Source organism: Ovis canadensis, chromosome 6 (assembly GCF_042477335.2).
Source record: "Ovis canadensis isolate MfBH-ARS-UI-01 breed Bighorn chromosome 6, ARS-UI_OviCan_v2, whole genome shotgun sequence".
NCBI classification, from domain to species: Eukaryota; Metazoa; Chordata; class Mammalia; order Artiodactyla; family Bovidae; genus Ovis; species Ovis canadensis.
This window is the reverse complement of record NC_091250.1, coordinates 127,955,493-128,099,671: the sequence shown is the minus strand read 5'-3', so window position 1 is coordinate 128,099,671 and position 144,179 is coordinate 127,955,493. Positions and strand designations below refer to the sequence as shown.

At 45.2% G+C, this 144,179-nt stretch overlaps 1 protein-coding gene across 1 annotated transcript; it reads left to right on the top strand.

Annotated features, from left to right (window-relative positions):
- The first annotated feature begins 79,416 nt into the window (after positions 1–79,416).
- Positions 79,417–142,259, top strand: TAPT1 (transmembrane anterior posterior transformation 1). Its single transcript, XM_069594764.1, has 14 exons — positions 79,417–80,266; positions 92,402–92,532; positions 108,341–108,459; positions 119,621–119,783; positions 122,517–122,652; positions 124,452–124,549; positions 124,736–124,805; positions 128,719–128,799; positions 130,128–130,237; positions 131,772–131,831; positions 132,364–132,432; positions 135,423–135,499; positions 137,274–137,434; positions 139,923–142,259. Exons 1-14 carry the CDS (start codon positions 79,432–79,434, stop codon positions 140,138–140,140), a joined length of 2,328 nt encoding a protein of 775 aa, XP_069450865.1. The 5' UTR covers positions 79,417–79,431; the 3' UTR covers positions 140,141–142,259.
- Positions 142,260–144,179: the final 1,920 nt, after the last annotated feature.

Below are 144,179 nucleotides of genomic sequence, written 5' to 3'. Positions count from 1 at the left end.
AATTCTTAGAGATGTCGCAGATTTTATCACTGTTGTGAAAATTGTATTATTTTCCACTATGTTTTCTAGCTTTTATTCCTGGTGTAGAGGGACACAGAAATTGGAATAGTCTCTGCCAACATTCCCACTCTCTCTCACTAGTTCTAATGGTTTGCAACTCTGAGGCGCTACGTGGATGCTCACAGCGTCCTCCCCATGCCGTTTGTACAGTAGGAGAGGCTGGAGTCCAGCCTCAGGTTGCCTCCTAGTGAGTTGAAGGAGGAGAGGGGATGATGCCTCAGGACGTTGAGCCTCTGATATTACACGTTCCCCCATCAGCCTCCCCACCAGGCAACACTGCCCTCGGCATTACTCATACTCTCTTGGGGTTGCCTCAACAAAGGACCACAGTGGGGTGGACCAAGCAACAGAAACTTACTGTCTCAGAGATCTGGAGGCTTGAAGTCTGTGATCAAACTATCAACATGGTGGATTCCCTCAAAGACCTATGAGGGAGAATCTGCCCTGTGCCTCTCCCCATCCTCCTGGGGGCTAGCCGGCCATCTCTGATGGTTCTTGGCTTGCAGAAGCCTCACCCCCATCTCCGCCTTCACCTTCACATGGCTTTCTCTTTTTGTGTGTGTGCCTGTCCCCAGTGTCCCCTCTTTGTGAGGATAGCCGCCATATTGGATTTGGGCTCACTTGCTCCATCCATCTTGACTAATTGCATCTTCAATGACCCTATTTCCAAAGAAGGTCACATCCTGAGGTACTAGGGGTGAGGACTTCAACATATGAAATTTAAGAAATTCAACCTTTTCATAGTCAGCCTACTCTCAAATTTGAGTCTGTTATTAAAAGTCCATGAGTAGCCAAGTCCCTTTAAAAAGTTAATCAAGTTGTTGTTTGGACCATGCCACACAGCATGTGGGATCCTAGTTCCCTAAGCAGGGATCGAACACGGCAACCTGCAAGAACCTTCCTGAGCCCTGAGCTCATCTCCTCCTTGGCATGCAGAGAGGAAGGAAGGTTGCCCCACCTCTCATTTGCTCCCCACTGCAGCTGTGCGTGAGTGGCATTCTTAGCTATCTCCAGCCAGGGCTGGGCTTGTGCTGCTGTGTCTCTGGTTCCCACTGGCAGAAAGCAGAGAAGAGAGAAGCAGACACAAGAGAGCATCCTTAGGGCTTCCCTGTGGCTCCCTGGTTAAGAATCCGCCTGCCAATGCAGGGGACGTGGGGTTGATCCCTGGTCTGGGAAGATTCCACATGCCTCTGGGCAACCAAGCCCATGAGCCACAACTACTGAGCCCTAGAGCCCTAGAGTGGTTGCTCCACAGCAGGCGAGCCCACTGAAGTGAGAAGGCTGTGCACCATACCAGAGGGTGGCCCCACCTGCCACAACTAGAGGAAGCCCACATGCCACAGTGAAGACCCAGCACAGCCAAAATTAAATAAATAAAACAGAGAGAGAGAAAGAGAGGATCTTCCACCTAAAGGGCCCCCTCGCCCCATTCTGAGCCATCTGTTTTCTTCCACAATGTGGCCCAGTCACTGTTTTGTCTGCAGGAGCTGATCGGTTTCCTGCACATTCTCAGGTCCACCACCCTCTCTCTTGCTTCATCCTTGTCAAAGAATGCTTTCAAGGCAGGAGACACAGTCTATGTTAATTTTCCATCTAGTCAGAAGCATTTTTTTCTGGGCTCCAAAACCACTGCAGATGGTGATTGCAGCCATGAAGTTAAAAGACGCTTACTCCTTGGAGGGAAAGTTCTGACCAACCTAGACAGCATATTAAAAAGCAGAGACATTACTTTGCCAGCAAAGGTCCATCTAGTCAAGGCTATGGTTTTTCCAGTGGTCATGTATGGATGTGAGAGTTGGACTATAAAGAAAGCTGAGTGCAGAAGAATTGATGCTTTTGAACTGTGGTGTTGGAGAAGACTCTTGAGAGTCCCTTGGACTGCAAGGAGATCCAACCAGTCCATCCTAAAGGAGATCAGTCCTGGGTGTTCACTGGAAGAACTGATGTTGAAGCTGTAACTCCAATACTTTGGCCACCTCATGCAAAGAGTTGACTCATTTGAAAAGACCCTAATGCTGGGAAAGATCGAAGGCGGGAGGAGAAGGGGACGACAGAGGATGAGACGGCTGGATGGCATCACCGACTCAATGACCATGGGTTTGGGTGGACTCTGGGAGGTGGTGATGGAGAGGGAGGCCTGGCGTGCTGTGGTTCATGGGGTCGCGAAGAGTCAGACACGACTGAGTGACTGAACTGAACTGAACTGAGTCAGAACCATTCTTTACCTGGAGCTGTTCTCCTGAGACCTGAGTAGAGAGCCCACCCCAGCTGTTCGTTCACCAGTGATTTCCGATTTAGGAAAGGAAAGAAAAAAATGGAGCTTTCGCAATTCCCATAATAGAAGTACATGGATAGGTAATTAAAGCTAAGGCAAAGTTTTAAACCACATCTTAAAGATTTTTGCTCAAGAAAGACTAAGCATCTATAGAAAACTTAGGACAATGATAAATGATAGTTTTCCGGGCAGGGTTATTGCTGCAAACAAAAGGATGCTGGGTAAAAGGCCATCGATACGTCTGTTTTTCTTTCAGCCCTTATTCCGTTGATACTGTGGGTCCTCCTCCTGTTCTCATGCTGTTCACAGCTGCTATAACGACAGGGGCCCTGGGGTGGGAGGTAAGGTGCTCAGAGCTTTCCCGTTGTCACTGAGTCACCTTGAGTGGGCTCCCATCCAGCAATAGGACAGATTATCAAAGTTCTCACCAAATTTAATACGAAGCAGTGTGTGTTTGTTACAGAGTAAAGATGAGTGTGCATGGGTTTTTGTTAGTTTCTCTGAGAGCTTAAAGAAGCTAAAGCTCCAAGAAATTTTGCTCTGAGTTTCTCTCACCTTTCTGTATCTCACAGAGAGCTACACAGACCTATTTGAAATGATCTGAAATCAGGTGGGTTTTGTATAGCCGATGGTAACATGAGATTGGTGTGCTGCAGTCCACGGAGTCACAAAGAGTCAGACACGACTTTGCGACTGGGGTCACAAAGAGTCGGACACGACTGAGTGACTGAACTGAACTGAACTGAGTCAGAACCATTCTTTACCTGGAGCTGATCTCACAGCAATGTGCAATTAATAAGGACACCATTTGACTCTACTATCAGGGCTTCCCTGGGGGCTCAAATGGTAAAGAATCTGCCTGCAATGCAGGGGACCCGGGTTTGATCCCTGGGTCGGAAAGATCCCTTGAAGAAGGGAATGGATACTCACTCCAGTATTCTTGCCTGGAGAATTCCTTGGACAGAGAAGCCCTGTGGACTCCACAGTCCATGGGGTCACAAAGAGTCAGAGATGACTGAGCAACTAACACTCTACATTTCTACCTGGGTCAAGAATGAATGTGTTCTGAAAACATCTGAAAGAATGCAAGAAAAAACAAGCACTCTTTTGATTTAAGGAACTGACTTCCAAAATGAAGGGGTTACAAACTCACAGATAAAGAGAAGAAACTAGTGGCTACCAGTGGGCAGAGGGAGGCGGGGAGTGGAAAATAGGGTAAGAATTAAGAGGTGCAAGCTATTATGTATAAGATAAGCTATAAGGAAGGATACGTTGTACAACACAGGGAATACAGCCAGTATTTTGTAGTAATAAGTGGAGTCTAAGCTTTAAAAATTGTGAATCACTATATTGTACAGCTGCAACTTATCTAATATCGTACATCAACTATGCTTGAAAAAAATGAAGGGGTTATAAAAGATCTTCAAAATGGAAGGTTCTCTCTATCCCCTGAGAGCTCAGAGAAGCACTGTGTTCTCTTTTCGTGGAAAAACTCCATGACTCAAGACAGACACTTAGAACCCCAGTCCCTTCCGAGAACAGATTATCCACCTACAATGAGGAAAGTATGCATATAATGCTATACTTTTAGATTAGGACTTATGCCTGCCTGGATGCTGTTGTTGTTTCTAATGGACTTTATTTTTTAAGAAAAGTTTTAGGTTCACAGAAAGACTGAGCTAAAAACAGCTTCCATATGCTCACAGCCTCCCCAATTTTTAACCTCCTCCACAAAGGGACACATTTGTGAAAACCCATGAACCTTCATGAACTCATTATTACCACCCAAAGTTCATAACCGAAATCAAAGTTCACTCTTGGTGTCGCACATTCTGTGGATTCGGACACACGTGGGCTTCCCAGGTAGTGCTGGTGGTTAAGAACCTGCCTGCCAATGCAGGAGACTTAGGAGACTCTGGTTCGATCCCTGGGTCAGGAAGATCCTCTGGAGGAGGGCATGGCAACCCCCTCCCGTATTCTTGCCTAGAGAATCCCATGGACAGAGGAGCCTGGCGGGCTACAGTCCACAGGGTCACAAAGAGTCATACACCACTGAAGCACCTTAGCAGGCACGCATAATGACATGTATCCATCATTATAATATCATGCAGTCTTCCCCAGTGGCTCAGCGGTAAAGAATCCACCTGTGATGCAGAAAACACTAGCGATTTAGTTCGATCCCTGGATTGGGAAGATCCCCTGGAGGAGGGCATGGCTACCCACTCCGGTACTCTTGCTTGGAGAATCTCATGGACAGAGGAGCCTGGCAGGCTACGGTCCATGGTGTCACAAAGAGTCATACACAACCAAAGTGACTGAGTGTGCATGAAGTACCGTGCAGAATAATTTCACTGCTATAAAAATCCTCTGTGCTCTTCCTGTCCATCACCCCTCCCCTTCTAACGCTTGTGTCTTTTAAATATCAATAAACATCCATATTTTGCAGTAATTTTTAGAGTTTCAGACAAGTTGCAAAGATGCTACACAGAGTTCCTGTACACCCCTCAGCCAGTTTCACTCACTGGAAACATCTTACATTTTCACAGTACACTTGTCAAAACCAAGACCCTGACATTTAACCAAGCTCCAGACTTTATTTGATTTCATCATTATTTTTTGCTACTACCCTTTATAGTGCCCGGATCCAGCTCAGAGTGCCACTTCGCATCTAGCTGTCGCGTCTTCCTGGTCTCCAGATCCAGCTCAGAGTGCCACGTTGCATCTAGCTATCGTGTCTTCCTGGTCTCCTCTGGCCTGTGACTTGGTAGCTGTGACCTTGAGAGTCGTAAAAATGTTGATCAAATACCCTATATAATATCACATAACCTGCGTTTGCCTGTTTTTTCACTTGTTTTTTTCATTATTAGCCTGAGGCTATGAGGTTTTTGAACAAACATACAGGTATGAATCAGTCTTCTCATTACATCCAATTAAGGGGTGCAGGACATCCAGGTGGCATCGTATCACATGATGTAACTTTTATTATTTATTTACAGGTTTCTCCACTGTAAAGGTGCTCTTATGCCCTGTGCTATTCTTTGCAAAGAGTCACTGGGTGTAACACACTGTCAGTGGTGGGGGAGGTGGGAGAGGAGTGTGTGGCAATTAAACCTTAGCTCCTGAAGGGTTACCATCTACTCATATTATTTGGAACTCTCCTTTATTGCTTGCTCTTTCGATGTATATCTTCCCTTCTGGCATGTAGCTTGTTTGTCTTAGCTGTGTGCCAGTCGTGTGGAACAGCTGGCTCGTACCAGCTTGGGAGGGCCTGTTGCCACATTTTCAGGACTTTCACAAGCTGGTTGACATACCAGTCTGCAGTCAGTGTGCTGGGAGTATTTACACCACAGACATTGGCAAACACTCCAAATCAAGACCCCACCCCACCCCTAGAAGTGGTTGTTAAACACTTAACCAGCATACCCCTGTATGATCTATGTGATCAGATATCATTATGGGCCCTTTATTTCTTTGCTGATTGAAACAGAAAGTGGAGTCAGAAGATGTCCTCGTTCTGCCATCCCCCTCCTGCATCAGACACTAGCCCATAGTGTACAGAAAGGCCCAGCTGTACATCTAGGTGTCCCATCTGCTGTTTGCCTCCATCAATGCGTGAAATACACCACTCTTCAGGCTCCCAGCTGAGAAAGTTTTAATACTTGTATTTTTATATACTGTCCTGAATGCACACATGAGGTTTCCGGTCAAAGCAATCCTTATTCTTTACTTACAACAATAACTGCACCCATTCCTCATGCCCCCTTTCTTCCTCCTTCTGGGGTGATGCAATGTGAGCCTCACAGGCACAAAGGGAGGTGCCCAACCACAGGGGAGGGACTCTGAAAATATATATCTGGGAGTGCATATGCATATTGTTCCCTGTGCTCCAGAGAGAGGGAGAAAAACCTCATTTCTTTAAGGTATATGCTTTCCTTTGGGGGAGACAAGGAGAAAATTCCAGAATTTTTACACTTTGGAATTTAAATAACTATCTCTAGGGTATAGAGAAGACAAACTGAAGTTTACAACATAGAGTCTTATCCCCCTTATCGTCCATGTGTGACGAGTGAACACATGGAGAGATAAGCCTCCTAAGGTTTTTCAATCCGTCTTTAACTTCTCAAATTGGTCCTTCAATCCAAGTCCTAGATTTCTTTGCTCAGAAAGCCCTAACTAGTGAAAACATAAAAGTGTTTTCTCTCCTGGCTCACACCATCATCTAGGAGAAGGAAGAGACAGTACAGATTCTGAAGTTTTATTTAAGAAGGACTAAAACGACGACAGGACTCCTTGGCTGAGCTCAGCCTCTGGAGTCTTACATTTTCTTGTGTTATTATCCAAAACACCATCATTATAGCTTCACCAAAAGAGGCAGCCCCGATTTGTAGAAATCTAAAGATGAACTCCTGGGGCTTCCCAGGTGGCGCTAGAGGTAAAGAGCCTGCTTGCCAATGCAGGAGACTTTAGAGACACAGGTTCGATCCCTGGGTCGGGAAGATCCCATGGAGGAGGGCATGGCAACCCACTCCAGTCTTCTCGCCTGGAGAACCCCAGGGACAGAGGAGCCTGATGGGCTGCAGTCCACAGGGTCACAAAGAGTCAGACACGACTGAGCATGCACACCACACATACTGTGTGCCTCTTTGTCTTCAGTCTTGGATCCAAGTCACTGACCATAGAGAGTAAAGTCCCAGTCTGTTCTCTGTTACACAATCGCATCCCCAAGAGGTTGACTGTAGGAAAGATGTCAAACCCCACTGCGAATCCCACACTGCATTTCCCATGTTTAACAGGATGACTGTGACATGGCAGCTTCTGTTGCTGTTCTGTTCACTTGCTCAGTCGTGTCCGACTCTTTGTGACCACAAGAACTGCAGCACATCAGGCCTCCCTGTCCTTCCCTATCTCCCAGAGTTTGCTCAAACTCATGTCCATTGAGTCAGTGAAGCCACTCAACCATCTCATCCCCTGTTGCCTCCTTCTCCTCCTCCCCTCAATCTTTCCCAGCATCAGGGTCTTTTCCAATGAGTCTGCTCTAGACTGACATTGCAGGCACTCAATAACTCTTGGATGAATGAATCAATGGAAACAGTGACAGACTTTATTTTGGGGGGCTCCAAAATCACTGCAAATGATGACTGAAGCCATGATATTAAAAGACGCCTGCTCCTCGGAAGAAAAGCTTTGACCAACCTAGACAGTTATTAAAAAGCAGAGACATTACTTTGTCAACAAAGGTCCATCTAGTCAAAGCTATGGTTTTTCCAGTAGTCATGCATGGATGTGAGAGTTGGACTATAAAGAAAGCTGAGCACTGAAGTATTGATGCTTTTGAACTGTGGTGTAGGAGAAGACTTTGGAGAGTCCCTTCGACAGCAAGATCCAACCAGTCCATCCTAAAGGAAATCAGTCCTGAATGTTCATTGGAAGGACAGATGCTAAAGCTGAAACTCCAATACTTTGGCCACCTGATGCGAAGAGCTGACTCATTGGAAAAGACCCTGATGCTGGGAAAGATTGAAGGCAGGAGGAGAAGGGGACGACTGAAGATGAGATGGCTGGATGGCATCACCGACTCAATGGACATGAGTTTGAGTAAACTCCGGGAGTTGGTGATGAACAGGGAGGCCTGGCATGCTGCAGTCCATGGGGTCACAAAGAATTGGACATGACTGAGCGACTGAACTGAACTGAACTGAATGAATCAATAAATCAGTCAATCAATCAATCAATTTGATTCTCTGTTGGGAACCAAATTAGACACTGGATTCTGTCTTTTCCTTATATTAGTACTTATTGGATTTTGTAAGGAGGCATTAGTCACCTCTCATCTAGCGTTGATAATAAAGATTAAAAAACAGGCACCCAGTAAATACTAGGTAGGGATTATGGTTTTAAATCCTTCAACAGCCCTGTGAAGTAAGTATTATTGTCCTTGTTTTGTAAATGAGGAAATTGAGGCTCAGGTACTTTAGTAAAATGACCAGGACTCTCAGGATATATCTGGTTAGTATTCAAGATTTCTCTCTGTATGTTTCTTGACCGAGAATGTGCAGGTTTTAGCTGTTGACTCTTTAATGTAGGGATGGCATCCGGGTGTGGTTTCACAGAACAACATTTAGGTGGTCGTTTTTGCCTGGAGTGCCATATCAAGGTCAGTGCTGTGATCCCAGTCCAATCCATTGAGTATGTCTGCTGTGCCTACTTAAGGGGAAAAGTGGTGGACACACGCACCAGCCCTGATCCAGGCAACTGTCCATACTTTCTTCAGCCAAATTAGAAACTGAGAAAGTCTGTCTTTGGTCTCTCCAGTATCCCTGCTTCTGCCGCCTCATCCCCTCCCCTTCCTTAGCCTGGGTGTCCAGCCTCGCCCTCACTCTGGCTCTGTGAGGGCCATTCAGCTGTGATAACTCTCCCCGGGTGTGTTTGCACTTGGTCTTTAGAGTCACGGGCTGCTCTACTGAGTGCGAAGTGTGCCTGACCTAGAATCACAGGGCATTCCTTCCTCCCCCTAGCTGCCTGTGCGATGCTGTAAAACTGACTTAATTTTACTCAGACGATCATAACTCCTGCCAGACCTACTTCTAGCCTTGCCTTGAGAATTAAACAAATTTAATTAATTAAAAGAGGATATAAGGTCTTACTATCAGGATGTGACAGCATTTGTCTGCTGTGGAAGGAAGTTCCAGACTTCCTGAAGGAGATCGTCTCCCTGACAAGTCCAGTTTCTCAGACCCTCTGCCACTATCCCTTGTGGGCTTTGGCTAGTAAATAGCTCTGTGCTTGCATGCTCAGTCATGTAAGAAGACTCTCTGCAATCCCATGGACTGTGGCCCACCAGCCTCCTCTATCCATGGAATTCTCCAGGCCAGAATACTAGAGTGAGCAGCCATTCCCTTCTCCAGGGGATCTCCCCAACCCAGGGATTGAACCCAGGACTCCTGCATTGCAGATGAATTCTTTAACAGCTGAGCCAGAAGGGAAGCCTGTGATGTTCAATAAATGTTAAACACTGGAGACAAACTCTTTGCCTTCCTTCTCACTTCTTCACCTGTCAGTTGCTTCCAAGCCAGCAATTACTGCAGCCACCAAGGTTCTTCACTCCTGATCTTTCCCAGAAATTGCTCCGGCAATAGGAAGTGGTGTTGCAGAGTAAGGTAAGAGTGTAGTCTTTGGGTTCAAAACCCAGGTCTGCCACTCGTGAGCTCTATGACCTTGGGCAGGGTTGGGGCTTGTTTTTTTTTTTGTTTTTTTTTTTTACCACTTTTGAGCCTTGATTTCCTCCTCTGTCAGATGGTATCACCATCCATCACAGTGTGGTAAGAAATACTATGAACATAATTTGTCCATGCAGTGCCTTGCATGTGGCAAGTTGTAAGGGTAGTTGATGGCTGCTTCTGCTCACTAGTCTGTAAGTGCCAAGAAGGCTAGGACTGTGGCTGGCTTTTCCTCCTCCGAACTTCTGATCCTGGGGAAGACTAGCCATCCAAAGTGAATAAATAGCCCCATGAGTGAACAAGTGAGACCAGATGTGTTGGGAAAGTAAGTCCCCCTGCTCCGGAATCATGTTTGCTGTTGTGTCTCCACATTGTTTGTTCCCAGCAAACTGTGGGGAATGAACACATATTTGTTGAATGAATTACTGGCCTTTAATCAAAATGAGTCTCCAATTACATAATGGAGAGCCCTGAAAATGAGATTCAAGAAAAGAAATTTCATCTTATGGGCCTTTCAGAGATAACCTAGTTCATTAATCTGGATAAACTCAATGTTGATGCACCCTCCACTTGGAAATTATATGCAAATGCAAAACAATGGAAAGTGTGTTAGTCACTCAGTCGTGTCCGACTCTTTGAGCCCCATAGACGACAGCCTGCCAGGCTCCTCTGTCCACGGAATTCTCTAGGCAAGAATACTGGAGTGAGTAGCCATTCTCTTCTCCAGGGGATCTGCCTGACCCAGGGGTCAAAGCCTGTTCTCTGCACTGCAGGTGGATTCTCTTCCAAGTCAGTCGCCAGCGAAGCCCAATGTGAATGCAATGTGTGTGTATCAGCCCAATGTAAATGCAATGTGTGTGTATCAGCCCAATGTAAATGCAATGTGTGTGTATCATTTCTTCCTTGCAATAAAAGCATCCTGATGGTGTAATTGTCTTAACAAGTCAAGATACACTTTCTCCCTCCTTTGGCTTAAATGAGTATCTCTGTGATACAGCCCCAATTTTTATACCTGTATTCGAAAACTTTTCTTTTTACCAACTACTGACATCACTTGCTGTATTTTGTGAAGTTCTCAATCCATACAGTCGCAAAGAGTTGGACACGGGTGAGTGACTGAGCACAGCGCACACAGTCTTACCTGAGAGATTTTTTAGATTCATTACTTATTTCTTCTTTTTATTTGTTTCTCCGGGCCAGGATATTGGAGAGGGTAGCCAGTTCCCTTCTCCAGGGGATCCTCCCAACTCAGGGATCAAACCCAGGTCTCCTACATTCTTTATGCAGGCAGATTCTTCTTAGCTGGGCCACCAGGGAAGCCCAATATATACATATCCTTTTTTAGATCCTTCTAGTAGATATTTTTATATCTGAAACATTAGCAGGACCATATATGAAGGATGATATGATCTGTCACCAACTTTAGGATTCATCAATTGAATTGAATTACTGCCAATGGCTTTTAAAATATACTGTTTTTCCTAATATCTAATTTTCTACTATTACTTCTCTTGCTCTAACATAACTGATTTTTCTTTCTCTTTAACCTTCCAGAATCTAGCCTAGAATTTTTCATTGTCTTTCAATTGTTCTGAATTAAAAATAATATTAGTGGTTCTCTTGAATATTTCATGAGAATAGAAAGGGATAATTTATTTATAGTCTCCAATGATCACATTTTGGCTGAAGAGGCACTCTTTTTTTTTTTTGTTTAGGGAAGATTGTTGTCACCATTACCCCTCTGTAATACTTCAAGATGCTTATTATTAATAGATATTAAATTAAATTAAACTTAGCACTCACTGTTCATGCCAAGAACTTTACAATAATCAATACTGTTATCATCATAACTCATACATGTATATATTTTTTAAGTTTACTAAAGCATTTTCACATTCATGATCAAGCCTACTCAATCTTATAGCTCTGTGACATGGAAATCACTTTATTAATTTGGAGATAAGGAACCTGAGGCTCAGAGTAGTTATCCAAGACACAGAGAAGAGCCAATTCTGAGAGCAATTCTAGAACTCACTCCAATGTTATTCTGTAGGAATACCACGGAAACCAAAGAATGAAGGGAATGTAGAGATTAGTTGATAGAGAAAAAAGCAGCAGCAAACAGACCCGGAGTGTTCAGATGCATTCCACAAGATTTAGCTGGGCGCCTACTGAGCTCTATGCCGCATGTGCACGTTGTTGGGATAAAACGGTGGACAAGGCACAGGGTGTCTCTGCTTTCCACGGACTCACTCTCTAATGAAGAAGAGAAACAAATGGGTATTAGGTATTGGAAAGGACCTCTGAGGTCTTTGTATGCAGCTCATTCAATCTGCAGGTAAAGAAACTGAGGTCTTGGGAAGTTAAAAGATTTGTCCAAGATCACAAGGCAAGTTGTCAGAAATCCAGCACAGTAAGCCAAGGTTCCTAGTTCAGTTCAGTTCAGTTCAGTTCAGTCGCTCAGTCGTGTCCAACTCTTTGTGACCCCATGGACTGCAGCACGCCAGACTTCACTGTCCATCGCCAACTCCGGGAGCTTGCTCAAATTCATGTCCACTGAGTTAGTGATGCCATCCAACCATCTCATCCTCTGTCGTCCCCTTCTCCTCCCATCTTCAATCTTTCCCAGCATCAGGGTCTTTTCCAATGAGTCAGTTCTTCGCATCAGGTGGCCAAAGTACTGCAGTTCCAGTTTCAGCGTCAGTCCTTCCAGTGAATATTCAGAACTGATTTCCTTTAGGATGGACTGGTTGGATCTCCTTGCAGTCCAAGGGACTCTCAAGAGTCTTCTCCATCACCATAGTTCAAAAGCATCAATTCTTCAGTGCTCAGTTTTCTTTATGGTCCAACTCTCAAATCCATACCTAACTTCCAGTCTAATGGAATATATAGAAATATCATTTTCAAAGTTATTGTTGAATAATAGGCCAAAGAAATCAGGGAGACTTGGAAATGGAATTCTTAATTCATCTTCAGCGTATCTATGGATTATAGCACATCCATTATCTGCATAGTTTCGGCTGCTGTCACTACAACAGCAGAGCTGAGCAGTTGCAGCAGAAACCTAAGGCTTATAAATCTGAAGTACTTACTATTTAGAACTTTATGTGAACACTTGCCCACTCCTGCGGTAGTGGAAAGAACTCCAAGCGGGAGTCAGAAATAATGTCATGCCATTTCTACCACCTGCTAACTCTGTTGTAAAGATAGCCTAGCTTTCCACCTGCCTGATTTACTTCTAGTAAATCACCCAGGTAAGGATTCCCCCAGATAAAATCTCTGTGATGGAGGAGTTGCATCACTCAGGAAGGGTTTAGCTGTAAATATCTGAGGACCAAACTCAACTGCCTTAGGTAAGAAGGAAAGATACACAGAGGCCCATGGACAGGCAAAGATTCAGGCAGGAGCACATTCAGTGACAGGGATGCCATCGAGGACCAAGGAGCTTACCATGTCTCCGTTCTATGTCTCCATTTCACAGATTTCTGCAAGTTCTTCTTAATACTTATCCCCTTTGTGTTTATGTTTTGGTCAGATGATCAGTTGACCAGTTGGGTCCCACTCTTTGCAACCCCATGGACTGCAGCACGCCAGGCTTCCCCATCGTTCACCATCTCCCAGAGCTTGCTCAAACTCATGTCCATTGAGTCAGTGATGCCATCCAACCGTTTCACCCTCTGTTGCCCCCTTCTCCTCCTGCCCTCAGTCTTTCCCAGCATCAGGGTCTTTTCTAGTGAGTCGGCTCTTTGTATCTCACGTGGTCAAAGTATTGGAGCTTTAGCTTCAGCATCAGTCCTTCCAATGAATATTCAGGGCTGATCTCCTTAAGGATTGACTCGTTTGATCTCCTTGAAGTCCAAGGGACTCTCAAGAGTCTTCTCCAAAACCGCAGTTCAAAAGTATCAATTCTTCGGCACTCAGCTTTCTTTATGGTCCAACTCTCATATCCATACATGACTACTGGGAAAACCATAGCCTTGACTAGATGGATCTTTGTGTTTATGAGACACTGCCATTTTCTCTTGCAGGAATCACCTCTCTTGACTGACACACTATATCCAGAAGTGTTTTGTAAACTGTTTAGTGCTATACATAGATAAGGAGTCAGATTGTCATTGTTGTGTTATCTTGTATAATGAATACAAGCAATCCCTTGACTCTTGAGTGCTTAGGGAAGGAACCCTTCTTGATGTGTAGTGGGGCCTGCTAATTTTCCCACTGGACTGATCTTACAAAACCACAATTCTCTTCCTGTTAAAGATGCCCCATTGCCCTTCCTTCCAGCTCCCAGCAACCTCCATTCTACTTTCTATTTCTATGATTTTGACTGTCCGAAGTAACTCATTTAGCATTCAGTTAGCATATTCATATTCATTTAGCAGCCGTATTCATTTAGCATAATGTCCTCAAGTTCCTCAATTCTGTAGACCCACCTGCAGGCTATTCAGCTTTTCAAGGCTGAATAATATTCCACTGTGTGTATTCACTATGTTTTGTTCATCCATTCACTCGTCCGTGGACACTGGGGTTACTTGCACATTCTGGCTATTACGACGGGGCTGTTAGAAATATGAGTGTGCAAAGGGATTTATGATTTGTGGATGTGGACTGTTCCAGCTATTATGATCTCATTCAGTTTCCCTGGTTGCCATGTGAGGTGGGGTGGCAAACTGCTAGCCATGCCCCAGTATCCACTCTTGCTCCTTCCTTAGTAGCAGAACCCTCCCTAGTTTTAAGTCAGCACGTGGACAACCAAAGTGAGGATGAAAATCTCCCACTCCCCTTGCAGCCAGATGGGGCTGCCTACGTGACTATGTTGTCTCCAATAAGTGTGAACAGAAGTGACTGTGCAGCTTCCAGACAGGCTGTTAAAAGCTAGGGGGCACACCCTCGCCTTCCCTTTCTCCTTCTCCCACAGGCTGGAATGCAGATGACTGCCCTGGATCTTGTGGACAATGGTACCCCCCACACAGGGATGGGGAGCAGCAGGGAGCCTCAGTCACTGACTTTCACTGTCCCCTGAAGGGCATAGCATCCCTATGTCTTACGCAAGGCACAGTCTTGGAGGTTTCTGCGAAGGTATTTGGTGTGCATGCTGAGTCGTGTCCAACTCTTTGCCACCCCATGGACTGCAGCCCTCTAGGCTCCTCTATCCATGGAATTTTCCAGGCAAGAATACTGCAGTGAATTGCCTTTTTCCTCTTCCAGGTCATCTTCCTAACCCAGGGATCAAAACTGAGTCTCTTGTGTCTCCTGCATTGACTGGCAGAGTCTTAACCACTGGGCCACCTAAGAAGCCCAAGGTGTTCACCCTGTATCCCAGCTAATACCAATAGGTTACTGTTACAGCTGTTTCACAGATGAGGAAACCACTGCTCAAGCAGAATTACTTCCATGCTATCAGAGCCAAGAATGGACCAGAGCTGCCTGGCTCCTCACCTGCTTTCTTTCCCCTGTACCAGCCTGTCCCAGAGAAACTTTAGGTGATGTGCACACATCTGTGACTGTGCTTATGTTCACACGCGTGTTGTGTGTGTGTGCATCAATTTAGACTTTTTGTTGAACTAATTTCTAAAAAATGTAAAACTCTAGATATTAAATAATATTTACGTGGCTGCATCGGGTCCTTAGTTGCAGCACGCTGGATCAGCTTTGCACCGTGTGGGATCTTTCCGCGCAGCACTGGGACTCACTAGTTGTGGCGTGTGAGGTCAGGAGTTGCAGCAGGAAGACTCAGGAGTTGTGATGCGGCGGCTTAGTTTCTCCACCGAGTGTGGAATCTTAGTTCTCTGACCAGGAATTGAACCCATGTCCTCTGCATTGCAAGGCAGATTCTTTACCACTGGACCTCCAGAATGAGTGAATGAATGAAACCCCTCAACCATATCCCAACTTTTTGAGACCCCATGGAATGCAGCTTACCAGGCTTCTCCATCCACAGGATTTTCCAGGCAAGAGTATTGGAGTGGTTTGCCATTTCCTTCTCCAGGGGATCTTCCTGACCCAGGGATCAAACTCAGGTCTCCCGCATTGCAGGCAGATGCTTTACCCTCTGAGCCACCAGGGAAGCTAATTGTTAGAGACCTCCAGGGAAGTCCCTAAATAATATTTTGATTGCATCCAGGGCACTGTGTGGTTCAAAGACATTTTTAAATACAGACCTTTTGTAAGGTGAAGTCTAAGTCCCAGTTTTGTTTGGTTTCATTAAGCAAACTCAGATTCTCCTATGCTATGTTTGGTTAGGGCAAAGTACACACGCAAACACACACCTAGACACATGTACACACACCCAGGTACATAAGTCTCAATTGTCCTGATAGCCTGTCATATTTGCTTTCAGGCTCTGTTGATAATAATGGAGGAGGGAGAGAGAGTGGAGAAGACAAGATGCATAATTTGCACTACTGAATATTTCTTCACACTCTAATTTTTAATTTTAAAAATTTTTTAGTTTTTACATTTTTCTGGTTTCTCCCAAAAAGCAATGCAAATCAGCCATTATTATACACACATCCCTTTCCTAGCCTCCCTTCCCTCCCTCCCATCCCCCACCCCACCCCTCCAGGTAATCACAGAACACCAAACTGCAATACTGAATTTTTAAATAAAAGCTCCCCAGACCAATCACATTTGCAACTTAAGTTGTTTTTCTGTTGCTTGAGTGGTTTAGAAAGTAAAACACATTTGAGGGAAGATGGGGGAGCAGACTGAAATGTTGGTTTCGAACCTCAAATGACCATGAGTTTAGTGGGAGTATATTACTATACTTGCTTAATTCTGCCATCTGCTGAGGTTTTCCACGTGATTAATGAGAGACCATCATACAACATTACCAGAAGGGAAACAATCTCACTCACCAATATAGCTAAACCGTAATTACTATGCAAATGATTTCAGTAATGTAATAGAAAGGAATCTCAGGTCATTACAGGGCAGACAATTCACCATGCTAATTGGGGCTAGTCTGTTTTCTGAAAGTAAATAATATTAACAGTCAAATAAATCCAAACTAATATTAAGTTTGATTTTGCTTGTAATCAAGGAGAATGGCCTGCTTCCGAAATTACATTTCTATTCAGAAAATAAACTATACTTGCTGCAATCTCTAGTAAAAGTACAATGAGTTGGGATTGAAAATACTGGGGAACAAAACCATATGAAGATGAGATTTAGGACTTGAGAAAAATAGTCCTCAGCTGAAAGTTTTCAGGCCAGAAGACAGACATGGAAGTGTTATTATGGTTTGGTCACTAAGTTGTGTCTGATTCTTTTGCGACCCCTGCCGGGTTCCTCTGGCAATGGGATTTCCCAGGCAAGAATGCTGGAGTGGGTTGTCATTTCCTCCCCCAGGGAATCTTCCCAACCTTGGGACAGACCCGCATCTCCTGCATTGCAAGAGAATTCTTTACCACTGAGCCACCAGGGAGGCCCCAGATGTGGAAATATACAAGCTTTAATTCTCAGAGTTACTTATATATACTTGGGGTCGGAGAGAATGTCTCAGAACGTGAAGAAAAAAGGACAAAGAGGAAGAACACTGCTGCTAAGTCATCCTCTTAGACCTTTTAGTTTCTCCCCAGTCTCTCTCCTGTTACCCGAGATTAAGTCTTACATCACCACTTACTTGTTCTATGATCATCGTTTTCAGATCTGTCTCTTCCTCTGCCCATTCTCTCTTAGCCTTGCCCATCCCATGCTCTGGAAGGGCAGAAGTTCCTTTTCCCCACAGCTAAAGCCCCACACTTTCTACCTTTGGAGGAGGTATCCAAAGGCGTCCTCCATCACAACCTTTCTCTCCCCATCCTGTACACCCACTGCGACCCGGACCTGAGCTTGGACAATGGGCTCCTTTTCCCGTTGGAGCTCATAGCAATGGAGCCCATCCTTCCAGCTCCAGGGCCCTGTTGCTTGCGCTCCACCACACACAAGGTTTCTGTTTGTGCCCCCTCTTGTTCTGTTTTTAGGCCAGATCCTCCAGCCTCCTTCCCTCTCCCTGATCCACACAACATCCTTCTAACAAATTCTCCTTTTTATATGATCTTAGCCAAAAAAAGAATCCTAACAGATACACTTATCCTAAGAAATTTAAGTCAGATCATCAGAGCCTCCAGTGGGGCTCCAGGGCAGGAAGAAGGCAATGATTAGATAGTAAATTAGGGCTGTTTCTTAAGACTGCTTGTGGTCAGCTTAAATTCAGAAATATCCTGTGAGCAGATGACATCATCAGAAGCAGTGGAGGTCGTGGTTAGGAACCAACCTCCAAACTCAGACCACGTTGGTTTGAACCTCACTTCCTCCACTTCAGAGCGGCAGGACCTTGGGTAAATTGCTTACAAGTTAAATGCACGGTGCAGGAATCCATTCCTTCCAGGATTGTTAGGAAAATGATGAGTTATATGTGTAGAATGTATAGAGCAGAGTCTGATGCTAGCAAGCATGGTAAGCATATAAAATGTTACTATTAAGGTTTTTGAAAAACAGCTTATGTGGGTAGGCAAATAAGATTTGAAAAATAAGATTCAATACAATATACTGACTTGACATCTATGTACAGAGAGTTAGGTAGCACCCAAAGTCATCCCCCTGGGGCTACAAATATTCCCATGGCATTGCCATGATTCAAGCCTGAGATTTTTTCCTCCAGAATTTCTCCTTTAAAGCCTGCCAAACATAGCAGCCTTGGACTGCGAGGAGATCAAACCAGTCAATCCTAAAGGAAGTCAACCCTGAATATTCACTGGAAGAACTGATGCTGAAGCTCCAATATTTTGGCCACCTGATGAGAAGAGCCAACTCTTTGGAAAAGACCCTGATGCTGGGAAAGATTGAAGGCAAAAGAAGAAAGGAGGTGGCAAGAGATGAGATGGTTAGATAGCATCACCAACACAGTGGACATTAATCTGACCAAACTCCAGGAGATAGCGAAAGACAGGGGAAAGACTGGTGTGCTGCAGTCCATGGGGTCGCAAAATCAGATACAACTTAGTTGCTGAACAATGACAGCATGCATAGATAGGTTTGGTTGCCTTTGTGCCTCTTAGAAAGGGATTTCGTTACTAAATACCAAAAGATAGTAACCGTGAAAGCATCTAGACTATGCCTGACCATTCTCCCCAGGGGTCATTCATGCCCTGCCAAAAATGTAAATTGCAAAAGTGAGGAATTACAAGTCTTTGTTCTCACAGACCCCTCTGGTTCACAAAAGCAAGTCCTGGGAAACAAGCAGGTGCTTGCCTGACAGCAAAGTACCCAGTCCATGATCCCCAAACCGGCTGTGGTCCCTGATGGCCTTCTTAGATGGTTTCCAAGGCACCTGGGTCCCGGGAGATGCCCCTGCCCCTCCCCATTGTCCCACTTCTCCCAGAAGCCCTTGATCAGCACCTGTATCCTCTGCTTCACCTTCTGGTCCTTCCCCCAGGCTGGGGTGGGATTACTCTCCATCCCTGTCCAAAGCGCTCTCAGGCTTTCCAAAGGGAGCTAATCTGATGTGCTGTCACTTGAACGAGTTCCCAGGAGCCAGAGCCACCGAGCATTTGAGAGTCCACCAGGGCCTTACTAAGTCCAACCCTCTACACATTTCTGGATTTGAAGGCAGTGGGACACCCTGTACTCTGAACGAGATACTTGAGTTTCCAGCTGCCTGTAAATCATTGGAAAAGACCCTGATCCTGGGAAAGACTGAAGGCAGGAGGAGAAGGGGACTGCAGAGGATGAGATGGTTGAATAGCATCATTGACTCAATGGACATGAGTTTGAGCAAACCCCAGGAAATAGTGAAGGACAGAGAAGCCTGGTGTGCTGCAGTCCATGGGGTCACAGAATCAGACACAAATTAGAGACTGAACAGCAATAAGAGCAGGACATCAAAAAGTCTATGGATCTCAGTCTGGAACTCCATCATACACCGTGTTTTGCATCCATCTTCCTGCTCAGGATGTCTTGCTTGAGCTGAGGTGGTGGTGGATAGAATCAAGGCACAGGCATATTTCAAGGCAGATCTGAGTCAGACACCAGGGCTTGCCAGGCAGCCCTAGTGGTAAAGAATCTGTCTGCCAGTGCAGGAGATGCAAGAGACTCAGGTTCGATCCCTGGGTTGGGAAGATCCCCTGGAGTAGGAAATGATGCCCCACTCCAGTATTCTTGCCTAGAAAATTCCATGGACAGAGGGACCTGGTGGCCTACAGTCCATGGGATCCCAAAGAATCAGACATGACTAAGCACACACATACACACTGAGAGAAACAGTGGCCAGTGAACGGAGGCTGTACTGGCCTGCTGGCGTTCTGATCCCCAAAGGTGGCCAGGTTACCAAGTCCTGTTGTAGACACCGTGGTGGTGTCCTTCCCCAGAAGTCCCTACTCTTAGGTGGGCTGCTGGCTCTCCAGCAATGCAGTCCTTAGAGACTTTTTCACCCAACATGTCAGATTCTTAGATAAAAGTTCATTTGATTCCATAGAGCTTCACTGGTAAGTTGTCTCTAATGCCAGCCAGTGCCATGGGTTCCAATTACAGCACCCTAAGTGACAAGTCAAAGCTATGGTTTTTCCAGTGGTCATGTATGGATGTAAGAGTTCGACTATAAAGAAAGCTGAGTGCTGAAGAATCGATGATTTTTAACTGTGGTGTTAGAAAAGACTCTTGAGAGTCCCTTGGACTGCAAGGAGATCCAACCAGTCGATTCTAAAGGGAATCAATCTTGAATATTCATTAGAAGGACTGATGCTGAAGCTGAAACTTCAATACTTTGGCCACCTGATTCGAAGAACTGACTCACTGGAAAAGACCCTAATGCTGGGAAAGATTAAAGGCAGGAGGAGAAGGGGACGACAGAGGACGAGATGGTTGGATGGCATCACTGACTCGATGGACATGCGTTTGAGTAAGAGCTGGGAGTTGGTGATGGACAGAGAAGCCTGGCATGCTGCAGTCCATGGGGTCCCAAAGAGTTGGACACGACTGAGTGACTGAACTAACTAAATAAAGTAATGAGAGGCTTGGGAATAAGGGATAGTGACCCCCCTCAGCATAGCCAGGGATGCTTAGAAACAAGGTGGACTCTCTCATGACAAGTTTCAGAGGAGAAATCTCTGGTGCATGGGAGCAGTCACTGAAATCAAGGCAGACATGCATGGAGAAGGCCCTTTGACAAGGAGGTTCTGGATTACAGGCCCCCCATCACAAGGCTCTGGAGAGGCTTGGCAGCACTTTCTAGGCTGTGCCCAGTGGGTTTCCATGGCGACAGGCTGGCATGGGTCTTCCTACATGATTATGGCACAGAGCACCTCATACCTTGCCAGCAAAAGGTGCCAAGTAGTCAACATTCTGAGTTCTGAGTACTGTTGGGTGACAGGGTAATGACCTCTCTCCTTAAAATGCTTACTGAGCAGGGTTATTTCAACAGAATGAAACCACCATCCCAAGCCACACACCAATAGGGATGGAGCAGAGGTTAAATTTTAACTATTTTCCTAGTGGCTCAGTGGTCAAGAATCTGCCTGCCAAAGCAGGAGGTTTAAGTTTGATCCCTGGGTCAGGAAGTGCCCATGAAGAAGGAAATGGTAACTCACTCCAGTATTCTTGCCTGGAGAATTCCATGGACAGAGGAACCTGACGGGCTATAGTGCATAAGGTCACGAAGAGTTGGGCATGACTTAGCGACTAAACAGCAACAACAAAATAGATTAATTTAGGGCTTGAGTAGGAGGAAACTGAGACACTGGAAGATACCAGCCTGGCCTCCCTCCTCCTGAAGACAGGGACAAAGTCTCCAATTCACCATTCCGGCTCTAGTACCCGGGACATTTTGGCTCTCATCTAATGTTGCTGTTGCTCTGCAGTCCCTACGTCTTGTCCAGCTTCGTGATCCCATGGACTGCATCACGCCAGTCTCCTCTGTCCTTCACATCACAATTTGAAAGCATCAATTCTCTGGCGCTCAGCCCTCTTTATGGCCCAACTCTCAAATCTGTACATGACTATTGGAAAAACCATAGTATACTAGTACACTAAATATTAACATGAAATTAAACTAATATAGACAATTAACAATTATTAGTAATAAGTAGCTATATAATTTTTATAATTGTGTGATATTAATAACTGATCACTAATGACTAGTAATAGTATAAGGATATGACTATAGCAGTTTTTCTTTTTTTTTGGCTTATATAGAAAAATGTGTTTGGAGAGTCAAAGAGGATGGTGCAGGCTCAACCCCATCAAGCCAGCTGCCAACTGTAGCTCAGCATCTCTCAGCTCCAGCCAGCACCTCTGAATAGGAAGGGTAGCTGCTGCTGCTGCTGCTAAGGCGCTTCAGTCATGTCTGACTCTGTGTGACCCCATAGACAGCAGCCCACCAGGCTCCTCTGTCCCTGGGATTCTTCAGGCAAGAATACTGGAGTGGGCTGCCATTTCCTTCTCCAATGCACGCTAAGTTGCTTCAGTCATGCCCGACTCTATGAGACCCTATGGACAGCAGCCCACCAGGCTTCTCTGTCCACAAGATTCTCTAGGCAAGAATGCTGGAATGGGTTGCCATTTCCTCCAAGGAAGGGCAGACGCACACCTTTTCCTTGCCCTGCATGACCTGAACAGATGCAGGGTGAGTTCCCACAGGCTGGGTGAAGAAGAGTTTGCTGATAAACACTTCGTCCTTGGCTGCAGACCACCCTAGTGCTCCAGAGCTGAGGTTCCCTCTCCTGACCAGGGTCCTCCTGCCCCTCTGATGGAGTGGCATCTCCTCCCCAGCCCAGCTTAGCCCCAGCAAGCTCTCTTATCAGGACAAGGAGCACGTCCTAGTGTCCCGATGGCCATCAAGACACTTCAGCCTCATCCCAGCATTACTGTAAAGACGCTCTGAGACCAGAGAAAGCCACCGGGCCCATGTAGGTGATGCTTCTTCTCTAAAGAGAGAAAAGTACATGTTTTTAAAGTCTGAGGTCATTTCTAGCAGAGGCGATGCCATGAATCTATGAATGATTGCAATAGGTGACCTGCTTGTCACATATTGGAAACTTCAGATATAAAGTCCTCTGCTGAGAAATTAAAGCCCCAGAACTGGACACAAGATGGGCGGGAGACTGGGAATGGTGGGGGGAAGCAGGAACGTAAGAATTTACTTACTAGGGTGCAGTCTGGTGCAGCAGGAACACTTTGCTTTAAAGAAACATTCAAAAGAATGATGACCTGTTTTCCCAGGAAATTTCTCCATTTTTGTGAACCTCCACATCTCTAAAAAATGAAACACAACAATTTTGAAAACAAAGCAAGCTATATGTAAGGCTAAAACATTGCAAAGATACAATATGCCTTTGAATTTTTTTCAAGCTTTTGCTTTTTTTTTCTATTGGGGTATAACTGATTAACAATGAGGTAGTGTCAGGTAAACAGCCAAGGGACACAGCAATACATACACATGCATCCATTCTCCCCCAAAATCCCCTCCCATCCAGGCTGCCACATAACACTGAGCAGAGTTCCCTGTGCTATGCAGTAGGTCCTTGTTCATTAACTATTTTAAATATAGCAATGGGTTACATGACCTTCCCAGCCTCCCTAACTATCCCATCCCCCTGGAAACCGTAAGTTCATTCTCTAAGTCTGTGAGTCTCTTTCTGTTTTCTAAGTAAGTTCGTTTGCATCATTCCACCTACTCCACTTAGATTCCACCTTAAATTTCACTTAGGTTCCACGTTAAATTCCACTTAGATTCCACCTATGAGGGATGTCATATGATATTTTTCCTTCTCTGACTTACTTCACTCAGTATGACACTCTATATCCATCCATGTTGCTGCAAATAACCTGCTTTTGAATTTTATTTTAGACCTCCAAGAATCTAACAAAGTAACTGCTGCTGCTGCTGCTAAGTCGCTTCAGTCATGTCCGACTCTGTGCGACCCTATAGACTGCAGCCCACCAGGCTCCTCCGACCCTGGGATTCTCCAGGCAAGAACACTGGAGTGGGTTGCCATTTCCTTCTCCAGTTCTTTTTCAAAAAACTAAAAGCATTCATATTATATAGACCCTTCATTTTCTAGGGAATCTAGCCTATACCAATACTTTCACTCTAAGTATGAAAGTGAAAGTCTCCCAGTCAAATCCAGCTCTGCGACACCATGGCCTGTAGTCTGCCAGACTCCTCTGTCCATGGGATTCTCCAGGCAAGAATACTGGAATGGGTAGACAGTCCCTTCTCCAGGGGACCTTCCTATCTCAGGGATTGATCCCCAGTCTCCAAGAATACTGGAGTGGGTTGCTATGCCCTCCTCCAGGGGATCTTCCCAACTAAGGATCAAACCCACGTCTTTTATGTCTCTTGCATTGCTAGGCAGGCTCTTTACCACAAGCACCACTATATAATATGGGAGAATCACAATACTCACCAAAATTCAGATACAAAAAGCACAAAATTTGAACTCACCTGCACAGCCCTTCTGCTATTTCACTAGGTGGCAGCATGGAATAACAAATAATGATATCACACAGAAGTAAGAAATGAAACTGTGAAAAGCTACTCTAAGAACAATGTCAGCTTCTCAAAGATTTCTGAAACAACAGAAAGAACTTCAGTGCTTTTTCAGCTTAACTTGAAATTGGATTTATTAGAGGCATTATTGGAGCCCACACATTCACACATTCCATTTCAGGTAAAAATTCTTGAGACTGAAGTATGATGGAGAAAAAGGGTGGATTCTATGAGGTATCTTTTCTTCATTAATATTTAACCAAAGGAAATAACAATTCACCTCTAAGCAAAGAATCCGCCTGCAATACAGGAGACCTGGGTTCAGTCTCTGGGTTGGGAAGATATCCTGGAGAAGTGAAAGACTACCCACTCCAGTATTCTGGCCTAGAGAATTCCATGGAGTATACAGTCCACGGGGTCACAAAGAGTCGGACACAACTGAGAGACTTTCACTTTCACTTTCTAAGCAAAGAGAGCTGTTGATAGATACCAACACCAGTTATAACGAAATTTTCTCAAAGTCAGATGTTGGATTTTACTTGGCAATGAATGACCTACAAATGAAAATTGGAATTTTAACTCTAAGAAAACATACCAGCACAAATTAGAAATTTAAGACTGTTGGTAGCAGACTGTCATTCTAGAGTCAGGGCATGAAGGCGGTTCCTTGACTTCATGTGTGTATGTGTCTCTGTGTGTGTGTAGAATTTCCATGTTAAAAGTCAAGCTGTTTCATACAAAAATCCAGATTCTTGGCTTCTCTAGAGCCCACAGATCTGCAAACACTGAATCCATATTTTCTCTTTTTTATTTTTTAATTGCAGTATAATCGCTTTGTTTCTGCTGTACCACAACGTGAATCAGCTATAAGTATACTTATATCCCCTCCATATTTTCACATGCAGCAGAAGGCTGGCATCAAGTGGCAGCCACCCCCTTTAACCAACTAGGAGCCCTCCAGAATCTTCCATCTGCTCTGACCCTGGTGTCTGCTTCCTAGCTGTGTTAGTTTTCTATTGTTTTGTAACAATGACCACACAAACTTAGAGGCTTAGAACAGCACTCATGGGGCAGCTGACACCTCTGTGGTCAAAAGCCCTGTGGTCAGAAGCCCAGGAACAGCATGACTGCGTTTCCTGCTCACAGTCTTATAAAGCTACCATCTGTGTGCCAGCCAGCCTGCCTTCTCATCCCCTCCCAGACCACGTGGTGCAGGCAGGGACTGAGTCGTGTGTGGTCGTATGCCTGTACTCCCACTTGTCTCTTGGTTCTGAGCAGGAACAGTCTCAGGTCCGGCTGGCCGCCAGCATTCCTTACCGCGTGGCCTGCATATTCAAAGGCAGCAAGGGAGCACCCCACTCATGCTCCAGCTCTCCCTCCAGAAGGAGCTCAGTCCCCTTTGAGGCCTCACCTGAATAGGGCTGGCCCACCCAAGTTCCTCTCCTATCCTTAAAGCCAAGCTTTGTGACACAAGCTACTCCTGGGGGTGACGTCACATCACAGTGACAGTCCCATGGCTTTGGCAGGCCATGCACACAAACACGAGGCGGGACTCTCAGAATCCTGTTTGCCACACTTGGCTAAATAAGTTTATCATTCATTATCAAACTTGCACTGGAGTTTTTGTTGTTGTTCGTTTCTTAGAATCGTGTTCACACCGAGCTATTTCCATGACACATTTCCAGCAAAAATTGAGAAGATGAAAAAGTGAAGTCCATATAGTTTGAGAACAACAAGACAAATGTTCGTACATGTTTCATATCAAAATGACACGGACTTTTTTTAGACTCGGGCCCCATGACTCATCTTTGCTGCCCACCTGGGAGTTTCAGTCTGTGGCCCCTGGCTTAAACCGTACTCAACATCTGTCTCCACTGAAGACATTTGAAGAACCTCTCCAACACCTCTCATATGACGTCTGGCTCCCCGATTCCACTGCCTCTCTGCTCTTGAGTTTAGGAGCTTCAATCTTCAGGGTTCCCCGAGATAAGAGACTGTGCATTTTTTCTAGTGCTTCTCAAATTCTCTGTGATGAAGAAACTTCCTTCCCCAACCCATCACACATAGCTCATGACTCAATGGACATGAGTTAGCAAATTCCAGGGGATAGTGAAGGATAAAGAAGCCTGGTGTGCTGCACTCCATGTGGTCAAAAGGAGCTGGACACAGCTACTTAGCGACTAAAAAACAACAACCCATCGCAGACTGATTTTTTTTTTTTAAGTACTATAGAAATAAAATGAGTTCACTGATGATGTTCTCAGATATTGGAGCAATGTAAAAAGTTGCTATGAAAAACTGTGAAAGTTAGCTGCTCAGTCACATCTGACTCTTTGTGACCCCATGTATTGTAGCCAGCCAGGCTCCTCTGTCCATGGAATGCTTCAGGTAAGAATATTGGAGTGGGTAGCCGTTCCCTTCTCCAAGGGATCTTACCAACCCAGGGATCAAACCTGGGTCTCCTGCATTGCAGGCAGATTCTTTAGTCTGTGCCACCAAGGAAGCAAAAAAAAAAAAAAAAAAAAAAAATTGCTATAAAAGTTTCCAAATTTTACCTTGTTAGAGACTGTTAGCAGATTACTCACACAGAGTTACTACTCTTGTTACCATAAGAAGCTAATAATGACCATTCATTAAGCATGTTTTCAGTGTACATGGAATTACATACCAGTGCAGTTCAGTCGCTCAGTCATGTCCGACTCTTTGTGACCCCATGAATCGCAGCACGCCAGGCCTCCCTGTCCATCACCAACTCCCGGAGTTCACTCAGACTCACGACCATTGAGTCAGTGATGTCATCCAGCCATCTCATCCTCTGTTGTCCCCTTCTCCTCCTGCCCCCAATCCCTCCCAGCATCACAGTCTTTTCCAATGAGTCAACTCTTCGCATGAGGTGGCCAAAGTACTGCAGTTTCAGCTTTAGCATCATTCCTTCCAAAGAACACCCAGGACTGATCTCCTTTAGAATGGACTGGTTGGATCTCCTTGCAGTCCAAGGGACTCTCAAGAGTCTTCTCCAACACCACAGTTCAAAAGCATCAATTCTTTGTCACTCAGCCTTCTTCACAGTCCAACTCTCACATCCATATATGACTACTGGAAAAACCATAGCTTTGACTAGATGGACCTTTGTTGACAAAGTAATGTCTCTACTTTTGAACATGCTATCTAGGTTGGTCATAGCTTTCCTTCCAAGGAGTAAGCGTCTTTTAATTTCATGGCTGCAGTCACCATCTGCAGTGATTTTGGAGCCCAAAAAATAAAGTCTGACACTGTTTCCACTGTTTCCCCATCTATTTCCCATGAAGTGATGGGACCAGATGCCATGATCTTCGTTTTCTGAATGTTGAGCTTTAAGCCAACTTTTTCATTCTCCACTTTCACTTTCATCAAGAGGCTTTTGAGTTCCTCTTCACTTTCTGCCATAAGGGTGGTGTCATCTGCATATCTGAGGTTATTGATATTTCTCCCAGCAATCTTGATTCCAGCTTGTGCTTCTTCCAGTCCAGCGTTTCTCATGATGTACTCTGCACAGAAGTTAAATAAGCAGGGTGACAATATACAGCCTTGATGTACTCCTTTTCCTATTTGGAACCAGTCTGTTGTTCCATGTCCAGTTCTAACTGTTGCTTCCTGACCTGCATATAGGTTTCTCAAGAGGCAGGTCAGGTGGTCTGGTATTCCCATCTTTTTCAGAATTTTCCACATTTTATTGTGATCCACACAGTCAAAGGCTTTGGCATAGTCAATAAAGCAGAAATTTATTTTTTTCTGGAACTCTCTTGCTTTTTCAATGATCCAGAGGATGTGGGCAATTTGATCTCTGGTTCCTCTGCCTTTTCTAAAACCAGCTTAAACACCTGGAAGTTCGCAGTTCACATATTACTGAAGCCTGGCTTGGAGAATCAAATTACACATAGTGCGACAGTTGTGATAGCTAGATTTTCTGATGGAATTTTTGTGCCAATTATTGAGTTGGTCAAAAAAAATTTATTCAGGTTTTTCTGCAATGTAACGGAAAACCCAAATGAACTTTTTGGCCGACTCAGCATTTTTCTAGTTCTTTTATCTCCTCTAGTCCTCAAAATCTACCTGTGAAATAGATTCTACGATTATTTCATAGGTATGAAAACCAGCCCCAGATCATGTAAATAAGTTTCCCCTTTCACACAGATAGTCCATGTTCTCAGACACCACGCTCAGTGGTCATTCATGGGACCGACATTCATGTGGCCACAAGGAGAGCTGGGAATTGTATGTGATTTTGTGTCGGAGACCAGGGCTCAAACCACAGTCCCTCCATCTCCCAGGTACATGACACGGCTTAAATTATTTAGCCTGTCTGAGACTCACTGTCTTCATTGAATTTCAACATTGTAATATGCAACTCACTGGGACAAAGGGAGAGAGGGGGTTACATGATGCAATTTGTGTTAGTACTTTAGAAATAATAAACTTCTCCTCAAGCATTAATTACACATACACTCAATTTTTAAACCAAGATATCCGTGCTCGGGCTTAGTTGTGTCTGACTCTTTGAGACCCTTTGGAGAGTAGCATACTAGGCGTCTCTGTCCATGGGATTTTCCAGGCAAGAAGACTGGAGTGGGTTTGCCATTTCCTTCTTCAGAGGATCTTCCTGGCCCAGGAATCAAACCCCCATCTCCTGTGCCTTCTGTATTGTTGGTAGATTCTTTACCCACTGAGCTGTGTAATATTGTTACAGGTGAACTAACAGTGATTCTCAATTTTCAAAGGTTATACTCCATTTATAGTTATTAAAAATATTGGCTATATTCCCTGTGTTGTACAATATGTCTTTGCAACTTAGTTATTTTGTATGAAACAGTTTGTACCTCTTAAGCCCCTATCCCTGTATTGTCCTCCCCCCTTCCCTCTCCCCACTAGGAACCGCTAGTTTTTTCTCTATATCTGTGAGTCTGTATCCTTTTTGTTGTATTTATTTGTTTTGTTATTTTAAATTCCACATATAAATGATACCGCATAGCATTTGTCTTTTCCTGTCTGACTTATCTCACTTAGTTTAATACCCCTCAAATTCACCCATGTTGTTATATTATTTCATTCTTTTTATAGCTGAGTAATATTCCACTGTATATATATATATATATACACACATATATATACACCACATCTTTTCTATCCATTCATCTGTTGATGAACGCTTACGTCCATTCTATATCTTGGCTATTATAAATAATGCTGCTATGAACACTGGAAAGTATGTATCTTTTCAAATTAGCATTTTCTTTTTTTTTTTTTTTTAGATTTATACCCAGGAATGGAATTATTGGGTCATACAGTAATTCTGTTGTTGTTGTTGTTTTTTGAGAAACCACCCTACTATTTTTCCACAGTGGCTGCACCAATTTACATGCCTACCAACAATGCATAGGGGTTCCCTTTTCTCCACATTCTTGCCACCATTTGTAATCTGTGTTGTTTTGGATGATAGCCATTCTGACGGGTATGAGGTGATGTATTATTGTGGTTTTAATTTGCATTTCGCTGATGTAGTGATGCTGAGCAATTTGTCATGCACCTGTTGGCCCTCTGTATGTCTTCTTTGGGAAACTGTCTATTCAGGTCTTCTTCCCATTTTTAAATTGAGTTGTTTGTTTTACTGGTATTGAGTTGTGTGAGCTCTTTATATATTTTGGAAATTAACCCCTTATCAGTCAAGTCATTAGCAAATATTTTCTCCTATTCAGAAGGCTGTCTGTTTTGTAGATGGTTTCCTTGGCTGTGCAAAAGCTTTTAAGCCTAATTAGGTACCATTTGTTTATTTTTCCTTTTATTTATCTTGCTTTAATAGACAAGATCCAAAAAATAATGCTACAATTTACATCAGAGAGTGCTCTACTTATATTTCCTTTCAGGAGTTATATGGTTTCTGGTCTTACATTTATATCTTTAATGAATTTATATTTGTGTAGGGTGTGATAAAACGTTCCATTTTTATTCTTTTCCTTGTAGCTGTCCAGTTTTCCCGGCACCACTTATTGAAGAGGCTGTCTTTTCTCCACTGTGTATACATGCCTCCTTTGTCATTGATTAATCGATCACAATCACGTGGGTTTATTTCTGGGCTCTCTATGCTGTTCCACTGATCTACAACACACATGAATTTTTAAGGTAATGTTGGCATAGTCTGTAAACAATGTCCTTTGAAAAGTTTCTTTAAAATATACTGTGCCAGTGAGGGCTCACAGAGTAGAGAGATAACCTGGAGAAGACCTGCATCACTCAGGGCTCTGCCAGAGAAACAGGGCCAGCATATTAGACAGACAGATAGGTGGATAGATAGATATTACATACGTTACACATTGTGAGAAACTAGCTCAGGTCATTGGTGGCTAGGCATCAGCTAGACTGAAGCCATCAGCTAGGCTGTCAAAAAGCATTCCCTCGGGATGCTTGGGCAGATGGTGATGCTGCAATCCACAGGGCCGCAGGCAAAATGTCTTCTTTCTCAAGGAAACCTCAGTTCTGCTCTTAAGACCTTTCAACTGAAGGACCTTGGATCAGGTGTACCCACATTATTGGTCATCATCTCCTGAAAATCAACTGATTGTAGCTGTTAATCACATCTATAAAACACCTTCACAGCAACACCTAGATCAGAGTATGATGGATAACTGGGTGCTGTAGTTGATACAGAAGACTGACCATCACTATTGATGGCGAGAATGCATACCAGCACTACAGCTGGGGGAACAGCGGGATGCTGAGGCATCCTGGAGTCCAGACACTGGGGAAGCGTGGTGGGAGCTGCCGGGTAAAAGCTGGAACCACAGAAGACACATCACAAGTGGCAGAGCTGCCATGACCGGTGGGCAGAGCCAAAGAAAAGGGAGAGAAATGCCCATTCTCCCCTTCCCACCCATGTTTCTCGCTGGCCAAACCTTCAGGAAACCAGAAGGCAAAGGGGCCTGGGAAATGTAATTTTCTCTGATGCAAAACAGTCTGGAGGAGTGAAAGGCAATGGGATTATTGACATTATGTACCTGAACAAGAAAAGAAAAAGAAAAAAAGATAATGTGTCCCATCCTAGGGAAGGTTAACATTCAGAAAACACTCATTGGCTTAAGATAACTTGAAAGACAGCCTCTTCAGAAAACAAAGACTAGCCGTGTCATTCTTACCTTTCATTCATTTGGTAAATATCAAAGTTTTATGTGGTTGGAGATAAGGCCTCAGAAGAGGGACTTGGGTGCAATGCTTAAGAGCCTGGACTTTTTCCCTGTGGTCTACGTGCCTCCAAGTGTGATCCAAGTACCACTTGTATCCGGATGACCTGTGCCCTTGTAGAAATAAAGATTTCTGAGCCCCATCCTGAACTACTGAGTCAGAACGTATGGAATGGAATACAGAACTATGCATGTTTATCAAGCTTCCCAGGTGATCCTGAGACAAACTGAAGTTTGAGAATCAGATTTTTAGGCAAGATGGGGAGCCGCAGAGGAGTGTCAAGATAAGATTTAAGTTTCAGAAAATAAGAATACAAATAACCAACACTTATTGACAAAAAGACCAAACAGTGTCTTATGTACTTCACATGTGGATTTATATAACTACTCCAGTGTCTCTGTGAATGATAGCTGGTTTTTTGGTTCTGGGTACCAAAATGGTGAGTAACAGTCAATGAGTGTTTTCCAATTTCAGATAATTAAAACAACATCTGAAGGGGCTAAATCAGAACTTCACTAAACAAACGTTATTTGCTCCTGATTTGGGAAAGACAGCTGAACATGCACTATCAATTGCAAATTGCATGTGGTTTATCTAACCACAAATTTGAGCATATTCAAATACATCTACAGATAATACCCAGTGGGTGTGTGTTCAGTCGTTCAGCCATATCCGACTCTCTGCAATCACATGGACTGCAGCTCACCAGGCTCCTCTGTCCATGGAATCTCCCATGCAAATATACTGGAGTGGGTTGCCATTTCCTCCTCCAGGAATCTTCGCAACAAAGGGACTAAACCCGAGTCTCCTGCATCTCCTGTGTTGGCAGGAGGGTTCTTTACTATTGAGCCCTCTGGGAAACCCAATACCTAGAGAGTTCCTGGCAGTGTAGTAGAGTCCTTTGCTCCCATTATTAACACCTTCCTGCACGCACACTCTCTGCCATGTGACTCCGAAGTGAGCAGGGTGCTCTGTTGTACCCCTTGACCTTGAGCTTAATCATGTCACTTCACCAGCAGAGGTTAGCAGCCGTGACACAAGCAGAGGCTTGAGATGGGGTGCAGGCCGGGCTTACTCACTCTTGTGCCGCTGTCATCACGTGAGTGTGTGCCCTGCTTAGCCAGCTGGAAGATGAGAAGCACGTGGAGGGAGCTACACCCCACCAGCTGCACCAGCCATGGCCAGCTGAGGTCTGCCAGTTTACCTTAGAGGCGTGGAAAACATATTCTTTAGTGTAGATTGCACTAAGGTTTTACAATTGCTTGTTACATAGTATAACTGGACCATACACGACTCTATCGGCACTGCATTTCACTTCTGCTTCATTGCACCATGGACCAGGAATGACGTCCACGGCATCAGGGAACGAAGGATGTTGCAGCCGTCGAGCCACCTCAGGGTGGAAACCGGATGCCCGCCGTCAAGCCCACAACTGCTGTAGGTACCCACCCCCAAGCATGCCCCCTTGGAAACTCAGGAATGTGAAAACACAGGATACTGGCCCCAGAGAGCTGATGTCCACGCCAAAGGAATAATTTCAGTGAGTCCAGACTCTTGCATCTTCCCATGTATAGAAAAGCACTAAATTCATTAACTTGAGATATCTCATTTTCTTTGATTAACAGTCATCTTTTGATGTTCCAGCCACCTGGTTTTTGTTACAAAACTCCTATATATCCTGGCTCCTCCCTTATCTCTTCCGAGCGGTTCTCTCAGAGCCATCTGAGAGTCCTATCTCCTGGGCCTGAAATCTGCCAAATAAAACACAACTCACAACTTTGATGTTGTGCATTTTTCTTTTTAGTCAATGCTATGCTGGTAAAATTCCTTGTAAATTGTGCTTGGTGAACAGTGCATGTCTCTCTAAAGTGATTGCTTTTTTCTTTAATTTTTCCAATTCTGTATCACCCTAAAACTTTATCCCGTATTTCTACAGGTCATGATCCTAAGGAATGTGGAATGGCCTTCCATTCCAGACACACCTAGGAAGGAACTTAGGGTTCTTGAGGTTAGTGCTAGAGCTGGAGGCATTCCCACCAAGACAACAACGGGCTCCAAGATTGGAGTTGCTGGTGAGGTTAGAGTCTAAAACAAAAAGAGTGAAAGTCCAGACACAGGGGACGGGGAGAAACCACAGATTAGAAAAAATGATTGTAATCCAGCTCTCCCAGGAAAACATTCAGGGATATGGAGCTGATTTTAAAGGGAATACATACATAGAGAACCCTAAGGAATCTAAAAACAATAACAAAACTGATAGAACTAATTAAATGGAGTTAGCAAGGTTTTAGATACAAGGTCAGCAACCAATTATATTTCTATATATCAGCAACAGACATGAATACCAAAATTCCCCAAATAAGCCATTTTTACTAGCATCAAAAAACACAAACCAGTTAATAGCAAATTGAAATATATGTATATATAGGCTCTGTACCTTGAAAAATACAAAATACTGATGGGAGAAAGTAAAGGAGAGCTAAATTAATGGAGAGCCATATGGACTCAACGGACATGAGTTTGCGCAAACTCCAAGAGATCCTGAAGGACAGGGAGGCTGGCGTGCTGCAGTCCATGGGGTCACAAAGTGTCGGACATGACTGAGCAGCTGAACAACAGCAACAAAATTCACAGATTAGAAGACTCAATACTGTTAAGATGCCAACTCTACACAATCAGAATAGCAGCAGGCAGTGTTTTTTTTTAAGACTTAGATTCTAGTTTTTTATAAATCTAAATGACTTAGAATTGCCAAAACTATTTTGAAACAGAAGAGTAAAGTTGGAGAACTTACATCACCTAATTTCAAAACTTACTGTAAAGCATCAGAAACCAAGACATGTGTGACTCATACAAAGAGAGACACGTAAATAAATGGATCAGAAAAAAGAGTTGAGAAATAGATGCCAACAAACCCGGCCCATTGATTTTTGCTGAAAATGCCAAGATAAATCAATAGCAATAGTCTTTTCCATAAATGATGTTGAACAACTGAATATCCATTCACAAAAAATTAACCTCAACTCTTAGCTCACGGCACACATAAAAATTAGTTCAAAATAGATGAGAGGCAAACATAAAAGGGCAAACTATTAAACGTCTATAAAAAAAAAAAAACATGAAAATCTTCCCAACATTGGGGGTTTCTTAGGTAGAATGCAGAAGCTTGCATTATGAAAGAAAAATAATAAATTTGAGTTTTATAAAATTAAAAACTTTTCTTCAAAAGATGCTGTTAAGAAAATGTAAGAACAAGCCACAGATGGGGAGAAAATATTTGCGATGAATGTATCTGACAAAGTACTTGAATTCAGAATATACCAAGAATTCTTACAGTTGAATAATAGGAGGATAAACACTTGATAAAAATAAGCAAAGGCTTAATCAGACGCTTCACAGAAGAAGATGATATATGAATACCCAAAAGACAAACAACATCATTAGTCATTAGGTAATGCAGAAAATTAAAAGCCAAAAATAAAATACAGCTATCCATCTATTAGAATGGATAAATTTTAAAATATTGCCAGGAAGAAATGAAGCAATATTGCTGGTAGAAAACAGTTTGGCACTTTCCTATAAAACCAAACATACACTTACTTTCTTACTGCTGAGCATGTACCCCCTACCAAATATTCAAATTTATGTCCACACACACGAACGTTCACAGTAGTTTTATTCATAAGAGCCAAACATAGGAAACAACTCAAATGTGTGATTTTGTTGGATAAACAGATTATGGTATATTTATACAATAAGACAGAGCCTCCCTTGTGGCTCAGTGGTGAAGAATCCACCTGCAATGCAGAAGAGGTGGGTTCAGTCCCTGGGTCAAGAAGATCCCCTGGAGAAGGAAATGACAACCCAACCCCAGTATTCTTGCCTGGAGAATCCCATGGACAGAGGAGCCTGGCGGGCTACAGTCCATGGGGTTGTAAAGAGTCGGATACAACTTAGGGATTACACCACCACCACCATATACAATAAAATAGCACTGAGGAATAAAAAGGAACAAGCTACTGATACATATAATAACACAGATGAATCTCAAATATATGTTGAGGAAAAGAAATCAAGCATAAACAAGCTATACTGTCTGCCACCATTTATCTACACAGTCAAAACTAATATGTAATTCCACTCTAGAAAAGGCAACACTAGTCAATACTAAGTGTCTTAGTCAGCTCAAGTTGCTATAACAAAAGTACCATAGACTAGGTGGTTTAAACAACGAACATTTCTCATAGTTCTTGTGGTCGGATAATCCAGGATCAAGGTGCAGACAGATCTGGTGTCTGGTGAGAGCCTTCTTGCTGGTTTACAGAAGCACATCTTCTCCTTGTGTCTTCACATGGCAGAGACAGCAGACAGCTTGATAATAAGGGCACTAACCCCGTGGACGGAGGAGCCTGGTGGGCTGCAGTCCACGGGGTCGCTAAGGGTCAGACACGACTGAGCGACTTCACTTTCACTTTTCACTTTCATGCATTGGAGAAGGAAATGGCAACCCACTCCAGTGTTCTTGCCTGGAGAATCCCAGGGACGGGGGAGCCTGGTGGGCTGCCATCTCTGGGGTCACACAGAGTCAGACATGACTGAAGTGACTTAGCAGCAGCAGCAGCATGATTTGGGCCTAATTATTCATGACCTAATTATCCCCCAGAGGTCCCATCTATTAGGGATTAGACTTCCAACACATCCATCTTGGGGGGATACAAACATGCAGTTCAGGACACCAAGAGAAACCAGATCAGTGGTTTCCTAAAATTGTGAGTGGGGGGACATTTGAACGCAAAGGGACATGAGGGGACTTTCGGGGAATGATAGGATTGAAACTACGTCTTGAGTGTGCTGGTGATTACATAACTGTATACGTCTTTCAAAACTCATCCAACTGTGCACGTAAACGGGGGAATTATTTTATGCCAATTATATGCTAAGATAAACAAGACAGTGGGTGCAGCAGCGGGGATAGGGACACACAGAAGGAAGGGAGCCTAGTCACCGCATCCATGTTGCTGCTGTCTGCAACTTGTCCTTCATGCACGGTAAGTGGGTGACTCTGGTCGCCATGCCCCACACTTTCTCTGCTGCTGCTGCTGCTAAGTCACTTTAGTTGTGTCCGACTCTGGGCAACCCCATGGACTGTAGGTCACCAGGCTCCTCCATCCATGGGATTCTCCAGGCTTTCTCTGCTGGCATGTATTAAAACTCAGTAGAAATAGCAAAGAACTCCCAGTCTCTCTGCCCACAAACACCTCACGCTTCATGGTTCTGTTTTTGTACGCCTGCTTTTCTTTTTGTCATCTTGACTCCCTACTTCCCTGGCTTCCCTCAGAAGGTAAAGTCTGCCTGCAGTGCAGGAGACCCACGTTCAATCCCTGGGTTGGGAAGATCCCCTGGAGAAGGAAATAGCAACCTGCTTCAGTATTTTTGCCTGGAAAATCCCATGGATGGAGGACCCTGGCAGGCTACAGTCCATGGGGTTGCAAAGAGTTGGACACGACTGAACAACTTCACCTCACTTCACTTACCCCCACACTAGTCCAAACATACCCAGACAGATAGAAGCTAGATAGGTGAGAGATGGATAGATAGATAGATAAATGTGTTACTCATCTGGTTTACATATAAATCCTGTCAGCCATAAGCTTAGCATAGCAGACAATGAGATGAAAAAGCTAACTGCTACAAAATATTAAGTGCAAAGAACACCTCATATTTGTTTCTAAAAAACTGTATGTTCACCGAATGAGCAAGGACCTGGAGAAGGTGGAAAAGAGTGAGCCAAGCAAAGAAGCAAGTAAACTGGTCTTGGGGAAAATCCAGGAAATCTATTCATTCAGATAGAAAGAAAGAAGCTCTGAAAATAGAGGTGTTTAGGAAGGATGCTACAGAATCGGTGGCCTTTTGTCTCTGCGTTGAGAGAAATAAAGTGAATGGGAGGGGAGGGACTTGAGGGAAAGGGGGAAACTTTGCGACAGTCACTGCAAGCAGTGGGCGATGAGGTCACCACAGAAGGGCAGGAGTGGTGCTGTGTAGGATCAGCTGCGGTCCGAAGCCATCATTGATTGATGGTTCCAACTCATCTTGAGTCAAAATCCATCTCCTCTGAAAGTCCTGGTTCTCCTCCTTGCCTTTCATATGCAGGCATTTGTGCATTTTGCAAATGCAGAAGATATGTAAGATAGATACATAAAATACATATATTCAAGATATATATATCTATAAGATAGTATAAGATACAGAGAGATACAAGATAATAACACCTTGCTGTTCGCTCGGCCTAGCGATAGACAGTGTGTGTGTGACATATATATCTGGGTTGTGAGAACAGCAAGGTGTCCCTGTCTTTGCATTACGATAAGCCCCTAAGTTGTCTTCTTCCCAGTTGATTATCTCAACCAGCAGCTGTTCCTCAAAGAGCTGCTGTTTGGCCATTTTGGCAGCTCTCTCTTACAGATAGATAAATAACCATAAAAATATTAGTCATACTTCACAGCAAATTCTGTTCAGTTCGGTTCAGTCACTCAGTCGTGTCGAACTCTTTGCGACCCCATGAATCGCAGCACGCCAGGCCTCCCTGTCCATCACCAACTCCCGGAGTTCACTCAGACTCACGTCCATTGAGTCAGCAATGCCATCCAGCCATCTCATCCTCTGTCGTCCCCTTCTTCTCCTGCCCCTAATCCCTCCCAGCATCAAAGTCTTTTCCAATGAGTCAACTCTTTGCATGAGGTGGCCAAAGTACTGGAGCTTCAGCTTTAGCTTTAGAAATCCCAGGGTTGATCTCCTTCAGAATGGACTGGTTGGATCTCCTTGCAGTCCAAGGGACTCTCAAGAGTCTTCTCCAACACCACAGTTCAAAAGCATCAATTCTTCGGCACTAAGCCTTCTTCACAGTCCAACTCTCACATCCATACATGACCACAGGAAGTGTGGTGGCTAACTTTATTTGTCAGCTTGGCTGGGCCATAATTCCCAGACAGTCGGTCAAGCATTGCTTCTGATGTTTCTCCAAAGGTATTTTTTGGAGGACAGTAATGCTGAAGCTGGGGGACTTGGGGTCAAGCAGATTATCCTCCAGAATGTGGGTGGGCCTCATCCAATCAGTTGAAGGTCCTAATAGAAAAAGACTGACCTCACCCATGAAAGAAGGAATTCTACCAGCTGACTGCCTTTGGACTCAAACTACAATTCCTCCCAGGGTCTCCAGCCTGCTGGCCTACCCCATCAAAATTTGGACTCCCCAAGCCTCCACAACTGCATAAGCCAATTCCTTAAAATAAGTCTCATAGATTGATAGATAGATAGAAATAGAAAGAAAGAAAAATAAATATAAAGATTAGACATACAGCCAATTCCTTAAAATAAATCTCACAGATCAATAGATGGAAAAATAGATACAAAGATTAGAAATAGAGATTGAGATAGGGGTAGAGACAAATTTTTGTTTCTATTTCCCTGGAGAATCCTGGCTAATACACTTTACAAAAAGTACTTTCACATAAGCTCTCCAGTAGGTGAATTATGGAAGTCATTTGTGCTAATCAGCTTACACAGCCTTTTCAAACATCTTTCACTTGGAAAAGAACATAAAGATTTGTGATCTCACTTCCAGCTCTCCTAACTGTAATTTCCAGACTTCAAACCCCACAGAAGCCACTGACTTGTCAGGATATCTAGTATATCAATATAGATCTTAAATGAGTTATACAGAGGAATATTAAATATCAATTCCTTCATAGCATTTTTATAATATAGTGACTAGAAGTTTGCTTATTCACCAACTTTCCCTCTGATCATCAAATAAGTTGCTGTTTTTCAAATAATGCAGGATTTCTAACATTCCAGTTATACATACTGTTACTCAAGTGGATTTGAAATTCAGCATCAAATCTACAGTTCATGATGAGGAATTTGTCAGAATAAAGATGACTAATAATGTATTATCAAGAGCAGCGAACAGCTATGGATGATGCAATTGGCAACTCACCCACATGTTACCAAAAACAGACTGTATTTCACAGATCCCTAAAGGAACACTCACACGCTTCTCCTGATGCTGAGTTCTTGGGGGTCTTTTCTTTGACCTAGTTCTTTGACAGAACATTACTTAGAAGCAAGCAAACCCTAGTTTAGGATGGAAAGTGAATAGAACAGTATATATGGGATATATTCTCTCTCCTTTCAACTCCAGTTCCCATAGGGTATAGTTCAGAGCTGCACCAGACATAGGCAGGCTTTCCGGGTTTTGCCAGTGGTAGAGAAATTGCCTGCTGATGTAGAAGATGTAAAAGACTCAGGTTCAGCCCCAGGGTTGGGAAGATCCCTTGGAGAAGGGCATGGCAACCCACTCCAGTCCTCTTGCCTGGAGAATCCCGTGGACAGAAGAGCCTGGAGGCTACTCTTCATAGGATTGCGAAGAACTGGACACGACTAAATGACTGAGCATGCACACACACAGAACACAGGCACCAACAGAGCTGACCCAGACATTAAACCAGCAAAATGGCTTCCTATAGAGAAAGACAATTTGTTTACAATACTGTTTTCCACTGTGCAGCACAGTGATTCAGTATTTTTATAGATCACGCTCCCTCTAAAGTTAATGCAAAACAATGGCTGTATTCCCCATGCTGTACAATATAGCCTTGCTGCTTATCTATTTTATACACAGCGATTTGTGACTCTTAATCCCCTACTCCTACCTTGCCCTGCCTCTTTCCCTCTTCCCCAGTGGTATCCAGGAGTTTATTCTCAATACCTGTGAGTCTATTTCTGTTTGTCTTATTTCTTGGATTCCACATATAAGTGACAAATACAGTATTTGCATTTCTCTGTCCAACTTATCTCACTAAGCATAATGCCCTCTAGGTCCATAGCAAAATTGGTTTGTATGTGTTAGAAAATGACTTCTATGCTCCACGAATGTCTCTACCCCAGACCTCTCTTCTTTTTCTCTGGTTCCTCCTTAGGGCTCCTCCAAGGCTTGCTCACAATCTCTAGCTAAAGGGATAATGCTGGGAAGGGTGGGAGGTCTTGGAACCCTACTCTCTGTAGCTCCGGCTGGCAGCCATTCTGACTGATCTACACACATGCCCTACCGATTGCTAAGTATTCTAAATATCATTCCTGGTTGGTTGGGAAAGTTTTGAGCATCTTTCTCTTTTCTTTGTCACACAAAGGCTTTTGATTCCTTGACCTATTTTTATTGAGACAATAAATAATAAAAAGCAGAAGCATTTTTATAACAATCTACACCTTGTAGGTTTTCCAATACTTTAGCTTATTCAACCATTATTTATTGTCTTACCGTGTTCTGCACTGTAATAGGTATTAAACACGGGTGCGTGCATACACACAGCCACATACACACATCATTTACTCCTCATGACAGCCCTGTGACTTGGGTGCTGCTATAATAATTTCCCCCCAAAATCATGTTAATATTACCTAACTTTTTCCCCTGTGCTAGGTGACTAGCTCTATGCTAAGCACTGTGCATGTGTTTGCTCATTTAATCTACAACGATATCACAAGATGTGTGCTTTTTCTCATCCTCAATACATAGATGAGTCATCTGGGACCAAAAAAGATTAAGTAAATTCTTAAGGTGCATGAGCTGGCAGGAACAAAGCAGCCGCTCTCGTCCAGTTTCTCAGTTTCAACTTTTCCATTGCCTTCTCCACTGTTCCCTGCTCCCTGGCATTAGGAGTGGATATTGGCAGAAGTCTTGAATAACGGGGCTGGTGTAATTTCTAAATGGCTCAAAGTATCTTGAGCTCCAAGTTTCAGCTTTCGGATTGCCAGCTTACAGTTTCCGCATCAGAGAAGGGCCATGTTCACACCAACTCATCTCACTGATCTCTAGATGAAGTCCTGCTTCAGCTGCTCAGTGGTTCTTGTCTTTAAGGAGTGGGCATTTTGCTATCTGGTGGAGACTCTTACTGTGTTTTTTTTCTTTTACATTGTATTTAAGATTCCCTGGTGGCTCAGAGAATAAAGAATCCACCCACAATGCAGGAGACCAGGGTTTGATCCCTGGGTCGGGAAGATTCTCTGGAGGAGGGCAAGGCAACCCAATCCAGTATTCTTGCCTGGAGAATCCCATGGACAGAGGAGCCTGGTGGGCCACAGTCCATGGGGTCGCAAAGAGTCAGACCTGACTGAGCAATTAACACAAGGTTAAAATACTGAGAGTGCCACTTCCTGCAGACATTATAGAGGCTTGCTCCATTACTGCCCCCTCACCACTCTCCCCTGCTCTTTTCTGGTGGAGGATGCTGCACCAGAAGTGGGCAGGGACTGTGCCTGTCATTTTATCCTTGGCCACTAACCCAGTGCTTCGGACATGAGAACATGATAAGCACTGTTTGAACACAGGAGTAAGCAGGAGTGAGTGGTGGTGCTTTTTCAGTGTCTCCAGAAGAGACAATTGTCCTAATCACGACGACCATGTGCTTTTGCGCCCCCAGCAAACCTCCACTTCCATCAGGTCAAAACTTGACCATGTCCAGTATATGGCCTCTAATACATGGTGCTCACTCTTAAAAAAAAAAAATAAAAAGTTTTTGGCTGTGCTGGGTCTTTGTTGCTCTGGGTGGGCTTTCTCTAGTTGCAGTGTGCAGGCTGCTCATTGTGGTGGCCTCTCTTGTTGTGGAGCGCAGTCTCTAGGGCACATGAGCTTCAGCAGTTGGGATGTGTGGGCCCAGCAGTTGTGGCTGGAGGCATTCAGAGGACAGGCTCATGAGTTGTGGCTCACGGGCTCAGCTGCCCCGAGGTCTGTGGGATCTTCCCAGACCTGGAATGGAACCAGTGTCCCTTGCATTGCAAGGCAAATTCTCAACCACTGGACCACCAGGGAAGCCCATATGGTTCTCTTTATACAACAAATGTTTAGTGAAATTTCCATTCATTTACTTTACTGGTGTTTGTGCACACATGTTCCACACAAAGTGATACACTGGATTCTGGGGATACAGTGATGAAGAAGAAGGTAAGCGAGGCCCCGTCTTCAGGGCGCTCACATTCTTGTTGAGGGGAGGAGATTGAAATGAATACTTCCAAAAACTAACGCAAAAAAAAAAAAAGAAGGCAGAGGATAACTACCAACTGTATGAAGGGCTATGAAAAAAATAAACAGGAAAGAGAGATGGAGTCACCAGGAATAGCAACGAGAAGGTGACCTATGAGCTGAAATGACCTAAAGATGAAAAGGATCTTGTTGTTTAGTCGCTCAGCGGTGTCCGACTCTTTGCCATCCCCTGGACTGCAGCACGCCAGGCTTCCTTGTCCTTCACCATCTCCTGGAGCTTGCTCAAACTCACGTCCACCGAAGATGACCTATCCATGCAAAATGATGGGATGAGAGCCTCCCAGGCAGAGAGGAGACACGGGCAAGTGCCCAGGCTCCCGGGGAACAGAGCAGAGGGGGTGCTTCTGGTCCAGTGGGAAATGGGAGAGCAGGAGAAGCCAGCCTCCCCAGGCTCCAGAGCACACAGTGGGGCTTTTATTTGGAGAGAAACGCAAGACCAGTGAAGGGAGTGTCTTCTGCAGTCTAAAGAGGAAAAAGTAAAGACAGGAGATGATGGGGCTTGGACTAAAAAGAGGATAGGGAAAGAAGTGGATGGATTTTAGTTCTACGTGAACAAAGTACATTTGACAAGAGAGGGGGACAAAAAAGGACTGGCTTAAGCAACTGAGATGGGGAAAAGTGAGACTGGAACAGGGTTTCCATCAAGAGTTTTCATTTTGTATATATTATTTTTCCATTGCCTATTAAATACACAAATGGGGCTATCATGTAAGGAGGTGGATATACAAGCCTTGAGTTCAGGGAGATAGAAAAGTGCAGGGGAGAGAGAGGAGCTGGGAATATTCGAGTATCAAGAACAGATGGCAGTGGCCGTTTAGCCGCAAAGTCGTGTCCAACTCTTGTGATCCCATGGGCTATAGCCTGCCAGGCTCCTCTGTCCATGGGATTCTCCAGGCAAGAATACTGGAGTGGGTATACTCCTCCAGGGGATCTTCCCGACCCAGGAATCGAACCCAGGTCTCCTGCATTGCAGGCAGATTCTTTACCGACTGAGCTATGAGGGAGCTCTGAGAACAGGTGGAAGGTATCAAAATCAAGCCAAGGATCTGCTCTTCAACACTGGTCAGCTCCAGGCTAATTCTATGACCCTGAGTAAATAACTTCTTCATGTCTCTATTTTCTCATCTATAAAATGAGAACAAAAGTACCACTCCTTAGGTTTGCATTGAGGATTAATAAAATAATCCATACCTTGTCAACTGAATGCCCTCTTTGCGGTCACTCAGACATGCATCTCTGTCACACTCCTGAAGTCCTGGACGGTCGTTCTTGCCCTCAGTGCTGAGTTGCCCTCTCAGACAGCTCCAATTAGCCTCCCACCCTCAGGACACCCAGGCAAGGGGAAGGCCCCAGTCTCATGGTTGGGGGATGTCAATGTCCTCTCCTGGCACTTTCCTCTTTTCTAGCTTTGCTTGAGGACCACTCTAACTTGGCTTAAAGGGACAACCCTCCTTTCTCATCCCAGAGAGAAGACCAGAAAAATACTGTGATGCTCTTATACCTAAGAATCCCACCTAAAGCATCGTCCAGCTTTCTCTTATATAGATGAAGGTGGTTGATGGAGTTGATGGAGCTGACAAAGAACCAGTTTCTTCACCTCTCAGTAAATCCTGCAGAAACGTGTCTAGCATTGATCTTTATAACACAGGGAATTTGTCATACATCTTAAGTAGCTTTGAATTTCAGCCAGAATTTCCACAGGAAACTTCCCATTACTCATCATATGTATTTTATTTGTAATTTTGTTTCTTAGTGTCAGCTTTACTTGCCTATCACGACCTCCATGACAAGAAATCCTGGCCCATGAACCTGAAGTCTAAAGAGATTCAGGAAGAATAACAGTATAAAACACTGCCTCTCTTTTCTATATGCCTCTGATCTTAGGTTACAAATCCTGAAAAGATACTATAAATTCTGTGCTATAGGAGAGTGCATTAAAAAAGATCATCTGTATGATGTTTGAGTTTAAGGGAGGGTGATAGTTAATTGCTCTTCCTCCTCAGAGTCCGGAAACAATTAAGAAATAGAGCCCAATGCATGGAGGCCAAAGCATTAAATTTACAATTCAGGAAGGCTAGGTTGGAGCATGGAGCTCATCCTGTAGCAAAAGTAGGCTCCTCCTACTCAGAAAAGCAGGCCACTACATCCAGCAAAATGAAAACCCGTCTTTGAAGTCTATCATAGAGAGGTGGGAGCCACGAATGCAAGCTGGTTGTCGAAAGGCAGATCCCAGAGAGACAGTCACACGGCCCGTTTGGAAGATGGGGAGAAGCAATCAGAGAAGCTTGGACAAACGGATGTCCAACTTTCTCTACCCCCCCCCCCATCAAGATGGAGAGAGAAGAGAGAGATACTAAAATTATTCCTTGCCTCCTTTTCCTACCTTCCTCCTTTAAGGAAAGGCTGGATGGGAGATGAGTGCTCCCTCAAAAGGAAGAACTAAATGCCATTAACATTCACCTGGAAGTGGGAAATCCTGGGAGGATAGCATTGTCGTGAGGTCATTTGCTCTGAACCTACTAGGTGTGAATTTTTCAGGGGAAGGGGTGCAGGAAGCATTCCTGCCAGAGAGAGACCATGAGTGAAGGGGAGGGGGAAAAGCAGCTGTCCTCAGGGACACCTGAGTGGTCTAGATGGACTTGAACATCAAGAGCTTCAGTGGGTAACAGAGGGAGACCCTGGAAAGGCCATCTGAACTTGGGTTGGGGAAAATCTTGGTTACAAGCCAAGGATTTGTATATATTCTTTGGTTGGAAATTGGAAGACAGGCAAAGTTTTTGAGTAGGAGAGGAACATAATTATAGTAATGCTTTAAGAAAATTAAGTCAGCCGCAGAGTTTGGAATATATTATCTGGAGAGAGTTTGGAAGCAGGAAGATAAGTGAGAGGCTCAAGTGGAAGCAATGTTAATTAGTATCATCTAGGGGTGGGTGGGGGTGCTGGAAGGCAAATGATGTGTGTGCGGTGCTTTAGAGTTTACAAAGTTCTTACCCCATCACTTATTTCTGTTGATATGGCAATTGTGAGAAGTAAATCGCTCAATGGTAGACACACTGCAAGTCAATCAATTTGCATCAGTAAATCTTAATTGAATTAACACCAGGAAAACGCTAAAGGACTTGGTGACTCGACATGGGAAGGAAGGCGAGTGAAGAGGCAAAAATGATTCATAGCCTTCAAGCTAGAATAAGTCATTCATCCGTCAAATATTTATTGAGCTCTTACTATAATACCAGGAACTGTTCCAGATTCTGGGCTGCAGCGAAGAATTTGGTGAACAAAGACCTTACCCTCAGGGAGCGTCTGTACCAGGGATAAGATTTCATCAGCAGATGTACAAAGAAATATAAAATGTCATGGGATTAAAGAGACAAAAGTCAGGGTGAGAGTATGGAGGGCGAGAGCATCAGGGAGGTACTTTTTAAGATGTGTGATCAGAGTCCTTTCTGTGGAAGTGACAGAGATCTGGAGGCTAAAAGGGAAGTGAAAGGCCAGGCTAAGGACTTCTGGTCATTGTGCAAAAGAATGATTCGTAGAGGAGCAACAGTGGAAATACAAAGACAAGCAAGAAGGTACTACAATACATGGGTCCAGGCAAGAGATGATGATAGCTTGAACTAAAGTGGTATTTTCAGAGAAGACAAAGACCAGCCAGATTCCCCCAATAAATGTTTAGATAAGGTTTACAGGATCTCTTTTATTCCATGTGATGTAGTATGGAAGAAAAGGAGAGAAGTTAGGATGCTTCTGAAGTTTTCACTGTGAGTGGTTGGGTAAATAGTTGTGCCCTTCTCAGATGGAGACTAGTGGGCCAAGGAATCAAGGGCTTTGCTTTGAACCTGTTACCTTTGATTAACTTGCTGAAAATTCAAGTGGACAGACTGCAAAGGAAGGACATGCTTCTGGACTTGCAGGAGATGTCAGGGCTAGAGATCTAAACTTCAGATGGCTTTTCCATCACCCAGGAGGGAGACGCTGATTCTTATACTCATCCAGCATTTATTAAGTACTTACTGTATGTGAAATACTTCTCTAGGCCTTGGGAGTGCAGAGATCAAAGACATTTTCCTTCCCTTCAAAGGGCGCACAGCTTGTCAGGAACACAAATGAGGGAACAGCCAATCAGACTGTAACATGATAAGTTTCATAACAGGAGTTTCCAGGGGTGATACAGGAAACCTCAGAGGGGCAGGGGATCCAGGGATACAAGGAAGCCTTCCTTGAAAAGGTGATGCTCAAGGGAAGTTTTGAGGATTGAAGAAGGCTTGTCTGGGAGAAGAGAAATCCAGGCTCAGAAAGAAGGGTTATTCAGGTGGAAGGAACACAGTTAAGAGCATTGAAGCACAAGATTGCATGGCATGGTCATGCGTCTGTGTTTATTTAGACATGACTGGGAAACCGGGTGTTTCTGTGAGGGCAGCAAGAGAAGAGACTGGACAGAGGTGGGTGAGAACAGATCATGAAGACCCAGCTAGGCCATGCTGAGGAGTCTGCCAGGAGACGACGACAGCCCTAGTCTTAGAAGTACTGAACCTGGGCCATGCTGAGGAGTCTGCCAGGAGACGAGGACAGCTGAGCCTGAGATATCCACGGGACATGTCTAGAGGGCAACGGAAAATGGAAGATCAGACCCCAGAGAAGTTTGGGGCCAGACTCTTGCTTTCATTTCTAGCTATGTCTGTAATATTTCAGCATCTCCCTCACAGAGATCATTGTGAAGACATTTTTGTTGTTTGTGTTGTTCAGTCACTAAGTCTTGTCCAACTCTTTGTGACCCCGTGGACTGCAGCACACCAGGCTCCCCTGTCCTTTACCATCTCCCGGAGGTCACTCAGACTCACGTCCATCGAGTCAGTGATGCCTTCCAGCCATCTCATCCTCTGTTGTCCCCTTTTCCTCCTGCCCTCAAGACCCAGCATCAGGGTCTTTTCCAGTGAGTTGGCTCTTCGAATCAAGTGGTCAAAGTACTGGAGCTTCAGCTTCAGCATCAGTCCTTCCGATGAATATTCAGGACTGATTTCTTTTAGGCCTGACTGGTTGGATCTCCTTGCTGTCCAAGGGACTCTCAAGAGTCTTCTCCAACACCACAGTTCAAAAGCATTAATTCTTTGGTCAAGCTAAAGAAGCTCAACCTTCTTTAGGGTCCAACTGTCACATCCATACATGACTACTGGAAAAACCACAGCTTTAACTATATGGACCTTTGTCGGCAAAGTAATGTCTCTGGTTTTTAACATGCCTTCTAGGTTGGTCATAACCTTTCTTTCGCAGAGCAAGCATCTTTTAATTTCATGGCTGCAACCACCGTCTGCAGTGATTTTGGAGCCCAAGAAAATAAAGCCTATCACTGTTTCCATCTTTTCCCCATCTATTTGCCATGAAGTGATGGGACAAGATACCATGATCTTCATTTTTTGAATGTTGAGTTTTAAGCCAGCTTTTCACTCTCCTCTTTCACCTTCATCAAGAGGCTCTTTAAGACACAGATGTGAATTAAATGTTCAAGAAACAGGGAATGCAGAGAAAAGAGGAGCAGGAAAGGGACCGGTTTGTAGGCAATGTCCACAGCTTGAGGGCTGGGAGAGAAACAGAGTCAGGATGGAAATCAGGGCCAGAAAGGTCAGGGATGGTCAAGAACTGAAAGGGTACATCATCAATGGCGCCAAGGACAGGGGAAGATGTGTGAGGAGGATGGTGGTTGGAAACACCGTCTACTGGTTAAAGAAGGTGGCATTTGAGGGCATGTCATTCTGTGTGCTGACCAAATGTCCCTTTGTGACCTTTGGGAGAATAATTTAGAGCAGCCAGGCATTAGAGGGACTAGGACTGGGGTGAGAAAGTGAAGGCGGAGAAGGGAGACTTCCAAGCCTCTGATCCCGAGCTCGTCCTGGTTTCCTGCCTAGCCGCGGCCATTTGTATTCAACCTTCACTTGACCCTTTTTCCCTGGCTTCCTGTCCTGTCTCCCTGTCTGCTGTCCCAACAGCACAGCATCGCCTGCCAACAGCAATCCCACCATTCAGCCAACCAGCAAGCTACGAACTGAGTCATCAAGTGGACTTTATCCGATAACAAAATAGGTCAAGGATTACCTCAATGACACGCGTGCCGTCCTCGATCCTGCAAAACAATTGGGATCTCTTTGCGGACACCTTCGACCTGGAAGAGTCCACAGGAATCTGTGACGAGTGGTTACCAACTGGGTCCAGAAAGGAGGGCATTGTGGGGGATGGAGATGTTTTTTCATTTCTACTATATACCCCATTTTATCATTTTAGGTTATTGTTGTTGTCATTGTTTTACAACAAAAGTGTGTTAGTTTTATCATTTTAAACACTTTTGGTAAAAAAAAAAAAAAAAAGATATCACCCCTCTCCCCATGCTTCTAAGCTGCAGAGACACCATTTGGCCAAGACCATCTACATCTCTTCTTCTCTTTGTGTTCTCCTCTCATCAATCTTTGGCAGCTAGAATTAACTCAATGGAAATGTTGGCAAACCCGCCAGTCAGACATTTATTCTCTTTAACATCATGGCCGTATCAAGATAATTGTTCTTCTGTATCAACTGATATCTAGCATTTAATTAATTGGCTTTGCATATCCAAAAGCCACTTATGCAAATTAAAACGATGACTCTGCTTAAGAAACTGGGAATGATAACCACGGTCATTATGAAAATGAGTGAAGCTAATCAAAGCCCCATTGTCATAATTTTCTTTTTAGAGACCAACAGCTGAAACAAGTGGAATCAGGAAAAGAATAATTGGCCACTTATTCCAAATGACCACCATTTATAATAATAATGAACAGCACAAATAGCAAACAAATTAAGAACTGCACCCATTGAATTCATCAGTTACCAACATGACGGCTTTTCCTCTCACTACTTGAACTTCTCCCTTCTACCTCTGGCCCCATCCCTCTCCCTGGACCACAACAACCGCCTCCCAGATGCCACTCTTGTTCCTCTTAGGTGTAGTCTCCACACTGGCCACTGGAATGAACTCCTTAATACCAAAACCAGGCCATTGCCTTGATGAGAACTCTTCAACCCGGAATTAAGCTCTTTGTCAACCATCCAAGATGGCTGGTCTCCTGGCTCCCACCTGTGGATCTTCTGAACTCAGGCTCGCGGGGGATCAGCGGAAGCTGCTCACCTTGACTTGGGATGTCCTGTGGCACTCAGATCACTGGCAGACTCCGCTCTGTCTTGTGGTGACCTTCCCTCTGGGGAATTCAAGTGTCCTCTTCTGTCCCAGCACCTTGGTCAGGACCACCACCATCCACTGTAGCAGTTTCCCTTAAGATTTAGGGAACTTTGCTGACAAAAGTCCATATAGTCAAAGCTATGGTGCTTCCAGTAGGCATGAATGGATGTGAGAGTTGAACCATAAAGAAGGCTGAGCACTGAAGAATTGATGCTTTTAAACTGCGGTGTTGGAGAAGACTCTTGAGAGTCCCTTGGGCTTCAAGGAGATCAAGCCAGTCAATCCTAAAGGAAATCAACCCTGAATATTCATGCTGTTCAGGACCGATGCTGAAGCTGAAGCTCCAACACTTTGGCCACCTGATATGAAGAGTCAATTCACTGGAGAAGACCCTGATACTGAGAAAAACTGAAGATAAAAGGAGAAGGAAACAACAGGGGATGAGATGGTTGGATGGCATCACTGACTCAATGGACATGAATTTGAGCAAACTCCAGGAGATGGCTCAGACAGTAAAGCATCTGCCCGCAATACGGGAGACCTGGGTTCGATTCCTGGATTGGGAAGATCCCCTGGAGAAGGAAATGGCAATCCACTCCAGCACACTTGCCTGGAAAATCCCATGGATGGAGGAGCCTGGTAGGCTACAGTATATGGGGTCACAAAGAGTCGGACACGACTCAGCACCTTCAGTTCAATTCAAAATTCCGGGAGATGGTGATGGACAGGGAAGCCTGGCGTGTTGCAGTCCATGGGGTCACAAAGAGTCAGTCATGACTTAGAAACTGAACAGCAACCTGATAGCCCAGTGGCTAAGGCTCCACACTCCCAGTGCTGGAGGCCTGGGTTTGAGCCCACACGCTGTATCTGAAGATCCCTCATGCTGAAACGAAGATCAAAGATACTGCATGCCACAACTAAGACCTGGCCCAGCAAAAAAAAAAAAAAAAAACAGTTTTGGTGGAAGGGGTACCTTACCTCTTCTCTTTTCATAAGCCTTTTGGGATCTTTAGGCAAATACATCTACTTCCTCCTCTTCAAAATGAGGAAAAGTTTGGCTAAATCACAGGATTTTTTTTTAAAGCTACTTAGTATGCCATTTCCCAAAGTCAAGATATGCCTCAATTGTTACGTTTATATAAAGGATGCCACTCCTATGTGACTTTCTATGTTCACCTTTAACTAAAAACTTCCAGCACACCAGGTACTCATCATAGATATAAGCACACACATACATCTTAAGTCTTATTATCTCTGCTTAGAAAATGACTTTTCTGAAAACATCCTTTAATAATATCATTGCAGTTTTGTAAGTAGTCTGATACATCATTTCCTGGAGTCAATAGCACTAAGATTAGAGCCTTCTTGACATTAACCAGAAACAAAATGAATGGACTGTCTCAATCAACTGTTAATTACTTATTCTGCCCTAGACTTCTAAAAGAAAGAAGGAAAGAAGCTAGCAATTGGATTTCTCAGGCCATTAATAGGTGCTGTTGAAACAGCATCTGCCTCTATAGCTCTCAATCACACGTACACACAGGAAAGGGCAATAGCCACAGTTCTTAGGATCAGGAGACTCTTTGGAAGGCAAAATTTTCAAACTCGGTTTTCAAACGGTTCAAGCTCTTTCACCAAGAATAACCTTGCCTCTTGGAAGACATTACTCGGGCATCTAGAAAATGGTGACTGCAGAGACAGGACTGTCCACTGAAAACCTACTGGGAAAAACTTTAGAGATATGATGCTGGACTGTCTGATATCAGTAAAAATTTCAGCAGGACCCAGAGACTAGTCAACTAGCAAGCTGCGATCGTTTTAAAGACCCTTCAATACACAAAAATACAGAGTTGGCCATCATTATGTCATCAAGTCCACCAGCTTTCTGAGTTCATTTATTCTTACAAGGACAAGTTGAAGCAGCAAGGAAGTTATTTCAGGACACTGGGAGCGCTAGAATCTCTGGGAGTCGTGTTTGGAGCCATCTGAGGTATCTAACCAGGAACAGGGCTGCCCAAGCTGGGCACACGTTCCACCCATTCAGTTTGAGATTATCGGAAGAGGTTAATGAAGCTTTGTGTCTTTCTTCATATTATAGTTTCCTTTTACCCCAAATAATACACTCTTATCCCATTTTTTGTCTTATCCCATTTTTGTCTTAAGTCTCAGAGGTCAATTTAGAGCCTCCTGCAGTAACTCCCCAACCAAAGGTTTGGGCAGTGATTATCAGGAGAAATATCAATAACCTCAGATATGCACATGACTCCACCCTAATGGCAGAAAGTGAAGAGGAACTAAAGAGCCTCGTGATGAAACTGAAAGAGGAGAGTGAAAAAGCTGGCTTAAAACTCAACAGTCATAAAAGGAAAATCATGGCATCCGGTCCCATCACTTCAGGGCAAATAGATGGGGAAACAATGGAAACAGTGACAGACTATTTTCTTGGGCTTCAGAATCACTGCAGATGGTGACTGCAGCCATGAAATTAAGAGACACTTACTGCTTGGAAGGAAAGTTATGACCAACCTAGATAGCATATTCAAAAGCAGAGACACTACTTTGCCAACAACGGTCCGTCTAGTCAAGGCTATGGTTGTTCCAGTAGTCATGTATGGATGTGAGAGTTGGACTGTGAAGAAAGCTGAGCACCAAAGAATTGATGCTTTTGAATTGTGGTGTTGGAGAAGACTCTTGAGAGTTCCTTGGACTGCACTGAGAGCAAACCAGTCCATCCTAAAGAAGATCAGTCCTGAATATTCATTGGAAGGACTGATGCTAAAGCTGAGGCTCCAATACTTTGGCCACTTGATATGAAGAACTGACTCATTGGAAAAGATCCTGATGCTGGGAAAGACTGAAGAAAGGAGGAGAAGGGGACCACAGAGGATGAAGTGGTTGGATGGCTTCATGGACTCAATGGACATGAGTTATGAAGTGTTTGGATGGCTTCACAGACTCAATGGACATGAGTTTGACTGAACTCCGGGAGTTGGTGCTGGACAGGGAGGCCTGGTGTGCTGCAGTCCATGGGGTCGCAAAGATTTGGACACAACTGAGCGACTGAACTGAACTGAACTTGTCTTTTGGAGCAGCCTCATTTATATGAGTTAAAGTCTGCAAAGTCAGGTAAAATTTCTAAATAAATTAGGTAAACTAGTAGAAAGCATAACCACTGCCACAGTCAATTGCTTCTAGACCTAGACACAGACACGGCACAGCTCTGGTTTTTCAAACAGACTCTGGACTATCAAAAAATGAATGTCTGGTATTTCCCTTATGCTAAGTTCTCTATCTTCTAAGATCATCATCCTTTCAATATCCTAATGGAACTGCCTGGGCCCCGTACCACAAAGTGATGCTTTCAAATTGTGGTTGCTGGAGAAGACGCTAGAGAATCCCTTGGACAGCAAGGAAATCAAATTAGTCCATCCCAAGGGAAATCAGTCCTGAATATTCATTGCAATGACTGATGCTGCAATGAATCTGCAATACTTTGGCCACCAAATGTGAAGAGCTGACCCATTGGAAAAGACCCTGATGTTGGGAAAGATTGAGGGCAGGAGGAGAAGGGTGTGGCAGAGGATGAGATGGTTAGATAGCATTACCGACTCAATGGACGTGAGTCTGAGCAAACTCTGGGAGATGATAAAGGACAGGGGAGCCTGGTGTGTTGCAGTCCAGGAGGTCACAAAGTGTTAGACATGACTGAACAACAGCAAACATACCAGGTGCCTTGGGAAACCCTGACACAGGCATACACATGGAGGTGCCATTTGCACCCACTTTGGAGAAGGAAATGGCAACCCACTCCAGTTTCTTGCCTAGAGAATCCCAGAGATGGGGGAGCCTGGTGGGCTGCCGTCTATGGGGTCGCACAGAGTCGGACACGACTGAAGCGACTTAGCAGCAGCACATCCCATGTCAGCATCTCCAAGGTGCCTGTGAGGTTACATTTCTAGTCATCAGTATGCCCTCTTAGCTTCCTTCTTCTACTTTGTTGCTCTAGGATTGTGGGTAAAATCTGTAGGCATCCAACCAAAAAGAGCTACATCATCCAGGAGGTTCAACTTCCACCATCCCTTTTTCAGAGAAGACAGGGACAATGACTGACCAACACAAGGGTTTGAAACACCGCCCCTTTGCCTGAAGAGGACCCAGCTCTGTGATGCAGCGTGTGCTCTGAAACTCCCTACGAGGTCAGGTCCAAATCAGCCCCCAGGCCACGTCCATGTGGCGTCCCCTCCTCCTTCCCCGCTCTTGTCCTCTTACGCCCCTTCTGCGGGGAGCATCCCTCAAAATATCACAGTCACAACTCCCCCTGCCTCAGGCTCTGCTTCTAAGGACCCAGCCTAACCCAGCTAGGTTTAGCAAATGTTTTCCAGAAGGGGACTGAGAACCCAACACAGACCCGCAGGGACTCAGATCTGTGTGTTCCTTGCTGTGTTGCTAAACCAAGGATCCCCAGAGAGAAGAGGCGCAGAGTAGAGAACCTTCTTTCTGCAGGATGAAGAAACAAAACCATGACTACTATCATGGCTTCAGAGATTTTTGTTTTCTCTTAACTGCCTCCAAGGAAGCAGATGAGCTCAGGAAGCAGAGTCCAGCAAAATCCTCAGTGTAGGAACCTCCCAGAATTTGACACTAGTATTAAGGAGTTTCTAGGACCTCTCTGGTGGTCCAGTGATGTCTAAGACTCTGCATTCCAAAAGCCGGGGGCCCGGGTTCGACCCCTAGTCAGGGAATCAGATGCCATATTGCCACAACTAAAGATCCTGCTTCCAGTTCAGTTCAGTTCAGTTCAGTTGCTTAGTCGTGTCCTTAGCGACCCCATGTATCGCAGCACGCCAGGCCTCTCTGTCCATCACCAACTCCCGGAGTTCACTCAGACTCACGTCCATCGTGAGTGATGCCATCCAGCCATCTCATCCTCGGTCATCCCCTTCTCCTCCTGCCCCCAATCCCTCCCCAAATCAGAGTCTTTTCCAACGAGTCAACTCTTCGCATGAGGTGGCCAAAGTACTGCAGTTTCAGCTTTATCATCATTCCTTCCAAAGAAATCCCAGGGTTGATCTCCTTCAGAATGGACTGGTTGGATCTCCTTGCAGTCCAAGGGACTCTCAAGAGTCTTCTCCAACACCACAGTTCAAAAGCATCAATTCTTTGTCACTCAGCCTTCTTCACAGCCCAACTCTCACATCCATACATGACCACTGGAAAAACCATAGCCTTGACTAGATGGACCTTTGTTGGCAAAGTAATATCTCTGCTTTTAAATATACTATCTAGGTTGATCATAACTTTTCTTCCAAGGAGTAAGCGTCTTTTAATTTCATGGCTGCAATCACCATCTGCAGTGATTTTGGAGCCCAAAAAAATAAAGTCTGACGCTGTTTCCGCTGTTTCCCCATCTATTTCCCATGAAGTGATGGGATCAGATGCCAGGATCTTCGTTTTCTGAATATTGAGCTTTAAGCCAACTTTTTCACTCTCTTCTTTCACTTTCATCAAGAGGCTTTTAGCTTCTCTTCACTTTCTGCCATAAGGGTGGTGTCATCTGCATATCTGAGGTTATTGATATTTCTCCCAGCAATCTTGATTCCAGCTTGTGTTTCTTCCAGTTCAGCATTTCTCATGATGTACTCTGCATAGAAGGTAAATAAGCAGGGTGACAATATACAGCCTTGATGTACTCCTTTTCCTATTTGGAACCAGTCTGTTGTTCCATGTCCTGTTCTAACTGTTGCTTCCTGACCTGCATACAGATTTCTCAAGAGGCAGGTCAGGTGGTCTGGTATTCCCATCTCTCTCAGAATTTTCCACAGTTTATTGTGATCCATACAGTCAAAGGCTTTGGCATAGTCAAGAAATCAGAAATAGATGTTTTTCTGGAACTCTCTTGCTTTTTCCATGATCCAGCAGATGTTGGCAATTTGATCTCTGGTTCCTCTGCCTTTTCTAAAACCAGCTTGAACATCAGGAAGTTCACGGTTCACGTATTGCTGAAGCCTGGTTTGGAGAATTTTGAGCATTACTTTACTAGCGTGTGAGATGAGTGCATTTGTGTGGTAGTTTGAGCATTCTTTGGCATTGCCTTTCTTTGGGATTGGAATGAAAACTGACCTTTTCCAGTCCTGTGGCCACTGCTGAGTTTTCCAAATTTGCTGGCATATTGAGTGCAGCACTTTCACAGCATCATCTTTCAGGATTTGAAACAGCTCAACTGGAATTCCATCACCTCCACTAGCTTTGTGATCTTTTCTAAGGCTCACTTGACTTCACATTCCAGGATGTCTGGCTCCAGGTGAGTGATCACACCATCATGATTATCTGGGTCGTGAAGATCTTTTTTGTACAGTTCTTCTGTGTATTCTTGCCACCTCTTCTTAATATCTTTTGCTTCTGTTAGGTCCAGACCATTTCTGTCCTTTATCGAGCCCATCTTTGCATGAAATATTCCCTTGGTATCTCTAATTTTCTTGAAGAGACCTCTAGTCTTTCCCATTCTGTTGTTTCCCTCTATTTCTTTGCATGGATCGCTGAAGAAGGCTTTCTTCTCTTCTTGCTATTCTCTGGAACTCTGCATTCAGATGCTTATATCTTTCCTTTTCTCCTTTGCTTTTTGCTTCTCTTCTTTTCACAGCTATTTGTAAGGCATCCCCAGATAGCCATTTTGCTTTTTTGCATTTCTTTTCCATGGGGATGGTCTTGATCCCTGTCTCCTGTACAATGTCACAAACCTCATCCCATAGTTTATCAGGCACTCTATCTATCAGACCTAGGCCCTTAAATCTATTTCTCACTTCCACTGTATAATCATAAGGGATTTGATTTAGGTCACACCTGAATGGTCCAGCGGTTTTCCTTACTTTCTTCAATTTGAGTCTGAATTTGGCAATAAGGAGTTCATGATCTGAGCCACAGTCAGCTCCTGGTCTGGTTTTTGTTGCCAGTATAGAGCTTCTCCATCTTTGGCTGCAAAGAATACAATCAATCTGATTTCGGTGTTGACCATCTGGTGATGTCCATGTGTAGAGTCTTCTCTTGTGTTGTTGGAAGAGGGTGTTTTCTATGACCAGTGCATTTTCTTGGCAAAACTCTATTAGTCTTTGCCCTGCTTCATTGCACATTCCAAGGCCAAATTTGCCTGTTACTCCAGGTGTTTCTTGACTTCCTACTTTTGCATTCCAGCCCCCTATAATGAAAAGGACATTGTTTGGGGGTGTTAGTTCTAAAAGGTCTTGTAGGGCTTCATAAAACTGTTCAACTTCAGCTTCTTCAGCATTACTGGTTGGGACATAGACTTGGATAACTGTGATATTGAATGGTTTGCCTCGGAGACGAACAGAGATCATTCTGTCGTTTTTGAGATTGCATCCAAGTACTGCATTTCGGACTCTTTTGTTGACCATGATGGCTACTCCATTTCTTCTGAGGGATTCCTGCCTGCAGTAGTAGATATAATGGTCATCTGAGTTAAATTCACCCATTCCAGTCCATTTTAGTTTGCTGATTCCTAGAATGTCAACGTTCACTCTTGCCATCTCTTGTTTGACCACTTCCAATTTGCCTTGATTCATGGACCTGACATTCCAGGTTCCTATGCAATATTGTTCTTTACAGCATCGGACCTTGCTTCTATCACCAGTCACATCCACAGCTGGGTATTGTTTTTGCTTTGGCTCCATCCCTTTATTTTTTCTGGAGTTATTTCTCCACTGAACCCCAGTAGCATATTGGGCACCTACTGACCTGGGGAGTTCCTCTTTCAGTATCCTATCATTTTCCCTTTTCATACTGTTCATGGGGTTCTCAAGGCAACAATACTGAAGTGGCTTGCCATTCCCTTGTCCAGTGGACCACGTTCTGTCAGACTGCTCCACCATGACCCGCCCGTCTTGGGTTTCCCCGCAGGCATGGCTTGGTTTCACTGAGTTAGACAAGGCTGTGGTCCTAGTGTGATTAGATTGACTAGTTTTCTGTGAGTATGGTTTCAGTGTGTCTGCCCTCTGATGCCCTCTTGCAACACCTACCATCTTACTTGGGTTTCTCTTACCTTGGGCGTGGGGTATCTCTTCATGGCTGCTCCAGCAAAGCACAGCTGCTGCGCCTTACCTTGGATGAGGGGTATCTCCTTACCGCCGCCTTTCCTGACCTTCAACGTGGGATAGCTCCTCTAGGCCCTGCTGCGCCCGCACAGTCACCGCTTCTCCCAGCCGCCACCTCTGGCCTCCGACACGAGGTAGCCCCTCTCGGCCGTTCCTGCGCGCCGCAGCCTGGCACTCTCAGCCGCTGCCCCTGACACTCAGACATGCGGTAACTCCTCTCGGCCGCACTCAGTGCGCCGGGACGCAGCCACCCTCGCTCAGTGCGCCCCGCGTGTCGCAACAAAGATCGAAGATCCAGCGTGCGGCAACCAAGACCCAGCACAGCCAAATTAACAGATAAACATGTCCTCGAGAAAGAAAAGTGCTGGAGAAGCATAAAGATGGTGTGGCCCTCAGATTATTTAGCTCCTATTAATCTGCCCTTCACCAGGCTCATTCTTCTCGTTGTCTTTGGCAACCAGTTTTTCGCACAGAATAAAGCACACTCGCCTCCATTCCGGTAGGGACTGTGACTACTGCTGGGAAGAGGAATGCGGGATGGTGTGAGTGAAGGTGGGAGGTGGTCTGATCCCAGGAAATCCTGAGGGCACCGAGATGCACAGGAAGGGCTCGGCTTTCCCCTCCATTGGGTCAGGTAACCTGGAGTGCACACGGATTCTCCCTGCCGCGGCCACCAGAGGGACTGACAAATTGCCAGGAGACTGCAGGAAAGACAGCAGTCCACGTGACACAGAGATGAGGAGGGGAAAGTTGGCAAAGGGTCCACGGAGCTCAGGACATCTGATCTGTGCCTGAAGGTTGAGACGCGGATATTAACCAAGGGACGAAAGGTGAAAGAAGGCAAGCCCAGCTGAGAGCCCCGGGGGGCAGAGAGGTGACTGCAGGTTGCAGGGGAAGGTCCGGAGAGTCCTGCAGGGCTGCGGCAGGAGATGAGACCGGGAAGAGGCCTTGGAAGCCACTTGAGAAAGTCCGCAGGGTTGTGCAAGCAGTTGCCACAGGAAGCAGTCTGCCCAACCTGAGGGGAATGGATTAGAGGGAAACAGAGAAGGCAGAGAAACCTGTCAGGAGGCTCTTGAAGTGATCTCTAGTGCTCGCTGTGTACTTAAGACATGCCAGGTGCTGGCCAAGCATTTTCCACATTTTATTTCACTTAATCCTCACAAGGGTTGAATGTGACAAACCCTGTTGTGCATCTCAAATGGCAGGAGCAAACTGGGACGTGACCGCCTAGGTAAGCGGTCCAGGGAGTCAAGGCTGCTAAGCACGGAGCAGTGCCATCAGCCTGCAAGTCAGGACCTCCCTGGTGTCCAGTGGTTAAGACTCCGAGCTTCCCATGCAGGGGACATGGGTTTGATCCCTGGTTAGGGAACTAAAATCCCACATGATGCTCTGCAGAGCCAAAAGCAAACAGAAAACCTGGGATTCCGGCTCCAGAGTCGGCAGGCTTTTCTGCTCGATTCCGGGGGAGAAATGTTGAGGTTCTGTCTAGGGCAGTAAGAACTGGAAGAGAGAAGTGTGGAAGTGTTAGTTGCTCAGTCATATCCAACTCTTTGCAACCCCATGGACTGTAGCCCACCAGGCTCCTCTGGCCATGGGATTCTCCAGGCAAGAATACTGGAGGGGGTTGCCATTCCCTTCTGCAGGGGATCTTCCCGATTCAAGCATCAAACCCAGGTGTCCTGAACTGCAGGCAGATTTTTTACCATCTAAGCCACCAGGGAACAGAGAAGGGACAAAGCAAATGACATTTGCAGGGTGAAGAAGTGAGACAGAGATCAGCACAGATTACTGAGGTTTCCAGTGAACCAAGGCAAGGGTATTCAAATTAATAAGATGGGGAATAGCAGCGTCAGGGGTTAAAGTCTACCTGTGTGTGAGATGTGAAGGTTTCAGGGACTGTGGGTCTTGAGATGTGAAGGTTGCAGGGACTATGGGTCTTACCCCTCTCCCCAACTCCCATCTTCCCACCTGGCACAGTCACGCTTGCTCTGACCTTTGCTCTATTGAAACGTCTTCTCAAGGAAGTGCCTGGGACACTGGGACAGATGCCATCAACACACTGAGGCCAGTAAGTGCTCTCTGGCTGGACAGCTCTGATCGTAAATGTCAGGCTTATTTCTGTAAAAGGAGTCAGGAAAAATCAGGGAATGTGCTGGAGAGGAGGTTTCCCAGCACCACGGAAACCCTGACCTGCTTAAGTAGATGACTGTCAGTCCCACTCTCAAGGACAGATTCAAACTTCAAACAGCAGTTGTTCTTGTTGTTGTTGTTCAGCGACTAAGTCAAGTCCAGCTCTTGGCCGCTCCATGGACTGCCAGGCCCTTCCGTCCTTCACTATCTCCTAGAGCTTGCTCAAATTCATGTCCACTGAGTCGGTGATACCTCCACCCATCTCATCCTCTGTCGTCCCCTTCTCCTCCTGTCTTCAATCCTTCCCAGCATCAGGGTCTTTTCCAATGAGTCAGTTCTTCGTATCAGGTGACCAAATTATTGGAGCTTCAGCTTCAGCATCAGTCCTTCCAATGAATATTCAGGGTTGATTTCCTTTAGGATGGACTGGTTGGATCTCCTTGCTGTCCAAGGAACATATTGGACCCCTTCAGACCTGGTGGGGCTCATCTTCCAGTGTCCTATCTTTTTGCCTTTTCATACTGTTCATGGGGTTCTCCCGGCAAGAATCCTGGAGTGGTTTGCCATTCCCTCCTCCAGTGGAACACATTTTGTCAGAACTCCACCATGACCCTTCTGTCGTGGGTGGCCCTGCACGGAATGGCTCCTAGCTTTATTGAGTTACACAAGCCCTTTGATCCCAGCAAGGCTGTGATCCATGAAGGGGAAACAAATCGGGGTCCCCCATTAACTCGCTGCCTATGGACAGATTGGGGTAGTTCTCAGGGTTCTCTCACAAGACACAAAAGCCACTGGGAAGAGAAAATGCTTTGGAATGCCAGCTGATTCCCAAGGGCATATGGGGCTTCTTGCAAAAGTGTTCTAGTTCTAAGCACCATCTTTTAAAACAATCCAGCATCTCTCTCTCTACCTCTCCATCTATTCCTCCCTCCTGCCTACTATCCACACTCCTAGTGGTTTAGGAGTGCTGATCTCTGTCTCCCTTCTTCACCCTGAAAATGTCATTTGCTTTGTCCCTTCTCTGTTCCCTGGTGGCTTAGATGGTAAAAAATCTGCCTGCAGTACAGGAGACCCGGGTTTGATGCTTGAATCGAGAAGATCCTCCTAGTGGTTTAGTCACTGACAAAGGGAGAAGGCTGTTTATTCATTGTGTCATAATTTATACCAGCAGAGCACTGGACACAATCCAAACCTCCATCCATAGAGGACTTAGAAACTATGATGCTGTTACTGCTGCTGTTGTTCAGTCGCTCAGCTGTGTCTGACTCTTTGTGACTCTAAAGACTATAGCCTGCCAGGCTCCTCTGTCCATGAGATTTCCCAGGCAAGAGTACTGGAGTGGTTTGCCATTTCCTCCTCCAGGGACGGAACTCACGTATCCTCTGTCTCCTGCATTGCAGGAGCCCTCTCTTTACCACTGAGCCACCTGGGAAGCCCAGAAACTATGATACATTCTCACAATCCTGTATATTCAGCCTTAAAGAGAAACAAGGTTCAACGGCATATGTACCAATATGGAAGCTGAGATAAATGATGTGCAAAAAAGCAAGGTGCAACCCGGCGAGTCATATGCCATGTTTCCTATATACATTCTTATACTCGCAGAAAGAAACAGTAGAAGGCTATTTGCAGCCACAGCCTGAGTTACCTGCAGACTGCAGAGGCAAGAGGGGTACAGAGCACAGGAGGGAGGCAATGGGGCCCTGAGGATGACTCTCTCCTCTTGACTTTGGAAGCACACAAATTGTGTGTTCCAAGAGTAAAACTTAATTAAAAAAGAAAAATCTCATGCAGAAATTAAAAGGAGATATTTTACGAAAGTAAATCCTAAGGAGAAGTCAAAACGTGGTGTATGGCCCGCTAGACAAACCCCCCAAAATGGGGGGTCTGACTGAGGCCCACCGGTCCTCTCCAAAGGGCTTTCCGAGGATGTCTATAGGACGAGGGGAGGACACAGGCGGGGAAAGAGGGGGCTGCATGGAGCACGGGGCCACGTGGCTCAGGAGGAGTCAGAGGAAGTGGCAGGAGAGCCGGAAGGGCAGAGCAGCATGGCGCGACAGCACCCCCACCCCGCCCCTCCGCCGGCCGCAGGGACTTCCCCCTCCGTCGCGCCAGGAGTCTGTTATTCCCCCAGATTGTTTTTACATCGGAAACAGTTTTTTTCTAAATATTTAGGAGAGACCCTCTTTGCCGTGAGCGTTTGGGGCTTGCGGGACAGGATCCTAATTGAAGACAGTAAACTGTGCCCATGAGTGTCCCACCCTTTGTCTCTGCTCCCCTGTCCCCATGGAGCAGGGAGGTGGTGCCCCTGGGTTTCACTGCCTTGGGGAGCAGATGGGGAGGGCAGACCTCAAATGTTTGTCTAACACTCACTGCCCCACCACTGCACCAGGAAAGAGGGAAGACGACTCAGAAAATGCTGTCTAGGGTTCCGAGAATGAGAGGATCCTGCTAATATGCCAGGAATGGACTGAACACAAGGCCAGGACTCTCCAGGCAGAGCCCAGCCTGAGACCTGCACTCCAAGCAAGGCAGGGAGACGATGAGGGGGAGGGCAGGGGGGGAGGAGCCCCATGCCATGTGAAAAGGCTGTGCAGAGCCCAACCTATAAAGACGGGCGGTGAACACCACCCAGCCCCAGCCCCACCGGTTCTCTGGCAGGGGACGAGGTCAGGAACTGAGACACACGTCAGGAAGAGAGCCCGCTCTGGGATGGGGTGAGGGTTTCCTCTTCCCAGCAACCTACCGTGGGGTCTGAAAGTGAAAGTGAAGTCGCTCAGTCATGTCAGACTCTTTGCAACCCCATGGACTGTAGCCTACCAGGCTCCTCCATCCATGGAATTTTCCAGGCCAGAGTACTGGAATGGGTTGCCATTTCCTTCTCCAGGGGATCTTCCTGACCCAGGGATTGAACCCTGGCCTCCCACACTGCAGGCAGATGCTTTACCTTCTGAGCCACCAGGGAAGCCCATGGGTCTGAAGTTAGTATTAAATTGGTCTACAGATCACTTGCATGCAGGGTTGATCGCACAGTTCGATTTAGGGGATGAAAGATATGCCCAGTATCTCTGATTCTTTCCAAGCTCATTAGACACACGCACCCTACAAGTGGAACTCTGGCTTGGTGTGGGGAAACAAAAGTAGGGCGTGTCTGATTTTCCTTGAGCTCCCCTAGCCTTGTCCTGACCCACCAGAGAGTCACCCCACACCAGGTGTCTGTGCTAAGACCCAGAGGCAGCAGCATCTCTGTGGGGTTGGGAGGGCAACACGAAGCAAAGGCAGAAGCTGAGAGAACTTGTCAGGGAGGACTCATGATCGCTCGGTCCACCTTTCTTTAATTCAGAACAAAATTCCAAGGAGGTCACACAAACACAGTCGACTCAAAACAGCCAAGAGAAGTGCCCCGTACTTTGCCCTAAAGGCAAAACAACAGCAGAAAAACAAACCAAAGAAGGGTCAGAATGGGGACAGGGTGGGAGGGATGCTATTTAGAAATACAAAGGAAGCAAGGAGAATCAGGGTTCTTCGAAGTCCTGGAGGTGGGAGCTGTGTCAGCTGCTACAGGAGACAAGCTTTCGTGAAGGTAATCACAGCCCTGAAACCTGTTAGACTTCCTAACACAAACTTAACCTTTGGGTCTGTGTGAACTGGCAGGTGAAATGATAACATGAGGGAAAGAGTGCATTTCATATGTATCAACAGTGATACCAATGAGCTCACTTGCAAAACAGAAAGAGGCTCACAGACTTAGAAAAGGAACTTAGGTTGCAGGGCTGGGTGGGGGAAGGGATAGTTAAGGAGTCTGGGAACTCATGTACACACGGCTATATTTAAAATGGATAACCAACAAGGACCTATTGTATAGCATGTGGAACTCTATCCAATGTCATGTGGCAGCCTGGATGGGAGGGAGGTTGGGGGGTGGGGGTGGGGTGGAGAATGAATACACGTATATGAAAGGCTGAATCCCTTTGCTGTTTACTTGAAACTATCAAAACATTGTTAATCAGCTATACCCCAATGCAAATTTAAAAGTTTAAAGTTTGAAAAAAAAGAGTGTGTTTCATATGTTCAACTGCTCTCCTCAGATTGCTATTTGTTGTTATTGCTTAGTTGCTCAGTCTTAGTCTGACTCTTTTGCAACCCCACGAACTGTAGCCCACCAGGCTCCTCTGCCCAGGGGATTCTCCAGGCAAGAATACCGGGGTGGGTTGCCATTTCCTTCTCCAGGGGATCTTCCTGACCCAGGGATTGAACCCAGGTCTCCTGCACTGGCAGGAGGATTCTTTATCAGTGAGCCACCAGGAAAGCCCAAGATTGATACAGATTCTACAATAATAATAATAATTAAGGCCATGTACTTGTCTCTGCTTCCCAGGGGGCTCAGTGATAAAGAATCCGCCTGCCATTGCAGGAGGTGAGGGTTTGATCCCTGCGTCGGGAAGATTCCCAGGAGAAGGACATGGCAACCCACTCCAGTATTCTTGCCTGGAGAATCCCAAGGACAGAGGAGCCTGGCAGCCTGCAGCCCATAGAGTGGTGAAGAGTCAGACACGACTGGGCAACTGAGCATCAACGTGTGTGCGCGTCTCTGCTGGCTTTTTACCCCGTCCACTTTCACACATTATTGCAACTCACTCACTCATTATTGCAAACTAACTCACCTGCTGGACTGTGAGCTCTGAGAGGGCTACAACAGTGTGTCTTCATATTTTAACCCCACTGTTCACCGCAGCGCTCAGTGCAAGTAAGCACCTACCAAGCAGGAAGCAAAGAGATGGCTGGGGGACTTGGCGGAGCTTGGAGGATGCATAGCGGATATGTGTTGCCTCCAGGCTTCTTTTTTGTGAGGCAATCCAAGTACTGTGCAGTCTGAGAACAAATGGGAGAAGCAGGGATGGGCAGGGTCATAGCACCATGCCCCGTGAGCAGCGATTCTAGGTCGATGTGCTAAATGCGTGCTCGCAAACTAGAAAGCAGGGGTGTCAAAACATGCGTGTGTGCGTGCTAAGCAGCTTCAGTCGCGTCCGAATCTTTGCAACCCTATGGGATGATAGTAGCCCGCTCCTCTGTTCATAGGATTCTCCAGACAAGAATACTGGAGTGGGTTGCCATTTCCTCCCCCAGGGGATCATTCCGATTCAGGGATCAAACCCACGTCTTTTATGTCTCCTGCATGGGCAGGCGGGTTCTTTACCACTAGCACCACCTGGAAAGCCACATGGCAACTGAACATTCACTACAGCAGGTCAAGGCGTATGATAGCATCGTGGGTTTAGAGACAAGAGATAAAACCCCCCTGACTAAGGATTTTAAGTGTGAATCAAACAGCGATAGTTCAAGGCAGAGCTCCAGGCCCAGTAAGGCATCGCAACATTAACTGGGACACCATACTGGACAGGCCAATTGATTTATGATGGTTACTTCTCTGGGGGCACTGGGTTGCTGACTCACTGGATACAGAGCTTTAGGCAGCAAGACTGACGTCAGATCACACCCCCTGGAAAGGACTGGGGTCTTAACTGTCCTTGGAGATCCCCTTCCAATTCTCCTGCATGTTCATTCTCTCACTCCAACCCACGGGCCATTAACCACGCTCAAGCCTCTTTTCTTTGTTGTTGGTTTAATCGCTAAGTCATGTCCGACTCTTTTGTGACTTCAAGGGCTTTCCCAGGCAAGGATACTGGAGTGAGTGCCATTTCCTTCTCCAGGGGATCTTCTCGACCAACTGATCAAACTCAAGTCTCCTGGTTGGCAGAGAGATTCTTTACCACTGGGCCACAAGGGAAGCCCATCTCTCTTCTGTTAAAGGAAATAAATAAACCAATCAACAGAGAAGCAAACAGGCTTGCCTTCCTGCAGCCACGGTTGGCTGGACAACTGAAGCCACGTCTTCTCTTCCCTCTCACTCCTCTTGTGAGTCCCCCGCGCTGTGTATCTCTCCTGCTCGTGACGATGGTGTCATTGTTGCTCACGCTACAGGACAGGTTCATGCGGCTCCTGCGCGCCCTCTGCTGCGCCCTCGTCACTGACCACCGCTCTTCCTCGACACGCCTTCCACGGTGACGCCCTCCGCCCGGCTTCCTTCTGCCTCTCCTCCATGGACTTCTCCTCCAGTTCCTCCAACTTTCTGGAATGCTGGTGCTCCTCCTGCGTTTCCTGGGTGCTCGCCTATCATACTGCCCACCCTCCTTGGGTCACCCATTCTCTTGTCCTCAACACCGATTCAAATGACACCCAGATCTACATTTGGCCCCAATTTCTATCCAACTGCCATATCTAAGTACATATGTTATTTCCTGAACACCCCTCCTTGGCTATTAGTGGGCTGAAATAGGCCACTTTTATTCTGTCATTAGAAGGCGGTTTGATTTGAAGGACCAAAATGAAGCTGACAAGGGCCAAAATGAAACAGATTTCCCAGGAAGCTCAATGGTAAAGAGTCTGCCTGCAACGCAGGAGACGCAGGAGTCCTGAGTTTGATCTCTGGGTCAGAAAGGTCCTAGGGATGGGTGACATGACAACCCACTCCAGCATTCTTGCCTAGAAGATTTCATGGACAGAGGAGCCTGGTGGGCTACAATCCGTGGGGGTCACGAAGAGTCAGACACGACGAGTGACTGAGCACCGAAAATGAGATGCAGAAAAATGCATGACAGGAGAAAAGCTGACTTGAGGATCATCTATCATGGCTAAATTTAAAAACCACAAAAATTTTTTCAGAAAATATTGGGTTAGGTTAAAAAAGAAAAGCAAACTACTGTGGACAATAGCTAAATCAGCAAATGGTAAAATAAATAAATATATATATATATATATATATATAGTTTACAGATTAATGAAAAATCAAAAAGACTTGATTAAAGTTTGTGTATATAAAAATTTGGCATGGTAAAAAAAAAAAAAGTGGACCTAAAAGGACTCTTGCCATAGAAAAAACTATGATCTATAAAAATTTGACAGTGATGAAGAAAAAGAGGTTGAAAAATCATGTCTTCCTTATGAAAGGTACATGAGAAAGATCTTATCCTGATGCAAATAATATTGGTAAGATAAAAATGAAAGTAGAAACCAGTGGAAACAGTTGTAATACGCTACAGAGAAAGTGGATCAAGGAATTAAATTGCCTCCACGGCATTCACAGAATTCATCAGTGTTGATATCATCCTAACAGAAGTGTTAACATTCCAGAACAAACCCCATCAGGGTCTAAATATACAAGAGCTGAAAACAATGAAGTCAAAATGTCCCACGCTCCCTCGTGGGTACTTCACACCCCACAGTTTCCAAACAGGACTCTCTTTTCCTCCCCCACTTACATCCCACATCCTTTCTTCTCCCTCACTCCCCTCCCCGCCCTCTCACCATATCTGATCACATCCTGCCTTTTCTGGCTCCTAAAGGAAAAGGAAAGGAAAGTGACATCGCTCAGTCATGTCTGACTCTTTGCGACCCCATGGACTGTAGCCGACTAGGCTCCTCGGTCCATGGGATTCTCCAGGCAAGGGTACTGGAACAGGTTGCCATTTCCTTCTCCAGGGCATCTTCCTAACCCAGGGAACAAACCTGGATCTCCCGCATTGAAGACGGACGCTTTACTGTCTGAGCCACCAGGGAAACTTTCTGGCTCCTAAATGTCCCTCGATGTGTTCCCATCTCTCCATCCCCACTATGATAGCTGCTCTGGAAGCCACAGCACTTCAGCGAGGCAGCCTCTTAACTGGTCCTCTTGGTTTCCGAGACTATGGTAAACCACTCCCACTCACTGGACAGTGGGAGAGCTTTCTGAATGTCTCATCTGATCACACATTCATCACAGGTTCCCTCTGCCTCGTGCCTGGCACGCAGGGGCCCTCGTGGGTTTCTACATCTCCATCCTCAACCCCACATCCACTGGTAAACAATGGCTCTCTCTGCGTCCTGACCTGCCATCTTCTCTCTGATGCAAGTGCAGTTCACGTTATCCCCTTAGACCTCAAATCCTGCTGCCCTCACCCAAACCCAAGAATCCCTGTGCTAGGGAATTCCTACATGTCCTTCAAGAATGACATTGCAGTTGCTTGTTTTCTTGTTCGATAAATCATAAAGTTCTCAGGGGAGAATCATGCCTCATTCACCACTGTATTCTTAGTACAGAGTATAGTGGCCTATGTGTAATAGGAGCCCTCTCTATGTGATGGTCAAACAGAAGGACGGATCATATTTAATCTTCGCAACAATCCTGTACAGCAGGCATTACTGCCTTTATTGAAGGAAGCACAAAGAAGTCAGCTAACTTGCCCAAGTTTCCACAGAAAGTAAACAGCAGTTAAGGCTAAACCTATTACAGTTTAACCATAAAGTGCATCTTCTTTTTATTCCATCATGTAGTGTCTTTATTCCAAATTGGGTCTAGTTCCAAATTGGGAAAGGAGTAGGTCAAGGCTATATATTGTCACCCTGTTTATTTAACTTATATGCAGAGTACATCATGAGAAATGCCGGGCTGGATGAAGCACAAGCTGGAATCAAGATTGCCGGGAGAAATATCAGTAACCTCAGATATGCAGATGACACCTCCCTATGGCAGAAAGTGAAGAAGAACTAGAGTCTCTTGTGAAAGTGAAAGAGGAGAGTGAAAAAGCTGGCTTAAAATTCAACATTCAAAAAACGAAGATCATGGCATATGGTCCCATCACTATTTCCCATACAGCAAATAGATGGAGAAACAATGGAAACAGGGAGAGAATTTTTCTTCGGCTCCAAAATCACTGCAGATGATACTGCAGCCATGAAATCAAAAGATGCATGCTCCTTGGAAGAAAAGCTATGACCAACCTAGACAGCATATTAAAAAACAGAGACATTACTTTGCCGACAAAGGTCTAAGTCAAAGCTACAGTTTTTCTAGTAGTCATGTATGGATGTGAGAGTTGGACTCTAAAGAAAGCTGAGTGCCAAAGAATTGATGCTTTTGAACTGTGGTGTTGGAGAAGACTCTTGACAGTCCCTTGGACTGCAAGGAGATCCAACCAGTCCATCCTAAAGGAAACCAGTCCTGACTATTCATTTGAAGGACTGATGCTGAAGCTGAAGCTCCAATACTTTGGCTACCTGATGCAAAGAATTGACTCATTGGAAAATATCCTGATGCTGGGAAAGATTGAAGGCTGGAGGAGAATGGGATGACAGAGGATGAGATGGTTGGATGGCATCACTGACATCATGGACATGAATTTGAGCAAGCTCCGGGAGTTGGTGATGGACAGGGAAGCCTGGAGTGCTGCAGTCTATGGGGTCACAAAGAGTCAGAGACGACTGAGCAACTGAACTGACTGACTGTCTTTGAATTAGACGCAAACAAAATACAGACAAGGAGACACAATTCCTACAGATATGGTGTTGAGAGTCGACAGGAGAGCAATGCATTAAAAAATGACAGGGCAGGGCTTCCCTGGTGGCCCAGTGGTAAAGAATCCAGTTGCCAATGTAGGAGACATGAGTTCGATCCCTGATCCGGGAAGATTCCACATACCACGGAACCCGCGTGCCACAACTACTGAGCCTGTGCTTTAGAGCCTGTGCTCCACAACAAGAGAAGCCACTGCAACGCGAAGCCCACGAACGACAGCTAGAGAGAGCCACCACTGAGCCCCAGCTCTCTGAACCTTGAGACAGGCCCGCGCAGCAACAAAGAGCCAGTACAGCCAAGTAAGCAAGTAAAATTACTAAAAACGAATAACAATGCAGTTGCAGGTGCATGGATAATAGGTACCTACAGAAAACAGACTGGCCACGGGGAAAGGGGAGGTTCGGAAAGACTGGGAGGAGGGATATTCCAACTAGGGTTTAAAGGATGACTGAGAGCTTGACTGGCAAAGTTGGGAAGCAAATCCTTGGGCAGATGTAGAAAACGAATTTAGTTTTCTCATATACTGGTTGCTGCATCATAATAAGCTTAAGAAATTAATATTCCCTCCAAGTGTCATTTAGATGACAAAGCACCCAATGCCAGCATTTTGACATTTCAAAACACTGAAGTGATTAAACGTGTAAGAGGGTACGTGCCAGCAGAGGTGATTTCTCGGAAGTGTCAGGCACAACGCTGGAAGCTGCTTTGCCGGACACTGCCAGGGTCCTCGGGCAGGTCATCATGAACACATTTCCTTGTGTTGTGTACCTCATCAACCTATTCTGCTGTGTTCCAAGTGCTAATTAAAATTGTACACTGCCTGCCAAAGGAAAAGGGCTTATATTAAAACAATGTGTCTAAATTAAATGGCTCCAAACAGCCTGATTCCAAGTTGACGTACAGTTCTTACCCCACCCCAGAACTGTCAGAGGGAGAGGGGTAAGACTCAGACATAACATTTAATAGTGTTCTTTCTGATATTTATAATTACTCAAAATAATCTAGAGCTTTAATGTTCCAAAGAGCAACCTCCAAGCTGTCACCCTATTTTATTCTTTCAATACACTGAAAGATTTGGGGCTTGGAGGTGAAATGTGATATTCTCTATGTAAAGAATACATTGCTTATCATTAAATTGCCCCTGTGATTCCCTGTCAAATACCTAATCCTTTGTCTTCTAGCCAAACAAAACAAAGCACATCCTTAAGAAATGTTTGTTCTGTAAACATACTGTGATAAATCTTCAGAAAAAAAAGATGTCAGCAAAAGTTAACCAGGTATGAGACTTGGACTTTGAGAATAAGACTTGTTGTTGTTCAGGGGCTAAGTCAAGTCCCACTCTTTGCGATCCCATGGACTGTAGCACACCAGGCTCCTCTGTCCTCCACTATTTCCCGGAATAAAACTTAATACATAGTAAACAGGGGCTGCCCCGATGGGTCAGCGGTAAAGAATCCACCTGGAACACAGGAGACTCGGGTTCGATCCCTGAATCGGGAGGACCCCTTGAAAGAGAAATGGCAACCCACGCCATTACTCTTGCCTGGAGAATCCCATGGACAAGGGAGCCTGGTTTAGCCCTGGAAACAAACTTAGTCTTGAACCTCTACTCAAACACTGCATTTTCCTGCCTTGCTCCCTCCGCCCGTGCTGTTCCATCTGCCCATTAAGGCCTTTTTAGCCACCTCGCTCTGCCCCATTTTCCACCTGACAAACACATCTTCCAGGTGAAGTTGCTCAGTCATGTCCAACTCTTTGCAACCACTTGGACTGTAGCCCACCAGGTTCCTCCATCCATGGAATTTGCCAGGCAAGAATACTGGAGTGGGTTGCCATTTCCTTCTCCAGGAGATCTTCCTGACCCAGGGATCGAACTAGGATCTCCCACATTGGAGGTGGACTCTACCAGCTGAGCCACCAGGGCATCATCCAAGACCTGTTCAAAAGCCACTTGCTTCTAAACTGTCCTGCCCGCCCCGGCCTACCCCCTGCACCCCTCGCAGAATTATTCCATCTCCTCTCTGAACTACCAAAGCACTTCATTCATTCCTCTGCAGTGATGCTTACCATGTGTGTGTGTGCATGCTTAGGTTGCTTCAGCCTTTTCTCTTTGCAACACTATGGACTGTAGCTCACCAGGCTCCTCTGTCCATGAGATTCACCAGACAAGAATACTGGAGGGGGTTGTCATGCCCTCCTCTAAGGGATCCTCCTGACCCAGGGATCGAACCAGTGTTCCCTGCATTGCAGATGATTCTTTACTCACTGAGCCGCGGTGGCTCAGCCATCAGGGAAGCCCTGATACTTATCATACTGCACTTACTTGCAGACAGGAAACACATGTCGTTTGTCGTTGTTACTCTTGGGTTCTGTATAGTAACCAACACCAAAAACACTCAACGAACCTTTGCTGAATAGGAAATACTGAAGTCTGTGGATTAAAGGTAAGCAATTTAAGATAAGCATTATAATTTAGAATAGGGAACTTGACTTCATCAGAAGAAAAATAACATTACAAGCTTTATGCTAAGTCGACATTTAAATTCAACCTAAAATACCCTCAAGAGGTATTCGTACTTAAAACCTCCTAAGTCTAAAACTGAAAGGAAACTTCAAGAAAATATAGCCCGTCCCCTGCTATCAGGGAATTAAGACCCAGAGCTCATCCCAAGGATGACTAGTAACGTCTTCAGACATAGTGAAGATCTTTTCTAGCCTACTGCCATTACTTGATGTTAGACTGTACTTGTCCTATCCTTGCACTAAGTTGCTTCAGTCACGTCTGACTCTTTGCAACGCTATGGACTGCAGCCTGCCAGGCTCCTCTGTCCATAGGATTCTCCAGAAAAAAATACTGGAGTGGGTTGTTAAGCCCTCCTCCAGAGGATCTTCCCAACCCAGGGATTGAACCTGTGTCTCCTACGTCTCCTGCATTTGCAGGCAGGTTCTTTACCTGAGACTCCAGTGGGAAAGCCAGATTGTAAAATCTGTGCTGTGCTCAGTCACTCAGTCATGTCCAGCTCTTTGTGAGCCTATGGACTGTAGCCCACCAGGCTCCTCTGTCCAGGGGATTCCCTAGGCAAGAATACTGGAGTGGGTTGCCATGCCCTCCTCCAAGGGATCTTCCCAACCCAGGCATTGAACCCAGGTCTCCCACACTGCAGGCGGATTTTTTTACCATCTGAGCCACCAGGAAAGCCTTTGTAAGGTCTAGTCCCGAATAAAGATGCCACCCACTCTGGTACAGAAGCAAAACAGATTGTTTTGAGAAAGCCATCAGCTAGCTAGAAACAAATGCTTGCATGGATGCATCCACCTGTGTGTTTATACAAGTCCCTTAAAAATCAACGGACACTGCCTATCTGAAAGTTTAAAAATTACAGATTCTGAAAAAAAAAAAAACACTGCTAATATATTGTTTTTAAAAATACAACTTAACAATCCCCACAAATACACAGAAAATGATTTGCTTTCAAGAGAAAAGCCAATTATACTACTCTCCATAAAACAGAACATTGTCTATAAAATACCAGTGAAGGGACCATATTGTACCAATTAGGCTTCTCTACGGAACGTTATTACAACATTAGAAGGAAAGGAAACAAATGGCTGGAGATTTAGAATGAATATTAAGTTGCCCAAACTCACCAGAATCAACTTATTTTTGAACCTGTAATTACTTAGTACAAGAATGATTTTATTGTCTGCACTAAGATAAACTGGAAACTGTGAAAGAGAATAATAAGCTTGTAAAAACAAACTAGATTGCATGAAACTTAACAATATCTAGAAAAAGGATATCTAGCTAACCAGGTCAGATCATAAATTCCAGAGTGATACATATTAAAACTGAATAATAAAAATAGCTTGTAGGACTAGAAATGAATTTTTGTTTGTATATTGTGTTACCACAGAGCTAAGAATATGGACAAAAGGTCAGAGGTAAAGTCAAAAGATGATAAACAATGACCAGCCTCTGATTTAGCTTGTTTCTGTAGCAATCAGATATTTATGTGTGAATTCCCCATGCCACGTTTGTAACCCCAGCATATATCTGTCATCGGGCATATGCACAAGGCAATGTGAATTAATACTAGTATCACCTTGGGCAAAGCATAATTAGGAGGAAAAAACTGTCCCAAGAAAGTAATGCTCAATGCCCAAGAAAGTAAAGCCACAAGACGTTTTCTTTTTATTGCTGTTTTGAAGAACTATTAATAATAATGTTTTTCTCCATGAAACTGCACACCTGTTATTTATTAAGCATTCATATGGAAGATAAGGATGTAAAAGTTGTGCAGTATTTGAAACTGATACTAAATTAGCAAAATACCAGAAACAACAAAAGGATTTTACATATAAATGTAAATTTAGAATATTGAAAAGGAGATTACGATAGATGTTTATAAAGAAGCAATTTGAAAATTCAAGGCCTTAAACTCATACAGACAAATTTCTAAAGCCTGGATAGCAAAAACCCTTTTAAAAGGATTATTTTGAGACTCTATTATTTTGGTATCAAAGACCAAAAAGAGATAAATACTTGGGTTTGCATAAGAAGAGGCAAAATTTAAATAATCGATGTTAATAAGACCCAAGGGGTACATTCACTTCTAACTATATCAGAAACAAAGAGGAGAAATGGAAAAAAAATATATTAGAATGGAAATGCTGATCCATGAGCAGAAGGGAAGTTAACTACAAGGGTAGGACTGCATGATCACAGCCGAAAAGAACTTGAAAGGGCGTGGAAGTAAAGAGAAACTGTACTCAGTTCTTTTGATCCAAGACAGCTCAACCAGAGACACTAAAAGAAAGAAAAATTGTCCTAAATAGCATGTGAGGTCTTCTGACTACCAACTACGACTCGGTAACTGGCCAGAAGAAGCAATAAATAACTCACCACCAGGGAATAATGGAAACAGGACAATAAAAACAAAAAAAATTCTGAAAGGCAAAATCCAAAAGGGCTAGCAACATGGACCAAGTGATAAATAAAACCTTCTCTGCTGCATGATTCCTAAAATTAAAACCTTTGGTAGCTAGAATCCTAATGAAGGATTTAGACAGTTATCAACAGTTCAGTCTGCAAATGGATTCTTGTTAATTAACTAAATGATTAAAACCACACTAAACATGTCTGTTTTTTTAATCAGGAAAATGAAAAATAAACAATGTTTTTCTCCTCAAAGAGAGAACTCTGGACTGCAGTTTGCTAAGCCATCACCATGGTCTCTCCCATCAGTACTTCAGAATTTTCCAGAAATTTAAAATTTAATATGAAACAAACCTTATAACTGATCATGAATAAAAGGTCTCATTAGCCAATAAAATATGGATTTATGTTCATACACTTTTATTACATAAACAGAACCTACTTTTAGGTCTTCAGAACAGAGTGTCTTTTATAAAGCATCTCTTGTAACAAAATACAGTTTTCAGTAGGTCCTGTTTAAAGTGGTTTGAGTCCTATATTCTTGTGCCAGAAAAAAGCTTTTAGAAATAAGATTGTGCTCGTGACCATTTTAGTTAAGTTGTAACAGGTACATTAGAATCAAAGGCACATTATTCAATTTGTGCTACATCTTCCAGAAACAAACTGAGTTGATGTTCTTTAGAAATTCATGGAATAAAGCCCAGCCGGGATAAAACACAATAAGTATCAGTCAAAAAATGATTACTGAAGATAGGAAATATTATTACTGAAACTCAGAGATTCAATAAACTCACATAAATTTACTGCAAAGCCTCGCTCTGGGGCCCATAGTATATTTTATTTCTTTAGAACATCAGTTGCAAAACTGCTGGGATTTTTAAAAAAAAAATCAATTCATACTTTTTTCTCAGAAAGAAAATGGCAGAGGAATTAACTTCAGTACTACATTTTGTGAATTAGCTCCATGGTATTTATGGTTGAAAGAATAGAAGTCATGTATTGCTGAAATGAACTTCAACTGGGAAATGCAGAATTCTTTTCAACTATACTCTATTCAGTGGTTGAATCTATACTACCAAAATGAATGTTACAGCAGTAATCATCTCAAATACTGGGTTGGGCCAAAAAGTTCGTTTGGGTTTTTCGTAAGATGTTATTAATAAAAACCCAAACGAACTTTTTGGCCAACCCAATACCTTTTCAGTTGCTGTTTAATGCCACCTTCAAGTAGTATTCTTAGACTTAAGTATGCACGGGTCCTGTAAGGGAAATTTATAAATGTACAAAAGTAATGGGGTTAGATGGAGAAGGCAATGGCACCCCACTCCAGTACTCCTGCCTGGAAAATCCCATGGACGGAGGAGCCTGGTAGGCTGCAGTCCATGGGGTCGCTAAGAGTTGGATACGACTGAGCGACTTCCCTTTCACTTTTCACTTTCATGCACTGGAGAAGGAAATGGCAACCCACTCCAGTGTTCTTGCCTGAAGAATCCCAGGGACGGTGGAGCCTGATGGGCTGCCGTTTATGGGGTCGCACAGAGTCCGACACGACTGAAGCGACTTAGCAGCAGCAATGGGGTTAGGACTGGAAAGGTCAGGGGGAACCATCCGTTCTCACACACAGGGATGAAGAAGTGATGCTTAGATCATGAAGAAGGGACATTAAAGATAACACACCTTTGATGTGCTATCAACAAAGTTGTGTGTCTGCATGCTCAATCTCTAAGTCACGTCCAACTCTTGGTGACCCCATGGATTGCAACCTGCCACACTCCTCTGTCCATGGGATTTCCCAGGCAAGAATACTGGAGTGGGTAGCCGTTTCCTTCTACAGTGGATCTTTCCTGACCCAGGGATGGAACCCACATCTCCTGTACTGGCAGGTGGGTTCTTTACCCACTGAGCCACCAGGGAAGCCTTTACCAATAAAGTTACTGCATTTGAAATCCCTGCATTCAACTTTTAGGGCTGATTACAAAGTAATTCTATAACTAAGGATTTCATACTTTTCTACAAATCTTGAGAGTGTAGGCAAATATCTAGCTTTTTATAATCCAGGGGTCCAAGAATCTGCAAAGGGTTAGGAAGGATTTTATCACAAAATTCTACAAGAGGACACAAGGGTAATCTAGTGTAATGCTTTACAGGGGAGAAAATGAAACATAGATGTCACATGTGTCATCGTAGGTCAAAAGACTCTGATGGGAGAGCTAAAGTCCCGGCTTCTCCAGATTCAGGGTCCTTTCCAATTAGCAAAGCACATGGTGTTTTTGTTACTCGGGAAAAGTATATGGAGCTAATTTCAAACATATTTTAGGGGCAATATACCAGAAATATATCAAGAGGTAAGTTGCTTTGACCTACTCAGTCTAAACAAAAAGAAGCATTCAAAGTTAGCACTAAGGAGGAAAAAGGAAAATTTTTTTTGTTTTTTTAGCTCCTACTATTGTGTAGGTATTGCCCCATTTACCAGTGAAAGATACTGAGAACGAGTTTACAGACCTCGTAAGAAAATTTTCTGGAGCTTGAACCCATGGTTCATATACAATGTGTTCAATGTATTTTCTATAGTCATAAAATCAGTTATTAAACATTTATTAAAAATGAAGTCATGTGATTTATTTTCTAAACTATATACACTATTCACCCAATCTTCATTCTTTTTAAAAACATTTTGTGTTTTGCTCTTTTCATACAGCAGCTACATGGTAGATATTACCATTAGGTAAAGGTTACGCAGTTAAGAATATGTGTAGCAATTTACAAGCTCTTGATTGAATTTACATAATCAGTTATGTGTACATATTAAAATATAATATGAATGTATAAATCCCTTAAGAAGTTTCTCCACTCCTTCAATCGTTTCCTTTCTGTACTGTTTACATGTAACGACTATTCTCAGCTTCTCATTCTTGCCCATTTACTTTCCTCTATTGAAACTATTACCCACCAATGAATTCTTTCTTTCACTAGTAGTTAATACAGTGACATGTTAACAGCATACCATCTAATTGTTTGTTGAATTAATGTTTTAAGTTCAATTCCTGCAGCTTATTGTCAACCAGATCCTGCTTTTAACTTATGCCTTAACTCAAAATGCCTTTTGATGTGTCTTTAACGGTGAGGGTTATCACATCTTTTTTGAACTACTCCTATTATTTCCTAACAGTAGCATTATAAATCTAAGCGTATACCTTTTGTTCTGCAACTGATAAAGAAAACATTATATTTTAACTTCTATTTATTGTTCACAGAGAACTGTTGGTTTTCTATGCTCTATAACTATTTAAGATTATGTGTAACTTGCCTTTTTGATGATACAGAATACCTATTTGACAATACCCTTTTCCTGGATTCTGAAATTCTGACAATGGGTTTAATGAACGCAAAGAAACTTTTCATGTATATTAAGATATTTGACTAATTATCAATACCTAGACAAGGAAAGAGTAGTGTTAACTGAAAAATTTATTTAATGTTCATTTCAAAATGCTTATTTTCTTTTCGGCCATGCCCAGTAGCATGTGGGATCTTATTTCCCGGATCAGGGATTGAATACAAGCCCCTTGCATTGGAAGCACAGAATGTAACCACTGGACCACCATAGAAGTCCCTCAAAAATGCTTTTTATCATGTTCCACTTCAAGATGGGTTTGTTTGAAATGGTGCAATTTCACAAAACATCAGAGAAAATAATGTAGTGCCAAAAAAGTTATCAGAGTTTCAGCTTTCCCGTTTCTGGTTAGGTCGTCTGCTGAAACACCTTCACACCTGGCCTGGACACAGGACTCCCTCCCTTTGCTGACTATTTTAAAGGACAAAGATGGCCTTTAGAACACTCTGTCTTCTTCAGGCCCTTACAGAACAAGAGAGAAATCCATTCCTACAACCGCTGCCTTAGGAAACAGGCCTTACAATTCCTTCCCTTCCAGCTCCTGTGGAGTTAAAAGCAGGGCCCATCAGCCAGCAAACGTGGTGAGACAGGAATTGGGAACTGACAGCCACAAGCAGTAAACGCTTCCTTCCTCCTGGACAATCGGTAAATAATAGAACAGGATGGTTTTACTCTATCGAAGATCAGAGAAAAACAGAATTCGAGCCTTAAGGAATCTCAGAGGCCGCAGTTTTCAGTACCTTTTGATTTTCAAAATAATTCTAAAGATTTGATCAGAGCACTTGTTTCTGACTGATTTCTTAACTCAGTTTTGACAGATGTAACCAAAACAAGAGAATTTCGTGGTCACAGGGATGTTTAGAAATGTAAACTCCCCAACGAACGGTTCCGTTTTCTGAAGAAGGATAAGGATGTTCCAAAGACATCAGTTCCTCCTTTCACTGGCGCCCGAGGGCCAGTTCCCATCTACCGGGCCTCCCTGGTCCAGCTGGGTCCCTCGCCCCCTACCCCTCAATCTGCTCTTAAATCTGTGAGGCAGCTGTCCTCTCTGCATGGAGCCCAGAACAGCCCACTCTGAGTTCGCAACCAGGTGGGTACCCGCTGGCGACAACAGAACCCTCAAGGTCTCTGATGAACCACCACGAGGTCGATTCTTACTCTGTTCACACCCACTTGTATCTATCAGGGCTTCCCCTGGTTGTTCAGACGGTAAAGCGTGTGGCCGTAATGTGGGATTCCCTGGTTCCATCCCTGGGTTGGGAAGATTCCCCTGGAGAAAGAATAGCAACCCACTCCAGTCTTCTGGCCTGAATCCCATGGACAGAGGAGCCTGGTGGGCTACAGTAGTCCGTGGGGTCAGAGTCGGACACGTCTGAAGTGACTTCACTTTTCTAGCTCTCCAGTTGAGGTCTAGGGAACTTCCAGACAACTTAACCTTAAGCGAAGAATTCCAGTTTTCCTTAATCAAAAGGGAACCCCCAGAGGCACAGGTTTTAGTTGGCAGACAAGAACCTGACCGGCCACAAATCCCCCACCCCCTTAAACGGAGCGACCGGCCCCTTCCCGGAGTCTGGAGCATCCTGACTCCCAGCGGCGGCGGACACCGCGCTCGGTGCGGAGTCACACGCCCGAGCTGCCCAGGGCGGTCACCCCAAGTGAAGAGGGGGCGCCCCAGGTGATGAGCGAGGGCGGCCGAGAGCCGCATCCTAACCCTAACGCCGACAAGCGGCCTTAGGAGGTCCGCGGGCGCGGAAAAAAAAAAAACAAACAAACAAACAAAAAAACGTAGAAAGCACCCGGCTCCTCGGGCGGAGTCCCCGGACCCGTGCCCTCCCCGCTCCGCACCCCCACCTGTTGGGCAGCATCTCCGGGGCACCTTCTGGCCCAAGTGCTTTGGAAACTGTCAACAACAACAACAACAAAACCCCAGAAGCCCGGGATGCTGACGGGCGAGCCAAACAATGCAGAAGAGCGGGAGCCCGAGGAGCCGACCCGCGGGGCCGGCGATCATCTGGAGGCCGGCCCGCAGCGCCGCGGCCGCGCCAGCGGTGCCAAGACCGGGCGGGCGGCGGCGCCGGCGCACTCCGGGCACCGAGCCTGCAAAAGGGGCCCCGGGCGAGCGGCCGGCCACCTCGCAGACGGCGGGCAGCGGGCGCAGCAGCAGCGGCCGCCGCCGCCGCCCCGGGGCTCCTCGGCCGACCCTCCGGCCGCCGCCGCCGCCGCCGCCGCGCTCGGCTTGCTCCCGCCGGGGCCCCGACCCGAGCCCCGGAGGCGCTCGCTCTCCGCGGCCGCGCGGCCCGGCGGCATGGAGCCCGGCGCGGCGCGGGAAGGCAGCGCGCGTCACGGCGATGGCAGGAAGAAGATGGCGGCGGCCGTGGCGGCGGCGGCGGCGGCCGCCTCCTCTCACGCGCCGCTGACGCCAATGGCGCGCGCCGGCCGGCGGGCCGCGGATGGCGGCGGCGGCGGCGGCGGCGGCCCGGGCTCCGCTGAGGGGCGGGGCGAGGCGGGAAGGGGGCCGGCCGGAGGCGGAGGCCGGGCCGGCGCCTGGAGGGAGGCGGTGGGGACGGTTTGCTGTGCGCGGAACATGGCGGGCGTCGGCGACGCGGCCGCCCCGAGAGAAGGCGGCGCGGACGGCGCCGAGCGGGACGGCCGCGCTGAGGCGGAGCAGCTGGGCGGCGGCGGCGGTCACGGGCCCCCGCCGGCGCCTCAGCACACGGAGACGCTGGGCTTCTACGAGAGCGACCGGCGGCGGGAGCGGCGCCGCAGCCGCGCAGGTGAGAAGGGCGGGCGGGGAGGCGGGCGGCGCTAGGCCGCGGCCGCGGCGGCGGAGGGCGGCGAGAGGCGCCGCGCGGGACTCCGGCCGCGAGCTCCGGGGGCGGCTGGGCTTGGATGGGCGCGCGCGGAGCCGGCGCGGCTCCCGAGGCGCCGCGGCCGCTGACAGGCTCCTCGGGCGGGGCCGCCGGCAGCGCCGAGGCCGCCGGGCGATCAAACGCCCGCCCGGCCAGGTGCGTCCGAGAGACCGAGAGGGGCAGCGGCCGGGGGCGTTCGTCCCCGCTCCCTTTTCCTGCTGCTTCTGAAAGGTCTTTCTTTAAAACAAACAAACAAACGAAACAGAGCGTCTGGGGTCTCCTCCCGCCTGGATAACGTGGGCGAGCATCTCAGCCCCCACCCCCGGCTCGAGCTCAAAACTGAGCAGCGCGAGGCTGGATTTCATTATCTGTGTGTCAAGGTGACTTCTGTTGTGTTTCCAGCGAACTTGAGTCATCCGAACCTGTTAACTTGCTCTCTAAATAATGTGTTCTTCTGCCGCAGATAACGCGGTGGTAATGGCAGTGAAGTTTCAGCCCTTCTGCCCAGGGTATAAATATTTAGCGCTCCTGCACATGTTACCTGTGAACTTTTCCTAAACCGAAACTTAAGCCGCTTTTAAAAAGAAAAGAAAGGAAAAGGCGTCTCTTGTGAATCCTCCTTTCAGTGCCCGGTTTTTAAGCCTGTTGTTTTAGTATTGTTTCTTTCAGCTGTAGGATGTTATTCTTGTGTTCAGAAAGTTTTAAAAAGTTGCCTTTGTATTCATACTGCAGTTCTGTCTGAGGCTCGAAAGAAGGGAAGACATTGAGGTGTATCATTGAATGTAGAGTGACCATAGCATTTTAATTCTGGGCGTAATTCTGAGTTTTGAAGATCAGTGGAGCCATAACTCCCTTTGAATTTCTTCCAACTACAAATTGTTTCAGCTCCACAGTAGGAGCTGCATTGGTCGTTATTTCCTGCAGTTCGTGCCAATAAATGTTTAAGTCATAAGGCTTACTGTATCATTGGCTGTGCTTGTGTATGGAAGACTTGGAAGTCCTTTAGTGCTACCTTGGTCTGATCAAGTGAGATCGTGATTGATTTGCTAATTTTCAGAACTAGATATAGGTTAGCTTTTGTAGAGGTCTTTATCTTTGAAAAATTAAGTTGTCTGGTTAAGTTGCCAATTTAAACTTTTGCTTGGGAGAGTGTTTACTTTCTGAATTGGTCAGATCTGAGTAAGACAGAGGATTAAATCTCTCAGCTGTCTGTTTACTTACTTGGACTTGAAAATTAAAAGCACTCTGGTGCAAAGAGAGAGCAATGTGGCCAGGTTTCACTGTAATTTTTTGAAATATTTATGAGTTTCAGGAAATTCAGCATTATAAATGTTGCTTGCACGCACAAAAAATGAAGTTGTCAGGAGCCTTTTGATGAGCACAGATGCTGGGACCCTTAGCCCCGTTTCTGTGGCCCTGCCCACCATCCCTCTGGATACCTGTAACCGTGAACTTCCACAGACTTCATGCCGCCCATGCATTCTTCCTCATCATGGGTTACTGAGGGTGGTTTACTTAACATGTTTGAAGCTGGACTTTCAACTCAGAGTTGCGGAAAGTCGTTATCAGGGACACACTTGCAGCTCTGGTTGTTCGGGTAGTTAAGTGTTTCCCCAGTTCCAGCCGTTCAGTGGAGGTGAGATACGTGTGGCAGCTCTTGAGGATCAGGACTTAGATGAGGGTCCCAGGAGGTCTCAGCTGGAGTCACCAGCCAGCGTTGTTCTGTCTTGGCCTCCACGTGGGCCCCTTGTCCTCTCTCCCGGGTGTCTGTCCCTCTCTGCTAGGCACACAGCTCTCGCCACTGCCAAAACCCACTCCCTAACTTTGAAGCTGCTCTGGTCAAACTCTCCTCACTGGAGATTTGAAGTCTTGCAGTCATTCTGAAAGGCCCTGGGCTGCTCAAGTGCCTAGCACCTTCACCCTGACCCTCCAGCATTGCTCCCTTCCGCTGCTCAGCATCCTTTCCTTCCTCTCCTGTCCAGAATTTAGAAAATTCTTCCCTAGGGGCTGCCCTGGGCCAGAGGGCCTTGGAGTGGCACCACCTAGGGTCCTGTGAGCAGCATTTCGTCCTGAGTCAGATGTCTCCCAAGACTGGATGCTTGCACTAAAGGTGTTACTTTGTCCATTCTTTATATTCTGGCGCTGCCTCTGCTACTCTGGTCTTCCCTCCTTTCCTGCCAATTCAGGGCAACCTTTGTCTTGCCTTTTGAAAGTCGGAATTTTAGTGTCTTTGTGGCCTGAAGCATCAGTTAGTTCCAAAGTCCCCTCTATCATTTCTCCCAAGGAATGTAGGACTTTTATAAATTAGAAGTTTGTTGGCCTGTCCTAACCATCCGAGATCCTGTAAATGAACTTACAGATTAGGTGATTAGCCAGACCCTCTCAGTCCAAGTAAAATAATTCAGAACATAGTGTTTGAGGTCCCTAGTTTTATTTTGTACTTGTCTGTGTTTATGTGTGTGTGCCTAGAAGGTATATGTACGTTGGTTGGTATATATACAGCTACATCAAGGGTAACGTTTGTTTTTCTCCCTTAAACTCTTGTAATCATTTCATTCACTGAACTCCCTCTGAGTCATGAGTAGCCTGGTGGTGGGCTGAGACTTTTCTCAGGTGCTGGTACTTAAATCCTAACATGGTTAGAAATGGCTAGTTCACTCCTCACTCCCAATTTTGTTCTCTTTCTCATGACGGCCGCTGTGTATTTATTCCACCGTTGCCTCATATGGTCCTCTGTCTTGAACTCTGGTGGATATATTTATTAGTCATCACGAACTGCAGATTCATCTCTTCTTTTTTTCTTCTTAAAAAATATGTATTAATGTGTACACTTAAGAATAGTTAATGGTAACATTTATGTATATTTTACTGCAATAAAAATAAATTTAAAAATTAAAACAAAATATGACCAACATCTGTTGTCGTTTTTGCTATAGGACCAGATAATAAGTACACATTGCTGGGGCTTCCCTAGTGATCCAGTGGTTTCAGGACTCCACACCTTCACTGCCAAAGGCATGGGTTTGATCCCTGAACAGGGAACCAAGATCCTGCCAGCCAGGAGGTTCCCACCCGCCTCACCACCACTCCCCCACCCTGCCACCCCACCAAAAAAAAGTACATGTTGCTATGTTTCCCTGCTTATTCCCCACCTCACTGCTCTGCAGAAGTTCTAAGTGGTAGAGTTTCTGTATAATCCTGTTCCTATTTAGGAATCTAGGTCCAGCAAGTCAACTTTGGACTAAGCGTTGGGCAATCCGTTCTTGGCTTATTTTGGTGGCTGAATTGCTTTGTAGACTCTGTGCTTGCCTAATCTACTTGGCTCTGTTTCATAACTCCACCACTCAGTGGCTTAGTATCCGAAGTATCTAAGTTGGCTCTAATGACTGGAGACTTAACAATGGAAGCCCTGGTGTAGAATAAACGCAGCTTCTACTGGTGAAGACGAAGCAGTGACTATACATGCAGGTATTGGAGTATGTATAGGAGCAGGTGTTGCTTATAGAGCAAAAGAGCTTGGAGTAGGGTATGAACTAGTAGGGTCAGAACATCCGGGTTTCTGACTGTAAATGGCCCCAGGGCCGTGGGGCCCATTTCGTTCCTTTCCCAGTGGTGACTCTTCACTTCTGGAGCTTAAACTCGTTACCACCGCTTTTGCTTCTCTTCACTTTCCCTGCATTTTAGACTCTTGCTTACCTCCACGAGAGGGTGAACAGAGGAAAGAAAACTAAAGCCCAGAAACACCAACTGACGCCTTTTTAGCAGCTCCCACAAAAGATTTCGTCTGGGACTGAGGTTCAGCTTCACCATGTCTGTCCTGTTTGTAACTGAAAATTTAATATGTTAAAATACATTTTCATTTCACCAGTCCTGATCCTCTATAAAATATGTTACATGGTTATGCTTGTGGCCCGAGACTTATCCTGATGGATGATTAAAGGCTGTGATTTGGAAAATTATGCCCTAGAGTAAATCAATTTCTCATCTAGAAAGGAAATTAAGAATAGTTGTAAAACTGCCTAAGAAATTACCTGGAGTGTCCACAACCCTGATACAGATAATGTAAAATTATCTTCTTTTCTTGTGACAGATGATCGCTTTTCTCTTAAAATTCTCACCTGCTTTATTTAACTAGTACTTGCAAACTAAAAAGCAATGATATGATCTTTGACCAGGTCAATATCTTGACCTTTTTTAAGATGTTAAGCTTCCATCTGGTTCCCCCTCGAAAATTCAGTCCTAGAAGCTCATTTGGAGCCCACTTTGGGGAATGCTTACATGAAAGAGATCTTTAAAAAGACTGTATATCATTGACTGTCAAGTTAATGACACTCTGTTCCCATCTTTAGTCCTTTGTAACCTTGTAACCTTGGAAAAAGTCGCCACTCTTTTTGTGTCTGTTTCCATCTATAAATTTATGGTATCTTTTCTGTTATTTACTTCCCTAAATGAGGTTATTTATAAGCAGTTTGATAGCTTTAACAGCTTAAGAGATACCTGTACTATATTTGAGTTAGGAAAGCAAGATTGCTATCATTGATTCCTAGTTGCCCTTGTACAAGGGTGTGCCTTTGTATTTGTGTAATAAACTTGTAACTAATATTTTAGTGTAACTTTAGTAAAGCCTATTAAGGAACACATTATTTAAGATCATGGAGATATGCATGTTTCATAGTATTGTCCTAGCAGTTAACCAGTATTACTTTCCAGTTTTTTTAATGGTCAATGCTATTTTAAGAAAGATATATTTAGACATATTACTGAACATGTAAATATATTTAGGATTACTCATTACTTCAAATTAATACTTTTTTATCCTGAGTTCTTATTTCTAAAACAAGCTCTCTCAGAAGATAATTAATCATAATATTTCTTTGTTCAGGTATGAGGAAGAAGCCATTTATACTGTACTTTTTCTCAATTTGGATCACCAAGCAATTCTGTAGTAGATGTGTACTAATTAAAAATAATCTGGAGAAATTGATTCAGATTTATGATTGATATTATTTTCCTAGTGTTAAATGTTTATAACTGGCAAGACTTACTTATTCAAATGTAGAAGCTCCTATTTCTATTAAACAGTGAAATACTTCTATTTTTTAAAGACTTACTGAATAATAGTTCTTGTTGGTGAGAACTGGGTAAATGAACTACAGTTGGTTGACATCTGAAAAGCTCAAGTGATACTGAGAAAACAAACAATTGGGTTATTTTATTTGGGAAAATAATTTGCACTTACACTATAAAGACAGATGCTCAGGTCCCCTTGTGTGTGTGCTCAGTTCCTGAGCCATGTCCAGCTCTTTGCGACCCTGTGGACTGTCGCCCGCCAGCTCCTCTGTCCGTGGGAGCTCTGGTCCACTGAACCAGCTGAGTTCTTGAAGAGTGGCAGCCACAGGTCAAAGAACAGTAGTCATCTTCCTGAATAATTAGCCAGGCAGCCTGCCAGTATCGCAGGACAGGTGAATTCAGGTCCATCCGTATAATGGAGAAAACTGTTTAAATCAATAGCAACAACAAACAGAAGCACTGAAACACAGCTGTGCTCCAGAGCGGACGGCTCCAGAACAGAAGGAGAAGATCTATTCAAGAATGTATCCGTGACCAGGCAAAGGCTGGGGGGCGGCCGGGCGGGGACCAGACAGCAGCAGGACTGCCGCGCCACCCCTGAGGAGCTCGAGCCACAGGGCAGCAGAAGCCCCTTCTGCAGTGTGGGTCAGAGGCTCCTCCTGGGAGATGGAAGCCAGGCAGGGCTCAGCCATCTTCTCTAGAATGATCGGCAGAGAGACGGATGGCAATTACGGTCCAGGGGAGAGTGTGTGTGCAGTCGCTCGGCCGTGTCCAGCTGTTTGCAGCTCCAGGGGCTGCAGCACACCACGCTTCCCTGTCTTTCGCCATCTCCTGGAGTTTGCTCAGATTCATGTCCATCGAGTCGGTGATACTGTCTGACTGTCTCATCCTCTGCTGTCCGCTTCTCCTTTTGCCTTCAGGCTTTCCAGCATCAGGGTCTTTGCCAGTGAATCAGCTTATCGAGTCAGTTGGCCGAAGTATTGGAGCTTCAACGTCAGTCCTTCCAATGAATATTCAGGGTGGATTTCCTTTAGGATTGACTAGTTTGATCTCCTCACAGTCCAAAGAACTCTCTAGAGTCTTCTCCAGCACCAAAGTTTGCAAGCATCAATTCTTCGGTGCTGGGTCCTATTCCCAACTTGCCTCTTAGCTTTTCAGTGACTTTGGACAAGTCTCTGAAGCTCTATGAGCCTCAGATTCTTGATTTGAAAAACGTGAACACTGTCAACGGCGCCTGTAGCTCTGACTTGTGGTGAAGGTTTTTTGAAGTACTGTGTGCAGCACCTTTGTAAGCCACCTCAGTCAGGTGCTTCATTTGTGTTAGTCCCTCAGTCGTGTCTTGACTCTTTGCCAGGCTCCCCTGTACATGGAATTCTCCAGGCAAGAATACTGGAGTGTGTGGCCATTCCTTTCTCCAGGGGATCGTCCCACTCCAGGGATCGAGCGCAGGTCTCCTGCTTTGCAGGCAGGTCTGAGCCACCGAAGAAGCAGAGGACCCTAATTCCTTAAGCAGGGCCAGTCCTTCAGGAGTGTGGCGGGGTGGGGGGGCGGGGTGTGGTGGACAGGGAGGAGTGTGGGGAGGAGGAGGGAGGAAAGCTTTCCATCTGTCTCACCCCATGAAACTTGGTTGTTTTGTTAGTATTGCTTTAATGTTTCTTTTAAAACTTCTCCAACCCGCTGCTGCTGCTAAGTCACTTCAGTCGTGTCCAACTCTGTGCGACCCCATCCCTGGGATTCGCCAGGCAAGAACACTGGAGTGGGATGCCATTGCCTTTTCCACTCCAACCCACTAGTATGGTGTTAATGATAGGTAAACCCTACCCTTACACTTAGCTCACTCGAGGCTGGACTTGGGGAAGGAAGATCCAGATACATGGTGCTTGGTTTCAGAAAGTTTAAGGGCTGGCAAGGGAGCTGCTTAGTAAACAGTGTAACATCACAGAAGTAAACCCAGGGTGCTGGGAACGTGGAGATAGGGTCGGGGGGTGGTTCCCAGTTTTCCAGAACACAGTGGCCTGTTTACAAAAGCACTGAAGATGATAGAATAATCTAGTGCCAGAAAGCATAGGCTTTAGGGATGGACTGCTTGATTTGAATGCTGGCTGTACTGTTCACTTCTTCTGTGACCTGGGAGGCTTCCTTCACTTCTCTGTGCCTCAGTTTCTTCATCTATAAAATGGGCATGATGATAGAGCCTGTCTCGTGGTTATGAGAACTGTGTACTCAAAACACGTTTTATCCTTTAATGCTTGTGTTTACTGTTAACTTTTCCATTGGAGAATCAAAATTGGTGTTTAAAACTGAAATTCTTGCATTTCTAGAGGTAGAATCCTGATACAGTACTTCTTCACATTTATAATAGAGTTAAAACACCCTCATAGGTTTATATTTTACAATTCTTTAAAACTCGTTTAAGGAAAGTTCCAGGTTATACAGTTTGTTAAGTGTGCGTGTTAGATGTGTTCCCTTTTATCCTTGGAAGCAGGATTGCAGACGTAGCAGTAAACATTAGGTGCCCACCAAACTCGGATTGGCTAGTGCTCTGGACCACGGGAGGTCGCTAGTGAGTGGTTCAGACAGCGTGTCACGCTCTGCGGTCTTCACAACCTTTCATACCCGGTCGCTCGAACGTCCTTTGTGAATGAGAAGCAGGTAACAGGTGTAAAACCGCTCCAAGCCTCGGTTTCCCTCTTCTGTGACCGTTGAGATCTGTGGGTGGAGCGGGGTCCCAGGACCAGTGGAGACAGAACTGGTGCGGATCCGCCCTCATCTGACTGCTCTCCCTGCGTCCTTCTCTGGACCAGGACAAAACCCTCACTGTGGAGGAAGTTCCGTACCGGCCCAGAGGATAACTTTTTAAATAAACAAGGGTGCAGGGTCGGGCTGCAGCCCATTGGCCCACCCGGCCTGAGCTTGCCCAGGTTCAGGACCGAAGGAAGAGCCAGGACTCGGCAACAGAGAGACCTCAGTGGTTTGAAATGGATGGAGTGGGGGGCTCCCAGGGAGAAGGGGGCTCTTTGGTTACCAGGGAAACCAGCCGAAGGCCACGCCCCTCCCCACCCTTTGACCAGCACAGGCTAGGGCTGGGGGCGGCTCTGCAGGAAGGTCAGCCCTGCGCCAGGGACACAGGTGAAGCAGGCCCTGGTTGGTCAGCAGATGGACAGAGAGCAAGAGGACAGCCATCTTGAGTGGCCTGACCACACGGACAGCTCATCCCAGCCTTTCGGTTTAACTCGTGTAACATCCTGTTTATCTAATCCTTCACACACTGAGATACTAGCTCTTGCCCCTCAGCTCCCTTCCCTGCCCTTACTGTGTGTGGATGATGAGCCGGGGCCCTTATTGGCTGTGCCCCTCGGGCAGAGTGCAGGTGCCTGTCAAGGACCGTCCTTTGGATGCTCACTGACCGGGTGCTCCAGAGCTCTTCCCTGCTGAGAACGCCTACATCTCAGAACACACCTGCCCCAGTCCCGGGCTCTGTGCTCAAGAAGCTGCCACGCTCTGCTTCTGCTGCCTCTCGTTTCCAGTTCTTGCTCTCCGCCACACCTTCCTCTGTGACTGCCTTCCTCTCCTCTGAGCCACTCATTCGTTCAGGGAGCATCGGCTGAGCCCTCCAGCGCTGTGTCCCGAGGGTGCAGAGGGAAAGAACACCGGATGAGAGTGTGTGTGTACCCGGGCTCCGGGGAAAACCCGGGGAGTCTTCCTGGAGCAGATGACTCCGCGCGTTACTCGCCCGTGGAGGCTCACCACACGAGTGGACAGAGGGAGCCAACACACAGTGTTTGCCCGCGGTGAGACATGTTGTACCTAGAGAACAGTGACCTCGACGTTCAGGGGAGGCAGGCATGCTGCGCGGCAGGAAAGAAAGATAACCCGGGCCCAAGTTGGCAGGGCTCTGCTGTCACCCCTGCCAGGGTGTTGACCTCGCCTGGAGGTGCCACGAGCCCCGAAGGGTTTCTGCCGCCGGCCCGTGTGTGTGCCGACCCGGGCCAGGCCAGGTGGGGCCTAGGGGAGCAAGGAGCAGAAGGCAGGCGCTGGTCAGCCTCTGTGGTAACCTGGAGAGAGGGGGGCGGACCACACACAGGCGGAGTCCGGAAGAAGAGGGCAAGTCTGTAAACGTTTTGAGGAGTCATCAGGGCTTGGAAAGGGGCCGGAGGGGATGGTCAGAATCGGCCCCAGCTGCCGGCCTGGAGCTGTGTCACTGGTGAGCCCTGAACTAATGGTGGGGCTGCAGTAGTGGGGGTTAATGGGGAAAGGGTGGATTGCAGTTTGCCGGCTAAAGGTGCCTTTGGAAATTCTAGGTGGAGTTGCCCACAAGGCAGTGGGAAGTAGGAGTCCAGGCTCAGAAGTCAAAAGCGGAAGCTATGGCAACGTCAGGATTGAGGTGATGGTTTTGACCTTAGACCACCCCAGGAGAGTATGTGTAGGGAAGAAAGATAAGAAGAATGAAGAAAAGGTACCTGGTGGCACATGAAACAATATGGCCTAAAGGGTGGCCGGGAGTTCACTGGAGCCCTGCCCTGGTGCATGCGTGTGTGCGTGTGAAGCCGCTTAGTCATATCCGACTCTCTGTGGCCCGCCAGGCTCGTCTCTCCGTGGGATTCTCCAGGCAAGAGGACAGGAGCGGGTTGCCATGCCCTCCTCCAGGGGCTCTTCCCCACCCAGGGATCGAACCCTTGTCTCTGGCATCTACCTGCATTAGCAGGCAGGTTCCTGACCCCTGGCGCCACCTGGGAAGCACATAAGAAGGAAGAGCACCCAACCAAACCCGCAAGCCCTTCAGGATCGGGTGGAGGAAGACCAGGGAGTCTGGTGACGCGACCCTCAGGGCTCGTGACCCCGCTCGCTGGCGTCAGTGCCATTTTGTGCCAGCGCTGTTTCTTCTGCTTCCTGAATGTCCCGTTGCTTCCCAGCATTCATTCACTTGAAAGAATTGATATTCTTCTGACTCTCTTCTGTCCAGTTGGAAAACCGAACTGCGTTCAAGTCTTAACTGTTTGATCTTTCTCTTCTGTTTTAGCTGTCCTTGTTTATAGCACAAAACACTCTTTTTCTCTCTCCTTCAGGCAGTAGAGCTTGTGCTGGATCTGGCCAGCCACCAACGTGTTAGAAAGTGCCGAGCCAGAAGCTTCACTCCGCACGGATGCGGTTGCCTTGAGGCACGCACCGTGCGGTTCACACCTGTGTCTGTGGCTTCTGCCGTAGTGTCCTGAGAGCGCCACGATCGTGGTCACTGTGCGGTCTGACCTGCCTCTCTGCCCGGCTGCAGTAGGCATAGGTCGGGTTCTCTCTCCACCTCTTTCAGTCTCCAGGTGGCTCTCATGGTACCGCTGACTCTCCAAGTCAATTATGAATCTTGAGTTTAAAGAAATCTGTAATTTGGGGGTGGGTGGGACTCTCACTTCTGCACATAAGCGAGCCACTTCACCTCATGTTCAAGGAACTTGCTGTCTGTCCCAGTGCTGGAGGAAGTCAGCTGTTTTAGGCCCACTGAGAGGTAGTAAGTCCACTTCTGAGTCTTCTAGGGCTCTTCCAGAGTGTTTAGGACTGTACACTCTTCCCCACCCCTGCAGCCTTTAAATCCTGGCGTCACATAAGACGGAACTCCACAGGTGGACACTCATGGGTGAAACTGACCTCCCTGCCTTGTCATCTGTGGGAGGGAACAGCAACATGGGGTTTGAGGAAGGAGCAAGAGGCCAGCTCGGAGCAGAGAGGACGCTTTGCAGCCCTTGGTGTCCTGAGTCTGGGAAGAGAGGGCGGCCTCCCAGGGAGTGAAGGAGGGAGGGGGTCGAGAGGTCGCCCAGGTGGTGGGCTGCCGGGAAGCGTGGCCCACATGGTGGAGACATTGGCATCAGGTAACAGCCTTACTTGCCATCCCAGGTCTGCCAGATACAGCCCAGTGGAAAGTGTTCAGCCTCCTCCGGCCTTTGTTTCCTCAGCTGAGATGAGAGAATGGAGGGTGAATTTGCATCAGAGGAACGGAAAACGGGGGACAGGTCCATGGGGAGTGCGGTCTTCAGATGGGGTTGAGGTTCTGTCTTGTATGATTCACAGTTACCATCATGTTGGGAAGCCTTCACCTGGGGAAATGGTGTTATTTAGACTCTGGCATGCATTGGAGAAGGAAATGGCAACCCACTCCAGTGTTCTTGCCTGGAGAGTCCCAGGGACGGGGGAGCCTAGTAGGCTGCTGTCTCTGGGGTCACACAGAGTCGGATACGACTGAAGCTACTCAGCAGCATCTCTGAGGCTGAAGAAGAAGGAAGAAATTGTCGCAGTGTCCAGTGTGCTCTGCAGCCCAGCTCACCTGGACTGGAGCAGTGCCCTCGGGAGACCCGGCTTGTGTGCGTGTGTCTCCGTTTTGTATGTACTTGGTACCTGCTCTGTGTGGGGGGTGTTTGTGCGTGTGTGTGTGTCTCCGTTTTGTGTGCACTTGGTACTCACTCTGTGCGTGTAGGAGTGTGTGTGTGTCTCGATTTTGTATGTACTTGGTTCCCGCTCTGTGTGGGGGGTGTTGGTGCCTGTGTCTGTGTCTTCCGTTTTGTATGTACTTGGTACCTGCTCTGTGTGTGTGTGTGTGCGTGTGTGTGTGTCTCCGTTTTGTGTGCACTCGGTACCCACTCTGTGTGTGTTTGTGCGTGTGTCTCCATGAGTATCTTTTGCCCTGCCTTCTACTCTGCATCAGCCCAGGCCCTCTATCACCTAAGACTCCTCACTAGACTCTCAGAGAGAACTTCTGACTTATATTCTGGCTTATAGCAATGGCCCCTGGTATATTCCCCGACATTGGCAGTTTATATCACATAAAAACAGCAGTTTTCTCACCGTCCGCTGGTGGCTTATGTGCAGTTCAGTTCTGGGCACCGAAACGGAGATTGCTTTGTTTTATCCTCTTGTTTTACGTATGTGTCACCTGGGGCGCCAGCTAGCCATGGAAGGCGCCTGGTAAATGCTGTTCTTTTTGTTTTGTCTTTTTTTTTCTTGTAGAGCTTTCACTGTTCAGGTTCCTCAGTGCTGAACTAACCAGAGGGTACTTCCTTGAACATAATGAGGCCAAGTATACAGAAAGAAGAGAAAGAGTGTACACGTGTATGCGGATACCAAGAGAACTGGAAAAGGTACTGTTTTTTTTTTAATTACTTGCCATCATTTTGAAAATTATGTCAACATGTTAATTCTATTAAAAACAATTTGAACTGCTTGAGTGGAATTTTTAAAATATTGGAAATAATGTGATCATGAATAGTTAGGTGGGATAGGAGTTCCCAGATAGAGTCTTTCAAAAGTACATTTTTCAGTGTCAGATCCAGTGATCTGTAACTTCGTTATTTATTAAACTTGCTGAATCCCATTTGACTCTTCCTTCCTGGCTCAGTGGTAAAGAATCTGCCTCCAATGCAGGAGTCGGGGGTGTGATCCCTGGGTCAGGAAGATCCCCTGGAGGAGGAAATGGGAACTCACTCCGAGTCTTCTTGCCCGGAGAATCCTGCGGAGCGAGGAGCCCTTGCCCACCAGGCTCCCCGTCCATGGGACCACAGACGAGCTGGACGCTCCCGGCGACTAAAGAATACGAACAGCAGTTCCCATTTCTGTCCCATCCAGATAACTTTCTTCAAGAAATTGCTGTCCTATTATCCTTCCAGTTCTCTTCAGTTTGTTTTTCCTAGAAGCAGTTTTTTTTCCCCATTCAGCACGATATAAACTATTTAATTTCGCCCTTTGTTAAGGTGTCCGTTTCTCAGAAAGCCCTCATTTTTAAAAATGTAAAGGACAGTTTCTTCAAAGAAAATTAGATAGTCTGTTTCACCTTCAACACAGAAAGCATCCCAGTCGGGAATAAACACGTAGCAACAGCACCGATCCTTCCATGTGGTGCTCCCTTGATGTGTCCTAGGCCACCAGGACTGATCAGATGAGAGGCCAAGGCTACCCTTTTCCTCTGCATTCACAGAGTTGATGAGTCTGAACCATCTGGAAATGTCTTATAAGAAGGAAAGAGTTAAGTGATAATTCAGCTTTCAGTTCAGTTCAGTCGCTCAGTCGTGTCTGACTCTTTGCAACCCCAGGGGCTGCAGCACGCTAGGCTTCCCTGTCCATCACCAATTCCCAGAGCTTGCTCAAACTCATGTCCATTGAGTCGGTGATGCCATCCAACCATCTCATCCTCTGTCATCCCCTTCTCCTCCTGCCTTCAGTCTTTCCCAGTATCAGGATCTTTTCTAAGGAGTTAGTTCTTCGCATCAGGTGGCCAAAGTATTGGAGCTTCAGCATTAGTCCTTCCAGTGAATATTCAGTGCTGATTTCCTTTAGGGTTGCCTGGTTTGATCTCCTTGAAGTCCAAGGGACTCTCAAGTCTTCTCCAACATTACAGTTCAAAAATACCAATTCTTCAGCGCTCCACTTTCTTTATGGTCCAGCTCATACATCCATGGAAGTTTCTTATAAGAAGGAAAGAGTTAAGCAATAATTCAGCTTTAGCTATGCTACAACATGTCTTCATACATTTTTAGAAACAGAACTTTTGCTGTTCGAGTCATTTCCCTGGAGTCAGTTTCTCTTAGGCTGGCACGGAAGGGTTTGGTTGGTGCGCTTTCTCCGTGGGCTGCGACAGCAGGAGGGGTGGTAGACGGCGAGAAGGGGAGGCGCCGGCCGGTGGCCGGGTGAGGAGGGGAGGCGCCGGCCGGTGGCTGGGCGAGGAGGGGTGGCGCCGGCCGGTGGCCGAGGTTTCTTTATTTCTAACCATCCATCCGTTTGGTAGAAGGAGGAGGGGCACGTGTGAAGGGGCAGCTTGACAGACCTTGTTTCTGTGGGTTTTTGGTGATGGGTGGCATGCGAGAGCTTAGGGGGTTCTGTATTGGGGTGAGGTTAGAGAGTGGGGGAGCCAGCAGACGTTTGAGACTAGGAAGCAGTTTGGTGCCTTTGGCCAGGATCCTCAAACACGCGTGGCTGTTAACCACGTCACTGCTTTTCTCTGGGGCTCTGAGCCGGAGCCGAGGCCTGGAGGTGAGGGAGGTGTTTGGGGCGGGGGTAGAGGTGCAGCCCTCCTCCCCAGGGCGGCAGCTCCTTTGTTTTGTGTATTAGAGTAGCTTTAAGGTTTTGTCCAGGAGGAACCTGGCAGGTGATGTTTCTTCTGCTTGGAAAAAGAATTTTTTGTTTAAAGTAATTCTTGTGTCTTTCTAAAACACCTTAACCTGCTTTTCAGAGCTCACTTTTTTCTGCCAGTGATCAGCCATGGGCTGGAAGTGGGAGGCTGCTGCAGAAGGCCCTGCTGGGAGTCTGCCTTCTCTCTGCAGCCTGGATGCTCATCCACCCGTCTGTCTGAGCTGCTGGCCTCCCGCTTTGCTCTGGGCGAGCCCAGAGGGTCGTGTCCACTGTCCACAGGCAGACTTTATGGACTTTCACTAAGGAGGTGTCCTTCTGACCCCTTGTACCACTCCACCTGTGGTAGAAATAACTCACAGTGACCGCAGCCCCCGTAACTGTCAGCTCATCAGAGGCAGGCTCAGTACATCCATCCCTCTCTTTTCCTCGTCTGTTGTTCAGTCACTAAATTGTGTCCAACTCTTTGCGACTCCATGGACTGCAACACGCCAGGCTTCTCTGTCCTCCTCTCTCTCCCTGAGTTTGCTCAAATTTACGTCCATTGTGTCGGTGATGCCATTCAACTATCTCACTTTCTGCCACCCTCTTTTGCCTCAGTCTTCCCCAGCATCAGGGTCTTTTCCAATGAGTCATCTCTTCATATTAGTGGCCAAAGTTTTGGAACTTCAACTTTAGCATCACTCCTTCCAGTGAATATTCAGAGATAATTTCTGTTAGGATTGGCTGGTTTGATCTCCTTATAGTAAGGGACTCTCGAGAGTCCTCCAGCACCACAGTTCTTTTCCTCATTATCAGCATTGAAATTACAAGCAAGTTTCTGGGTGGATTTCTCACAGAAACTTGTAAGCATTTCATATTTGTCATTGTGAGTATTAAGTTGTCTTCTGGGAAAATCTCTGCAGGTCTTGATGGGGCTTCAGTATAAACCAGTGTCTTTCAACCTGTGGTCTGCTGTAGGGCCACTAGTAGGTGGAATAACCCATGCAGTAGGTTGTAATTGATGAGGATTTATTCTGTTTAATTGAAGAATAGAAAAAGTATCACATTGCATTTGTTGCCTGTACTCAGGGTAAGTGGGTTTTTTTTTGTTTTTGTTTTTTTTTGAAACTTTGGTTTCACTTGTACGTGTGTGAAACATTAATAATGTGAGAAAAGTTTAGTGGACACTGCTCACACACAGTTGCCATTATGTTCTAATCCTATTGCCCGCGAGAAAGGCTTTTGGTTTTAGGCCTACTTAAGACATGTTGATTTAGTCTCTGAGAACAATACTTCAGGTGTTTTACTGCTTAAAATATACAGAAGAATATCGTCTTTTTCAGTTTAGAGAAGTTTCTTCTTCTGTTAGGTTGGTGCAAAAGTAATTGCACGTTGGCCCTTTGATATTGGAGTACATTCTTATATAAATGTGGTTATGTTATACCCCATTTTAAGGCTCATTTCTCACTTTATTTTTTTTTTTGCTACTGACTTGCTACTTGCTGCTTGTTTTACATTTAAGACTATAAAAATGATATTAGACAAAAAGCAAATTTGAGTAATTTTTTAATTCAAATTCAAAGTGGGTCGTAAAGCAGCAGAGACAGTTCACAACATCAGCAATGCATTTGGCCAAGGAACTGCTAATGAACATATAATGCAGTGGTAATTCAAGAAGTTTTAGAAAGGAAGCGAGAGCCTTGAAGATGACGGGCTTAGTGGCTGCCCATTGGAAGTTAGCAACAACCAGAGCAATTATCGAGGCAGATCTTCTTACAACTACATAAGAAGCTGCCAAAGAACTCATCGTCAGCCATTCTACATTCATTCAGCATTTGAAGCAAATTGGGAAGGTAAAAAAGCTCGATAAGTGACTGCCTCATGAGCTGACTGAAAAATCAAAATAAAATCATCGTTTTGAAGTGTCCTCTCTGATTCTCTTCAACAACGAACCATTTCTTGATCGGATTGTGATGTGTGACGAAAAGTGGGTTTTATACAACCAGTGATGACCAGCTCAGTGGCTAGACCAAGAAGAAGCTCCAAAGCACTTCCCCAAACCAAACTTGCACCAAAAAACAAATGACCTTGGACACTGGTGCTCTCCTGCCAGTCTGATCCACTCCAGCTTTCCGAATCATGGCAAAACCACTATATCTGAGAAGTGTGCTCAGCAAATCGATGAGATGCTACGCCTGCAGTCAGCACTGGTCAACAAAGCAGGCCCAATTCTTCTGCACAACAACACCCAACCACATATTGCAAAACCAAGGCTTCAAAAGTTGAACAAATTGGGCTACAGAGTTCTGCCTCGTTCACCATAGTCACCTGACCTCTTGCCGACCGACTACCACTTCTTCAAGCATTTTGACAGCTTTTTGTAGGGAAAACACTGCCATAACCAGCAGGAGGCAGAAAATGGTTTCCAAGAGTCCACTGAATCCTGAAGCATGGATTTTTATACTACAGGAATAAAAAAACTTATTTCTGTTGGCAAAAATGTGTGGATTGTAATGGTTCCTATTTTGATTAATAAAGATGTGTTTGAGCCTAGTTATAATCTAAAATTCACAGTCCAAAACCACAATTTCTTTTGTATCAACAAAATCACTGTAGATGGTGATTGCGGCCATGAAATTAAAAGACACTTACTCCTTGGAAGGAAAGTTATGACCAACCTAGACAGCATATTCAAAAGCAGAGACATTACTTTGCTGACTAAGGTCCGTCTAGTCAAGGGTAGGGTTTTTCCAGTGGTCATGTATGGATGTGAGAGTTGGACTGTGAAGAAGGCTGAGCACCGAAGAATTGATGCTTTTGAACTGTGGTGTTGGAGAAGACTCTTGAGAGTCCCTTGGACTGCAAGGAGATCCAACCAGTCCATTCTGAAGGAGATCAACCCTGGGATTTCTTTGGAAGGAATGATGCTAAAGCTGAAACTCCAGTACTTTGGCCACCTCATGCGAAGAGTTGACTCATTAGAAAAGACTCTGATGCTGGGAGGGATTGGGGGCAGGAGGAGAATGGGACGACAGAGGATAAGATGGCTGGATGGCGTCACCAACTCAATGGAAGTGAGTCTGAGTGAACTCCAGGAGTTGATGATGGACAGGGAGGTCTGGCGTGCTGCGGTTCATGGGGTTGCAAAGAGTCGGACACGACTGAGTGACTGAACTGAACTGAATAAGACTAAGTGGAGCATAGAGGAAAACAGACTTAGATTTCTGTTTAATTCCAGGCTTAAATATCTCATAACAGCATGAATTCACTCTGCTGTCTCTAAGGCCTTTATTAGATGTGGGGAGGGGGTCCCACTTCAGGTGTTTATCGTGAGAGTTGAGAGGCAGTCGAGACATTTGTGGTAATATAACTTAATTTTATTGGTTATCTTTGGGTTTATTTATCCAATATATAATGCCGTACTAATCTTCTTTTAAATGTTCTTGTTTTTGAGGGGGATACATGCTACTGTATTTCCACCTAACCTTTGCAAAAAGAGAAACTTGATAATTAAAGAGCACTTTGTGTCTTCAGGAGTTGCAGATACTTTAAAGCATGTAATTAATGCTTATTATTTTAAAGTCAAGAGAAAGGTCAACTCAGTATCTCCAACTGAACCTGTTTAGTGATTGTTAAAAAGAAAAAAAAGACAGGTTTTTGTGTAATATTGTCAGTAGATAAACATGTTATACTTGACATTTAATAAAGATGAATTGCTTATATATTTAAAGTAGTTTTCCTAGTTATTAGCACATTTTTATGCTTGAACTTCTCAATGTGATGTAAGGATATGAAATTTTGGAGCATTTGTTGACTTGGAGGCAACACTTCTTCTTTTCCTCCACAGTCCTTTCCCCGTGCTCCCACCTGCTCCAGGGGTTCTTGTCTAGATCTGCTGCTAACTGCTCATATGCTCCACCTTGGGAGCTGTATTTTTTTCTTCCACACAAAGAGGAAGCTAAACTGCAGGATCTCTGCATCCTGAACTGAGAGCCAGGATAGCAAAGTGGTTAAAGGGCATGAACTTGAAGGCCAGCCTGCCGGAATTTGGATCTTGGCTCCACAGTTTGTCAAGTGTGAGGCTGTGACCAGTTCACTTCTGTCTCCGTGTGCCTCAGTTTTCTCATCCGAATGCTAACTACGTGGCAGGCCTTCTGTGGGCTTCCTAGATGGCTCAATGGTGAAGAATCCAGGTTGGATCCCTGGGCGGGGAAGATCCCCTGGAGAAGGAAATGGCAACCCACCCAGTACTCCTGTTTGGATAATCCCATAGACAGAGGAGCCTGGCAGGCTACAGTCCATGGGTTCACAGGAGTCGGACATGACTTATCAACTAAACGACAAAAGCCTTCTGTAAGTGTTTTAAGATCTTTACAAATCTCGCTTCAGTTCAGTTCACTCGCTCAATCATGTCCGACTCTTTGCGACCCCATGAATTGCAGCACGCCAGGCCTCCCTGTCCATCACCAACTTCTGGAGTTCACTCAGACTCACGTCCATCGAGTCAGTGATGCCATCCAGCCATCTCATCCTCGGTCGTCCCCTTCTCCTCCTGCCCCCAATCCCTCCCAGCATCAGAGTCTTTTCCAATGAGTCAACCCTTCGCATGAGGTGGCCAAAGTACTGGAGTTTCAGCTTTAGCATCATTCCTTCCAAAGAAATCCCAGGGCTGATCTCCTTTAGAAAGGACTGGTTGGATCTCCTTGCAGTCCAAGGGACTCTCAAGAGTCTTCTCCAACACCACAGTTCAAAAGCATCAATTCTTTGGCCCTCAGCCTTCTTCACAGTCCAACTCTCACATCCATACATGACTACTGGAAAAACCATGCCCTTGACTAGACGGACATTAGTCGGCAAAGTAATGTCTCTGCTTTTGAATACACTATCTAGGTTGGTCATAACTTTCCTTCCAAGGAGTAAGCGTCTTTTAATTTCATGGCTGCAGTCACCATCTGCAGTGATTTTGGAGCCCCAAAAATAAAGTCTGACACTGTTTCCACTGTTTCCCCATCTATTTCCCATGAAGTGATGGGACCAGATGCCATGATCTTAGTTTTCTGAATGTTGAGCTTTAAGCCAACTTTTTCACTCTCCTCTTTCACTTTCATCAAGAGGCTTTTGAGTTCCTCTTCATTTTCTGCCATAAGGGTGGTGTCATCTGCATATCTGAGGTGATTAATATTTCTCCCGGCAATCTTGATTCCAGCTTGTGTTTCTTCTAGTCCAGCATTTCTCATGATGTACTCTGCACAGAAGCTAAATAAGCAGGGTGACAATATAGAGCCTTGACGCACTCCTTTTCCTATTTGGAACCAGTCTGTTGTCCACTCCTTTTCCTATTTGGAACCAGTCTGTTGTTCCATGTCCAGTTCGAACTGTTGCTTCCTGACCTGCATACAGATTTCTCAAGAGGCAGGTCAGGTGTTCTTGTATTCCATCTCTTTCAGAATTTTCCACAGTTTATTGTGATCCACACAGTCAAAGGCTTTGGCATAGTCAATAAAGCAGAAATAGATGTTTTTCTGGAACTCTCTTGCTTTTTCCATGATCCAGCAGATGTTGGCAATTTGATCTCTGGCTCCTCTGCCTTTTCTAAAACCAGCTTGAACATCAGGAAGTTCACGGTTCACATATTGTTGAAGCCTGGCTTGGAGAATTTTGAGCATTACTTCACGAGTGTGTGAGATGAGTGCAATTGTTCGGTAGTTTGAGCATTCTTTGGCATTGCCTTTCTTTGGAATTGGAGTGAAAACTGACCTTTTCCAGTCCTGTGGCCACTGCTGAGGTTTCCAAATTTGCTGGCATATTGAGTGCAGCACTTTCACAGCATCATCTTTCAGGATTTGAAATAGCTCTGCTGGAATTCCATCACCTCCACTTAGCAAATTGCGGTGCCCTGCCCTGGGAGAACAGGAAGAGGTTTGAAAGGTTTCTTGTCCCCTGGTTGTACTGCAGTGGCCGTTTGATTTGCAGTGGGGATGGCAGTCTCCCTGGGCTGAGTCCAGCAGGGAGTGGTTGGGAGGGGACTGGTTTTCAAGGTTCTCTGTGTCCCTCTTTGATCTCCCGCTCTACCACTAACCATCCTGCTTCACTTGCTAATAAAGGGCTCTTCTAACTCTGGAAGGGTCATGATTTCTGACCCCCGCCTCTTGGGTTGCTGATCTCAGGCAGAAAGAACCTTTAGGAAAAATATTTTCTTCCCTTTTTCCTTGCAGTCACGCTATCTGAGAGTGAAGCTTATCTTTCATGGAGGTTTAGCTGATGGCTACAGAGATAATGCTTGCTCTTTGGAAGAAAAGCTATGACGAACCTAAACAGTTTTAAAAAGCAAAGACATCACTTTGTGGACAAAGGTCCATATAGTCAAAGCTATGGATTTTCTAGTAGTCATATACATATGTGAGGACTGAACTATTAAGAAGACTGAGTATCAAAGAACTGACACTTTTGAACTGTGGTGTTAGAGAAAACTCTTAAGAGTCCCTTGAACAGCAGGATCAAACCAGTCAATCCTAAAGGAAATCACCCCTTCATTGGAAGGACTGATACTGAAGCTCCAATACTTTGGCCACCTGATTTGAAGAGCTGGCTCATTGGAAAAGACCCTGATGCTGGGAAAGATTGAAGACAGGAGGAGAAGGGGCAGACAGAGGATGAGATGGTTGGATGGCATCACAGACTCAATGGACATGAGTTTGAGCAAGCTCCAGGTGTTGGTGCTGGACAGGGATGCCTGGCGTGCTGCAGTCCAGAGGGTCAGAAAGAGTCAGACACAACTTAGTGATGGAACAACCACCCACCCACCCTCGTGAAGTTACTTATCTTCTCAGTTTTTGATTTGAGTGCTATGTTCCAGGCACTTTTACCGTGGGGAAGTAAAAGATAAACATGGGACCCGTGAAGGGAATGGCAAGGTGATGAGGACACAGGGGTCACTTCTGTACAGTTTAGGGCATACGTGGAGGTGCTGGTTAGTGTTAGTTGCTCCATATTTTCCGACTCTTTGTGATCCCATGGACTGTAGCCCACCAGGCTACTCTGTCCGTGGGATTCTCCGGGCAAGAATACTGGAGTGAGTTGCCATTCCCTTCTCCAGGGGATCTTTCTGACCCAGGGATTGAACCTGGGTCTCCCATAGTGCAGGCAGATTCTTTACCATCTGAGCCACGGGGAAGTCCATGTAGAGGTGAGGGGGTGAGATATACTAGGGAGACCCAGAGCTGGGAGATTGTCAGGAACAGAAAAGAAAGGACAGGCGCACTGAAAGGATGGGTTGGAACCAGGTGACTCTGAAGGTTAGACTAAGGGGTTTAGGCTGGCATTGGAAGGAAATTAAAACTTTTTCCTCGAGAATACTTTTAGCTGTGTGTATTGTATTACAGAATGGGCTTCCCAGTGGCACAATGGTAAAGAACCCACCTACTGATGCAGGAGACACAGAGAAGAGGCCTGGGTTCTATCCCTGGGTCAAGAAGATCCCCTGGAGAAGGAAATGGCAACCCACTCCAGTATGCTTGCCTGGGAAATCCCTGGTGGGCTACAGTCCATTGGGGTTGTAAAGAGTCAGATACGAGTGAGTGACTGAGCGTGAATACCTAAAAGTGACTTAAACGAAAAGGTTTTTAAAAACTTTTAACAAGCCTAGAGGAAGGCAATCTGTTTCCAGCAGATTCATGAGGCCAGCATGGACTCAAGTCCTTTTTCTCTTTCTCTTTCACCATCACTGGCAAATTGGCTCTTGGTCCCCTTGCTGCCTTTCACTAGAAAGATGTCAGCTGCACCTCCGACCTCATATCTGCATTACAGTCAGAGACGAGGAGATGGACAGCGCCGCCTTCTCCACCGACCCTTTCATAATAAATTAAAAGCTTCCCCAGAGGTGCCCAGTGTGCCTTTTTCCGCCGGTGCCTTGTTGGCCAGACTGAGCTGCACAGCCACCCTGCTGCACGGGGGCTGGGCCAAGGTAAATGAGGCTTTTCCAGCAAAGGGAAAAGGAGATTGAGGGTGGTGAGGGGTCATCTGCCCCCTCCAGAGCTCTGCTTCTGAAGCATAGCGATGTTCAGCGTGGACTGGAAATGAAGGAAACAGGGAGAAGTCAAGACGACTCCAGGTGTGCGCTCTTCAGGTTCAAACCAGTTGATTAATTTACCTCTTTAAGAAATCTATCCCTCAAGTTAAACACATGTCAGATGTAGGGGTGATTATTATGAAGACTTTTATCAAAATTACTTTTCTATGATAGCATACATTTATATAGCTTTGCCTATCCTAAGATGTAGAACTAAGGTGAAATCATAATTTTGACTTTTCTTTGCCTTATAACTCTGTGCATTTTGACAGTCTTTTTCATTGTTACCATGCTTTGTATGTTAGTTATTTATAGAAAATTGAATTCAACTGCTTAGTCTTAAATAGTAACTACATAGGTCACATCAGGTTGAAGAGATAAGTATGACCGTAGGTATAGAACGTTGTGTTTGGGGCATAGACTCTGTTACTGTTGCAAAGGAGAGGTTAGTGTCGCACAGGGGGTCTTGGGGTGGAGATGAACAACCTCACCTTCTCATCTCAGGTCCACCGATTAAGGTGTTACTTTGGCTTTGACTGTCTTCGTCTGAGATTAGGAGGCTGGACTCGGTCATCTCAGGAGGGCCAGTAGTCCGTGACCCTGTGAATGAGTTTGCCCACAAGGAGAGGATGTGGCAGCAAGGGAAAGAGTCACAGAGGGCAGATTTGATCTCTCTAGTGGAGGAACTCAGTTATGCTCTTTTGACAGTCAGACAGGTGATAAACATTTAGGAAAAATAAATCAAAAACTTCCTTTCAAAATAAGGAACTGAATGAAAATATCATGTAAAGCCTTTTAGTTGCTTTGTAGTGTGAGGGTATATTAAGAAGAGGTAGTTGCAGCCGCTGTTTCGCTTTTATGTCAATGAGACAGTCCAGAGATGGCATTGTGAAGCTAGCAGAGAGCACTCAGGCGCTCTTGTCAAGGTGCTTCCTCCTTTCTGTGCCTGGCAGCAGCTCGTGCCCATCTTTCTCCTCGTGGGGGAGCTTTGCTGACCGTTCCTGCCTCCCCGGGGTGCCCACTCCCTAGCCCCCGTCCCCACCCCAGCTGGTGCACAGCCCTTAGCTTGTCTCCAGCACACCCAGAGTACATCCTTCATCCAGCCCTTACCATGCTGTCCTCCTCGCTAACTTTGAATTCCCTGGGGAAGGGGTCCCTCCCCAGTGACCTCGTATCCCATGTATAGGACTGAGCAAAACGCAGGAGTGAACCCAGAGCCTCACACACTGAGAGCAGGGGCAGAAAGAAAGCCCTCCTCCTGCCTGACCCCTGCTGCCCGGCTTGGGGCTGTGGGGGAATGGATACAGAATTGCCAGAGGTGGTTTCTGCAGCTCAAAGAGGCATCTTCCAAATCCTTGTGCTGCTTTTAATTGTAGCCATACCATTTTATTTATTTTGAAATTCCAAGTGGCATTAAAAGGAAGGCAGGAGGTTTTGGTCAAAAAAGGAAACATTTTTAAAAGGTGAAGAAACCTTGCTCTGCTCTCCATGGAGAGGGGCCGGCATTTTATTTGTTTTATTTGTTTTGAGGCTAGTATCTTTCAGATGATCAAGAGCAGTAGCAGTAGGTTCAAAATGAGTGTGGTAAGAGCTGGTTGTGGAACTTTTCACTAGCAGGTGATGTTGACCAGTGTTACAGAATCGTTGTGGTTTTCACATTGAGGTTCAGATGTTAAAAACTTAGTGGTAAATCCTTTTTTTTTTAAACATACAAATCCAGTGGCAAGGTTGAGGCTGAGTGGCAGGTGTCGTTAATAGAAATAGTGCTTCAGTCTCAAAGCCACGTCTTCTGCAGACCTGTGGGGGGCTGGCCCTGCCTCTGCTGCTCAGGCACCAGGTGAGCCCCCAAACCTCGCTGCAGAGTTGGGGGCATGGTGATGAGGTCCCGGTGGAGATGAGGCTGGATGGAGGCCAGTGCCTGGCCCTATTGCCCAGTACCTGCGAAAGGCTTCTGAAACCCTTCCACACAAGATCTCCTGTGAGACAGAAAGGCAATGAATGCTCAGTTAAGAGAGAGAAGGAGGAAGAAATCAAAGCCTAAGTCAGCCCTGGGAAGTTTTCACACAAAACCTCTGGTAACATTTTGTCATCCAACCCCGGGAAAATCCACCAGCTGGAAGAGGTAAAAGCCGGCAACTGCAGTGTAGGATTTCTTCTTGAAGCATGTTCATTACGCTTTGGTGTCTTTGCATTTTGTTATATTCCATATAATTGGGCTTCCCTGGTGGCTCAGCTGGTAGAGAATCTGCCTGCAAGGCAGAAGACCTGGGTTCGATCCCTGGGTTGGGAAGATCCCCTGGAGAAGGAAATGGCAACCCACTCCAGTACTCTTGCCTGGAAAATCCCATGGACGGAGGAGCCTGGTAGGCTACAAGTCCATGGGGTCGCAAAGAGTTGGACACGACTGAGCGACTTCACTTTTTTTAAAAAATTCATATAATTGCTGGTTCAGAGAGATGACATGTTTATAATGCTTCCCCCTCCACCACCCCGTAAAGCTCAGACACAGCTAAGGCAAGAGATAGTTATAACTTAGACATACATAATTTATCACCTTCTGCAAGATGGGTAAAGTGGTGCGGGGGTGGGTGCATGGAACTGGAGTAGGAGAGAAATGGGGACAGGGCGAGCTAGAGACAGGGACCCAGGCTCACCGTGATGTGACTACCACCTGGTTAGACGGGTGTGCACCCACGGTCGAGATGGATTCCAGCAGCATCATGCTGCTTTGATTTTAGCCACCCCACTGTATTCATTTTGACCTTTCCAGTGACATTTAAAGGAGATTTTTGTTTCTCAGAAGGGAGACAGAGGGTGGCATATGACACCAGTCTCTCTGGTTTGTAGTTAACACCTTGCACATTTTAGGGACAATTTCATCAGCCATTGCTTCAGACTCCGTGACTGCCTTGTGGTTATTTGATGCCAATGAAAAGTAAATCATAATCCTTGTCTGTTTTATCAAGGTGGGCTTCCGTGGTGACTCAAGGGTAAAGAATCTGCCTGCAGTGAAGACTCAGGTTCAGTCCCTGGGTCGGGGAGATCCGCTGGAGAAGGAAATGGCAATCCACTCCAGTACTGTTGCCTGTGAAATCCCACGGACAGAGGAGCCTGGCAGGCTACCGCCCATAGGGTCGCGAAGAGTCAGATACGACTGAGTGACTAAGCAACCACAACAGTCTACAACATTTTATCAAGATGCCAAAGCACGCTGCCTTCTATACCTAGCAAAAACTGGGCCTGAGATCTTTTGCTGCGCTCACACGGCTTCAAACCTGCGGGGCTCGGGGGTAGACAGCCGCAGCGCGCAGGCCAGCTCCTGCACTCCAACGTGCAGCCCTAGGCCAGGGTCCAGCCGCCAAAACTGTGGCTTCCTGGTGTGCCGAGCAGGGCCGAAACTCAGCAGCTCAGGAGCTGACAGGGATGAAGCAATCAGCACTCAATGCCGCACGCCCAGAGGCCCAAGGACATGGGAGTCCCTCTTGCCACAGCCACCCAGACACCTGGGTCACCAGGTAGATTAAACCAGACGCCCTGGAGTGCCCATCAGGTCGCCCAGGGATTCCTCTCCCTCCCTCAAGGGTAACTGTTCTCAGGGTCACATCTTGTTTATTGTCTTTTAAGGACATTTTCTCATTATCGTTTGCAAAGGATTTAAAAGAATGCTGTGCTTTGTGAACAGACCTAACGCCTGAGCAGTAGGTACAGGAGTGGAGTCGCTTGGTACATTTCTGAACCCTGAAAGGCATAGCTGGGTTCTTTCCTGGCCCCCAGTCGAAGTGTCTTTGATCACAGCCGCTTGCTTCCTTCCATTTTCACACTGTGATCTGGTGTCGCGATAGCTCCGGTGGTCCCTAGATGCTGAGCGTGCAGGGGTGGGGATATTTTTGCTTCCTGGGCTGATTTAAAATGGGATGGGAAGACCCTTAGACTTTTGTTACTGTTGCTTGCCATAGATGAGAAGCAATGCTAAAACAAGTTTCTCTAAGCCTAAGAAGGATGACTGTTCTCTAACAGAAAGTCTGATTCTTTAAGAGACGATTTCAGTCTGGTCAGAAGACCCAGGATGGAAGGGTCATCACAGTTGGTGTCTTCTGAGGCCTCTCCCCTTGCTTGTGTACTCCGTCTGATCCGTGCCATATCATCTTCCCTGTGTGTGTCTGCCTACTAACAGCTCCTACAGGGACGCACCAGTCATGCTGGATAAGGGCCATCCTCACGACCTCATTTTAACTTGATTCCCTCTTTAAAGAGCCCCCACTCCAAATACAGCCACATTCTGAGATGTGGGGAGGGAGGGCTGTGGTCAGGCCCTCAGCATATGAATTGTGGGGAACGTATTGCAGCTCTTCCAGTAACGGTGTGCATGTTAGCTACTTAGTACGTTTCTGGAGGTCAGTTTATTGACTAAGAATACATGGAGTGTTGTGTGTGAGGGTGTGTACATCATACCATGTCTGTGTGTCAAATGTACAGAAAGTCACCCCTCTTGAAATAGTACAGGTTAGCAGCCTGGGTGTGGCTATTTGCTAAGGCATCACAAGATTCTACCCTCCCTCTGTGAAATACTGTCGTTTAGTCGCTAACTCATGTCCAACTCTTTGCGACCCAGTGGACTGCAACACTCCAGGCTTCTCTGTTCTCCACTGTCTCCCGCAGTTTGCTCAGATTCATGTCCATTGAGTCGGTGATGCTGTCGAAACAACATCTCATCCTCTGCCACTCCCTTCTCCTTTTGCCTCAGCGTCAGGGTCTTTTCCAGTGAGTCCGCTTTTCTCATCAGGTGGCCAAAGTATTGGAGCTTCAGCTTCAGTCCTTCTAATGAATATTCAGGGTTGATTTTCTTTAGGTTTGACTGATTTGGTCTCTTTGCAGGCCAAGGGACTCTCAAGAGTCTTCTCCAGCACCACAATTCGAAAGCATAAGTTCTTTAACAGTCAGGCTTCTTTATGGTCCAACTCTCACATCCATACATAACTACTGGAAAAACCACAGCTTTGACTATATGGACCTTTATCATAAGCAGAGTCTCTGCTTTTTAATACACTGTCTAGGTTTGTCATAGCTTTTCTTCCAAGGAGCAAGCGTCTTTTGATTTCATGCCTGTAGTCACAATCTGCAGTGATTTTGTAGCCCAAGAAAATAGAATCTGCCACTGCTTCCACTTTTTCCCTTGTTTGCCATGAAGTGTGGAGAGCAAGAAATATAGTCCTAAATGTAACAGATGAAAGTGTACAGTATCACCGGAAACAGGAAGGATGTGACAAGCACACAAGAAAGAAGAGGTGCAGACATTAACAGCTACTCCTCCAGTGAGAAATAATAACTTCTTTGCACAGCAAGTTCAAGTGTACCTAAAATTGTATTAAAATAAGTAATATCTTTACTTTAAAGTTAGAGTTTAAGTTTCATCTGAAAGGTTTTCTATAGCATCTCTGCAGCTTGAGGAGGTACCCAGAGAGCTACGTCAGATGTCGCATAGTTGTGGTTGAGGGTGACTTGTCTTTTGAATAATTGACTTGTGTAGATGATAAACCAAAGGCTCCAGAAGAAGAACTACAAGCTTGCATTTTGAAAAGGAATCTTTTATTAGAATATGGCTCATTTTCGACAAGGAGAACTGTTAGCTTGTTATTCCCATAGCTAAGTTATGAGAAATGAATTTGCTACCAAGTTTAGAAATTCCTTGACTGTTTGAAATTTTCATCTACAATATTTTAAAGAACAATTTGTTTTGCATTCTGTCTTTTATGTTCCTCTCTCCTTTTACAATCCAGCTCATGGTTTTTGGAATCTTTCTGTGCCTGGACGCGTTTCTCTATGTGTTCACCCTGCTTCCCGTCAGAGTCTTCCTGGCCCTATTCAGGCTCTTCACTCTGCCTTGCTATGGCCTAAGGTAAGTTTAAGATGATGAACTATTGTAAAGGTTTAAATTATTTTTGCTACTTGTGCTTAATAATCAACTTGGATAGATTTTTTTTAGAATAGGAATAATTCATTAAGTTTCTTTCATACTTTGGCCCTTAACACATCAACTAATGCTGTTTATCTTTGTAGTGAATATTATATAATATGCTTATATAATATTTCTACTTTTTATTTGTACTTTTTTTTTCCCCAAATGGTTCTGAACCAGAACTTTGTTTTGGCTAGGCGACAAATGTTAATAATGCAGATTGTGTGTGTGTGTGTGTGTCTGTGTGTGTGTCTGTGTGTTTGTGTGTGTGTCTGTGTCTGTGTGTGTGTGTGTGTGTGTGTGTCTGTGTGTGTGTTTGTGTGTGTGTGTGTTTAGTTGCTCAGTAGTCTCCAACTCTTAGCAGTCCTATGAACTGCCAGGCTCTTCTGTCCATGGAATTCTCCAGGCCAGAATACTGGCGTGGGTACCCTTTCCCTTCTCCAGGGGATCTCTAACCAGGGATTGAACCCAGATCTCCGGCACTGCAGGCAGATTCTTTACCATCTGAGCCACCGGGGAAGTATAGAAAGGGCCCAGCGCTGAGGGCCAGGCCCGACCACATGGCCACTGTGCTGCTCAGCCTGTACTTTTATTTTCTTCACGTCCCCAGCCTCTTGGGCATCATTCTGTATAAAGTGAGGAGCAGGTTCTAGGCTGGGACGTGGAGGGGCGGGTAGCATCAGTAGCTCCTACGGAACTCCCGCTGCAGGCTCCTCCTCCATCTCATTTGAGAGCCACTGTCTTCGTGGTCTGGCAAGCCTTACCTGCTTACGGGTGAGACACCCTCTGATTTGTGAGAGGGGAAAACCCTGAAAGACATTGTCCTGGTGGGAAGAATCAGACAGCCTGGCCCAGCATTGAGGAACTGATGACTCAGGAGCCATTACTTGACTTCTCTCAGCCTGTGTCCCCATCCTCAGAAAGGGGATATTTAGTGCCGGCATCTTTTACTGCAAAGGTTGAGAGATGTAAAAAGAATACCCAGCGTAGTGACAGGAACAGATACTAGTTTCATTCTTTCCTTCTCTTCCGAAACTGGGAACAGGAAGATGAAAATGTAAAGCTTACGTGACTCGTGATGCTTTACTGGTCTTGAGGTTAGAGATGGGATTTTACAGCTTTTTCCTCCGTACTTGTATCTCCATGCCTCTATGTAGTCCCTCTCTGTAACATTATTACAGTTCTTAGCACAGTTGCCCAAGTTGCGTTTCTAACACTGCATCACTTTTTTAAATACATTTCATTCCAAAAAGTGTCAGAATACTGAAGTGGACAATAATATGTGAAACTTAGCTATGAAGTAGGTGACTCTTCCATGGGTATATTAAATGTATAGTTAATAACATTATTATCAATAACCACAGAAACTAAGTTTAATATACAATATATCCAGAATTATCTGTTGCTTTCTTTTCAAAGACTAAAGTCCTAGAAGTTTCTCTTTTAGTAAATGAGTGTGTACTTGGTATTTAGTAAGTACCGAATGACATTCAGCCTTTTTCAAAATGAGCCTTAATCAGTTTTCAGTTCAGTTCAGCTCAGTTGGTCAGTTGTGTCCAACTCCTTGCGACCCCATGAATTGCAACACACCAGGCCTCCCTGTCCATCACCAACTTCCATCGAGTTGGTGATGCCATCCAGCCATCTCATCCTCTGTCGTCCCCTTCTCCTCCTGCCCCCAATCCCTCCCAGCATCAGAGTCTTTTCCAGTGAATCAACTCTTCGCGTGAGGTGGCCAAAGTACTGGAGTTTCAGCTTTAGCATCATTCCTTCCAAAGAACACCAGGGCTGATCTCCTTTAGAATGGACTGGTTGGATCTCCTTGCAGTCCAAGGGACTCTAAGAGTCTTCTCCAATACCACAGTTTAAAAGCATCAATTCTTCGGCGCTCAGCTTTCTTCACAGTCCAACTCTCACATCCATACATGACCACTGGGAAAACCATAGCCTTGCCTAGACGGACCTTTGTTGGCAAAGTAATGTCTCTGCTTTTGAATATGCTATCTAGGTTGGTCATAACTTTCCTTCCAAGGAGTAAGCATCTTGTAATTTCATGGCTGCAGTGATTTTGGAGCCCCCAAAAATAAAGTCTGACACTGTTTCCACTAATCCCTCCAATATAAATTAGAAGAATTTATTTATCAAGATATTATGATAAGAGTAAAAACTCATTTGCAAGATAGCATGGAATAAAACAATTACAAGGGTTAAGATCACATCGTTGTTATATGTAATGCTTTATACTCTTGTCTTCTTACTCTGCTTCGAGAATGAAAGAATTATGTTTTATATTTTATTAAGTACAATTAATCAAATGGGGAAATCTTTTTTAGGAATTTACCATCAACTTTAAGTTATTCAAGTACTTGCTTTATGCCTTTGGAAGAATTTTTAAGAAGGCCTATTCATACCAGGAAACCTTTTTGGAAGATATCTGTAACATTCACAAAGCCTCACCTTCTATACTATCCCTATTTCTTTATCACTTTTGGGAGCTCAATAAAGTCATGGTTATTTCAGTTACCTTTTCAGAACACCAGGAAAAAAAAAATCTGGTAAGACATTACTAAACAGAAGTCTTCATGTGTGATTGCGTAACAAGGATGAACACATGGAAAGTTGGGTAAAGCCAGGTGAGGCTGCCTAACATAGGATAACTCATGCCATATGTAGCTTTTGATGTCTGCTCCGTGAGCTGGGTTATTCTCCCTCTAAGTTATTCTCGGCTCAGCAGTGTGAGGCAAGTTCCTGCTCTAGCTGTCTTTAAGCGTGTTCTGTGTGGCTGTTGGCATGATGAGGTAAAGGGTCAAAAGGCTGTGTAACCTAAAGACCCTGTCCTTCTGTAGGGACTCCTGGGGTCTCTCAAGCCCTCAGTGGATGTTCACGGGGTGAGTGACGAAGGGGATTTGCCGTGTTCCCAAGGGCCCCTGTTTTGCGGCTCTTATTTGAAGAGCCGAGTTCTTGCTGTGGCAGAGGCATCTAAACTGTGTCTGTGTCCCCTGAGGGAGCAAGGCACCAAGGTCGCCTACGGAAGCCCTTTGGTGTTTGTTCTGGAAACCGGGAGAGCTGTTGGAGAGAGCCAGGATGCCTTCAGCCCTCTGCTCCTGGTGGCTTCAGTGGGTCGATAGTCCCTGGAGCCAACCTTTTCTAGACCTTTTCAGATTTTTTTTTTAGCCTATAAAATAAAGATGATAACTTTCATATATTTCTCTAAAATACTTTTTAATCTAAATTAATCTGAGTGACATTTTAAAGCAGCATTCAGGTCTGTTCTGTTTTCACGCTCTTGCAGCCAGGCCGACACTAGAGGGCAGCCCGTCACCCTGCTGCAAGGCGCCGTTCAGTTTTCCTGGGCAGAGGATTCTTGCTGTTCCTGCAGTTTGGCTCCTCTGAAAAATTACATTTTATGCCGTCAGTTACATATGTGTATATAACGTGAAGCGCAGTTAAAATGGAATAACAGAACGTCCGCACTTCTAAGCACTCCGTGAGCATAGGCAGATCGTACAGATACGAAGACCCTGCCTCCCTGTCTCAGCGCCGTAAGTGTGCTTTATCAGAATGGAGTACTTTGCTGACGGTAACATGGGCTGCAGTCCATATTTTCTTTGAGCAATTTAGAAAGCAAAGTCTTCTGAGCATTATTTTTTAAAGCACCTAACTTGAAATATTTGAAACTTAAAATATAATGTAAAAAATTGTATTACTAAAACTATTGTTAATACTAAGTCTAAAACCTTTCAGATATTTTAGGAGTATATGAATATGTTTTCTCTTTTACAAAATTATTGATCAGACAAGTTTCGCCTTCTTTCTCTTCGAACATTCTGTTCTGTTCAGGATTATTTGACTTTTCTTTCCTGTGGCTGAATCATCTTCCATCTTTTTCAGCAAGCAAAAAGTGCTCTTTCCTTCAGTCTGACTTAATTTTTTCGAAGAGATAAGAAGAAATGGAAAAGATCAGCAAAGAGGTCAATTGTATTTTTTTGTGTTAGTTTCCTTTCTGTTAAAAAAACAAGTTAGGGACTTCCTGGTAGTCCAGTGGGTAAGACCCCATGCTTCCAGCACAGGGGCTCAGGTTTGGTCCCCGGTCAGGGAACTAAAATTCCGCCTGCCTCTAGCTGCAGCCCAAAACAAACAAAGTTATTGTCTTCCTAGTCTCTTATTCTTAGAAATTATACCCAGAAAATTGGGGAGCGAGGAGAAAGGATATTTGTCAAAGTGGTTAAGTGCTGGCATGAACGCAGCACCAGTTTGCAGGCCCTGGTGCCGTGTTGTCGGCATCCGACAGTGGCCGAGGGCTGGCACAGCCCTCCTTTCAGCAGTGGGGTCGGCGCTCTCACCTCCTGTACGTTCAGTCACGCCTGGCACGGTGTTTGTGGGGCCTGTGGAAGCTGACAGTCTCCCAGGTTTTCTGCTTTAGAATGGACTCTTTGAACCCACTTGTGAATCTTCCGTAAACTGGCCACAGGATTTGGCTTGGGGGTTTAATCGGCCCTGACACAAAGCCGACTCGCTGCTTTTCCTTCAGGCTGAGGCCACTCAGGAGCCCTTAAGGAGGCCGGCCTGTATTGTGGCTGCTCCACTGATGGGCACTTTGCCAGCCTCTGACCCTGTGAAAATATTTTTTTATTTTGAGATGTTGGCAGGGTAACTTTTCTTGACTCTGTAGTTGTATGCACGTTATCTGCAAAGGGTGCACTGCTTCCATAAAACGTTTACACCCACCCTTAGCAATTTCAGGAATAACTAGGTGAAAATTATTGCTAACGAATTAACAATCTTGAAAAATCTTTGCCCTTACATACTTTGTTGTAGGTTATAATAAACGCATGCAGGTTCTCTAAAAGCCTACTGATTTATGTATTTCTTCCCTCTTTCTCAGATAGGGTAGTATAATTTTGGAAAAACATTTGAGAAAATTCTTGAATTAAGGTAATTCTTTAAATGATGAGATGAAAATGGGAATTAAGTTTGGTTTTATGAGATATCTTTGTTTCTTGAAAGAATGAAAGCATTTTGTTTTTAGAGAAGTAGACCGCTGTACAGTAGCTACATTTGCTAAATGTAGCATAATGTGCTTTATGCTAAAGAGGTGCCCAGTGTTATTTTTCTGAACTTAAAGAATAAATAAATAATAACAGTTGTATGTGTATTTCTAATTTACCTGGCATTTTTATGTATCCTTTTTCCTCCTCCAAGCTGTGACTTCATTTTGTGTTTTAGAATCCTCAGTCTTACTTGAGTTAGAAGGTGAGCGAAGTTGTAGAGAAAAATGATACTATCTGATGCCAAGAACTGATGGTTTTGAAAACTTTGCTGTGATATTTTAGACAGCAATAAGTGTAGGTGAGGTTTAAGTAGTAAATGCTAGAGTATTTTTCTTTTACTATTAGAGCAAATAAAATACATGCAAGTAAATTTTACTGATTTCTCACCCTGGTTTTAAGCATATCTCTTAGGAAGCTTCAAGTACCTTTCTGTTTTTAAGGCAGTGGTAACTTACCCCATAAAAATCTCTCTCATCTCCTGAAGAATTAAGAATTTCAGATGCTCGAGCGTTTCTTAACCCGTTGGGTTTCCTCCCCCTGCCTTACCTCCTCCAAGGTAGTTCTCCCTGAAATGAACTTCACACACAAACACACACACACATGAGATTTTCCCTCTTTTCAGACATAAGCCTTAATTCCGACCTGAGTGATTTGTGCTGCCCCTGGCATGCTCACGCCACTTCTCCGAGGATCACGGCCGGCCGTCATTCCCCTCCCAGGCCGGGCCTCCATGCTCATTTGTAGAGAGCAGGGTCTCGTTAGAGGGTCTTCCCACCGCAGGTCTCGTCGTCCCCTCCTCCTCCTCACCTTGGCGCTCTCAGTAGCGTAGCAACATTACAACGTTCTCTCTCTCTCTTTCTTTCTCGTAAATCAGACCGAAGGGAGGAGCACTCTCACTTCCTTTGTAGAGTGGAATGTGGTGTCACAGGGACTCCTCGTGGTGAGTAAACCCTGATTTTTCTTCTATTCTCTTGTCCAAATTGACATCAGTACAAACAAGATATTGATTATAATGGGAAACAGACATGACTGTTTGGAGATGGACACTTCAGAAGGAAACAAGCTTCCTTATCCTAACTTGGTGATAGTTTTGTCCACATTTGTGCAGGATTTGAGCAGAATCTCACCTAACCTAGGAAGATCACTTGATAAAATGAGTTTCAATTACACATGTTGTCTAGGTTTGACATCAAGTCCTTCACTTCCCACGCCCCATCAGTTCCTTCACATGAGCTTAAGTTCCTTCGATGTGAGCGGTTTTTATTTTGCATCATCCAAGCACCAAACATAGCTTTATCAAGCCAGTGCTTTTTTCCCTAGTATAGTTTGGAATCATTTTAAAGCCCAAGAAACACTTTAGTCATTCAGTTTAAGCATTTGTGGTTAATTTTTCTACCATCTGTTGCAAAACCTTAAGGTGCTCAATTTTCAGTCTTCTAAGTTAGAAAACCTCTTAATCTCAATAGTTAATTGCAGTTTACTTTAAAATGAGAAAATGACTTCTCTTTCAAAAACGGACACCATTTTTTACTTTTCACATTTTTCCAATAGTCCTTTGTATTTCTTCATTCTTTCAGTCTTACCATGAGCAGCTAGAAGCGTTAAGAGAGAAAGAAAGATAGCTCCAGCCTGTGTGTTTTGTGATGAAGTGCCTCGCGCTGGTGCCTTGGCATGTTCGAACAGCGATTTGAACATGAAGTAGGCACAGATTACCGCGGTCTTGTGGTCACAGACGCTGCTTCCTCTTTCCTGGTCTTTCTGTTCACTTGTCAGCTCACACTTCAGTCTTGGTCAGCTGAGCACTTTCTGCTGCACATGGCGAGGAAAACCCTGCAACTGACCATCTTTGTCTGCTCCATCATTCTGTTCCCCAAGAGTGCTCTTGAAGCAGCGGGGTCCTTTCCCGGGTAAATGTGCAAATCCTGGGAAAGTATTTGAATAACCGAAAGATAAAATTTAGAAATGTAGAAAGTTTAATTTCTGCAAGTGTGGCTTAACCTGAAAGTTTTAAATGATTTTAGGTTCTGTTGAATTTCTTGGTTAATAGTACTTGTCTTGTGATAACTGATAGCCAAGCTATAAATTAGATTAGCGGGGTTTTCACTTTGTCCAGCAGCTTCCTCCACTTGTTTATATGTTTGTGTGGGATTTTCAGCATTTGCAAAATGAATTGGGAGTATCTGCTGTTTGATAGTCATTTATAAGGAAGAGCTTCACCCTGAAAGCATTACTCAGGAACCAGTTCAAAGCTGATTGGCAGGGCTGGTGGATAAGCTTCCTTTGGAGTTGGAAATGCATATCACACAGTCATCCACAAGTGTCCTGGAAGAGCAGGAAACAAACATTGGAGCTGGCTTGGGTTGTTTCCACCAGGTGAACTTACTCTGAGGTTCAATCTTACTTCAGAGAGGTTGTGATGCCACCTTAGAATTTTTTTTCTTCAGTTTTTTCGGCTTTCCTTTTTCATTTGCAGGGACATTTATATGATAGCAAGATCCTTTGTTTCTAAACAGTTCTGCTTCTTTTATTTTTTATTTGAATAAATATCTCTAATTTTTAAAATCAGTCATCTCCATAGCAACCAGTTATGATGTAAGCGATGGAACATTTCCACCAAAGCAGAGAGTGCACAGAAAGCAGCAGACCCAGTGGAAATAGCCCTTTTTCCTCTCTTTTTAGAAACAAAGAGCAAAAATTGTAGCTTTATTTGGTATTTAGCCCAATCATTTTTCCAAACGAGATGACAGTACAGTGATAAATTATACAGTATTAAATTAGGCTGAAAGATCAAACATGCTGAGTTGCTGATTCCTGTGAGTTTAAAAAGTTCTTTTAAAGAAACGTCTAGAATAGTAGGCGGGAGTGAGAAATTGCCTTCTAGAGCCAGAGGCCAAGAGTCAGATCCTGGCTCTGCCACTTGTTATTTCCAAACTGCAGCTGCAGTCACGTTCCTGATACCCTTTGGGAAATTAGGATGGTGGTGGTCCCTTCCTCATAGGATCTCATAAGGTTACTGTGGAAACTGACCAAGAGAACGTACGAAGTGCCTGGAGAGGGGCCTGCCACACAGGGCCTGGGGATTGTAGCGTGTTTCTGCAGTGCTTCTGCATTTTCCCAACCTGGTTTAATCCTAGGCAACATAAAGCTAAGTTAAAGTTATTTATGCGAGATTTTGGACTTAGTATCATCTTTGTTTAAACAGTGTGATATTATGTTATTTGAGATTATAGCTTTTCAATGTTTGGTTCAGTTCAGTCACGTCCAACTCTTTGCAACCCCGTGGACTATAGCCTGCTAGGCTCCTCCATTCATGGAATTCTCCAGGCAAGAATACTGCAGTGGGTTGCCATGCCCTCCTCCAGGGGATCTGCCTGAGCCAGGGATTTAACCCAGGTTTCCCACATTGCAGGCAGACTCTTTCCATCTGAGCCACCAGGGAAGCCTGTTCCTTCTTAGAGAATATACTATCTCATTGTTCCATTGTTGTAAATGTTTATAAAGAGACACAATTGAACATATATGTGTTAAAAGTCCCTTCATCTCTTAAAGAGCTTTGGCTGAGACCAGTTAACTGAGTAGATGCTATTCTAGTCCTAAAAGCTCTACAGATTTCTGCTGTAATTAGTTACCTAAAGCCTTTGGGTAATTAATGCAGATTCACTAATGCCATCCTGCATTTCATTCCTGTCATTTTCTTTCATTCATAAAGCACGGCCTCCAGCGCTTAAACGGAAGGCCCCGGCCACGGGTGTTGTGTGCATTTCAGTGTGTGCCCATCTGTGCCCGCACATCTGCGGGTACGTAGCTGATGCTGCCGTCTGTGCCCCGGCCGTCTCAGGGGTACAGACAGTCCAGGAGCCCAAGAGTGTCCGCACATCTCCTTTTCTCATTGTTTGCGTTAGAAATGTTTACCTCCAGCTCTTGACAAATACTTATCTCGGCATGGGGGAAGGGGGCAGCAAATTCCCTTGAGAGTTGCACAGCCCTTGGCAGAGTTCTGTACTCTGGTCTCAGTGTCTGAACTAAGACATAACTCACTCCTGATTTCATAGGGAAAAACAGGGCCTGGTCTGTGGGGAGGGAGAAGAGCACTGGAGACAGAAAGGGACAGAGAAGTGATAGTGGAGATATATCAGCCTTGTCCTGGAGGCAGTTTTCCCCAAGATTTGAACTTTCACTGCTGAGAAGAACTCCCCTCGCTCTCTTGCGCCCGTCTCAAGGCCCAGGGTGTGACCTGGACCGTCCTGACCCGTCTCTGCATCTAAGCTCATTGGTTCAGCCCAGGGTTATCCGCTGCCAGCCCTCCCTGGACGCAGTCTTCGCAGAGTCTGCCTCTTTTGGGGGCGTCTGTTGGGCTCCATGTTCTCTCTGTGATGAGACTGAAAGCCGTGCCCAGGGCACGTCGCTGAGGTCCTGCATGCCTCACTGTCACCCTTACAGCACTCTGGCAGCGGTTTCCCGTCCTTGCTGAACCCAACAGGGATCTTTGCAAGAAAAGCGCCCCTGATCTGAATGTGTCCGAGGGCTCGGCAGGAGCTCAGGAAGTAGGTAGCCAGAGAGCAGCCAGTAAGTGAAAGCTCAGGATGCCGGCGGCCCCTGGAAAGAGAGCTCACCCCTTAGTAGGAGCCGCAGTGCCATCACGGCAGCAAAGTGAAGAGGCTCTGCGTCTCCTGATGCAGGTCTTCAGGCTTTCTGCTGGTCGCACGGTATGAAGAAGCTGCCAAGGCAGGGCCTGCGCGTGTTCCATCTTGAGGAGTCGCCTGCAGTGGACTGAGAGAAAACACCTTTCCATCCCAGTCCCAGGAACTTTACGTGTCGTGATAGACATCTTACTTCCTTCTTTTGTAATGTATTTTTTCCCTGTATCTTAGGAATACATTTCCATTCACAATTTAGGTTTAGCTCTTTTGACTCTGACCTCGGAAGTAAGGAATGATTCTGCTTATATTAATTAGGGGGAAAAACCATCGTCAGCACTTGAGCCCCTGAGGGTTGGGGTACCAGCCCCACGTGCACTGTAGAGCCTGCCATATCCATGGTCCCTCTGTATCCAGGACTCCTCTCTATCTGTGTTTCCTCATCCATGGACTCAATCAACCGTAGGTCCCGTAGTGCCGAAGTAACGTATTTATTGAAAAAAATCCACGTATAAGTGGACCCGTACAGTTCAAACCCATGTTATTCAAGGGGCAGCTGTATTTCCAACTCATGTTGCAGAGGGCTAATGTTTGTAATATAACAACCATCCTACAAACTAGTAAGAAGAAGATACGAGGAGAAAATTCACAGGAAGTATAGATAAATATATGAAGAATATGTCAGTGTTCTAGTGAGGGAAATCAACAGTGAAACTACCGGATTGCATTTCTCACCAGTGGCATTAGCCAGCATCCCTGCATGGATGCACGTGAGCTTCCAGGCGTCTGGTGCAAGTGTAAATTGGTACAGCTCCTGCAGAGGGCAGCACAGGTATTACCAGAAGGACAACTAACGTAAAGAACGTGAGATTCCAGTTTTAAGACTTTATCCTATGAATGTGTTTTCACTTACGAGGTATGACATGTACCTTACTTACATCATGGTTTATAGTTGCAAAAGGCTGGAAATCTGTCGGTGTTGTTAAATTATGATGCATCCACGCAGTGGAACACCGTGCTGTCTGTAAGAACTGATCATGGAAAGTAGCGTAGAACGCTGTCCCTGTGTCAGAAGCGCCGCGCCCGTGAATCCCGGGATCCTGATGAGCTGGGAGGCCTGTGTCCTCATTGTGGAAACCCCTTGCTTCCAGGCGCTCGGCCAGCAGCCACCTGCCCTCTGCAGTCACTTGCTAAGGTTCCCACTTCCTCTCATTGCAATTCTGGTCTAGTATCTTCATATTCTCGACCCGGGCAGGAAATGTGCTACTGTTGAGCAGTCAGCATAACTTTCCTCGTTAACGTGAAGTTTTTGTTGGCTGTTCCCTTTGCTTGCCACTGCCTCTCCCGTAAAGATGATTTATTCAAGAGCACGGAAGGTGAAACTCACCGTCTGTCACTTCTCATCTGTTTCAGGGACAGACGTGTGCTTCAGCCCGCCCAGGTGTGTGACATCCTGAAGGGGGTCATCTTGGCCATCTGCTACTTCATGATGCACTACGTGGACTATTCCATGGTGTATCACCTGATCCGGGGGCAGTCGGTCATCAAGCTGTACATCATCTACAACATGCTCGAGGTGAGCCCGGCAGGCCCGGCCCACGGCGCCCGGCGGCCTGCACGGGACAGCTTCCCGCCGGCTCTGCCAGCCGCGCCTCCAGCCTCGGCTTCGTACCATCAGGGGTGGCCTGCTGAGAGCGCACGTTCTGATTTAGAATCCCTCTAACAAGATGGTGCCTGTGTGTCCCAGGACACACTGGGGGCAGCCGGTCCGCAGGGCATTGTGTCCTCCCGTGGGGGGGAGGGCGACCGGCCGTCTAGACCTTTTGGAGTCAGTGCCCCCTTGAGAGTGTGAACTGTCAGATGACAGGGGAGTATTGTCTCGATTCATTGGAAACCTGTGTGTGCTTTCTGTTAGAACTTTAAATCTTATGAAGAGATTCTTAGGATTATGTGTTTATTGGCTATAGTAGATTTATATTTTAAATTGCTTTTAAATTTTCACACAGAACAAGTAAACGATTTCCCAGTTTCTCTAAGTATTTAACACTTTTAATACAATATGTCTTCAAAGTACACTACACTTTAAAGTAGTCGTCCTGTGAAAATCGGCATTTATGTAAGAAATAAACAGTTACGCAAAGTGCACAATAGAAAACCACTTTCCTTTTAGGCAGAATCTCAAGTTTTTTTTAAATAGTAAACTAACCTGGGTTATGTCATTAACCTTTAAGATTCAGTTTGTACTTTTCTGTACTGCTTTTCGGGGACACCAGTAAGTCTCCCTGTCTCTTAGACTCAGTTCAGCTCAGTCGCGTCCGACTCTTTGCGACCCCATGGACTGAAGCATGTCAGGCTTCCCTGTCCATCACCAACTCCAGCACCTACTCAAACTCAAGTCCATCAAGTTGGTGATGCCATCCAACCATCTAATCCTCTGTCGTCCCCTTCTCCTGCCTTCAATCTTTCCCAGCATCAGGGTCTTTTCCAATGAGTCAGTTCTTCACATCAGGTGGCCAGAGTATTGGAGTTTCAGCTTTAGCATCAGTCCTTCCAATGAACACCTAGGACTGATCTCCTTTAGAAGGGGCTGGTTGGATCTCCTTGCCGTCCAAGGGGCTCTCAGGAGTCTTCTCCAACACCACAGTTCAGAAGCATCAATTCTTTGGCATCCAGCTTTCTTTGTAGTCCGACTCTCACATCTGTATGTGACTACTGGAAAAACCATAGCCTTGACTAAACGGACCTTTGTGGGCAAAGTCATGTCTGCAGTGGGTTTTCCTGACGTGTGGTGGACACGTGGGGTGATGTGGGACTACTGGCCCCTCTGCTATGCCACTGCCTGGGTGTGATAGGTGGGGACTTCCCGTCTCTTCACAAAACCACACACTCTAGCCATCCTGTTTGCTTCTAAATTCATCGACTGAGATGTGTTGGAACCACACCCCAGCTCCCTGGTGCAGGCTCGTTGCCGCACGCCTGCTTTGCCAGGTCAGGTGAGATGTGACAGTGGGTTTGGCTGGGTTTGTGAAGCAGAGTAGCTGTCCGTGCGCTCCCCTCAGTCCCATCAAAGAAAAGCCCAGGCCTTCTGTCCCCTCTGGCCATGTGGGTAGCTCTCCTTGTCAAGTCCCGCTGCCTCCTCCCTGGGGGGATTGCAGCTGACCAGGCTTCTCCCTCCCCCCAAAACTTAAGATAGGCGCCTCCTGTTGTACAGCGCCGCCCACAAGGTGCTGCTGTTGCTGTTATCAGGAAGTAGGCCAAGCAGGAGGATCCATGAATTGCTGATCCCGGTGGTTTAAATACTCACTCACTCTGTAGACTACAGTTGATGATGTAGTTTAAGCGCAGTGGAGCAGAGTCCAAGCTCTAGTCTAGAGATAACTCCCTCCAATCCTGGTTATCCTGCACGTGCGGCCAGCTGCTGAGTGACTCTGCTTTTCAGCTTGTCGCCTGTGAGATGGAGACATTAGGAGAATTGCAAGGTTTCCATGAGACAGCGAATAGAAGGAGCTTAGCACAAGCCAGGCGTGTGGTGGGAGCGCCCTCAGTGGTAGCTATCACTTCTTCATTTGGCAAATGTTTAATCAATACTTCCTGGATGCTGAGATCCCGAAGAGCCTGAGGTGGACAAGCCTAGTCCCTTGGCTAATATTCCACAGGTGGGAGAGAGGCAGTGATAAATACCGTGATGAAGAGGAACAGGATGATGCTTTGGAGACCACAGGAGCCACCAGAGGTTGGATAGGCCAGGAACGTCCTGTCTCAGAATGTGACATTCCAACTGAATCCTGAATGATAGCCCTCCTTTTTTTCTTTTTTATGTGCTTCTCTTTATCTATTGGACTACATTCATGGAGATGAGTACTTGAAAATGTCTTCCAGGAATAAATTTGCTTATTATATTCTTATACGGTAAACTTCAAACAAATCACAGCTATTCTTACTTACCAATATTAGGTATGAGGAGAATGGGTCAAGTGATATATTTGTCCTTAAAAGTTTGAGTCCTGAATTTAAATTCAAAGAGTTAAAGCCAGAAGAACTATGATTTTGATGTGTCGTCTGCCTTTTATTTTTATGACTAAGATTTTCCTTGTTACAAACATGGCTAGCTAGACAAATTCTAATTCAGTTAGTACAACACCTGGGCGCTCCGCGTGTGTCAGAGAATAAGGAAATGTGAACGAGTAAGTAAACAAAGATCCTGTCTCTTTTGGAGCTTATCTCCTCTGGTGTTTGCGTTACCTCTGAAGTTTAATAAGATGTACCGACGGCATAGTAAGAAACGCGCTTCCTTAATTTTTCTCTTTAGGTAGCAGATCGCCTGTTTTCCTCCTTTGGGCAAGATATATTAGACGCTCTGTACTGGACAGCCACAGAGCCCAAGGAGCGGAGGAGGGCCCACATCGGGGTGGCCCCCCACTTCTTCATGGCAGTCCTCTATGTCTGTATCCTTTCAGGCCGCTCGGGGATGCGCGTTTTACATTGTCCTGTTCGCTTAGCTGTTTCTCAGACTTAGAGAGGGGGTGTGCATGTGCATCCTAAAGATTAATGTGAAATGTCTACTTTCTTTTTAGAAATTGGTTATAACAGTCTACTTAGTCCTTGAACACAGGGACTAATCCAAGTATGGGGCTTCATCTGGTTGCTCAGTGGTAAAGAATCCACCCACCAGAAGACAAAGAAGATGCAGGTCTGATCCCTGAGTCAGAAAGATCCCCTGGAGAAGGAAATGGCACCCCACTCCAGTACTCCTATCTGGGAAATCCCATGGACAGTGGAGCCTGGCGGGCTACAGTCCATAGGGTTCCAAAGAATCAGATACAACTTAGCAGCTAAATAGCAGCAGCAGCAATCCGGGTATCAATTATAACCAGTCTCTGTATCCGAGGGTTCAGCCAACAACAGCCCGTTTAATACTGTAGTATTTTACTATTGAAAATTACATGTGTGTAAGTGGACCCATGCAGTCCAGACTCATGTTGCTCAGGGGTCCGCTCTAACTGTAAATTAAAGAGTCATGTATGCATGCCCCTTTAAACTGCTAGAAACTGGTTCTAAGGAAAGATTTTAGAATAAAGAGGTAGTTATATTTATACATACTTCAGATTTATATAGATCTATATAGCTTTTTCATACTTGAGTTAGAATTTTATAAAGTTGCCCCTAAACCTATGAATTTTGTTATAACCTTCAGCTGAGAATGTATGCAGTTCTTCAATAAAAAAAATAAATGAAAAATAAAATGTGTACAGTTCATCTAGAAGTAAAATTTGAAATTAGCTGGGGAGGAATTCTAGAGGTTTTCTTTCCCCCTCCCTCACCTCCATCTAAAAGCTCTTTTTTTGGAGAATAAATGTTTTACTATGTAACACAGTGTGCACACGGGTGTATGCTGTGCATGCCTGCCTGTTTACATACATGCGCGTACTCACACTCGCTTCCTATGGGAGCAGGGCGGGTTCACAGGAATGTGCCGTGTGGTTTTGTTTTGTCCTGTCTTTGAAAGAACAATGCTTAAAAGAATTGGGTTAACATCTGGGAGGTTAAGGGACTATATGGGGAAAATGTCTGTGGCGAGTAAAAGATTGTTTCAGACACAGTGGAGTAAAAAGTTACTGTTCTAATTTAAGCTCTTCCATGGAATTTAAGCTCTTCCACAGGCGATATAATTCGGCAGCTCATGAATGTCTTCAGAGCTGGCATCTGAGGAAGAATCCTAATTACCAGACATTTCTGACTCCTGCATTCCCCATCCCCCGATGAAAACCAGAGAGGAAAATCAGTTCCAGACTGACTCTCACTTTATGTTCTTTTCTGTTTTAGGATGTAAATTATCTGAATTCACAATGTATATATCTAAGTCTCTTCTTTCAGGATTTACCATAATGTATTCCATTATTTAATAAACTTTCCTGAGATCCCGTTTCCCAAGCATCATGCCCAATGCCGAAGCTCCAGAAAGAACAAGACGGCTGTCCTCCAGAACTCACCATCTAAGCGGTTGGATCATTTCTGCGTTTGTTTGTTCCATAGTTTGTTTCATAGGTTTCTTATCCCATCAAATGTGTATCAACTGTAGCTAACAGGGAAATCACAAAGATAATACAGTACTTAGGTAAGGCATGATCTAGAAAGCATAGGCATATTTTTCCCCATTTGAAACTTCTGAGATTTTAATAACATATCTGTTAATATAAACTGGAACCAGAATTCAGTTTTTCCCTTGACGTCACTTAACTGCTAGTTTTGCACGCCATCCTTATAATGGTTCAAGCAACAACTCTCAACGTGGCTTTCAACTCACACAACAAGTCCCTGCTTACTATCATGATGTCTAATAATGTAAGTATGAGATTTTATGTTACATTTTTGAGGTTGTATGGGTACATTAACAGCAGTATTCTAGATGGGAGAAAATTGGTTTTTTTTCCTTAATTGTTATTTATTCTCTGGGAAGTTTAATATATAGCACGTCACTTTTTTAAACTGTGATAATAATAAAGATGACTTTTGTGTTTTCTCTTTCAGTTTGTCGAAATTAAAGGAAGTGTTTTCAAGAAGTTCGAAAAGAACAATCTCTTTCAAATGTCAAATAGCGGTAGGTACAATCAGATTCTACTTGAAGCTTTATGCAGAGTTACTGTGTAATTCATTCTGAAACTCTTAATGTCACATCTCCAACAGGCCACTGTTTCTTTGACTTAAAGCTGTGTTTCCTCTTAACTCTCTCAACATCTTTACCATGTTTTTTGTATTTTGGTTATTGTGATCTTGAGGATGTTTAATATAATAAATAATGACAGGCATTTGTATAGTACTTTATCATACTTTCATACAGTGGTATAGTATGGTACTACACTTTACCATACTGTAGCACAAAGTGCTATACAAATGCCCATAATTATTTATTATCTTATCTTTCTAACTCATAAATTTCTTGGAAGCTGCTGATATGACTCCATTTTACAGATGTGTAAACTGAAATACAGACAAAATGACCTGACTCACTCAGGGTCACCCACTTACCCACTGAGAGCAGAATCGTGGTGACACACCTCAGATAGGTCTCAGCTTTCTCAGTTATGACTTACTGCCTCCTTCCTAATTCTGTAGAGTGTGAGGGCACAAAATTTATCCCAGAAACATTATCTTAACATAGTTGTCATAATCAGAACAGCAGTGTCTTGGTTCTCAAGGTGTGGCCCACGGATCCCTGGACAAGATTCTGTGAAGTCAAGACTGTTCTTGTGAAGATGTTATTTATTTCATTCACCATGTTGCTGTCTGCACCGTGGTGGCAAATCGGGGTGAGAAAGCCAAGGAGAGACCACCAGGCACCCACTGGAATGTCCGGTCCAGTGGCTGCCGGCGCGCATCAGTGACGCTGAGGCGCGCCCGGCACCGAGGGCGAGTGTGTGAGGCTGCAGCTGCTCCAGGAACCCTTAAGGGCTTCCTCCAGCCTTACACGGTCACCTGCCCTGTCGCCCAGCAGCAGGAACATGGTTTCACAAGAGTACTTGTATGAGAATGGTTATGACAGCCTTAAACACAGCCCCAAATTAGAAACAACCCAGACCCTCCTGTTCAGAGGAAAGCAGATACATAAATGCCAGTATACCTACACTGCGAACACTGCTCAGCCGTTAGAACTACTGTATTTTCGACTGTATAGAGGACTCTCAAAAGCTCTATGCTGAGTGAAAAGAGACCAGACATAAATAAGTACATGCTGTGTAATTTCATATTTATGAGGTTTGTGATCAGACAAAATTAATTTATGATAATGGAAATCAAACAGTGATTGCTTATGGGGCGGGGATTGGCTAGGAGGGTGTGAGGAAACTTACTGCAGTGATGGAACTCTTCATGGTTTAGCTACGGGCGTGGTGGCAGAGCTTATGGGTTCATCAGAACCCATCAAATTCTACATTTAAAACTTCCACATGTGTAAATTTTGCCTCTGTGTTAGGCAAGGAAAGTAATGGCATGTGAATATATTGAAGCAGAGGAGCGTTTGGAATTACAGGAGATTTGATAACTAGGCAGCGAACAAAAAGAACTCATGAGAAACGTTAGGCCGTTCTGTGGAGCAGTGATAAAACCTTGGACCTCAGAGCTGTGAGAGGCAGTGTGTGCTTGTGTCTTTCTGTGCAGTGATGCTCTTTCGAATGTGTGCTCCCAGTCTCTGTGAATTTGAAATGGGAGAGGAAGGGGAGAGACAGGAGGGAAGCTGAGACAGGATTTCTTCTTCTATGGAGGCAACTATGAGACTTTCACTTGTAGCAGAAATCATGCTCTTTTTACTTAAGAGCCTGATTTGAGTAGGCGCTCTTCGTAGAGCTGTAAACTAGGCATGCAGGTCTTTTTAAAGTTTTAACAGTTTTTAATCTTTATTGTGTGGAGGAGATTGTGAACAATTTTCAACCTTATCACCAATATGTTGAGATAATTCATGTCCCCTTTCCTTTCTTTTAGAAACAAGTCCCCAGAATTATAACCTCTTAGCTTAGAAAAATTAGGAATTTAGTATTTCCATTTTAAGAAAGCTCTGAAAACAATGGCCTATTGATCAAGCAATGCATGTGAGTTTACAAGAAATTCAAGAGTATATTATGGCTTAAAATGGTTAGTAATCAACATGAAAAGTCTTGCTTTTTGTTAGAGGTAGAATAGCTTATGTTACAGTGCAGTGTGGTCTGCCTTGTACCACCTTCTATCTCCCTTCAAGTTTTACAAGAAATTAATTTTACCTTCTGCTGAGTCACTTCAGTCATGTCCGACTCTGTGCGACCCCATAGATGGCAGCCCACCAGGCTCCTCCGTCCATTGGATTTTCCAGGCAAGAGAACTGGAGTGGGATACCATTGCCTTCTCCGAATTTTATCTAAAGTAGCCTTAAAACCCATTCCCACATAAGAAAAAGAAAAATCTCTCCTAGAGAGAGATGCCACGTAGGTGGGATCAAATTCAGTACCTTACACGAGTTTAATGTTGAAAACCTGGTTTGGAAGCTTTAGAGCAACTTTATCCCTTTCATTTTATTGCCTGACTGTATTTTTCTTTCAGGGAATTGTCCGAGGACACATGAAATAGAGTTTAGTTAATGAAACACAACTTTTTAACTTTTGGTCCTTTCTTGCACTTCATGCAGTGTAAGCCCAAGCTGAGTATGGAAACTAGGCCTTTCTGACTTGGGTTCTTAAAATAAAGAGTTTTACATAGTTTGTAACCCACTGACACTGTGAACTATACATTCAGAAAGATCCTGCAGGCGTTACATTGGTGTGAAGTAAGGTTCCAGCTCAGGGTAATTCTGTTTAAGTCTCTTAACATAAGCCTGTGTACTTGCATTCATTTGAATAACTGTTGGAAACAAAATAGTCACTTGACATTTAAAATGTGATTGTAAATATGTTAAAGTATATCCCTGTTAGTGGTAACTTAGAAAAAGGAGATTAATAATTTGAATATCAAAAATACTTTTAAAGTATTAATCACCAGTGTTTTTAAGAGTTGACTCATTGGAAAAGACTCTGATGCTGGGAGGGATTGGGGGCAGGAGGAGAAGGGGACGACAGAGGATAAGATGGCTGGATGGCATCACTGACTCGATGGACATGAGTCTGAGTGAACTCCGGGAGTTGGTGATGGAGAGGGAGGCCTGGCGTGCTGCGATTCATGGGGTCGCAAAGAGTCGGACACGACTGAGCGACTGAACTGAACTGAACTGAATAGTGATTAAGAGAAAACATTCCCATTTTGGAAGTTTCACTTTTTAACTAACGTAAGAGTTCACCCCAAGGCAGACAGAGATTTATTTCATTCCATTTCCTGATTACATAGTCTCTTAGATGCTGATAAGAAGATAACAACTTAAAAAGTGAAATGTATTAACTAGCCCTTAGCAGGAATTTAGTTCTTTGCTTTTATTAAATACGTTCAGACTAAGCTCAGAATACTTAGTAATTAAGGTGAATATCATTATGAAACCTAATTTTTGGCTTATCTTATTCCCCTAAGTTCCCTTAGTAATGCTGTTGGCTTTGTTAGCTAGCTAAAGGAGTCATCCGGTTGGTTCTTGTATTCCAGACCTGAAATACTTACCAGATCAGAAGCAGTCTGGGAAGCAGGGGTTTTATGTTACCCAAAGTCTTGTATTTTACTCTCTGCTTCTATTTTTTTCTTCTTTTGTAAAATAAAAACAGTTTCCTTATGTCCCCAAAGACCGTTGGAGGAATTTGACTGAGTCTGACCAGACTGATGCTTTGACCATTTTTTGAGGTTTGTAGAGAACTGGCATTTCTGTACTAGGATTATGTTGGGGAAAGAAGTAAATGGCTTGCCAGTGTGGCACCACCCTATAAATAAAATATTTATCTCACAGACATTTACACTGTAATATAATTTCATCATACTCTGACTTAAAAGAAAATTATTTTGGATACATACTATAGTATTATTATATTATTTATATAGACTCTACTATTTTTTTATGTTAAACTTTTTTTCAGATATTAAGGAACGATTCACAAATTATGTGCTTTTGCTAATAGTATGTCTGAGAAACATGGAGCAGTTTTCTTGGAATCCAGGTAAGGAAGTCTTAACAATTATGGTGCCTTTCAATTTTACTCTTGAGCGAAAAATCATTCTCTTCCATGGGATAAAATGAGTACGCAGAAAAGTGCAGAAAACTCCAGAAGCCTTTAGCTGGTCCACTCTTCACATGGAGTATGGGTTGCCTCTGCTCGCTAGGGGGTGGTGGGAGCTAGACCCCCCACAGTAGTCTTTGCCCCAGCATGGCGCCAGTGGTAAAGAACCTGCCTGCCAATTCAGGAGACGCAGGTTCAATTCCTGGGGGGGGGCAAGATCCCCTGGAGTAGGAAATGGCAGCCCACTCCAGTGTTCTTGCCTGGAGAATCCCATGGACAGAGGAGCCTGGCGGGCCACAGTCCGTGGGGTCGCAAAGTCGGACACGGCTGAGCGCGCACACACGGTTCCCACGGGCCACGCAGCGTCGCTGGAGCCGCACACCCAGTGGCCCTGCTCAGCATTGCGGCGTAGACATTTTCTCCCTCGCAGAGGAGGAAACTGGAACTTACTAACGAACCATTTCCAGCGTCAGGTAGCTAGTCAGTGGCGGAGCTAAGTGTTGAAAGAGGTCGAGGTGCCCTGACTAAAGCTGAGCACCATGTGAGACCGCCAAGACCTCCTTCCTAGTCAGCAGGCGGAGCCCCAGCCCTGTGCCCTCCACCTGCCCCGCCAGCTGCCTCAGGGCAGGATTGCCCCAGGTCCCTGCCAGCATTTCTGATCTTCTTCCTGTTCTGTCCCTCTCGTATATCGTCCTTCAAGGCCTAAGCAGGTTATCCTGTTGTTTGCATTTGTTAATCAGGCACTTGGTACTGAGTTGACGTTTTAATAAATATGGTAAAGGTGAGCAAATTTGGCAGGTTACCTCTGTATGATGGTGAAATAAAGGATGGCTCAGTATCGTTGAACCTTAGTGATCAAAGAGAAAAAAATGGCCCAGTTGACTTTAGCACCATGTCCTCCTGGTTACCCACTGTCACACCGAGGCAGCCCCAGAGACTTAGACGGAGCCTCCTCACTCACCATCCCACAGCGTCCTGTGCCTTTCCCCAGGGAGAAGCCGGGCTCCGCTGACCCCAGCGCCCCCTCAAGGCTTCCTCTGTACCAAGCTCGGAGTAAGCACTTGTTGAATGACTTAGCCTTTATCCTGATAAGATATGACTTCCTGAGAGTTAATTCTATGCCGGTTCTCTCTCCATGATCACTTGTTGAAAATGTTCTAGTTTTGCCCTGTGGAGAGTGTACATTTCTCTGGAAGCCTGTGATAGGATGTTATGGATTCTGTTCATATTACGAGATGTAATTGTCTCTCTTCTCCCCTACTTTATAGATCATCTCTGGGTGTTATTTCCAGATGTCTGTATGGTGGTCGCATCAGAAATTGCTGTGGATATTGTAAAACATGCTTTTATCACAAAGTTCAATGACATCACAGCAGATGTATGTATTTTAATAGGCAATTCAATGTTTGGTGTTGACTTCTGATTAAGTATCATAAGGTTGTAGGATAGCAAGTTAAATTTACTGAATTTATGAATAGGATAGAAAAGAACTACATTTTTAAAGTTAGAATTATAATTTTAAATTTCTAAAAATGATTTTGCTGCCAAAAGTACATTATTTCAGTATTAAACAGTTCTACTTCTGTACATTTGTGTAGAGGTATAGACTGAAATGGCAACCCACTCCAATATTCTTGCCTGGAGAATCCCATGGGCGGAGGAGCCTGGTGGGCTACAGTCCACGGGGTCGCAGAGAGTCGGACACGACTGAGCGACTTCACTCACCCACTCATAGACTGATCAGTAGTTGAGATCAGGGTGTCACTAAAACCATTATAAACTGTTAATACCATCATAACCTGTCTTGTTAAACTTTTAAAAGTCACATTGTTCCTATTTAAAATATTAGACCCAAAACTTCTCTCTGGCTAGATTGTTTAGTATTTTATATTTTAAAGTTGATTTTCCTTTCTCCTGTGATTATTAATAGGTTTTTGGTAAGTCCTAGAAGACAAACACCTTATATTTTTCTACTGAAAACATTTGTTGGAACTTTGGGCGATGTTACAACAGGTATTTTGTAGCACTTCCAAAAATAGAAGTGTGGCTGTAGGCTTGATATAAACAAAATGAAGCCTACTCACTGAGCCGTCCCACCAGTCGAGTTTTCAAGAGCAATGCTCATCCCTCCCCCAGGCCCCAAATGAACGGTAATTTACCAGTATCTCAATCTGGTTTGGGTTGTGCATGCTTATTGTCATATTTTAAAAGGCAAGGACTTAAAATACAATGCAGTTGCAGCTGCTACAGTCGATGGTGGGATTATGGCATTTCTGAATGTTTTAATATCCTTGAATAACAGATGATCATGCAGTTTCTGGCAAAGGCCGGATACAACAATTTCACCCTTTACTCTCTCGGCTTCCTCAAAACAGGAATCCCTTTTCATGGGACATTTTCTCAGCAACTCAAGTCAAAACTAATAGCCTTGATTCAGATATTTAGTGTGTTTTGTAGTGGAAATGACGGTTTACAAGTGCCTTCAGAACAACTGTATTCTCCAACTCAGCTTAATATCAGACTCAGCATTCGCTCTTCTGAGAAGACATCATTATCATTAGATGTACAGTAGTAATTTTTAAAACTGTTCATTTAATTTAAATTTTCAGAATTATTTTCTGTGCCTTGCACTACTTAAAATAGCCACTCTTCCTAAAAGTCTAAACTCTCAACCACCATAATCATTGAATATTTATCCCAACCTTTAAAAGGCCTTGAACCTATCAAGGGGAATTGAGGCTCTTTTTCACTCTTATTGTAGGTGAACAAATAGGGAAAAACTACCCAGAGGTCACTTGGTTATTAGCACCTCCTTCCTGGCTAGATATTGAACATTTTATCTACAAAGTAAATCTTTCCATGTTCTGTATTTGCGCTGTATTACTTAATACCTCATTCTTATTTGTCTTTAGGTCTACAGTGAATATAGAGCCAGCCTTGCTTTTGACCTTGTTAGCAGTCGACAGAAAAATGTAAGCATTGTATATATAAAAGGCATAATCTGAAGTTAACTGAACAATGGTTTAATTAATTAATAATTAATTTTTTTGAATAATAGTTTAATGTAGCATGGGATATTAATTACGGGAAAGCTAGATAAACTGCCTTATTTCTGTTCTTGACACTAAATGTTTACAAAATAATAAAAATAATGCTAATACTTATTACATAGTGTATGATTTCTACAGCATTGTAACAGTTATACAACTTTGTATTTTAAACTTCTTATGAACATTTAGATCAATCCATTGTTTTACTAAATTTCAGTATAGGTGCTAGGGTCTCTTCTTACTCACAGTCTCACCTGTTTAGAATATTTGCTGGTGATGAGTGAATTGTACATTTTTTTTTTAAGTTTGAAACATTTCTTATTTTAATTAAGATAACAATAAGAAACATTACATGTGAGCACAGATAACATTCCTGTACCTGACTTTTCTGATGAATTCTGCTTTTTAAGTGCTTATTAAATCCCATAAATCCCTCTCTCCTCTCTCTGTCCAGGCGTATACTGATTATAGTGACTCCGTGGCCCGGAGGATGGGGTTCATTCCTCTCCCACTAGCTGTTTTAGTAAGTCCATACGCTTTTTATGATGAGATGACCGTCATTAAAGAATATGAATAAATGGATTAACAATCAGTTTGTTCTAAAATGACTTGATAGTAAAATTAAAGGTCCATGACTTAGAAGGAAATTTTGTTTTAAATTATAATATTTCCCTTTTGGATTTTGAGCCATTTAATGGATAAAAGATGTTAAGGCATATTTTACATGGTAGCTTTCCTAACAATGAGAATATTCATTTTTGCTTCTTCATTTGGCAGTGATTTTTCTTTTTGAATGGAAATACCTAGTGATAGGCATTGAGTGGCCACTGTAACACACATTGGTGGAAGTATAAGTTGATCCAACATTTCTAAAGAGCCCTGTGACAGTATTATGCTTTGATGAAGTAATTCCAGTTCTAGGAATTTCTCCTAAGAAAACAGTCATGAAAGTCAAATGGTGATTTATAGGAAAGGTTATGCACTGCAGTAGCATTTACAGTAGTGAAAATTTGGCAACAGATGAAATAGATTAAATAAATACAATATGCTCAAATGAAAAACTATTCTGTATTCATTATAAGTACTACTTCTTAAGTTTTTTTCCAAAGTTTTTACAAGGGAATTTTCTGCTGTTATACACAGGAAATATCATATATATTTTTAAATAATGGCACTAAAACTTAATCAAAAACATTAGTCATCAACTTCTGATATTTTCATGAAGTGCTCAGAACAGCCTTGCAAATAGTTACTGTAATATTTAATTAGGGCTCTAATAAGATTTTGCTGGCTGCACTTACATTTGATTGCATTCCTTTTTGGCTAACTATTCTCAAATCAAAACAAATGCACTGTCTTTTCATTGAAGGACATCTGAATTTTTCCAAAGACGCAAAGTCTCATGGAAATTAAGAGATGTATAAAGACGTTTCGGTCATACTAACTGTATTTTTTACCAGCTTGCCTAACTTTTTTTTAGAGGATGAATGATATGTTATTTTAAGCTTCAGCAGGACTCCCCAGATAAGCACATCCTAAATGTTTTCAGTTGTATTAGTAGCTTGTTTTTATTATATACAAATATGGCTTTCTTTTGCTTAGTGAAAGGAACTCCTAGAATTTTGGAAAAACAGAAAATTCTGAAGAGTGAAATTATTTGTTAATGGTTTAAGAGATTGATAAAATAGAATTTTAAGATTTTTTTCCATGTTGTCTGCAACTGGAAAAAGGATACGTACAATGTGAGAATAAACCGAGGCTGCCTTTTTTTTTTTTTAAGGATTAGTTAAGTGGTTAGATTAAAATATGGCCCTGCTTTGCCAAATAATAATTTGTCTAGTAATTTATTTACCAAAAATTCTGATCATAATTAGTATGAATTTTTTAAATTATTATCTTTAGATTTTTCATTAATCTTTATTTTATTTTTTAAGTGAGTCTTTATGGTTGTTATACCAGAAGATTTAAGTTTAGTTAATACTTGATTAGCAGAACACTTCTGGGGAATCTCCTGTAGTTTTAAAGGGGATTATGGAGCTACGTGCAGACCCAGGGGATTTTCTTTTGCAGTGTTTTTCTCACTGAACTCCAGAGTGACAGCAGAGCTTTGGCAGAAATCTCGGGCCCCTGAGGAATAAACTGAGGCCTCAGTAACCAAGCCAATTCTTGCATTAAGGCCAAGAGTAGCAGTCTTTCCTTGTAAATGTTACTTTAAGTCCTAGAATGAGTTCGTATCCAAGAAAAGTAAATCATATTAAGGTCTCAAGGAAATTAGACTTGGGACATATGTATCTTAAAGTTACCTAATAATATACTGGGTAAAAATGAAGTCATTGAAACCTCCATTTGCTTTTCATATTTTTGAACAAAATTCTAGAATCATATTACTTTCCATCACAAATGTTTGATGACAGGTCACTTCCCCATTGGAGACTGAGCCAGGTGTTTTATTAAATATGTGTGGCAGCTCATTCTGTCTAGCTCCTCCCAATTGCTCTTTTACTTAAAGCATTTTTTAAATGTCACTTGAAATGTTCTTGTGTTATTTATTTAATTGAGACTCTTCCATTTGAGGATGGCATTACTGGATGAGGTTGGGTATTTTCCCTGATTCTCTGTTTTCGCGTAGTGGTCCCTGCATACCATAATATATGGGTGCATTAAGCTGACCCTATAACGTGTAAATGCTTTTCAGTGACAGATCCCATCAGATTTATTCAGCAGATGTCCAGAGGTAGTGCTGTTACTCTTATGTTTCTCTGAGATAAGTAAGAAAATATAAGATCCCCTGGAGGAGGGCATGGCAGCCCACTCCAGTATTCTTGCCTGGAGAGTCCCATGAACAGAGGAGCCTGGCAGGCTACAGTCCGTAGGGTGCAAAGAGTCAGACACGACTGAAGCAACTTAGCAACCATAACTCTCCAAAAGAGAAATTTTCTGGCCTTTAAGTAATTAGTTTCATAATAGTATTTAGTTTTGTTAAACGGTACACGCCTCTTAAGGGTTCCCTTTTCTCTCTCACTCAGCAAGTCCTTGGGGTTCTTAGAGAGTCAAAGAACAAAGGACAGAAAAAGCAGGAATGAGGGAAATGCCCACCAAATGCTTCCAGCCCTGGTGGGGAGGCACGCAGCAAGATGAATCCGTTTATATTTTCCAGAATAATTTTTATTTTTAAAGTTAACTAATTTGCATCTCTGTTAAGTGCAGGTAAACCTGTTAGTCACGAGCTGGGAGCAGTGCCTGACTTTAGAGTCAGTGGTTGAATTTGGCATTAGCGGGCATTTTAGATTTGCCCAAAGAGTCTAAATCTACCATAAAAGGTTCCACAAGCAGCCAGGTTCTGATGTGGATCGACACGTCCTAGAGCTGGTTTCTTGGGTTCTGACAGAGGCCAAGGGAAGGTGCCCAGGGTGTTGGAGTCGGCATGGAGAAACCTTCTTTTAAATACTAACTGGTAACTCTGGTTGTGTGCTTTGTTTTTGTGATTTGTTGTTTCGGTTTGTCTCTGGCTAGCTCATCAGAGTGGTAACAAGTTCAATTAAGGTGCAAGGAATCCTGTCTTATGCCTGCGTCATCCTCTTCTACTTGGGGTAAGATTAACTGTTCTTTAATATGTTTTTGGTTGTACAGTAAAGTGTGAGTGCAAAGGGCTTCCCAGGTGGCGCTGGCGGTAAAGAACCTGCCTGCCAGTGCAGGAGACGTAAAGTGATGCGGGTTTGACCCCTGAGTTGGGAAGATTTCCCTGGAGGAGGGCAGGATCCGCTGCAGTGTTCTTGCCTGGAGAATCCCATGGACAGAGGAACCTGGCGGGCCACAGTCCTTAGGGTCGCACAGAGTCGGACACAACTGAAGTGACTTCACACACACACACACACACACACACACATAAATGCACAATGTAGTAGAAGTTAACAGCAACCAGGTCACAGCTGTCCTGGGATCGCCCTTGACAGCATGTATCCCCAGGTGTATTTGTGACTTAGTTAAATTCTGGCTAAATTAAATGTGCTGTTGGGCAAAAGTATTGATGGCACTTTAGATTGTGTCTTAATCTTTTAATGAAATCACTTACTTATAGTCCTCCTTATTTAAGGCTTAAGTTTCACCCATGTTTTCTTTTATGATAAAATTTGCCATTACAATCAGATGTTGTTCTGTGTTTTAAAAAATGTTTTTTTCTACTATGTTTGCCACACTAATTATTAAGCACACTCTAGGCCTTGTCAGACAGTAAAGAATCTGCCTGCAGTACCCAAGATAATAATGGGTTCGATCCCTGGGTTGGGAAGATACCCTGAAGAGGGAAATGGCAACCCACTCCGATATTCTTACCTGGGAAATCCCATGGGCAGAGAAGCTACAGTCCATGGGATCACAAAGAGTCGGATACCACTGAGCACACGCGTGCACACACACACACACACACACACATCAGTGTGAAGAGTTTTGTTCTGTTTTTGTTTTTTCAGAATTTTTGCCAGATTATTTCAAATGCCTAAAAATATTATGTACCTTTTGGCCCAGAAATCCCACTTCTGTAACAATAGAAGCAGCATGTTGGAAGTACCCTAAGTAACCCGAAATTGAAGGCTTTGGGGGGTTCTATTATATGACGGCCAGCACAGTGAAGCTTTGCGAGCCCATCACGGTCAGCTCACTGAGGACCACCGCCGGGTCGGGAGAATGTTCCGGATGTACTGTCATTTACAACAGCGGTGGTCATGCAGCAGAACTGGTTGGCATTTCTGTGTGCCCAGCACTGTTCCGAGCATCTTACCGAAATCACCCCTTTGTGGATTAACTCGTTAGGAAATTCACTGAGATCCACACAGTCCTGAGCAGTGGAGTCGGGACTTGAACCCACATGCTCAGCCCCCAGAGTCTCTCCTCTGGCTATGAGCTCCAGTCCCCTACTGCCTTCTTAAAGACACCCCGTTTCTGGAGAGCAAGAGCCACAAATAGATGTCCATTCAGAGCACAGGTGACTGCAGGTTCACATGCCAGATGTTGCGGTGGTCTGCACTGCAGTGTGGCGCTATAAGCTTTTGTTGTTGGTTTTCATCTACGTTTGCTAAATGTCTTTGTTTTGTAGTAAGAGAATACATGTTAGACAGTTTAGCACCAGGTAAGACTTCTAAGTATAATTTGTTCTTATAATGAAAACCAAGGAGTTTTTTCAAAAATGCTTCCCTGGGGTAAAGAAGCCTCCAGAAACTCAGGGTTTGCACACGGAACTGGTCCTGTGGCGCCTGGGTGGTCCTCCGTCCCTGCAGCTCCCCTCTTCACTGGCCGAGCTAGGGGCGGCTGGCCCCCATATGCAAAGACGGACCCCAGCAGCACGTGGTGGTTTCTTCCCGGTTTTAGGTTGATCTCCCTGAAAGTCCTGAACAGCATTGTCCTGCTGGGGAAATCCTGCCAGTACGTGAAGGAGGCCAAAATGGAAGAGAAGTTGTTTAACCCTCCCCCGGCCAGTGCTCCCGGCAAACCGTCCAGTAAATCACAAAACAAGTGTAAACCCTCCCAAGGTGGGTTTGGCTCTCTGTTCATCACCTCTGTGAATCATTACCTAAAGAATCAGTTGTCTGAACTCTCCATGATAAAAAAATCACTGTTGAGCAGTGCTTTCAAGAGCAGATCTTGCTTTGCTCAGCTGTGGATTTTTAGTGTTTATGCTGAGATCTCATCGCAGGCACCCCTGGGGAAACCTTTTCCTGTTTGTCCCTGTTCAGTAGATGGTCATTGGGCGCCTGGTACCTGGCGGGTCGAGGGACAGCTGGGCTGCAGACAAGACGGTCGGGGGGAGAGCAGGTGGACATGCACCGAGTCATCAGGGAGAGCGAAGTGGGCTGGCAGGAGGACACATGGGGTGGGGGCTCCCCAGCTGTGAGGGGCTGGGGTGTGGGCTGCACCTGCAGAGGCCTCGGGCAATGGCAGCAAGAGCCAAGGAGGCCGGAGGGCCCCAACACTGGGGGAGAGGGACCGGGGGTGGGGGTCGCCAAGAGCTCCGACCCCGGGGGAGAGGGACGAGGGGGGCCCGAGAGCTCCGACCCCGGGGGAGAGGGACTGGGGGCTCCGAGAGCCCCACCCCGGGGGAGAGGGACCGGGGGTGGGGGTTGCCGAGAGCCCCACCCCGGGGGAGAGGGACTGGGGGCTCCGAGAGCTCCGACCCCCGAGGAGAGGGACTGGGTGGGAGAGGGGCGGGTGCCGAGAGGCCGCCCAGGGCTCCCGCGGCTCTCGGGAGCACCTCGGCTTCTGCCATGTGGGAAGGGGCTGTTGGAGAGAGGGGCGCCAGGATGCAGGGTCACTCTCAGTCTCTGTGGGAAATAGACTCGGGAACGTGAGCCCAGGAGTGGAGGCCGGCGGGGAAATGCCCGGCTCGGCGTACAGGTCACCGTGGGAGCGGCGGGAGACCAGATTCCAGGCGCATCTCCAGGAGCACAGTGCTTGCTGGTGAGGTCGTGCCCTGGAGAGAGCAGTTAAGGATGGTCCCAGGATTTCTGGCCTGGAAGATTTCCAGGAAGGACTGGGGCTTAATTGTTGTCAGTGGACGGCAGTTCCACGTCCACATGAGTATTTATCCAGATGACTTTTAGTTTAAACGGTTTACTCTTCCGTGCCTATGCCAGGCGCTATGTGAGACACTGGAGCTACAGAGGTAAATAAATCCAGCTTTGGGACCTCAGGCTGACAGAGGAGACAGCCAAAGCGGCTGATCCAGATCGGAGAGCAGTGGGGCTCTAGAGGGGGCGGGAGAGGGGTCCTTCCTGGAGCTGGTGAGGCCTGAACTGAACCCCAAAGTGGCTGATCCAGACCGGAGAGCAGTGGGGCTCTAGAGGGGATGGGAGAGGGGTCCTTCCTGGAGCTGGTGAGGCCTGAACTGAACCCCAAAGTGGCTGATCCAGATCGGAGAGCAGTGGGGCTCTAGAGGGGACGGGAGAAGGGTCCTTCCTGGAGCTGGTGAGGCCGGAACTGAACCCCAAAGTGGCTGATCCAGATCGGAGAGCAGTGGGGCTCTAGAGGGGATGGGAGAGGGGTCCTTCCTGGAGCTGGTGAGGCTGGAACTGAATCCCAAGGCGGCTGATCCAGATCGGGGACAGTGGGGCTCTAGAGGGGACGGGAGAGGGGTCCTTCCTGGAGCTGGTGACGCCTGAACTGAATCCCAAAGCGCAAGAAGGAGTAGGACCTGGTGCAGGCGGGGCTCGTCAGGAAGGGGACCTGCGGGGGTCCACAGTGAGGTGGCAGAGCAGAGACCCGGGGTCAGTGCCCGAGCGCGGCGTGTGCCTGCAAAGGGGCAGGGGGTGAATCCGAGGGTGAGGCTGAGACAGGGCGGAGGGGTGCCGAGTAGGGCGCCGTGCTCCTCTCTCCATCGCGGCCCTGTGTGTGTCAGCGCCCGTCTGACCCTCTGTCTTAACCAGGCACCGTTTGAGGGGTGTCATTCTTAGCCCGATGATGACGCTGCTCAGGTAAGGGCTGCGTGTATGATTCAGAGATCGGTGGGTCCGGGCCCCCAGACTGGATGCCCATGGCCATTTGGGGTTTCGTTCATTGGTGTGTTTTTAATCTCCGATCTGAACTTCCTGGAGGTAAAAGGCCGACTCTACCGTGACCACACACGAGAGGCGGAGTGGCCTCGAGTCCGCTCAGCCCTGCTGTCCTGGGTGGGAGTCAGTGCTAGTGTTCCTGGTCCGCAGCGGTCTTCCTGGGACCTGCTTGTGTAGGAAGGTGGCTGTGACACAGGAGCTCTGATTTTCCCCACATCCACTAACAGTGATGGTCCACAGTACACTGCCATATACGATTTTGGATGAGAAAATGGAAATAGTATAGCCTCTTGAGTCTCATTATAAGCTATAGGGTTTATACAGCATGCTGTTAATATTAGGCTATGATTTGCTTTATCCGAAAGCACAGACAGTTGACACTTTTTTTCAGTCCCACTGTATTGGAAAGCTTGTGGTTATAGTAGTCTGGTGGGACACCCTTTTCTAATTTAACAGATCTGTTTTTCCACAGAAGAAACCCTGTCTGCCTCGGTCACCAGCCAGCCCTCTCATCAGAAGGAAAATGCGATCCCGCTGCTCGTCACAAGCAGCTCTGATCAGCTTCTGACCACCCCGGATGGCGACGAGAAGGACATAACACAGGAGAACTCGGAACTGAAACACAGGTCCTCAAAGAAAGATCTGTTAGAGATAGACAGGTTCACAATTTGTGGAAATCGAATTGACTGAATTTTAGAGCTCCGGGTGCCAAAGATGCAGTCCCGGGGCCCCAGAGGTGGTGCCCCCCCGGACGGACAGATGCTGAAGACGGCACTTAAATATTTATTTAAGAACTTAACTTATTGACAGAAAGCAAATCTTAGTGTCCTTCTTCTGGTGACGTGGTCTGGCTAAAAGTCAGGTCACACGGGGCAGCCAGCAGCAACCTGCAGCCTCGAGCCCTTGGACAGATGGATGGCTCAGGAAGGGTCCCTCCTGCTTGGGGAAGCCACAGAGTCACCCTGGGCCCTGCGGGAGCGACCCCACCACCCCCTCCGCTCGTCACTCTGTGCTTCCATAGGGTGGGATTCCACCTCGAGTCCTCCTCGGCGTCGGGATGCGCTGGAGACGGTGGAGCTCTCACCCGACGCTCCGTTTCCAGCCTCATTCTGTTCCCACAGTTTTCAAACTTCACCTGCCAAAGCATTAAAAAAAAAAAAAAGATAACGATAATTAAACTTAAGATAAATGTTCTTACCACCAGAATACTCTTCGAAGATGTATCTGAGTTAATCAGAATAAAAAGCTATCTTAAATGAGACATGATGGATAGTAGCATTTTATAGAGGGAAAGAAAAAAAACCCTTAAGCCAGTTTATTTAAAAAATACGAATGAATGAAGGTTTGCATCACTGAGAAAATGTTTCCTAATTTTTCAGTTTTACTCTTCACAGCCAAATGTGAGCTGTGTATTGTGTAATTGCAGTGGATAAAATAAGAATTCCCTGACAGAAAGGCACTTTTTATACTGAAAAAAGCAGAGCAGTGTTCATTTTCAGGTAGAGTTAACTGGTTTCCCTTTCAAATTGATTGCTTCCTAAGTTGTTAGTGTTAAAAGGGTTTGGTGTTAAACAGGCTGAGGAATCATCAGAGGACAAAATTCAAATGTATCAACTTCAACTGGGTTTTTCAAGTCCCAGTTTTAAAGTCAGTCTTGTGTGGGTGGGGCATCGTTTTGCTCGGGCTCCTAGAAAGAGCTGGTCTGCCCGTCTGTCTGTCTGTACGCCTGCACGTGGCCCGGGTCTGTGCTCTGGGGAGATGGGCCCTCGGGTGCACTGGTCTGCCTGTCGGACTGTCTGTCTGTGTGCCCACACCTGGTCCGGGTCTGTGCCCTGGGGGGAGGTGGGTGCTCGGGTGCGTATGTGCCAGGGTGGACAGGCTGTGTGGGGAGAAGGAAAGGAGACGTTTGGGGTGTGTGTGTGGTCGTCAGGGTGTGGACAGGGGCTTGTGTGGGGAGCAGCTAAACGGTGCTTCTTGGCTTTGTTTGAGATCAAGATTCTGTTTCTGCTTAATTACCAGTCCATGGCCCACATCACAGGACAAGTTCTTTTCCACCACATTTTATCTTGAGGAGCCTTTCTGCATTTTTATAAAGATTTTCCAGGGTCTGATTTCAGAATGTCCAGATGTTGCCGTTAGCTGTTAACTTCCTTTGAGGTTTTCATCTGAAGCTCCACCCTTTTGCTGATATTCCCTGCATGTGATACCGCAGAAGGTAAATTTTAGCTGATTTGTCTTATTTCCTGGGTGAAACATAAGGTAGGCTTTAATGCTTTGACTCGTTCCTCTGAAAAATAAAAGCAAATTTTAATGTGCTGCCTTAAAGCTAAAGAAGTCTGAAGATGATGGTTCACATAAGAAAGAAAAAGGAAATAGTACAGAAATGCTTGTGGGAAACCAGGAGGTACTTTAAGTTAAAAATGAAAGACTTGAAATTGCTTTGTGTATGTTTCAGTGAAGGCCCATATTAGAGTTATTATTGTGTTATTATTGTGTTCCCACCTTCTCTTCACCACCATAAGGAACAGTGTCCACGAGGAATGGGAATAGCGTGGAGAAACCTTTGCCAAACAAAGACCTGATCAGAGCAAAAATATGATGTGGGTATATCTTTCAGTTCAGCTTGAATGACTCTGTAACTATACTGTCATTTTTGGAAGTTTTTGTTTTGTTTTGTTTTTTTTTGCAGAATATATTGGGAGTTTGGACTGATGTTCATTTCTTCTGTTAAAATGGCATTCAGTACTAATTTTATAAGTGCATCTTGTGTGAAACTCAATAAATTCAATTTTATAATCTTTTTTTAAAACGGCCACTGAATTTATTTTAATTATATTGACTGCTATATTTGGAGTGAATTTCCCACTCTGTTAGAATTCCCTTCCAATTCACAAGTGACAGGACTGTCTAATTTGAATTATTCTTTTGGTTTTAATGGGAGAAAAATGTTTGATTTTTTACCTTTGGAGAAAGATCTTGATCTGGATCTTGATCATAGACCATTTAATATCTCAGCAAATTAAGGTACTTCACTTTGCAGTTGTTTTGAAAGGCACATCATGTGCTTTTCACATCTGGGAGTCAGGTTTAACACAGAGCTTTGGTTTAAAAAAAAATTCCAAGGCACAACACGAGTCAGGCTCATGGCTTTTTGTTTAAGATAGAAGTATAAACACGAGGAGTCGTTCAGAGCCTGTTGAAATTTTCTTTGTACTTTCGTACTTTGTACATTTAGACTTTATATTCTATAGGTATACATGGAAGAATCTTGTTATAATTAGAAAGTGTTCCGTCAGAAATGTTCCTACCATCCCTGTTAATTCAACGGTGTTGTGTGCTCAGCTGCTAAGTCATGTCTGACTCCTTGCGACCCCATGGACTGTAGCCCACAAGGCTCCTCTGTCCATGGGATTTCCCAGGCAACAATACTGGAGTGGGCTGCCATTTCCTTCTCCAGGGGATTTTCCTAATCCAGGGATTGAACCCACATCTCCTGCGTCTCAGGCACTGGCAGGCAGATTCTTTACCACTGAGCCCAACTCAGCGGAGAAAGATATAAAGGCCCCAAATAATTTAAAATCCCTACATGTTGCTCTGTTTCAGTTCCGTCTACCTATTTATTCTTTTAACCAGGACATATTAACAGTTCCTGGAGAAGGAAATGGAAACCCACTCCATTTTGCCTGGAGGGTCCCATGGACAGAGGAGCCTGGCATGGTGTCACAGGGAGTCGGCCACGACTGAGCGACTCAAGGCTCACTCATTAACACTTCCTATGTGTCAGGAACTGCTCTTGCTGCTGGGACCAGCAATGAACAAAGTCCCTGCCCTCCTATGGGGACTGACGCTAAACAAGTCAGTGAAACAGCAGCTGCTGGGGGCAAGTCATCTGATAACCGAATCATCTCTCGTGTTTATTTCAATTCTTAAATAAATACAGTTCTGTACCATTTTGATGGAAATCTGAACTTTTTTCCCATTGGAGTTCTTAAAATAACTTAAGTTTCACCCTGCTTCTATAATAGAAGGAAGAAAAGACTGTTTTGCTCAGTACTGCTCGTTGTCCACCAGCATCTTCTGTGGCTAAGCAGAGTTGTAGCTGGGCACCTGCCTGCCTCTAGAGGGGGCTGCGTTCCTGGACCCTTCTTGCTGTTATGAATACATGGGGTCAAATGACTAATTCTCACCAAGAGCTGGAGGCTGAAGGGTATGTGCCATCATGGGTCTCCTTCAGCTCTCCCCTTCCCACCACCTGGAACCCGGAGGTGTACCATCGCCCTAGCCAGGCAGGTGAATGCACAGGGCTCACTGGATAGCAGAGCCTGGGGTGGGGAAGAGACCCAGGTCTCTGAATGCCAGAAAGCAGAGTTGCCCATCAACTTGGATCAGTCAGCACAGACCGCACATGCCTCGGTTCTGAGCCGCTGAACCAAGGGGGTCTGCCTTGCAGCCCCCTGTGTTGTGTGAAGTCGCATCATTCATGTCCGACTCTCTGCAACCCCATGGACTGTAGCCTTCCAGGCTGCTCTGTCCATGGGATTCTCCAGGCAAGGATTCTGCAGTGGGTTGCCATGCCCTCCTCCAGGGGATCTTTGCCACCCAGGGATCAAACCTGCCTCTCCTAAGTCTCCTGCATGGGCAGGCCGGTTCTTTACCACTAGCATCACCTGGGAAGCCCATTAGAACTCACATTCACATGGAAATCTGAAAGGGCCTATTGATAGAGATC

Excerpts from the sequence above, each read along its gene's own strand:
- TAPT1 (XM_069594764.1), top strand. The coding sequence starts at position 79,432 with ATGCTGACGGGCGAGCCAAACAATGCAGAAGAGCGGGAGCCCGAGGAG. Across the intron at positions 122,653-124,451 it reads CATGGCAGTCCTCTATGTCT|TTTTGCACGCCATCCTTATA; the intron begins GTATCCTTTCAG and ends CTTAACTGCTAG. Across the intron at positions 130,238-131,771 it reads TCAATGACATCACAGCAGAT|GTCTACAGTGAATATAGAGC; the intron begins GTATGTATTTTA and ends ATTTGTCTTTAG.